General features: G+C 45.6%; 12 protein-coding genes across 12 annotated transcripts; 5 read left to right on the forward strand and 7 right to left on the reverse strand.

Annotated features, from left to right (window-relative positions):
* The first annotated feature begins 24,553 nt into the window (after nt 1-24,553).
* LOC131281303 (CD109 antigen) lies at nt 24,554-30,693 on the forward strand. The gene is made up of 8 exons (XM_058310581.1): nt 24,554-26,308; nt 26,437-28,881; nt 28,972-29,158; nt 29,320-29,711; nt 29,778-29,971; nt 30,039-30,213; nt 30,306-30,411; nt 30,479-30,693. Exons 1-8 carry the CDS (start codon nt 24,554-24,556, stop codon nt 30,691-30,693), a joined length of 5,469 nt encoding a protein of 1,822 aa, XP_058166564.1.
* Nucleotides 30,694-33,179: 2,486 nt separating this feature from the next.
* LOC131287988 (geranylgeranyl transferase type-1 subunit beta) lies at nt 33,180-34,752 on the reverse strand. Its single transcript, XM_058317087.1, has 3 exons — nt 34,549-34,752; nt 34,013-34,481; nt 33,180-33,942 (listed from the first exon to the last, which is right to left on the reverse strand). Exons 1-3 carry the CDS (start codon nt 34,656-34,658, stop codon nt 33,415-33,417), a joined length of 1,107 nt encoding a protein of 368 aa, XP_058173070.1. The 5' UTR covers nt 34,659-34,752; the 3' UTR covers nt 33,180-33,414.
* Nucleotides 34,753-35,417: 665 nt separating this feature from the next.
* LOC131281699 (large ribosomal subunit protein uL24m) lies at nt 35,418-36,319 on the forward strand. The gene is made up of 2 exons (XM_058311047.1): nt 35,418-35,567; nt 35,638-36,319. Exons 1-2 carry the CDS (start codon nt 35,475-35,477, stop codon nt 36,298-36,300), a joined length of 756 nt encoding a protein of 251 aa, XP_058167030.1. The 5' UTR covers nt 35,418-35,474; the 3' UTR covers nt 36,301-36,319.
* Nucleotides 36,320-36,377: 58 nt separating this feature from the next.
* Nucleotides 36,378-38,020, reverse strand: LOC131293079 (UDP-glycosyltransferase UGT5-like). The gene is made up of 2 exons (XM_058321159.1): nt 37,768-38,020; nt 36,378-37,675 (listed from the first exon to the last, which is right to left on the reverse strand). The coding sequence occupies exons 1-2, from the start codon at nt 38,018-38,020 to the stop codon at nt 36,378-36,380; spliced, it is 1,551 nt and encodes a 516-aa protein (XP_058177142.1).
* A 750-nt stretch (nt 38,021-38,770) lies between these two features.
* Nucleotides 38,771-42,386, reverse strand: LOC131293080 (uncharacterized). The gene is made up of 12 exons (XM_058321160.1): nt 42,308-42,386; nt 42,134-42,220; nt 41,868-42,069; nt 41,624-41,791; nt 41,383-41,477; nt 41,162-41,316; nt 40,902-41,085; nt 40,593-40,845; nt 40,265-40,527; nt 39,571-40,205; nt 39,132-39,477; nt 38,771-39,066 (listed from the first exon to the last, which is right to left on the reverse strand). The coding sequence occupies exons 1-12, from the start codon at nt 42,384-42,386 to the stop codon at nt 38,771-38,773; spliced, it is 2,763 nt and encodes a 920-aa protein (XP_058177143.1).
* A 622-nt stretch (nt 42,387-43,008) lies between these two features.
* LOC131293081 (serine protease 53-like) lies at nt 43,009-46,256 on the reverse strand. The gene is made up of 12 exons (XM_058321161.1): nt 46,229-46,256; nt 46,072-46,158; nt 45,807-46,008; nt 45,574-45,741; nt 45,425-45,519; nt 45,191-45,345; nt 44,951-45,134; nt 44,636-44,888; nt 44,312-44,574; nt 43,792-44,255; nt 43,381-43,729; nt 43,009-43,304 (listed from the first exon to the last, which is right to left on the reverse strand). The coding sequence occupies exons 1-12, from the start codon at nt 46,254-46,256 to the stop codon at nt 43,009-43,011; spliced, it is 2,544 nt and encodes an 847-aa protein (XP_058177144.1).
* Nucleotides 46,257-46,733: 477 nt separating this feature from the next.
* Nucleotides 46,734-47,273, forward strand: LOC131293082 (sperm flagellar protein 1-like). Its single transcript, XM_058321162.1, has 2 exons — nt 46,734-46,857; nt 46,930-47,273. The coding sequence occupies exons 1-2, from the start codon at nt 46,734-46,736 to the stop codon at nt 47,271-47,273; spliced, it is 468 nt and encodes a 155-aa protein (XP_058177145.1).
* Nucleotides 47,274-47,329: 56 nt separating this feature from the next.
* LOC131293084 (UDP-glycosyltransferase UGT4-like) lies at nt 47,330-50,455 on the reverse strand. Its single transcript, XM_058321163.1, has 5 exons — nt 50,421-50,455; nt 48,927-49,120; nt 48,620-48,847; nt 48,320-48,535; nt 47,330-48,243 (listed from the first exon to the last, which is right to left on the reverse strand). Exons 1-5 carry the CDS (start codon nt 50,453-50,455, stop codon nt 47,330-47,332), a joined length of 1,587 nt encoding a protein of 528 aa, XP_058177146.1.
* Nucleotides 50,456-53,486: 3,031 nt separating this feature from the next.
* LOC131293085 (UDP-glycosyltransferase UGT5-like) lies at nt 53,487-58,308 on the reverse strand. The gene is made up of 4 exons (XM_058321164.1): nt 58,264-58,308; nt 54,719-55,214; nt 54,279-54,664; nt 53,487-54,212 (listed from the first exon to the last, which is right to left on the reverse strand). Exons 1-4 carry the CDS (start codon nt 58,306-58,308, stop codon nt 53,487-53,489), a joined length of 1,653 nt encoding a protein of 550 aa, XP_058177147.1.
* A 5,725-nt stretch (nt 58,309-64,033) lies between these two features.
* Nucleotides 64,034-74,147, forward strand: LOC131293086 (chondroitin sulfate proteoglycan 4). Its single transcript, XM_058321165.1, has 10 exons — nt 64,034-64,103; nt 65,951-66,147; nt 66,222-66,452; nt 67,045-67,446; nt 67,517-68,775; nt 68,840-68,999; nt 69,065-70,615; nt 70,687-70,987; nt 71,058-71,423; nt 71,494-74,147. The coding sequence occupies exons 1-10, from the start codon at nt 64,034-64,036 to the stop codon at nt 74,145-74,147; spliced, it is 7,191 nt and encodes a 2,396-aa protein (XP_058177148.1).
* Nucleotides 74,148-75,281: 1,134 nt separating this feature from the next.
* On the reverse strand, nt 75,282-76,102 carry LOC131293087 (uncharacterized). The gene is made up of 3 exons (XM_058321167.1): nt 75,904-76,102; nt 75,818-75,832; nt 75,282-75,700 (listed from the first exon to the last, which is right to left on the reverse strand). The coding sequence occupies exons 1-3, from the start codon at nt 76,100-76,102 to the stop codon at nt 75,282-75,284; spliced, it is 633 nt and encodes a 210-aa protein (XP_058177150.1).
* Nucleotides 76,103-81,166: 5,064 nt separating this feature from the next.
* On the forward strand, nt 81,167-98,219 carry LOC131293793 (putative uncharacterized protein DDB_G0271606). The gene is made up of 7 exons (XM_058321854.1): nt 81,167-81,390; nt 94,704-94,766; nt 94,837-94,975; nt 95,050-96,493; nt 96,894-97,738; nt 97,818-97,954; nt 98,024-98,219. The coding sequence occupies exons 1-7, from the start codon at nt 81,312-81,314 to the stop codon at nt 98,152-98,154; spliced, it is 2,838 nt and encodes a 945-aa protein (XP_058177837.1). The 5' UTR covers nt 81,167-81,311; the 3' UTR covers nt 98,155-98,219.
* Nucleotides 98,220-131,899: the final 33,680 nt, after the last annotated feature.

Genomic DNA, 131,899 nt, shown 5'->3' on the forward strand with positions numbered 1-131,899 from the left:
TGAGGCGCTGTGCTAAGCCAGCAACACTCCAGCCACACACAACAGATTTGCAGCAGGTCTTCACATAAACAGTCCTAAACGGCGTATAAGATTTCAGAACGATAGATTTTGTCCTAAAGTCGACCCGTCGTAACCGGTGTACTAGCATGATTTAAACTCCGATAAACTCTCATCACGTAACATACACATCCAGCTGAGGATACTTTTTGAATAACATCTGCAATATGACAATGTTAAACTATTTCTAAGTAAAACAACACTAAAAATAATGAAAAATAATAAAACGACCTTTTTTCTCTAAAACTGTTGTTATTTACGCTGTTTTTAGAATGCATGCAGTGTAGTAAGTGTGAAACTTATGCTTTGTACTTCTGCAGGAACTAAGTTTTGAGTTTTTGTAACAATTGTAATTCAAATATTTTAAATTAACGGTACGGAAATATTTCTTCTCCGGTAGTGGCGCCATCTGACGGCAATTGGATGCAACCGAATTGTGACAGTGTCGGGCATTTTGGAATCTGTTTGACAATCACTGAGCGGTGTGGAATGATGTTTTCTCCACATTTTTTGCAAATTGTTTTAAAAAAAGAACAAATATTCCAATTTTGTGAAATTATAATTTTTTTACCTTGAAAAAGCATGTATTCCATGTGGAATTTTGGAATCAAAACGATCTTCTTAAACCTAGAACTCACCTTCTACTCTTGCTCTTTGGTTCGACTGATTTCGTACCGAACCAAGGTATCTGTACCTATGTCCCATTCAAATGTTTATTTCATAATCTAAAAATTGAGGTAAAATCTTTTTTGTATCAAGTTGTTTGCCTTCAAAACAACTTTGGTGCTAAAATTGGCCAAGGCACTAAAAAGTTATTAACAAATGAGCCATTGCAGTCATTATTTCAAGTTGTGACCACCTTGGTCACAGGTTTCAGGTTTCAAACTTTTGAAGTTTCTTCCTTCAAAGTTGTTCAGTTGACGTCAGATGCTCGAAGGAGGTGGTTGTCGATCGACTGTCCTTCGTAATTATTCGTTTTGTGATGAAATATCGGCAGTTTTAGAGAATTTGGTGATCGAAGGGCTTTTGTTTCCTCTTCCTCTTATATTTGTGCGTGCTGTGAATGTTCTTGAAAAAACGTCTGCCGAAGATTGCTAAGAAATAGTAGAGAATATTTTCACCTCGTTGAAAGAGGTGCGTGCTTGAGGCCTGTGTGTGTGTGCGCGGTTACCTGTAATCCTGCGAATCCTTGGATTTCCGACAAATTTGTGAAACAAAACCCGTGCTGGTTTCGAGCAGCATAATGGAGGAGCTGCTGAAGACTGGCTTGGGCGCATAATAGGTCAGCGCATAAGCGACCGACGCCCTGAAAAGAAAACAAGTGACCGTCGTGTGATCTCTTGACCGCTTGGATAATTCTATTAGGAACCACCCAACTGCCGCCTGCCCCGCGCCAACTCAATTGCCCTCCGTGGGTTGTACGATCGCGGTGTGGAAGAAATCATACGCCAATGTGTTATATTTGTGCCTAGAAGAAGTTCCAGTGCCAACACGGGGTGCATTGCGTACGGGCGTAAAGAGCCCAAAAGGTCCCGTTTTCCGGGGTGTTGAGGAGAAGATTTCCAAAATTGTTGGGTGTTGCCGCCGCCCGTCCGATCGCGTGTGTGTGGTGGAAGCGTGGATTCCGTCGTGGAACGGTGATCTTCGGAGGTGTGTGTTAGTGAAGTACTTCGCGGGTGTTACCCCTTGAAGCCGCGGATCGAGCCACGATCGCGACGACCTGTAGAACGTGTTCGAGGAAAAATCCAGGTAAATAGGGGTGGTGTGCGTAATGTGCACTTGTGGAAGGAAAAAACTGGAGGGAAAGCAATTAGCACTTTGCTACCTGCAATTGTTATTTTGAAAGCCAACGGTGATGGAAATGGGTTAAGGTAACTAAGAAATCGTTGCTGAACACCTCTTCAATAACATGTATTATTATTTGTTAAGAAAAATCCTTTATGTTCCCGTTGGAAGAAGAATTATCTAAATGCCCGAGAAGCTACGAACCCGTCCGTCCAAATTTTGAATCCATCTACCTGTCTAGCCGTCAAAAAGGATACACCAAAACGTGCACACACACCTGTTGATGCGCGAAGATTAAAAATACAAGCGATGCGGCATTCGATCGCGCGAGATCCCAAGAAAGGGCGTGGATCGGCCGTGTACCTTGTTGGTGTGCGTTCCACGAACAAAAACATTCGTCTTCTTCGCTCGATAACATTCTTATGTTGTTCAAGATGCCATGGCTTCGCCGATGTTTACATACTCTATAACAAAAGTTTACCAAAATTTGTAAAAACTGCAACGTTGTGCAACGGGGTTTGGGGCATATGTTTATACACGCCCCAAAACGTGATGCGTTATTCATTACTCATCGCGGTAACTCGCGGACGCACACTGACACAAAAGGTGATCGCGGACGCCGTCGGCGACGGATCGCGAGCCTCTGTGTTCGTCTACGCGAACCCACGGCGGTTACACCTCACAAAACGCACTAACACACCTTGCTACAAACGCGTGAGTAAAACAAAACCTTTTGACTGGAACACTGGAGTCAACTGACGTAGAGTGTGGTGTGTCATATCTACGTATCAGCATCCATCAACATCGCTGAAAAGCATAAGACGTGGTGACCCCATGACTAAGAAGACGATCGATCAAACAACAACCCATAGATTAAATACCTCCTGTGTTTTATGTTCACTAACTGGCGTATGGAAATAGAAAACAAATGTATAGAAGTAAAGTATGTTAATCCTTTTAAACAGCGTTAACATTGGAGGGAAAAAAACTGAATTTCATACACAAAACAAATACTATGTTATGCCTTTCCCCTCGATTAGAGTTTTAATTGTAGCGTGGCACAATTGTTTGCACAAACCAACCCCCATCTTCCGGCAGACGGAAAGAATCCGTTTCCGAAAGGCAAATATTTTTAAATTGAAAATACCAAAAATGTTTCACAAACCGGAACAGAAAGGCCACCCGAGGAGTGTGTCTATTTGTCTGGTTCTAATTTCTTCCGGCAATTTCATCCCTTAAAGATGTGTTTCTGTCGTCACCCACCGGGTTTTCCCCCTACCTGAAAAGATGTGCCCGATGTGATAAGAGAAACGTGCGGAAAAAAGAAAAGCGCGTGGCAGCTCACTGCGCCTGACACAAGCCCCAGCCGGTTCACCGGCAGTTTTGGAAATGGCAGGCATGTTTATCGTCGTCATGGTTACCGGTGTTTGGGTTTTTTCATGTGTTTTTCCCTTGGAGGTTTTTTTTATTCCTTCGTTGTCGAAGCCGGTCGAAGAAGTCCCGGCCCGGTTGTGGTGACGCCGTTGTTCAGATGTCGGTTTGACGAAATTTAATTTCAATTTAGTAAGTACAAGTAAAGGAATGGCAAGGAATGACAAGGAATTCGGGAATCGCATGCTGTCTCATGCGTAGAAATTGAAAACAAGGAATTGAAACGAGTCTGACTAAATGTTCTTATTGACACCACCAGCGTTTCCCTTTCAATCAAGGTAGGCAAGCAAAGGAATGAAAACTATTTCCCGGCCAGACAAAAAAAGGTCGATATCGTATGAAATGAAATGAAAAACGAAAATCAACTATAGGCATCCTACATTTTCGGGTCCTAATCGGGATCTGCCGTTAGCTTTGAGACCCTTCATCAATAATGCGATGCAAATTAGCACCTTGGCAGGGTGGAATTAAACCTTCACTCTTTTGCTTCTCGTATACAATTTTCGGAAAATATTCTAAATGGATCGATTTATGCGACTGACGGGGTTTTTGACCTGTGATTGATATGCCAGTTTTGCTTAGAACAATGGACGTAAAAAAACACTATCAGAACTGGTACAGAGAAAACTTTTTTGTTGAAGAAAATAAACAAACAGTACAATATGTTCTGCATATTTATTTAATCAATTTCGTTAAAACAAACTCATTTCCATATCATATTTTCTATTGTCGTTTCTCATTTGCTTGATCAAAACGGATTCAGTTGAGGCAACACTTTTTGGGTGATCCATCCTTCCTATGTCCTGCATATGTCCTCTTGTCGATGAATAATATTTTCCCCCCTCGACAAGCTCCTCGCAAATACTCCGACCAAACATTGGCACACGATACACTGTGCGGGGTGTCTGCATCTAACTGATTAGGTCCTTATGGTGGGTAAGGGGTCCGGTATTCTATTATGTTTCCTTCTTCCACTGGACGTTAGAACCAACTGTGGTACTGAGCGAGAACAGCAGCGAACATTTGATAAAATGCAAACGTAATCGTTTTTAATGAGCGGACGGGAAAAATGCAACGGTTCCGAGTCCCTGCGAACATCGCCACACGCAAGGGTAAGCTGGACCGAGAGATCGTCGGAGGCGAATAATGTTCTTCTTCTGCCCTCGAAGTGGTTTGGGTAAAGGAGGACATATGGAACCGGCTGTGCGTCCCTTTCTCGATGCAAAAATTGTCAGTAACGAGCTCGAATGTCCTTTTCAGTGGCGCTGCATTTACAAACCGTCCATTATTTATTATTTGACGATTAAGCAATTTACCATAGTACTTCGTCATTCACTTCCTTGTCCTTTTATCATTCAGAGTAAGGACAATAAAATGTCCTCAACATTGAAATTGATCTAGCTTGTTCAAAGTCCTTCAGCTCGTTCGAAACTTCCGCTAAAGGATTTGAAAACAGAGCGGTAATTTTTAGGAAATGAATGCAAAGTGTAAATCTAAACCGATCCTTGCTATTCAAGGATACTGATTCGTCAACTTTTATTTTGCCTCTTACGTCCAATTCTATTGAGTTTTTTTGTGTCGGCACCGGAAGCGAGCGACAACGAAATGCCGCAGAGGAAGTATTATGATTAAGGGCCATTATTTATCGTTGAACAGCAGAAAAAGTACTTCAGACGTTTTTTGGGTTCTTGTTCATATTTCCCCAGCTTTTTCTCGCGCCCGTTGCGGTCAAAAGTACGGGTTTTCCAATGGTTTTATCGCTCGATCTCTCCTTCTGGTCAAACTTTGTTTTAATCAAATAAGCTAAACGTCCGAAACCCACGTCGGCGGAGAGCGTACAAGAAAGGGAAGTAATAAAGCACGGATCAGGCTTTCGATAACGAACGGTTTTACGGCAACGTCCGGTGGTCTGGGGAGAGGGTCACTTTCAGTGCATTTTCACACGCGATATGCATTCGGAAAACTATGTTTTTTTTTATTCGGAAGCTCAATTTTGGCTAGACGATGTGTGGTAAATTGATTACGTTGGATATAAATGTAATTTTATTTAAATGATCCTTATTTTAACGTCTGATCCTTGCGGCTGCTCTGTTTTAATCGTCATGTGCACCCTGATAATATGTTAACGATCTGTTTATTGCAACACGAGACCTTTGGTTCACTTTACAAAGATTTCCTTGAATGATACCTTTCCTCCAACAGTTCCAAGGCATTTACTTCTGTGTTCAACGAACAATTTTTCACAGTTGATCGCCATTTGTTTTGGAACTTAAAACTCAAAGTTGCACTTCATGAGGTTTCGTCTGGCGGCTCATCCTTAAATCCTCCCAAACTCTAATACAAATTAATCCTCACCGTCGTCTCAACACACACTCATGCTCAATGAAGCAAAAAGCCCTCAATATAAGGTTCCAAGTGGCTTCTTCCTTGAGCTACCTTCACTGGGAGAAGCACCGTGGTCCCTTTTTTCTTAGCCAAAAAGTCTCTTTTTCTTAGCTCGCTTTCTTTTAGCGTATTCAATTACATCGTCTAATTACCATATCCATTAGGGACGCACGAGCCTCCGTTATCGTGGGATGCTCGTGTTTCATTCCAGGGAAAAATGCAATTTAAAAGTTTTCCCGAAGGAAGGGGGACAGGTGGTCAGTTGCATTAAAGTTCGATGGAAGTTAATTATTCAACACGAAAGTTCATCAATAACCTCAAAGTTTTGTTTTTCAACATTCAATTATTTAACTTTAAAAACAAATGTCAAACTTGAAAAAAAAAACTGTAATGTTTCCCAAATCTAAAAATTAATGGGTTGTGCTTCCCCCTTTGACTTAATTTAGTAAGTTTGTCACGGTAGAGAAATGGAGCGTATCGGATTAGATAAAATGCTCATTGTTCCGATGTTTATGACATCATTGATCTATCTTGATGAGAGGCAGAATAGCCACACGTGCTTCACATTCTCAATGGAAACCGACACCGCGTTCGAGCAGAATGTCGTTGTACTTCCAGGAGGGAATGAGTTACAGTTTTTCACTCGACTGTAAAACGAAGATGACGCTGATGATGGAACTCTATCCATGCGTGTTATGATCTAAATGTGTGGGCGGGGGCCGAGTCTATCCGTAATACCATCATTATGCAACCGCAATTATGATGATGGTGGAAGAAAGAAGTCGCCAATAAAAAGTGTAAGATCGATCAATCGATCAGAACGACAAACGTATCTCCTTTTGAAGAAGAGTGATTCAACGACTGTATAAATCATGCAAGACAACAGCAGGGAGGAGATGAAACGACATGCCGACGATGTCGTGGTGTGGTGACACCCGACCAACTCGGGGTTAATCCACTCAAGCACCCGGAAAATTCAAGCCCGATAGAGTCATTCGCTCGCGCACCAAATCGCACGTTGTTGATGGCGACTCTAGGCGGTGTGGTAATTGTTTGAAATAGTGTTTGCTCCACTTCCGGGGCAACACACCGCACACACCCTGTCGGGAAAATGGCCACCTTGACTCTGTCGCCCCTTCCCGGTGGTGGGATTGATGGTTGTCGGAAGCCAAAGAATTATAAGGAGATTAGCCACATGGGCGGGGGCGATAGTGGTTTTTCTTTTCGAGCCCGACCTTCTATTTCTGTACGGAATGGTATGAAATCGATTGGCAAACAGAAAAATGGTAGACGTAGACGGATTTCCTTGCTTACTTCTTGCTGGCTGGGTCTTTGTGTTTGTCGTCCTTATTCCTTCTGCAAAAAAAGAGTTTCCAAGTTCTAATCAACCAAACGAGAATGTCCGCAGAATGAATTTTCTCGGTTGGGCAGTGAGTGTGTGTTGCAATTGTCATATCCCACCAGGTGTGTGCTGGTAAGCTAATACTATTAAGTGGTTTCGGTGGAATGGAGACATTTTCTTTACTTTTTTCCCTCTCTCCACATTGACGCTCGGTAGTAGCCCTTTTTATTTTATATTTCCACCCTGCGACACGTCATGTCCCGGATAGGGGTAAAGGACCTGCAGTTGACGGTTATCTTTGCGCGCCCAGAGTAAACCTGTCGTTTGGGTCATGCGAATGGCCGCTTCGAGCCGTTAAAAGCAAAAGCAGAAAAACTAAAACCTCCACCCCCTTCTCGCATGGCGCTACATGCGGGAAAACTGGCTGTTCTTTTTTGCTACCCGCGTATACCGGTTACGAAAACTGACCACGAGGAAAACAGAAATGGAAAAAGGGGGTGGTTGGTACGAAATTAGTTAGATCTCGTTTTACCCTGCCCCGGTAGTAGCCGCACGATGGGTCATTCGCGTTTTACATTGAGGTACGTTTTATTTTAAGGTAAATGAATAGTTTTTATTATTTGTGTGTGTTAGCGGCGGCGGCAATGGTAATCGGGTCTGGACACACACCGTTTTTGCTAGTCATATACCACACCAGTTTGCTAACCCTTTGGAGCAACCGCTTCCCTTAGCGTTTCTGGCATTTGATATTTTAATGATTATTTATATTAGTCTACCCCTGCGAGAGAGGGTACCTTTTTCCCGTTCTTGGATACGGGGCGCACTCTATTGCGGCAATGAAAAATGGAAAGCAATTTTTATTGCACTGCGGGTGGCAGGTTTGGTTAGCTTGTAATTGAATCGCTCCCCAAAAATCGACAGATGAAAAAGGCACACCGAGGTGACGAACATTACTCATGAACAGTAGAATCTAATGGTGGAAAGGCGGTTGTTTATCCACCCCAAAAAAGAGGCTAATTTATTGTTGTTACGTAAATTAAATTTAATTGGTTTATAGGTGTTTGTTTTTATCTTTTTTTCCTATATTTTGAACTGAAGTAAGAATTACTTTTTTCTAATTTATTTCTTCATGTCCTAAAAATGGTTCACCAAATTCGATCTACAAGAATTTTTTTTAACTAATTTTGTCTTTGCTTGTGGGATTGGATTCCTCTCGTAAAATAAATTAAAATTTCTTTTTCGCCTGCATTTTTTGCCAATTGGCCATTATCTCATACTTCCCTCTGGAGGACCGTATGGAAACATTTGTTGCATCAATAATTTCTGGGATTTTGCGATTGCGTAAATTTACATCAAAGGAAGAGTCGTAGTGAAATGTTTTATTGTATTTATTTTCTTTTCCACTTCGCCTCCATAAAAAGGTGCTTACGTTTACGGGAAGTGCTCCTTGTTTTTCTTTGGTTTTCAGACCAGTCGTTTTTTTTCGCTTTGTAAGCTGCTTCCTAAAGTGTGCCTAGGGAGGAAGTAAACACTGGGTAATGCGTTCCCGGAATAGAAATAAATTGGTCGCTTGGAATGCGTTTCAAATCGTCTTTATTTTTTCTTCCTTTGAGGTAGCAGTGGTTGGATTTTCGTTAGGAATTGTCTTTATCGGGCTGGCATAAGTGGGCAATAAATCGTGATTGGCAATTGATTCACGGGATCAAGTGGCAAATAAATGTCGTAAATACCTTTCGAGATATTTGATTCAATTTTCTGGGATATGTTTTGCGTTTTTAAAGTACCTCAAAAAGGTTTTGTTTAATAAACTGATGACTTCTGATACTGTTTTTATTTTCTGTTCACTAATCACTTCCTGCCAAAGGTGGATATGATCTTTGAACGTTGTTATGTTATGCTTTCCCACCTTCGAAAATATCCACCACCTTTTTTATTAATTCATCTAAACTGGCTATAATTAACAATGCACCAAACGATCGCTGCTGGTACAATTTCGCTCGATGAAAAGGAAAACCTGCATTGGGAAATGCCGAAAAAATCCATGCCCCACTGCATCGGACGGAGATTACCAAAATCGCATTAGACGCTTTTAAAAATAAAACAAGGGTCAGAGGCCAAAAAAAACAGGAAGAACCTATAAAGAGAAAATAGGAAGTGTTCGGTTTTCGATGGTTGACTTTTTCAGTTCTCTTAATCTCCTCACACCCGCCCTCCTCGGAAAGTTTGAACACACACGTTTGAAGCGGCGAAAGAAAAGGCCCACGCTAGCGTGTTTGGTGGATTAGCTGATTTTCACGCCTCGCAAGGAAATCCTTCAATACCCGGCCACCAGCTTTTTCGGTGCACGTGTCAGCGCAAGGGATTTTCGGTGCAGCAATGCATTATGAGGAGGAGGAGGAGGAACCGCGAGCAGCTGATGATCATCATCCTCTTTCATCCGCCGGTAATCACCATCACCATCATCATCGTGTGTCCTCGTCATGAGCGGAATTGATGCGAAGGATTTGATTTCACACCAACCAAAACCGACACCACCACCACCACCGTCGTCGTACGTTTGGTGGACGAGAACAAGAAAATCGCACGTGCCAGACGGATGCTGCCAATTCAAGCGATTTATTCCCCCCGGGACGAGTCCGGGCAGGATGTTTTTGCTCTGGAAGAAATGGGAACTACTCGTTCCAGATGGATGGAGGGATTTTTTTTACATTCTCTAAACCTTTTCCCTTTTATTTTTCCTTAACGCCACATAACTACCATCAGTTCCACCCGCCGCTTCCTCCGCCATTCTTCGTGGGACGAGTTTGATTGATAACTGAATAGCCGAACCAACCCTATGTTGAATAACAGAAAATCTTTTTGAAAAAAAAAAACTCAGTTCGTTTGAAATTTGATATGTTGCACGCGAAACATGTGGTATGTCATCCGGACATATGTTCCCCAAGAACAATTCCGCTCACAAAGATCACTTGAAATAAACGAAAAAAAGATTTCGTCCTTAAAAATAACTTCTATAATTCTGTTGGTTATGAATTTGTCTACGAGTTTGATTCGTGTTCTTAAATTCAAATTAATTAATTTAGATTAAACAGTCAGTTGTCTAGATCTAAATAACCAAGCTCTTACAATTTAGTAATATAAAATGTTTATTTCCAAAACATTGAACAGATTTCCCTTGCAAAACAGTAGCTTGAGGAAATTAACTAATCAGCTTTTCGCTAATAGGAAATGTATACAAGAAAAAGGTGTCCCTTCAAAGGTCAAGTTGTGTCGCCGAGCTGCCTAGAAAAGGACGCTGGTGTGTGTTTTGTTTGTCCTTTTGCACCTAATTACTTCATCATGTACACACTTCTCTGCTTGTAATAGTACGTTGCAAAAATAACAAAACATTGCAGATGTAAAAGTGGAAAACAAAACGGAATCGAAAGAGAGAAGGTGGAAGATGGTTGGGAAAATTAAGAGAACGAAAACAAAGAATAGACGAACAAAACCAACAGCCGTATTACAACTGCGCTCTCCTCCTCCTCCGGTGCAGCTGCATTTATCCCCGGTGTGCATTCCGATCTTTATTTCCCTTCTTTGAAAAGCCTTCTCCCTCGAGCCCTTGGCCATCTGATCATTCGATGCATTTTTATTTCCCCTCCGATGCACATTTGCAATGCAAGGGTGAGGAGGGTTCGCTTTTACAAGCAGTTGCCGCCGTCCGAATGGATGTGTGTGCGTGTGTTTTACAGTTTGTGGCCCACTTTACCTCGCTTCTTTCCTCCCTTTCCCTTTGGTTTTCCCCCTTACGCACAATGTTTCGCGATAGTTTTCCCCCCCTCAATGGCTCCTGGCGGTAACGGTTTTCCCTTCACCCCTAAATGAAGGAATCATTTGCGGGAATCGGCCAAGAGTGACAGTGCGGAAGACATTGGCAACCACATGCACAGGGCAACCCATACCAAAGGGAGGAGGACCATGTGTGTCCGGAATATCCTTTTTTCGAGCATCATCTCGCTTCCAATGATCCGCGGAAACTCCCTGAAGGCAAGGTTTATTTCCGAGCGGAAAAAAAAATCTGTCCAAAAGAGGGTGTGAGCCACGTAGTTTCCCTTCCCAGCGTAGATTTAAATTTCCACACGTTCCCCTTTGTGTCCTTCGGTTGATTTGATGTGGTTCCTAATTTTTCCCCCTTCAGCAACGTCCTCGACTGTGTTTGGATAGGAGTTTGAAGTGAGGGAAAGAGAGAGCGTGCCATCGGTAAGGCGATTGAAACGATGTATGTTTTTATCCAATTGTTTTCAAGTGATTTATGGTAGCGTGGAAAAACGGGAATTTTCACCCTCGGCAAGATGAGTTCCATTCCCCGGTTCCCCTCATCTCTTTCGTCCTTTCGTTATCCTCGTTTTGAATCACATTTGTACCACTTTGAACATAGTTGTGGAATTTTCCTTTCAATTTTTCCATCACCCTCTGAAGTTTCCACGGGAGTAATTTGAATTCTCCAGCTGCTGTGTTGCTTCTATTCACGTGGCAAGTGGTTTTCTCGAGCATTTGATCTTATTTTCATCAATCTGAAAAACACACCGGCACCATCTTCGCTCTTTTAGAAGGCTTCCGGAGGACATTTTCACGGGTAAAGAGGAGATTGTGTGCTTGTGTGGGTACTTACTGTCAGTCATCAATCCATCGAGATTGCTATTCACTTTTCAATCCGTCCCTTTGTCCCGCAACAGGATTCGTTTTGAAACACGAGTGCACATCGGAAAATCCCTCAAGTGTGTCGTCCAACCGATGCGGGAAAAAGGACCCATAAAGGGGCCAATAAAACTGCACTTTATCCACCAACAACGTGTGTAACGGACAAGAATATTTTTCTTTTCCTCCTTTTTATTCCCGTCGAAAGAGTGATCCTTTTGAAAAACGAACCATCGCTTCCCAAACTTACCGAAAAACACGCTTTATCGGACAAACACACAACGGGTTGCTCTCATTTCGGCGTTTTCGCCGGTGTTTGCTTTTCGGATTGATCCTGCCGCCGCCGTTGCCAACGGGAGGGGACCGCGCGTGTCTGCTCCGCTACCGACAAACGGATATCCGGAAATCTAAAACATCGACAAGGTTGGAAATGGTGAAGGGGTTGTGAATGAAAAACCGGTTGCGTGTGTTGTTTACGCCGGGCAAATATTGCCTTGTCGCTGCTTGTGAAGCCGTGGCGAAAAGGAGATAAGGGACGAATTTTCTCGCATCAAGCCGAGGAGGAGTTGAGGTGGTGTGTAAGTTTGTGGAGAGTCCTGTTTGTCGAAGCAATAGAAGAGGACGACTCTTCCTTTGGGATGCTGTTTACTTGTCGGTCTGTTTACCGAAGAAAACCGATCGACAAGTGGCGTGTGGTGGTGTGCTGTATTGAGGTGTTTCCGTGGACTTCCTGCTTTGGGGAGAACAGGCAAATTAATCAGAAAGGGGATGCTTCACAGCGAGCGGTGGAAGTCAAGAAAAATACCAACGAGTTAGCGATGTTCGATCGAAAACACTTCCTTCCTCTCCCAAACGGAAGCAATCGGGACAGGTAATGAATAAAATTCGATAAACTGACGGGAAAATACATCGGAGGGAAGCGGAAATACAACACGAATCATCATTACAACTAGATACTTACCGGCACGTGACGGTTCAACCCTTTTGCTCGCTTGAACACGTGAGAAACGTTTGCCCGAATCGATGAAACCCTGGATGGAAAGGAGCGTAGGGTGATATAGAACTCAAGAGGATCGTGATTTATCTGCTTATGAATGTTTTATTGTTATCCTACACTCAGCAATTCTCAACGCATGCATCACACGGTTTAGGAAAATCTAAAATTAAAATATAACCAGGCTTTTGAAATTAGCATTCAGAGAAATCACTTCATTTGCTTGTTTTATAAACATAAATATTTTTCTATAACTAATTTGTTCGAATGAAATATTCGTATAGGATGTTTCAAAATAGATTGTGAATCTCTGACCTGGCTGAATAATGCATAATTTTATCCGAGCGGTGAAAGAAGATGGTCTGGATAAATTATGTAAATTAATCCAATCCAATTTTAATCAAACTCTGTCATGCTTCATAAAACATGCCGTACAAAACTTGAATTATATGTATTTTTAAATATTTTAAGTGATATTTCAGTGCCTCCAAACGCTTTAAAAATTGATCATATTGCTTAAAATATGTAAAAATTGTCACTGTCGCAGGGTTATGCTCATTGAAAGCGCCTGTCGTCTAGCTTGTGGCTCTCATTTTGACTAATTGCTTCACAAATTACAAACCCTAATGGTCCGGAGCGGCCAACAGGACTTCCTCTGTTTCCCGTTGTCCTTCGTCACCGCACCGAAGACATGTCTTTCAATTGTTTCGCGTGTCTACCTTTTTCGGGCGAAGTGAGTGTACCGAAAATTGTCACTTTTTCCTCAAATCTAACAGATCGTACATCTTTCCTCCAATACGCTCCCAACCCGCACCGTGGAGGGTAGTAACGGGTGACAGAACCCACAGAGGAAATGTGGTGGACGAAGGCTAAACTTTACCTACCTTTCATAGAACACACAAATTTTCCCTAATGGTAATTTAATATCTCCACGGTTTCTACTTCCTCGGCGGCCCTCGCAGAGTCGATCTTTTGCCCGTATCGACTTCTCCTGCGAGGTTTCGTGCTGTCAACGGATTTGTTCACGTGTGTCGACAGGGTAAAGGGTCTCTCTATGAGATCGGATACGGACGAGAGGGACCGCTTTGGAGAAAGAATTATTCGGTTTCGATACATTGCAATGGATGCATTTCTTCGCCGGTTTTTGTGGTTAGAAGAAAAAGGGAAGAAAGTGGGTACATGTGGGTAGCGGCAAGGGGGGGGTGGCCGATGGCGAGAGGGTCACATAATTACTCGAAACACAGAAAAACCGTCACAACAAACAACCGCCAGTTGTGTTGACGGTGGTTTGAGTGTTGTGGCGGGAGATGCTGCCTTCTGTCTCTCTATCTCTCGTTCGGATGTATATTTATCTCCACGAGGAAACACTAATGACGACGACGACAGACAGACCGACGGACGAATCGACAGACGGCGGGCGGGCTGTCGCGAGGAAGCAAGCGACGATCATCGAAAACGTGGTGTTTGCTGTACCCGAATTTATTTCTTCGTGTGTCCACAATTTCTCGACGTCCTTTCGGCGTGGAGGAATTTCCACTGTCTTGAAATATTCCAGTAATATCTTTTTACTTCTCTTAAGAGACAAATACTTCATTCCCAATCAAACGCTCATGCTGACAGAACCATCTTTTGGTAGCTAGAAATACGCAAACAGGGAGAACCAAAATGCATTCATTCGACACGAAATATATGGCACATGACACGGGTTTCGGGTTTCCTTTCGACACCCGGAAAATGTACTCCGAAGAAAAGGTAGGGATCAGAAACCGTTCGATCGCGCGTTCCGTTCAATGCGTTTCCTTATTTTTGTTTTTCTGTCCACAAGGCGCCGCCAGCTGCATGCGAGAGATGCATTTGTTTTCCTCTTGCCCTTGAAATACGGAGACTTTTCCCCGGATTAGCACCGGTGGAAAAAAAGTATCAAATGAAATCGATCTTCATTCTTTGACACCATTTAAAATTAGACAAGAAAAAGAAATCATGCGTTAAAAATTGCATTCACGGACTTAAGTTCTTTCAATACTGAAATACTAATGGAAAACGAAGCATAAACAAACTCACTCTCCGTTCGGGAACACTTACATCCAAAGTGCATCAAATGTGCATTCCCTTTTCACCACCAAAAAATTTGTCACTTCCGTTTTGGGTTAGGTGGGCATTGATGAACATACGCTTCCAAAAACATTGTAGGCTTCTCTTTGGTCCGATGATTTTCGCCCCTTTGCTGCACCGTGACACACCACTCTCCCCCTGCTCTCCCACACCGGTGGAAACAGGGAGGAGAAAGGGCTACGCTCTTAATTACCCTACGGTGTGGAAAAACACTGAACAGGTCACTTGCGCGAGTGTGCTTTTTCACAATGTCCGACCGGTGGTTTGGTGTCCGACTTTTCCGAAAAACCTTTGCCAGAAAAAAAGGGGGATGTGTGTGGATTGATTGCAATGAAAATAATTTCCAGTACCATATGGATCCGGTTCAGGCTTGTTTGGTCAGGGTGCCCTTTTCAACCGGTCATCTAATTTTATGTTCATTTTTTCTCGTTGCAGGTGCGTTTTTTTAGGACTGAACACACGGCGTTGTGCGTTTGTTTGACCCTGCACTCATCGTTGGTGCATCGTTGCACTTTGGGTGCGCCTGAGAGAAAAAAGAGTTAAAAGAGTTCAACGAACCTCCGATCGCCGATCGTCGATGGATTTTTCACCTCATCCAGTTTGAAACCGAATATCAAAGTAAAGCTGCTTTTCGGGGGTAATTAAACGTCGAAGCAACCATCGATCCCCCCCAAGGTTTCTGCCGAGAAGGGGTGCATTTGTGGCTGGGAAAAACCAACCATACTTTCAACCTGCCACATGGGTTTTCCCTTCCGATCTTCTTCTACTCGCGACAGTTGGTGTGAGGTATCGATGAGTCGATCGTAACTATTTTAATTCCATCCCATGCGCTTTTACGATATTTGGCTGCGCTGGGAGAAAATTACCGGATCCAAGGTTCCTTCCCTTCAAATGGGGGAACTCTACTGTCTATTCCTAACTCTACTGTCTATTTAACGAACGGCATTTAACACCAGTGCAAAGTGTTGTGGTTTGAGAATAAAACATCAAACGTTCCTCTTTTCTCACCGAATTAAGATCCACAAGCAAATGTGGAAGAAGCAGCAGGTTTTCGGGTAGTTGAAAATTTATGATCAGCGCAAGGATAATAAAATGTGGTTGGGAGGAAAACCCTAATAAACCACGGTCTCTGCCGCTTCCAATGGCAACGGAATCGAATTGAATATGAATTATGGTTGGAATATTGAAAATAATTTTGAAGAAGAAGTAACGCACACGGTTCATTTAGCAGCCATTATTTAAAATTTTCCATCACCGACGCGAGACGGTTCAATTTCGGTTCCTTCCTCGACCGGGGACCCCTTGTGTGTGGTCATATATTTTAGGGACGCACGATAAGGGTGTCCGATAATTAGCCTCTATTCTGTAGCCACCGGGAAGAGGAGAAGCCCTTTTTAATAAAAGGAACCTAAGACGACGACAGCAGAAGAAGGGAGCAGCTTATGCGATAAGTTGCGATGTTATCCCTCGAGCATACAGGACGATGGCATCCGTACATGCATATTTAACATTTTTCTTTCCCTGCTCATCAACAAACACTGCTCCTCCACATGTGGTTTGTTTGTCGGTCCCAACGAAGGAGGGTGTGTTAGGAGCTCATTTTTTAATGTATTTTTTATCCGTCGCACGCTGGTATAATTATGAAAATTATTACTGTCCCACTCGCCTTCGTCGCCGGCGTCGTCCGGATATGTCTGTGTCGCTAATAGATCTGTTAGTGTTTTATGTTCGTGCCTGGCTGAACATCGCGTTGGGAGTAAGTTTCAACCTCCCGCCACATGCAACAATACGTTGGAGTGGCCGCTTATTGTGTTCCATTCAGAATTTGTTTTTCATTTATGACGAAAACCTGCGAATTTCCGTCACGATTTCCATAGTTTAACCCTTGCTGTTGTGATGATCGGTCGTCGATCAAGTGTAAATATATAATGTTTAATTTCCGTGCATTAGAAATGTTGAATGAAACACTGCTTTTGGTTTTCGTTGTTGCATGGTAATTGAAAAAGAAAATCGCGTTACATGGAACTCAATTAAATAAATCATTCCAGCGAGTAATTGTTAGTAAGTTTGAATTCCTTTTATAGATTCGTGTATAAATGGGAGAGTCCGCAATCTATTAAGCAACGTAACCTAGTAATATTTCAGGAAAGTGCCAAAGGGTCTTCCATTGAAATACAGGTCAAATAATCCAGTTAGTCCTTTTGGAACGACGAAAAACTAAATACATCCCTCATCAGATGTTCCCAAGCGGCAGATGTTTTATGTCCTACATATTAAATAGATTGCAATATAAGCCAGCAAACTTTTTCCACCGCTACCGACGCCCTTTTTCTCTACAAACGACTCCGTTTTAAATATTCCGTTTAATACAGCCACACATTGCGGCGAATGCGTTTGTTTATTGTGCCTTCGGGGCATCCATTTTACATTTCCCTGCATCGACCAAAAAGTGTGTCAAAAACCACCAACTTCTGGCAGGCAGCAAAACGTGTAGAAGATGAACCACAATTTTCCTATGGCCCTCGGCGAGGACAATCTGCTCTCAACCCCAACACCAACACCACGTCCTTCCCCTATTCGGCAATCGCATTTCCTTGCAACCTCCTATAATCTAATTTCCGCGATTTGTGAGTGATGATTAGATTTGTACACACGGCAGCAGGCAGTAGTGTGGGTAGGGGGCGGAACATTTAAAAGGCCAGAGGGCGCAAAAAGGGCCCTGCTACTGGAAGCAAGATTGGGCAAGATTGTTGTGTAGGTGTCTGGCTGCTGATCGCATCCCCTTCCCCGGGAAAAGCCGGCATTTCGCTAAAAGTACGAAGGGACGCTGTTATTTAATCACCGTCAGTCGAACCGAATCAGCCGGCGGGACAATGTGGTGTTGGTGCCTTCCCTCCCTCCCTAATTTTGTCTCTTTTCTAGCAGGATAACACAATTCAAACCTATCGAAGGGTAATGTGGAGGTGGTTTGGATAGAAAGTTTGCTTCGGCTGTGCATATTAATGTCCCAGTGGTCCCGGGAAAATGCTTATCCCTCTTTCAAGCTCGTGCGGCATTTCAGCCTTCAAATCTTGCCGAAGGCTTAAGGGAATGAAAAAGCCATGGAAGTTTCCATCGATTATGGAAGTGAAAGAGGCAGCCTGCCAACAAAATTATACTGATGATCGAAGGTCCTGAAAATTTTCTTTCGTCTTTTCACCGCTTTAAGGGAAAGTGTCCGAAAATGTGCACCACCGGCGACTTAAAGGCCGGTTCAATATTCTTAACAATTTATGGTCGAGAGGATACTCCTGTGGCGGCGAACGTTGGAAACACATTTCTTCTAATTTAATATTAAACTGAGCAAAATTGAACCGCGGCGAAGCGTGAAAGTGGAACGAAACGTTACTTTCGAGCGTGGCACATTAATTCTGCTCATCATAAAATGGAATAAAGATTAAATTGAGTACGGCTTGCGTTAAAATGTCTTTTCATCGATAAGAACATGATTGATGCTAAGTGGAGGCAAGGAGCTGCTTCCCAAACTTGGATATTTGATGTAGCAGGTGGAAATGAAACGTATTATGGGATAGTAATATTTGGTTCAACATTTTCGCTTTATGGTGAACCTTACTTTTTATTTAATTTAATTTAGTTCTTTGAAATTTTTGGAAAACTTTCAATGACACTATTAAATGCAGGAAAGTTGTTGACCATAATGATGGAAAATTCGATTTGTTTCTCATCAAAAATGAATCAACCCATTATTAAAATCACGGGCCCCAAAACCAACAAAAGCGCCGGCGCTTGCTACCGGCATAGTGACATAATTTCCCGGTGATACTAACACAAACAGCAGATTGGCAAGCTTTTCCTCTCGATCGATTTTATAACGACGCCGGCCGGTTAGCAAAAGAAGCAGCGGATGGTGGAATAATTTCTGCTTCCATGAATGTAGATTTTAATTAAATTTGACTACGTGTGCGCGCGAGAACGAAAGGGAAAGGCTGGAAAAACAAACAACCACGACGACGCCGGTCGTCGTCGAGTGTTGGGAAAAGTGAAAGTCGGGAACAAATGGGCGGGAGGACGGATTATATGAATGAAGGCTCCTGTTCTTCGGGTGCTGCTGCCGATGTTGTGTTTTTCCATATTCCCAAACGAAGTCACGTTTCTCGAGTGATAAAGATAGCAGACAACATCAAACGGACTTCCAAACCACAGCATGAGCGCGGGTTGGAGTTATGTTTGTTGCGAAGGAAAGAAAGCATCGGAGACATTTCGGATGGTTATTGAAGGGAGCGAAGATCTGTAAGGAAAGGCATTTTCATTGCTGTTTTTTTTTGTGGTACGTTTATAAAATGCCACCAATGAAACACGAGAGGCCATTGAACCGCTTTGGGGTATCAGCCTCTTTAAATGCTCTTTTGAATAAAATCCGAAGTGAAGAAAGAGAGAGAGAGTGTGGTGGAAAGGTTGGAAAAACCGGGGAAAGATTTATAGTGCACAACAACGCAATTGAGAAAATCCCAAGGTGGCTTTTCACATTCAGACACCCCCGCCACCACCCACCCTATCTTACTCTCCGCTTTCCCTACGAACTGGTTAGTTTTTCTTCCATCAAACAAGAGGAGACTACTCTCCTCGACGGGAGAAGTGTGTTTTCGTATGCAGGTCAAGAAGGGGCCAAACTTTTGTGGTCTTCTCCATTTTTGTGGGTCATGAGCGAAGTTTCAAGAGGGTTCGAAATATGATTTATCCATCATTTATGATAAGAGTTGACTATGAAAGTGGAGCAGTCAGTGGAAATTTATTGGGACAAACAATCGTAGATAATGTTTAACACTAGAACTACCGCGGTTTTTACGCTCGAAACTTTAGCGCAAATTATTTTTAATATTAAAAAGAAAATTTTATTTTTGAATACATAAAAATCAATATTCCATTGGATGTGTGAAAGTTATGCATTAACATTTGGTAGAATTGTTCAGCCTTAAGAAATAAATGTGATTGAAAAAGTACCTGACCAGTCAAAATGACAGGTTCGGTAGTTCTAGTGTTAAGGTTTTTTTTTTATATTTCCAAGAAGTCAATTCTCCCCTTTCTTAAGTGGAAACACGCTTTTAATAAGATCAATAATAATCTTTTGTGTCAAAACAAACTTGGCCCATTATTGAGGAGGTTACAATAATTTCAAAGTTGATTTTCCCTTTCTTCCAAGTCCGCTTTTCTCAACGTTTACATAAGAATTAAGTAGAACTTCGATCGTATCGAATGGCGATCGTACAGTTCAAAAGCGGAACGGAAATATTTACATTCCCAACGCATGATGTTTCCTTGTTGAACAAAGTTCTTTGTCTATGTTTTCCCCCTCCATCCTTAAACTTGATAAATATCCATCCAAATCACGTCAAAAAGATGTAAGCAAGTCCGAGAGAGAGAGGAACACTGCCTTCAAGTCGGAAGCTGAAGAAAACCGGTCGCTGTTGATGGACGTGCGTGGCCAGCGACTTTTCCTGCCGGAGTTGGAGTGAAGAAAAACGGGTACAAGTCCAGCGAGAGATATGGGAAACCGTCGGGCAAAAAGGGTTCATCTCCGAGATCAATCTTCACTTTTTGCTGCCAGTCAGTCGCGCTCGCTCACAAAAACCCCGTCCGGTTGTGTTTATGTTATCGTAGTAAATTATTTTCCCCCAAAACCCCCCACGTGTCCTCCTCCGTTCTGCGGTCGCAGTTGGAGTTCCTCTTCCGCCGATGGAGTTGGGTGTATTTTTAGAAGTCTTTTACCGGGGAAGTCTACTCCTCCGCATCCCCGTCCGTGCATCCAAAGAGTTGACCGACTAAACGGCGAATTTCACATGTCCATTTCCCTGTCTGGAAAACAAGCAACAAGCCGAGAGGAGAGGTATCGATAAGCGGAAGCATGTTCCGCTTCTACACTTTCTGTTCGTGATCGTGTTTTGGAAAACTGAAGAATGCAGTATGTAATATCTTTTGCTTTAGCACGATCCTCGGGATATTGAACTGCTCCTGATGTGCGTGTCACAACAACATCCCGTCCATCAAGCGGGAAAGGCAAGTCCAAGATCCAAGAATAATCGCATGGAAAGCGTGTGGAAATATTTATTGCAACAATGTTGTTAGCAGCCTCCGGTTCTTCAAATCCATCCATCTGGCACGCGTTGTTGGGTTGGCGCGTGGTAGGTCCCTCTAGACTTCTTCTCTACAATCCCGTTTGTTGCCGCAAGTGGATTTCACAAAAACTCCCTCGAGATCCCTCACTCACTCCCTTCCCATTTCTGGTTCGTGTTTTGACTAATGTACGAGCGTCAGGACCGCAAACCCCGATATGGACCGGCGGGGGAAGGAAAGAGGGAAGATGCACATGGACATCTGTCCTAAAATTGGTAATAACCCAATCGCCTCTTAGGTTGCAGCTGCAGATTTTAAGCGGTTTCGCTCGGTGCAATATAACGAATGGGTATTTGGTGTAGATTATTTCGTTCTATTATTGGTGCAACTTAAATTGTTCGTAATCTTGAAAGAGAACTATTAGCTCAATTCTAATTTGCTAAATTTGAACCAATAAGTATGTTACTCTGTAAGATGTTTTAAACGCCCTAGAGAAACCGTCGTCTGGAAAATATCAGAAGAGCTCGTGTGGTTAGCGAAGTGGATTACCACTTTGACCAATTTTGAAAGAATCAATACCAGAAGAAAAAACAGTAAAAACCGACTCCCGAAGCGTGGCCTCCAGCTTCGGCGGAAGGTTTGGTGAAATGTTTTGTCTTCTCATTCTTAGGTCTTGTAAGAGTCTGAGAGCAGAGCTTCTATAAAAGACAGCTGTGGTCGGCTTCTCGGACGTTCCTGCTGCCGGCGATCGTCAAGTAGGGAAATGTTTTCCTACTTGATCTATCCGTTGTTTTGCATCCATACTTTTCTTTTCCCCCTGCCTGGTGCGCGGTGTCAGATGTCGGGAAAACAAGTTTTTTTTTTGTTGCTCCGACTTCTCAAGTAGCGGAGGAATCGAACGCAAGTGGCGGATAATGTTACTTCACAACCGCAAAGAGAAGGAGCCGTGGTCACTAAGGAAATTGTTTGGGCCCACGGGTTTGGCGTAACCGTTAGATTTTCCTTGGTTAGAGAACTAAGGACCACCCAAACAGTGATGAGTGGTGGTTGTGGTTTTGGTATTCGATTATAATTTTAAAATTATGGAACTAATTTGAATAAACATGCATTCCGTGTGTCGAAATGCCATTTCAATAATAGTTAAAATATATGATATTGTTTTTCATACAGCATAACTCCTTTCATTCCTCAACATGCATCAATCACAAAGGCAGTGTGTGCAACAAATTTTATTCGTCCAATGTCAAGACTTCTTTATTTTTTGTTAGAATTTCGTAACCAATTTCGCGGTCGTGTGCACACACATGTCTTTTTTTCAGTCCGCTTGACAATATGGTAGAGTGCTGCTGCTGCATGGTAATCAACATAAAATGAAGCGCCAGGGAGGGTTCGTTCACGCTATTGGGACAAACTAATTGTTTAGCGGCGGACAATACTGACATGGAAATGGACCAACGATGACATGTAAACTTGACTTGACGTTAGGGGGTCACCATTGTATCTCGAACACAAAGCAAGTTCACGGTCAGTGAATGAGAGTAGGAGAAGGCTTCAATTTCTGTTATGAGTTACACGATACGAATAGTAAATGTATAAATAAGTTATAAAGGGGATAAAATTGCAACAAAATTGCTATACAATTTAATGTGATCATCTATGTTTGGCTTTCAAGTGTTATTGCCTAGAATTGACATTGATTTTTCCATCCCAACGTTATCTTAATCTCTTTTCTTCTGGTTTGATCCTACATCCTTTCAATTTCAATATGGCTGACGTAGCGTGAAATATAGTGTCACATTCTGCTTTCCTTTTACGAACTCCTCTTATCTGAAATGAAGTTCCTGTGAACTCTCTTACCCAAGAACATTGCAGCTATGCTCTGAAACCCAGCCTTAACCTTTTATAATGCTCATTTTGCGGGAATTCGTAGTTGGTGACCTTCAACACCGAGAGAATATTGTATCGATTTTTCGATAGCCCTTTTTCTAGTGGGTGGTAAACACATTCAATCCCCGAGAGTATGCTGAATTCGGATGGCTAGAGGTATTGCATTAAATTATCAATTAGAAATGGTACGATTAATACGCACCGCTGAACATTTAGTTCGTTGGAAATGTAAGTGAACTTCGCTTTCGGCCTAAACTTAAATGAACCGAAAAGGGCTAATGGCTAAAGTTAATAAAAGGTTTAATTTTCTCCTTGGTGTCACTGGAGCATGATGGTGATTTACCAGAAAGGAACACTCAACCCCATTAGCATACATTCCACTGCAAACACTGTACCTTTCAGAGTATGAGTTGCGGTTTTTTGTCTTTGGGTAACTTTTTAAACCACTTTCATTGTGCCAATTTTAATTAGATCAGACACCAGCAGAGATGAGGCCGTTTTTTTAGGGCGTGAGATTACCATCCGCCATCTACGCGCGGCGCCAAGATAAACGATGATGGTTCAGCTCGTAATTTCACCCTCAACTCTGTTGTATCTCGCTCTTTCTTACCAAAACCCGAAGTCGATGGATAAACCCGGCCAATTTGCCTTCCGCAAAGAAGTGGCGTTCTCGTCTCCTCCGACACACACAACCGATGATAAATGATCCGCAGTAATACACTCTGGCACCACCAAAGTTTGATGGCCATGCGAAAGAAGAACCTCCCATACCGAAAGATCATAAATATTTGCATGTTTGACGCGAAAATAAAGAGTTTATTTCATAACGCATCCATCGACATACAGCTTCATCCGACAGGGGATGACTTTCTTTCAGTGGTTTTTACACGTAGGAATCTTCGACATCCTTTCCGGATGTATTTTTGATGCTAGGGCAAATTCATTCGGAATGTTCCGTCACGATGGGTTAATTAAAAATGATAAATGAATTTATTTTTAACTAGTCTTAAATTGAGTGACATTTTAGTAGTTGCATCTCCGTCCCACGAATAAATTCCCTTGCAACGGTGTGTTCTTAAAAAGAGACATATTCATATCAAGAAAGAATATTATCTTCAGAATAAAATCAACTAATAGTATTGGGCGAAACATTCTCTAAAGTGTGCTAACACTTACGGACCCGATTCTCTCGTTAACCCTCCGGTTGGCACCGTCATTAATCTCACAACCCCCCTCACAGATGTGTTGCAACTCCGCTTCATTTTCTGCACTCGCCGAAGTTGTTGCCCGACACATTGTAAGGTACAACATGTGTGGCTGTCATTATCGATCTTAAATGATATTAATTTTATGGCATAATCTAAGCCCCGAGTGTGTGTGTGAAGAGGATACCCTGTGAAGTAGCGTCAAAGAAATAAAACAAGGGCCATGGACATCGCATTTGGACTGCTCGTTTCGTTACTGAGGGATTGAGAAGGAGGAGGGTTCATATGGATCATCGAATGGTTAATGGTCAGCATTGTCACTTTAACGATTGAAATAATCAGAAAGAGGAGTGAAAAGAGGGATCATTACATGTAAGGTGCATCTGTAGCACTATTTCGTTTCATATGAAATGAAATTGCCTTGAACCTGCGGAACCAAAGCAGAATACGTTTAAGAATATTCTAACAATACACCTCACACTTTCGAAAGGCTATAGTACTAATGTAACTGTTACAATTTCTCTTTCCAGAAACCAATACATCACAGAGAGGGTCGGCTACACCATGAAAGGCACACGGCATCCGACCGCCCGGTCGGGTGCGAGGACACTCCTCTGCTGTCTAGTGCTTTCCCAAAGCCTTCTTCTAACCCTCGCCCAACAGTTACAACCACAGTCGAACGATGTCAACCGCTACAACCCTCAGGATCCGTTCGGCAGCAGCCGGCAACAGTACAACCCTCAGCAGTACGATCCGAACTCGCGAACCAACCAAGGCCTAGGATCGCCAACATCCGGCTCGAACAATCCACGCGATTACTACGGCAACAATCAGGACACGAACAGCATCGACGGGAACCGGGTGGGGTTGGATGGAAACCGTAACGTCGTGTTCCAGACGACCACTCCGCGGACGTACTTCAACCGCCAGACGTCACCCCGGTCGCGTGGCGGAAGTTCGTTCAACAACCCGTTCGTGAGCGACTTCGCCGCGGGGAATCAGTTCTCGCGAGGCATCACCTACTTCATCGTCGCCTCGAAGATGGTACGACCGGGACAGGTGTACAAGGTGTCGGTATCGGTGCTCGAGTCGCACCTGGCACTGAGCGTACGGGCCAGTATTTCCCGGGACGGGGTCGAGCTGAGCAGCGAAACGAAGCCGATCACGGTCGGTGTGCCGGAAACGCTGCTGATGCGCGTCCCACCGACGAGCGTCGTCGGCGAGTACAAGCTGCGCATCGAAGGATCGTACGATAAGAACTTTGGCGGGTACGTGTTCGCGAACGAGACGAAGCTCATCTTCTCCCAGCGCTCGATGACCATCTTCGTGCAGACGGACAAACCGGTGTACATGCAGGGTGAGCTGGTGCGCTTCCGGGCGATCCCGATCACGACCGAGCTGAAGGGTTTCGACCGCGAGATGGACGTGTACATGCTCGATCCGGCTGGCCACATCATGCGCCGGTGGTTGTCGCGCCAGTCGAACCAGGGCTCAGTTAGCTTGCAGTATCAGCTGGCCGATCAGCCCGTGTTCGGCGCGTGGAAGATTCGCATCGAGGCGCAGGGTCAGATCGAGGAGACGCAGTTCCAGGTGGAGGAGTACTATCAGACGCGCTTCGAGGTGAACGTCACCATGCCGGCGTTCTTCTTCACCACCGAGGAGTTCATCCACGGGCGCATTATGGCCAACTTTACCAACGGCACGCCGGTGAAGGGCAATCTTACGCTGAAGGCGACGATCCGCCCGGTCGGTTTCTTCAACCCGGAAGCGATCAACCAGATGAACCGCGTAGGAAATCTCGGTCGGCTGAACAATAACAACCAGGAGAACATACCATACTATCTGCTCAAGTCCAACCCGGAGCTGTACGGCAACAACAACCCGCAGAACAGTTTCACCAGTCAGATCGGTCGCGAACAGGCCGGCTACGATGGCACGCAGGACACCAGAGGCGGTAACTACGACGGACGGTTCACATCGAACAGCTACCAGGACTCGTACGTCGTCGAGCGGCACCTGGACTTTAACGAGGAGTGGCCCTTCTGGATCAAGAAACCGATCGACACGGCGGAACAGTGGGATTCGTGGACCAACACGTACCGGGAGGAACTACCATACCTGCGGTTCTTCAACGGCACGTATCACTTCCGCTTCCCGATGCGCGAGCTGGCCCGGCTGGTGCCAAATCTGTCCGGCATGGAGATCTTGTTTACGGCACGCGTTGGCGAGCGGTATTACAACGAAATCGTCGAGGGGTACGCCATGACGCGCGTCTACAATTCATCCATTCGAATCGCTTTCCTTGGAGATTCACCACAGGTATGTGTTTTGCCAGATGCCAAAAATGACATTCAAAAACGAACAACAGCGAGCTAAAGCGAATTTTATTTAATTCGGATCAATATTCCTACCACCGATACTAACCATTTTCCTTCCTCCCTTTGCAGGTCTTCAAACCATCGATGCCGTTCAGCGTGTTCTTGATCGCCGAATACCACGATGGATCACCAATCCCACTGGACGAGTTCAACGCTGGCCGGATGGAGGTGTCGGGCACCATCGAAAGCCGTGCGTCCGGTGGCCGCAGCACACTGGAACCGCGCATTCTCACGATGTCACAGAATCCGGGCGTGTGGGAAATGAAAATCGACATCCGCAACGATCTGCGGCTCGAGAACACGAAGCAAACGAACGAATTTCTCAACGAAATACAATCGATGCGGCTTACGGCCAACTTTATCGCCCCACTAGACGAGCGGTCCTCGTACGAGCGAGGGGCCACACCGGAGCGGGCTTCAACGGAGCTGCTCCTACTGTCGCACTTTAGCCCAAACAACCATAATATCAAGGTATACACGAGCACCACCGATGCGAAGGTCGGCGAATACATTACGCTGCACGTGCAGAGCAACTTCTACGTGAAGGACTTCCACTATCTCGTCATGTCGAAGGGCATAATTCTGATAACGGGCCACGAGAACGTGGAGGGTGGCGGTGTGAAGACGATGTCGATTACGCTGAGCGCCGAAATGGCACCGGCGGCCACGATCGTCGTGTGGCACATCGGGCGCTACGGGAAACTCCTGTCGGACAGTCTCACCTTCCCGGTGAACGGTATTTCGCGGAACAATTTCACCGTGTTCATCAACAACCGAAAGGCGCGCACCGGGGAGAAGGTGGAGGTGGCCATCTACGGTGAACCGGGCTCGTACGTGGGACTTTCCGCGATCGATAACGCGTTCTACACGATGCAGGCTGGCAACGAGCTGACGTACGCGAACGTCATCACGAAGATGCTTTCGTTCGACGAGCACACGAACGGGACGTTCAAGAAAACGTGGGTTTCACACAATGGCGATCCGGATGAGCTCGTGTACTATCCGGCCTCAACGTTCGGAATCGACGCGAACAGGACGTTTGAGTATGCTGGGTTGGTGGTGTTTACGGATGGCGTGGTTCCGATGCGTCCAACCCTGTGCGATCAGTCGTTAAACTACAGCGAGTGCTTGAACGGACGCTGCTACCGAATGGACAAACGGTGCGATGGGTATATGGATTGCGAGGACGGTACGGATGAGGCCGGCTGTGACGCGCGTAACGAAACGCTGCTGATCGAGTTCCGCAAGTATCGCTTCAACCGCATCCTGCGTCACTATCAGAACGTGTGGCTTTGGAAGGATGTCAACATTGGGCCACACGGTCGGTTCATCTTCAACCTGGAGGTACCTCAGGTGCCGGCACTCTGGTCGGTGTCCGCGTTCGGTATCAGTGGGACGCGCGGGTACGGGATGATCCGCCGCCCGCTCGAGTACGTCGGAGTGCAGCCGTTCTTCATCAACGTCGAAATGCCAACGGTGTGTCATCAGGGCGAGCAGGTCGGCATTCGTGTGGCCGTATTCAATTACCAGACGGTGGACATTGAAGCGACTGTGGTACTGCACAGCTCGCCGGACTATCAGTTCGTGCACGTCGAAGAGGATGGCATCGTGCGATCGTACAATCCGCGCACCTCCTACGGTGAGCATCAGTTCTACATCTACCTGAACGCACAAGACTCCACGAACGTGTACCTACCGATCGTACCGTCCCGGCTCGGCGAGATCGAGGTCACGATCCACGCCTCAACGTTGCTCGGTGCGCATCAGATCAGCCGTAAGATTCTGGTCGAAGCGGACGGGCTCGTGCAGCACCGGCATCACTCGATTCTGCTCGATCTGCGCACTCGGCCACTGCTGGTGCAGTACATGCACGTGAACGTCACCGAAACACCAATCATTCCGTACGAAATCGATCGCTACTACGTGTTCGGCTCGAATCGGGCCCGCATCTCCGTCGTCGGTGACTCGGTGGGAACCATCTTCCCGACGATGCCCGTCAACGCTAGCTCGCTGCTGACACTGCCGATGGATTCGGCCGAGCAGAACATGTTCAGCTTTGCGGCCAACTTCTACACCATCAAGTACATGCGTGCCAGTACGCTGCGGGACAAGCGGGTCGAGCGGCAGGCGTTCCACTTCATGAACATTCTCTACCAGCGCCAGCTGAGCTATCTCACCGAGAGCGGCGCGTTCTCGCTGTTCCGCTCGGACTGGAACCAGTCGGCACCGTCCGTCTGGCTGACGGCGTACTGTGCGCAGGTGTTCGGCGAGGTGGCCGGCCTGTACGAGTACGAAAACTTTATCTTCATCGATCCGTACATGATACAGAAGAACATGGCCTGGTTGCTGCGCCACCAGAAGGACGATGGTTCGTTCTGGGAAGTCACCTGGCTGCCCGATCGGAAGGCAAACAGTTCCGGGTTCTTCTCGCGTAACGAGGCGGTGCGGGAGAAAAATATCACACTGACTGCGCACGTCCTTCTAACGCTGACCACCGTTAATCTTCCGGCGGGGGTAAGTTTCGACTCTCCCGGTGTCTCACACCGCAAAAAGAAATCAAACAAAACTATATTGTCACTCTTTTCGTTTTTTTTTCTTGTGCAGAGATTGGCATCACGGGTTGCACTGGCGCAGCAAAGGGCATTACAGTACTTGCAGCGTAATCTAGCGACGATAAAGGAAGCGGGTTCACCATACGAGATTTCGATCGTCGCGTACGCCCTCATGATAGCGAAGGCTCCGAAAGCGGAGGCAGCTTTCACAATGCTGGCGGAAAAAATGCGGACAATCGGTAAGTCCCGGGGGATATGTAATTTTCAACGAGAAACACAGCAAAACAAACACTCAAAGTTGAATTTCAAAAATACATGCCTACTAATCTTAATGTCTCCACATGATTGTCTACTGCCTACTATGATATAAATTTTTTAATGGTGCCCTTCTTCTTTGTAGGTGAATTTAACTACTGGGGTAACGATGAGGTGCCATTGCCACCGACAAAGCTGGAAAATCAGCGTTACTTTTCACTGCCCCGGTTGCCTTACAAATATGACTCGCTGAACATACAGACCACGGCCTATGCGCTCCTTACGTACGTCTCTCGCCAGGAGATTCAAGTCGATCCGATCGTGGCGTGGTTGAACGCACAGCGTCTTACCGACGGCGGTTGGGCTTCCAGTCAGGACACGGGGCTAGCGATGAAGGCCCTTACCGAGTACAGTACGCGCAATCGTGTGGCAAACGTTACGGAGCTAGCGATCGAAGTGGAGGCCACCTCACTGCCCGGGGAAACTCGAAAACTTCACATCACACGCAAAACCATCGGCCAAGGACAGTACTTGGAGGTAGGTGGGAAATAGAAGGTGGATTCTATTGGTCTTTAAACGATCACTACTCTCTCTCCCTTTTAGGTGCCCAACGCTTGGGGTACAGTGCGAGTGCTCGCCACGGGAACGGGTTACGCCATCCTGCAGATGCACGTCGAGTACTCGGTGGACACGTACAAGTTCCAGACGGAACCGCCGGTTCCAGCGTTCGAGCTTACCACCAGCACTCTGTTCCACGGAAGGAATCAGTCTCACATTAGCTACGTCATTTGTCAGAGGTAATGTTTTGTGAACATATTAAACGTAAAAGGCATCTACTAAATTCGTTTTTGTTGTACCGTTCAGATGGATCTACACGGAAGAATCAATCCGTTCCGGCATGGCAGTGCTGGATGTGGCCGTACCGACTGGGTACATGATCCAGCAGCAGAAACTGGACTCGTACATTCTTAGTCAGCGTGTCCGTAATCTTCAGCGGGCTCGGTTCCAGGAGCGTAAAGTGCTCTTCTACTTTGACTATGTAAGTACATATACTGGGAAACCCATAGCAATTACATACAAAAAGGGTTCCATTCTTTAACCGGATCAATTTCATTTGTTTCTCCCCTTCAGTTGGACGACGAATTCGTGTGCGTAAACTTTACGCTCGAAAGGTGGATGCCGGTTGCCAATATGTCCCGCTACTTGCCAATACGGGTCTACGATTACTATGCACCAGGTAAGGCTAGAAGTAAACCAACCATAAAATTACAATTATCTTAAATTTATACATGTCTTATTTTCAGAACGATTCAATGAGACGATCTTCGATTCGCTCCAAACGTATCTGCTAAACATCTGTGAAGTGTGCGGCAGCTCCCAGTGTCCGTACTGTTCGATCTACAATCTGGCCGTGCGGGCACCGGTTTCGGCCGTGCTGATGCTGCTCGCAGGGCTCGCGGTCATCGCACGCCACTACCGAATAGTGAACCCGAACAGTTGGATCTTCTGGAACGACTAATAATGACACGGGGAATCACAAAAAAGAACGACAATCGTGAGCAAATTCAAGCGACGGACGGCGAGGAGAAGTGGTTAAAGATTACCGTTTAAACAGCTTACATCGTTAGTTTATTATTTTTTATTATTACTATTTACACACCGAATGGGGAAATAATGTGTAAAAGATTTGTGGCCGCATAAGCAATCATCACAGGGCATATAAAAAAACTACACGAAAAGGAAATGCCCATGTAAATATGACTTCTTCAGCGCAACAGTGGCGCTTTACGTGAAGAATCTCTGAGTTTCCACGAGCGAAAGGAATTCGAAAGGATTTTGATTGTGTCCATTTCATCCTTCATTTTTCGCGTTTAAGATACTGGAAACCCTAGCATTAATAAGCCATCCGTTTAGTGAAGAATTAGAAGAAGTTCAAGAAACGTAACGGAGATCGTTTTTTTTTTTTAATGAAAAAAGTGTAAAGAAGAAATCGTTTCTTTTTTTTTTGTCAATCACGAAAACATGTAGAACGCTTTTCCATCTGATGCAGAAGAAATAAGCAATTTACAAAGACTAGAACGTAAGCTAAAGCAGGCAAGATCGAAACACCCGAAAAAGGTGGTTCACAATGTTTGGCTTTCCGACGCCACGTGTTCAGTGTCGCTTTTGCGTTTAGATTTTACTTTCGTGCTATCGTTGACATATGAATTTTTTTTAAACTAAAATCAATCCGCCCATTTTTTTCATATCTTCAGCATCTCTCGTCCTTATTTTTACTATTAAAAGTTATCTTGTAAATGTCTAAGTTCGCAACTTAAGAGAGAAAATGAAAGAGTTTATATGTGCATCTCGAAGCAAAGCAAGGCCGTCCATTATGATTCTGGTCAAGTTAATCATTTCGCGCTCTTTAATTTACTTACGTTTTTATATCTTTTTTTTTAAAGAAATTTTACTTTTTATGCACGTAATAATATGTAGTGTTTTTTACAATCGGCAGCAGGAGGATAAAGTTGAGGTTAAGCCCAAAACAAGAAAAGCTCCTTTTTGATAGACTTTTGGTGGAGGGATAACCTCGAAATAAAAGCCGGGTGCCGAAGCATTCGAACGATTACTCGAACGGAACGACGAACGGTACAAATTTGTTAAGGTGCCTTAGCGTGTGTTTGTCGTATGGGAGAAAAAAAAAACAACATGACGAAACCTCAAACCTCCACAAAACTCGGGAAACACCAGATGATAGCACCAGAGAGCAGTAAAGAGCAAGCATTATTAATCCAATCCGTGACGAGGATTTTTCACGGAAGAGGTAGTTTTTCCTCTTGGTCACCTTTAGTAGAAACGATTACGATATACATATTTCCTTGCCACAATTTATTAACCGACGACCATGTGTTACGGAAGAAAAAGCGTGTATTATAAAGCCATATTTGGTTGGAATTCGTAGTTCTTTTCCTGTTTTGTTTCGTGCATATCAGCAATCAGCGTAAGAGTATTGAAACAGTCTGTAGTATTACGAACGAAACACGAGGCCCGTGGATTCGTTGAAAAGATTTAGAAGTACACGATGTGGATTGAGGAATGTATCTTTCCCTGATAACAAGTCTAATCGTGCAAACGTAGATGGAATGGTAAAGCAATGAAATATTCTTAGGTCCATCTTTCAATAAAGAAAATTTTCATCACAAAACCGAGTTCAAACGGGGTGTTTCTTTTGTTTCAAGACAAGCCTCATCATGTTTAGAACAAAAAATAAGTAGAATTAAAACCAGTTGGTACCATGAAAAAGAAAAATAAAAAACCAATCTTTCTTAGGTAAACCAAAGTTCTTCGTTATCATCATCCAATGACACAATCGCCAGCAGCACGTAGGCTATTGGTCTGCAGTATGTCGCATAAACAAACGTTTTTCCCCGAGTGGAAGGGAGGTAAAGATAATCGTTCATGCGACGAACTATTTTGATGCATGAAAACCTGCCTTTAATGGCCAATAGGATAAACATAAAAGTGCATCTCCGCTCTACGTGCGATAAAACACGCGACGAAACCTGTTTGCTCAGCGCAAACGGACGTGGATGATTACAGCACGGGTTGGACCGGCGGGACAGTTCAGCCATAAACGACGTCAAGTGGTGGGGTTACATTGTGTTTTTCCGGGCTAACGAGCGGATCTTTCATTAAAGAAAGTAGATAACAGTGCGCGTTTTTTTTTCGTAAAACTGACATTGTAGTAAAACGTTGTTTTTTTCTAAAATAAATTTATTTCTCATTTACGCTTAAGCACTACCACGTTTGTTTGATTACATCTACATCTTCGGGCTGGACCGGGTGTACCAGCCGGGTTTAATTTACAAATTTGCCACGCGACCGATAAGCGACACCACAGTAGGCTAAAATATCTACACGCGAGAAAGCAGCTTTTTGTGTTGTTGTACCGTGTTTCGCTTGCGTTTGTTCTTGGCACTAGGGAACCCCACGGCACCCTACGATTGGTAGTTCGAATTCGGCGAAGCTTTCAATACACTTACCCACCTAACTAAGTAGCTACGAAAAAACAGGAAAATAAACACCACTTTTCCTCCGGTGGTGTTGAAACCCACGGCGTAAAATAAATACATCTACATCTCTGCATGGGCCTTGGGGGTTGATATGCAGCATTTTGATTAGAGCGAAATGATTGGAACCGAAACAGGTGAAACTCTGTGCGCTAGCTGTTACTGTCGATTATGACCTTGGCGTCCTACTATTCGATGTGCACCGTCACCTCACCGTTGGCGGACGCCAAACCGTCCTCCAGGAGGCTCCAGTTGCGCTGTAGCTCTTGTAACCTTCGGTAGGCACGCATCGATATGTTCAGGCTCGGTACGACCTCCTGCAGGCCGGGTTCGCCCAGAAAGCTTAGCCCGCACAGTCCGAAGTACGTGTGGAATGGGTCGGTGTAGGCGTGCGGCCACTTGGAGAACCCGCCGATGGTGGCATCCTGCGTCGAGAGAACGTAGTCTCGGTTGTCGCGGTAGTTGGTCAATTCGAAAGCGTTTAGAATTTTGAGCGTTGCCGCAATCCAGAAGGAGTAGCACGTGTCGACCGGTTTGTTTGGACGGCCCTGGAAACCATCCTGCTGCCGGAACACGAGCCACCGGATGATCTTTTCCCGCGTCTCGGGCGTTAGTAGGTGCAGTTGGCCGCTCAACTGTAGTGCCGCGATGGCACAGAACGTTGTACCACCGTGCGATTCCATTTCGTAGTGCTGGCTGATGCCGTAGTCGTACCGCTGAAACAAGGAAACAAACCGACGCGTAACGTTATAACACAAACATTGCGTAAGGAGATCTCATTCTTACAATGCTCTTGAGGATATAGTCGGCCATCTTTTTCCGATCCACCCGGCCCCAATCGTTCATCATGGCGCATATGGCAGCCGCACAGTACACGAACCGCATATCGTGCTCGCTTCCTTCGATCGTCGCACTGAAGCTACCGTCGTCCCGTTGTACCGCCGCAACGCCTTCTACGATCGCTTTACGATTCAATCGCGAAAGATCGTCGCCCAGAGCAACGAGAATTGCGATGCCGGTATATGTGATCGCCAAGTGGCCCCATCGGAACAGCCTCAATCCGCAGGTCTCCGGTGTGCCAACCACGTCGAACGTACTCGAACCCTGAATTCCCCCATAGGCCCGCTCGCCCGGTTTCGGCACTACCTGCAGTTTGTAGATCCAATTGATAATGTCCTGCTGGAAGGTGTCCGGCAGCAAATCGAGCGAGTTCAACACATCCAGTCCGCTGACGGCGAAAAAGGCGATCGTTACTCTGGAAGTATAAGAAAACGGACAATTGTAAAACAGGTTTAGACGGTAAAACTTTGGTGCGACCTTACCTCGTCGAGTCGTGAGAAGCTAACCGCTCGGGAAGGATATTTAGGAACCGTTTGAAGTATTTGGCGTGCTTTTGAAACTCGACATCGTCCCCTTCCACGTTGCTATCCATTTCGAGGCTTAGCAGTCCACCCAGCTTCTAGCTGTGTAATACCGTAAGGTGAAGTTGTCTTTTTGCTCCCGGGCACGGATAGTTAACGAATGCACACGACGCAGGAAAAGCTCGACGATGCGATTGCGAAACACGCGTCACGAAGGGCAGTTAAATATCTTCACAGAGACAGGACACCACTTTGGTCCCGAGCTAGTTTCAAGGTTGGACACAATGTTGAGGGCAGTAGGCAAACGAGGAGTGAAAAGGGATCAGCACCGCTTCGAATGGTACATTGTGCGACGTGCCAATGCTCAACCTGCTCTCCCTGGTCAGACCGGAAAGTATAGTCCGAAGACGTAGACGGATCAAATTAAAATAACGATACTGTTCACAGCGTTCTGGTACTGAATCACTCCATTTCGCTTACTTTTGTTTTCAACGATTAGAGGAGTGGAGGTTTTGACAGTTCTGGTGGGGGATCGGAATTTGCGGAAAATGTAAACAAAAGTTTCCAAATTAATTTTACACGATTCACTCAATAAAAATCCCTTAAAATACGTTTACTGAAAAGTTGTATTTTTATAGAATTTCTAAAAATTGCTCCAACATAAATAGAAATGAGAAAATGTAGTATTTATTTGTCATTTTCAATGTTACTACTTCGTTCCAGCAACCTTGATTTCACTCTGTCTATGTGATGCAACCCTGCAATGTCCAATGTTTATCGAGAACTGTCACAACAATGTCACTTCACCGGGTTTCATAACATCATAAAAGTTGTAGAAAACAGAAATCCAAAATTTAGTGTAATCCAGTGCTCCTATTTAAATCAAAATGCGTTTAACCGCGCTGCTACAGAAGGTTGGGGATATGTCCAAAAAGTTCTCCAACTTTCCCGACTCCTACGTGAAACGATCAATGGAGCAGGTAAGGTGTGCTCATGGTTGTTGGCAAGCAACACCAATCTCTATCGCAATTCCCTCGTGTTGCGCTTCAGGTATATTGGAAAACACCACGCGGTAAGCCACAGTATTTGCCCCGGACGGTCGAGAGGAAAAAGTTTCGCTTCACCACCAACCGACCATGGACGGGCCAGTTCCGGCAGCAGAATATGCCCGGCACCATCCGGAAGAAAGTCTTCATCGAACCGATCGCCAACTGGAGCTTCTTCCGCGGTGACCGGGTCGAGGTGCTGGTTGGAAAGGACAAGGGCAAGCAGGGCATCGTAAGTCAGGTGATACAGGAGCGCAACTGGGTGATCGTGAGCGGTCTCAACTGTCATCTGCGCAAGGTGGCCGACGAGAAGGACTACCCGGGCATCATGATCAAATCGGAAAGCCCACTGCTAGTGACGAACCAGGTGCAGCTGGTCGATCCGTCCGATCTGCAGGGAACACCAATCGAGTGGCGGTACACGGAGGACGGCGAAAAGGTGAGGGTATCGACGCGCACCGGGCGTATTATTCCGATTCCGAAGTCGAACGAGGAAACGCACGACTACAAAACCAAGGGCACGTACATCGAGCGGGAAAAGGACACACCGGCCGATGTGGTGAAGGAAATCTCGTTTCAACCGGCACTGTGCACCTTCGAGATGGACATAATGAGAGAGCAGGGCATCGAGGAGGATCGGGTACCGCTCAAGACGTACTGGTACTAGAGGATGAAATATAGCGCTATTAGCATTAGAGGAAACCTGTAACATTTCACTTTATTTTTGTCCTAATCGAAAGCCGATTAACGACGCCTTCTGCCTCTGTAGCGCTTCTCTTTCGTCGTTCGAAACACCAGCCAAATCAGCAGCGGTGGCAGTAGAAACACGTCGAGCATATAGTACTGGAACCAGGACAGATTAACCGCTTTCGATTTCAGGTGGGCCGCACCGCCATGCCGGGCGACATACTCTATCCAGTAGATCGATTCGTTCATCGGTTCGACGATCCGGTCAGTAAACAGTCGAGAGATTTCCTTCGCCCTACTGTAATACCGCTTATCCGTCAGCATGGCCGCAATGTTCCCACCGAACGCTTCCACCGTAATGTCCACAAACAGCATCTTCCGAGCGAAACCCATTCGAATGGCACGGTCCGCGTTTCGGTTCTGATCGCCAAAGAAGGGCATAAACAGTGTCGGCACACCGTGATGCATCGCCTCGAACGTACCGAACTGGCCACCGTGGGAGATAAAGAGGATGGTGTTTTTGTGCGCCAGAATATCGTTCTGCGGGGCCCACTTGCGAATCATCACGTTCGGTGGGACGTTGCCGATTTTGGTATCGTCTTCAAACTTCCAAACCACCCGCTGCTGGAGCGTCCCGAACACCTCCAGTATCGCGTCCCGTTTCTCCACCGGCATGACCGAACTTTGCATGTACGCACCGAGCGAAAAGTAGATAACACCGTGCGGTGCCTCGTCCATAAATTTGCGCAAATCATCGGGCAGTGGTTTCGGTGCGCGAATGTGTGCCCCGGCGATGTTCACCAACCCTCGAATGGTCGGGCGGGCGGCGTTCAGGATCGGGTGACTATTGACGAGAATGACCGAGACCGATTTCTGCAGCTCCTCCACACTCGGCAGTGGGCCACGTTCTGCGGCCAGCTCGGCAAACGCTTCCTGCGCCACCTTATCCGTGTCCGGCAGGTAAACGAAGGTACGGTAGAAGTAGTCAAACAGTGAGAGTATCGCGTTGTACGATCGCTCCGCATAGCTCATGTCGTCCTCGTACGAAAGGACCATGTGCGGGACGAAGGACCACGGTGTCTGGAGGCCCATCATGCTATCGAAAAAGTCGGAATAACCGTACGTGCTGATCGTGACGATCGGTGCGTTGAACTTGTGCGCAAACATGAGCCAACTTTCTTGGAAGAACTGTTCCGCGATGATCAGGTCGAAGTGAAGGTCACGCCGGGCGATGAATTGACGCACGTTTTCCGTCTGCAAACCGTGCCGGCTCGTGTTCAAGCCCAACTCCCAGTACATGAAGAGCTTATCGAAGTCACTCGTTTGACTCGATGCGAACAGTCCCTCGACGGGAACTGGAAAAAGAGAAACAGAATGCAAACCGTTACCCACCACCAAGGGAACCAAATTTGGGACATTTAAATGTCCCCACCCAGCGTTCACTCACAAGTCTCCCGAATCGGATACGGTGGATCGATGTATATTTCCTCGTAGTTTGGCAGCGGTTCGCCAAACTTGAACGCGGTAATGCACGTCACCTCATGTTGCCGTTCCGTAAGCTCCCGGATGAAATGCTTCAGCATCAGCCAATGGCTTGGGCCGGGAAACGGTACCAGGAAAAGTATTTTGTACCCATCGGCGAGCACTAGCGAGCCACAGAGCAACAGAAGCGCAGCCTTGAGAATCACACCGGGCCCCATGTTGGACCGACGGTTGAATCTTCCGCACCTAAATGTAACGATCAACTGAACAACCAAACCAGGAACTAGGCTGTCTTTCCAAGCACGAGAGCGTACCTTATCGCCTGTCGTAGGAAATGTTAGATGATAACATTGAAGTGACTTTGGTGTTTTAACGGATCACCGCCAAACGTATCACACAAACACGTGTTCACTATCTGGACCAGCAGTTCTGCATAAAACTGATCCTCCTTAGCCGTGTTTTTGGGTGTCACTTAAATGAAATAGATTGGCTCGCTTGTTCGCGAGCAAAGGTTAAGTGGGAAGCTCCCAGCATCCCTTATCTCGCTCTTGCTTATCAGTTTTTTGTTGTGCATACCTAAACTGATCAGCGTGTTCCAGATGGTGCTCCTAAGTCAATGACCAACGAAGAATGATGTTCCAAAAATATGTTATGATGAATGTATTTTGATCTTCTTTTCACGTTGTTTTCATGTTTTTACTATTTGAAGAAACTTTACTCACATTCAAAAGCTTTTTGTTATTAGCGTAGGCTGAAATTTTGGTTCAGTTTTACTTAGCTTGCTGGTAACTGTTTTAAATTGTAGTTAATGTTTTCGCCGATTCTCAAAACAAAATAGTACTTAAAATATGAGATAAACTTTTTATTATTATTTTTTTAAATTTTTAAAATGTTCTCATACTTTTTTTTTCGAAGAGTATATTGGACAATGGGCAACAATGCCTAGTAAAGTAAATGTACTCGCGTACCTACATCAAACTCTTTATCCAACCAACGTACGAAGATATTCGCGTATTCACTCCCAACTGCTCTTTGGCATTTCCAAAACTTATGATGCCTACCAAATACTGTGTGGTGGTATTATCCGCCTTGTCCTTCCGGTACCATACGATCGGGTCCCCGGATATAGAGGCGACATCCTCTGAATCGATGTCGGAGCAAAACTCGGTTGCGCTAAGCTTTCTTCCGCCCCTCTCGTTTAGGTACCCCTGGCAATCGGTGTTGTACTTCGGATAGTTCTCTACAAAACGCACCTGTCCGTCCTCTGGAAAACAAGGGACACCATGAGAATATGGACAATTCTGGAATATTTACAAGTGGCTCACTTACCCCTGACCATTCGCTGCAGCAGAAACGGAGTGTGTGTATCGTTTTGCCACAGACAGATGGGATACTTTTCCGCCGTTGGAACAATGTTTTTCTCCAACCGGACAAGCGCAATGTCGTTCTGGTACGTTTTCGGGTTGTAGCCACGATTTATAGCAATAGCGTCAATTTTAACTACTTGCGGACGGCTTCTGGTCACGTTGGGAGAGCCGGTGGCGATGTTTACCACGTTCGGGGGTGCGCTTCCACGTGTCAGACAGTACGCGGATGATACGACGAGGTTTCGTGCAATCAGCGTTCCGGTGCAGGGCCAACTCGTTTTACCATCTGTTTGATATCCAATGTAAACCTGCATATAGATTGGGAGAGAAAACGATCACAATCCACAACGAAATATATATAGTACAACGAAATATAATAGTAAAATCATATAGTCCTTTACCGTATGGAAAAACTGATCGATCCTTCCGGTTTCGTAGGAAACTTCCCGGTGAAACGACCTGTAACGACTCTCGCAATCGTCCAGTTCCGCACTGGCTGCGGTGGTTTGATTTTTGATGTTATGATAAGGGCAGCAAACGACCGAATTGGTTCCACAAAAGCGCACATTACGATTCACCCCGATGTCGTACGCTACCTTGGGACATGTGGCCACCTTCACACACAGCCCAGCACTTCCGTCCACGGCCGAGCAGTGGTCCAACTCATCCAGATCCCGATTGAAGAAGTTCACCGCATCGCCGTTGTCTCGATAGTTGGGTAGCAGTACCGACTTCAACCACTCGTGGTGATACCCAAGCCGTGTCGCCACGGCCGACCTTCCGAAGCCACAATCCTTCCCGAGCAGGTTCAACCCGTAGATGTGCTCAAAGTGTCGATAGGTGCGCCATATGTTGCGCCTAAGCGGTGCCCCGAGCAGCATCTGGCACGCTTCCGGAACCAGAAAAGGCTTGTTACCGAAGCACAAATGCTCCTCCGTCAGGCCACGGCTTAAACCGGGTAGATAGTCCTCCGGGATGGAACAGTTCCCCTCACCCTGAATGTCCGCCCGGGGGGATAGTTGAACAATTTGGGGTTCTAAAAACAATTACAAATGAGTTTGCTTTTTAATTGACCGTTTGGTCAGACATGCTTACTGAACTCTGTAATGTTTTCGGAGTGGTAGTTAAACTGATTTATATCCAAACGACCCTGCCCGGTGACGTAGAATTTTGGATCGGGTAGATCGAAAGCACTCCAGATACACGCAGGTACGAACTTTCTCGATAGCTTGAACCTATTCTTCATCTTTAGCACGGCCAAGTCGTTGTAGTACGAACTGGGAGTGTACATCGGGTGTCGGTACACATAGACCACCTCGTTTCTGGTACCGTTGTGGACGATATACGATGCACGCGTCCTGCAAGGCAATGGAACGAAGTAATTCGTTTGTGCTTGCAAGGAAATAATTCATGCGTAACGAACCTTTCGAAAACGGCACAGCGGGCCAACGTTAGTACGGTGTCTTCGTCGATCACTACCCCGTAGCATTCCTCGGGTGCCTTTCGACCAACCGGCCAGTGTATCTTCACAGTTTGGGTGGACTCAATGATGTTCATATGTGCTTTGCTTGAATCAATAGTTTCAAAACTATCCGATTTACCGACCACCACATCATCCTCGTACTCTCGCAAGTGAACATATCGCAGCGCGCATGCGTAAGGTTTAAAACTCCACTCTAAAATAAACATCAATTATGTTAAAGAATGACCAACGTTGCATAGTGTTGCTTACCTTCAATCTTTTCGCCACGTTTCGCCAGCTCCGATCGTATCCAGGGGATGTAGGAGGATACCTTCATGTACACGCCGGGCACCGATTTCCCACAGACACTCCCGAACGAGGTAACGGCCACGACGAACGGAGTCATCTTTGCGTTGTGTAGCAGTTTTATCTGCAACGGACCGCCAGAGTCACCCTGAAAGAAGCCATGCGTCATTAGTGAAGCAAATGAGTAAGGTTAGTGGCTGTTCCAAAACCGGCTGCTCACTCACCGGACACGTGTCCATTTTAATGTCACCGGCGCATAGGTGATAATTTTGTAGGCCTTGCTTTAGCCCACGATCCCCGGCGCGGTACTGTCGATCACACTCTGCCTTTTTGACGACGCTTAGCGATACCTTCAGAAGGATGGGAGTACTCTTCTGACCTATGGCATGGAAGACGAAACTCATAATGATGCAGAGAGCTTTTTGATTAGTGCAAGGTTACAAACCGAAACCTGTTGCTCCCCAGCCGGTCGCGTCCATCGAAGGGAAAGGTATCTCCTCGTCGTTCCACAGACACCCGGGAGCCACAGTATCATGTAATCTGTGTGAGAAAAATACATTAACATGCAATCAACATCATCTTCTCTGATAAACTTGAAACTATCGCGATCGTGAATGACCTTCTGACGTTTGCACTAAATAATATGCATGCTTTGATTGTCGGTTGTTCGCCACCTCGCTACTTACACTACGTTCTTTTCCAATCGCAGCAGTGCCAGGTCGTGATACCGTGAGCTAAACCGATGCTCCGGATGGCGTATAATTTCGACTATCTTTAACTGCTGCGCATATTGGTCGTCCGTGTCGTTGTACAAATCGATATCTCCAAGGCGAACCACATCCGGTTGCATGTTCCTACGGACGTGAAGGCCGTCAGTAAAAAATCACTCCCTTTTTATAGACCACTCGGAGCCCCTGGGGGGTAACGTACTCATCATCGGCTGCACAATGGGCGGCAGTTAGGACATAGTTCTCCCATATCAGCGAACCTCCACAGTTCCATCCGATCGACCCATCGGGTTTCGTCCATCCGACGGCAGCCATGTGGGCAAACTCACGCAAATACGCCGGTATTCCGAAGGCAGGCAATGCTTGCGGTCCATCGCCATACTTGTAGTACCGCAGGTGGCAATCTACGACAAGGTTGCTTGATTGATTACGTAACATTTCCAAACACACCTGTTTCTGTTCACCTACCATCGATTGATTCTCTTTCGTTCGGGAAAAATGTAGTCTGGAGGTCCTCACCGAGTTTGGAGGGCGTTGCCAAGAGTGATCCACTGGCTGGCAAAGGGACGTGAAAACAGATTCAAGCAAAGGTTTTAAAGTCCTGTGAACACTCCGATGCCTGCCGCCCGCGGTCCTGCTTACCTGACCCGATGAACTGTGCGATAGTAATGAGCTGGCAGATTAGTACCGCCCGGAACAACTTAACGCGATTTGCGGCCATCCTCTGGCAGCGATAAACGAGAACTGAAGCGCGATGTTTTGCTACTTTGCGAATGAGCGGAACAATAAACTTTCGCAGCGATCAGACGGGAACCGGTTTGGGAGATTTTAGTCTTTAGCATCCAAGACAACCGTGGAGTCGGGAGGGGAAATCCCGATGGTAAACAACGGCATGACTCATGTCTCGAGCCGGCGTAAAGTGTTGTGCTTTTTTGATTGTCTGTTCACGTTCGTCATCAATCAGAAACGTTATGTCCAAAAAATGAGACGCAGTCAGGTGTTTAAAATCGTCTGGACCAGGGGTCGGCAATCTATTGCTAGGTTTACATGAAGCGCAAACCAATCTTTGCAGTGATACATGTGCGCAAATGTGTTTTTCGGTCAGATTTAGGAGCACTAGGAGTTATCTCACTCTATAAACCTTCAAACCCCCAGTAACTAATATCCCTTCTACCCTAACAGTTTGTTTAAAACACTCATTCGTTTTCAAAAAATCCAATCTCACACTCATAGTTCAAAGGATATTAGACATGTGAACATGTGTATTCTGCAGACTTGTAGTTTTTTAATGGAATTTATTTCCAACAAGAATATATGGATATCCCCGCCCAATACAGTTGCTCTCAAAGGAAGTTCTTTATCCAAGTTACATAAGATGAAATGCGAGTATCAACTCCAAGCTGCACTTCGGCGTTCCCAAAGCTTACAATGCCTACCAAATATTGTGTGGTGGTATTATCGGCCAGATCACGTCGGTACCATACGATCGGTTCGCCGGATAAAGGAGCCACATCGGCTTGGTCGATGTCCGTACAGAACTGGGTGGAGTTTAGCTGGTGGCCTCCCAGCTCTTTGAGGTATTCCTGACAATCGCTGTTGTATTTGGGATAGCTCTCCACAAAACTGGATTCTCCGTCCTCTGCAAAGATAGGAACGCGAATGGAGACAGAGAAGTCAATAACGGCAGCACTTTGATTTAAATTTCGCGCACGTACCCATGGTGACCATTCGATGCAGCAAGAATGGGGTATGTGTTTCGTTTTGCCACAAACAGATGGGATATTTCTGTGCCGTCGGAACAATGCTTTTCTCCAACCGAACAAGCGCTATGTCGTGCTCGTAGGTCTTTGGGTTGTAGCCCGGATGTACAGTGATCGCCCCGATTTTGACTGCCTTGGGCCGGCTCTTGGTCACGTTGGGAGCTCCCTCAGCGATGTTGACTACCGTTGGCAGGGCACCTTCACCTTTCAGACAGAAGGCGGATGTTATCACCAGGTTGCGTGCAATCAGCGTACCAGTGCACGTACCAATCATCTTCCCTCCCGTTTGTCGTCCAAGGTAAACCTGCTCGTAAACGAAATGATCACTTTCTGCCACATACAGTTGATGCGGCAAGTGTACTTTACCGTGTGGAAGAATTGGTTAATCCGTTCCGACCTATAATCCAAGGTTCTGTGAAACATTTTATAGCGACTTTCGCAATCATCCAGCTCCTTTGCAGTACTGTTGGGTATTTTAATTTTTTTGATGTTATGGTTTTTACGGCTCGGTTGGTTGTTGGGAAGCAACACAGAATTCAGCCACTCGAGATGAAACCCAAGGCGTGTCGCTAAAGCCGGTCTTCCAAAGCCACAGTCCTTACCGGCTAGGTTTAACCCGTAGATGTGCTCGAAGTATCTATCCATACGCCATACATTGCGCCTTATTGGGGCACCGTGCTGCATCTGGCATGATCCTGGTACAAGAAATACCTTGTTCCCGAAGCACAAATGCTCCTGCGTCAAGCCGCGACTTAAACCGGACCGATAGTCCTCCGGAACGGTGCAATTCCGGATGTCCGATCGAGGTGATAGTTGCACAATTTCGGGTTCTATAGAAATACATTTTAAATACCGGTACATTCATATAGTTCGTGTATCAACTTACTAAGTGTAGTAATTTTTTCCGAGAAATAGTTAAACTCATTCAAATCCAATCTGCCGTGTCCGGTGACATAGAACCTCGGATCGGGCAGCTTGAAAGCATTCCAGATACAGGCAGGAACGAAATCGGGAGAAAACTTAAACCTCTTCTTCATCTTCAGTACCGCTATGTCGTGGTAGTAGGATTTTGCCTTATACATTGGATGTTGTACCACCCGGATGATATCGTTCCTGATACCGTTGTGCACTGTATGGGAGGCAGATACACTATAAAACAGTTATTAGTAAATAGTAACATTTTCAAATACATGCAATTAGCTCAACCAACCTTTCGAAAACGGCACAACGAGCCAACGTTAGCACAGTGTCCTCGTCGATCACTACGCCATAGCAATCGTCGGGTGCCTTTCGACCAACCGGCCAGTGTATCTTTACAGTTTGAGTTGAATTAATAATTTCCATATGGGCCTTACTACAGTCGATCGCCTCTTCGCTTTCGGAACGATCTATTACAACATCGTCCTCGTACTCTCTCAGATGGGCATATCGGAGGGCGCAGGCGTATGGCTTGAAACTGGATTCTAAAAAGAAATAGACATTTCGTTTTGAATTCAGAAATGTACAAGTTATCATAATATCATACCATCAACTTTTTCCCGTCGTTTCGCCAATTCCGACCGTATCCAAGGAATGTACGGAGCAACCCTCATGTACACGCCAGGAATCGATTGACCGCAAATTGTACCGAAGGAGGTAACTGCTACGACAAATGGAGTCATCTTCCCATTCGAAAGTAATTTCGTCTGCAGTGGACCTCCAGAATCTCCCTGAAAACAAAGTTGTCAATGCCACTGGATATTTTTCTAGTCCACCTCACACTTACCGGACACGTATCCATTTTAATGTCTCCCGCACAAAGCTGATAGCTCTGAAGGCCTTGCTTCAATCCTCGCCGGTCTACGCGATAATATTGTTCACATTGTGCCTTTTGGACGACGCTGAGGGACACTTTCAGGAGAATCGGAGTGTGTTGTTGTGCTGGTTTTTTTTAATCAAAAACAGAAAACATTGATTAAGCTTTTGTAAGACGCATGGTTCAGGTGATAAAGTAACTAACCGAAACCGGTGGCACCCCATCCAGTTGCATCCATCGAAGGAAACGGTATTTCTTCGTCCTCCCATAGGCATCCGGGAGCGACAGTGTCGTGTAGCCTGTAAAACGAAATATATTAATTCAAAATCATCTTTATAGCGACTACAACTTACACGACGTTCTTCTCCAATCTCAGCAGAGCCAAGTCGTGATAGCGCGAGTTAAACCGGTGTTCCGGATAGCGTATAATTTCGGCAATCTTTAACTGCTGCGCATATTGGTCGTCCGTGTTATTGTACAGATTGATGTCCCCAAGCCGAACAACATCCGGTTGGACGTTACTAAAAAATTAATGTAAACATCGCCAATCAACCGATCACATAGAACCAATAAATTATCAACCTACTCGTTATCTACGGCACAATGAGCGGCCGTTAGAACATAGTTCTCCCATATCAGCGACCCGCCACAGTTCCATTCGATACTTTTATCCGGCTTCGTCCAGCCGACCGCGGCCATATGAGCAAACTCACGCAGGTATACCGGACTTCCGAAGGTCGGCATAGGCCCAAGCTGTTTGCCATACTTGTAGTACCGCAGGTGGCAATCTAACATAAAAAATACACTAGCTTTACCACACCAATCACGCAGAATACCATTTGTTTACTTACCATCGATCGTCTTTCTTTCGTTTGGTAGAAACGTAGCAGTAATCTCCTCGTGAAGGTTTGAATACACAGGTTGTAATTTTCCACCAACTGCAGAGGGAAAGGAAATCGGTACCGACATCAGCTCCGTATATGGCACTGTCCTGAATGCTTACGTTACCTGACCCGTACTGTTCGATTGCAACCATCGTAAAGAGGGTTGCCGCACACAAGAACTTCACACGGTTTGCGGCCATTCTGTGGCAGTTGCAAACACCGAATGAAACGGAGTTGACGATGACATGGTATACGAAGGTATTATCTATCCGTACAAGATGAAGAGTGAAGAGCAATCCACAAGCTCATACATCAGCGTGATGAACCATTGTAGATTATGCTTGGAAACGCTGGCTATACAGGCTCAACACTGATTGTGTTGCTCGCAAGAAGAACTGATAGGAAACATGAACGATCTGGAGTACCAGACTCTCCTAGATAAGAAAGCAAATAGTTTATGTGTTTTTGGCCTCCTTTGTCATCCAATCATAGCTCAACTTTCGGATGCATACTGTTTACAGGCGCGAAGTAACCCGCTGAATTCCTGGCATCGTAGTAACCATAACCATCAATTTGATTGAAACTGCCGTCAGGAAACAAATTGCATATAACAAAAAGGTTGCGCTACGATGGCAGGTAATAAAAGTTTGGTCACGCTATCTTCCGAGGAGCTCGTTCAAGTCTGCCGATGGGTGAAGTCATTTCATTTGTCAAGAAATATCAAAAATTTTCACCGCGACATGTCGGACGGAGGTAAGATGGCGGTTGTTTTGCTATTCTCTTCCTCGTGTTCCTTCTGTCTAATACCATATCGCTTCACCACAGTGCTTGTTGCAGAAATTCTTAAGCAACTTTACCCGAAGCACGTCGATTTGCATAACTATTTTAGGTGCAACTCCACGCGAAACAAACTGATCAACTGGCAGACACTGAACCAAAAGGTATTGCGCCGTTTGAACATATGCCTGGACGAGGGAATGCTGCTCGATTTAGCCACCGGAAGCAACGATATTCTGGAGGTACTTCTGTTCGAACTAATGTCCAAACAGCGCCTAGAATCCTATAAGTACTACCACCATCTCGAACCGGTTGCGGATGTTGTATTGGATGGAAACAATTCGGACACCACAGCAACCCATGACGAGGGTGAACATTTGGCAGAACAGTAGACATTTCTGGCGTTACTTTTCGACGTCATGGTTTTATTCAGTTGCTTGATCAGTGTTTAGTTTAATTTAAACTTTCGTCTCGGCGACCCGAGCCCCGTATCTCGCTTTGGTTTTGGTTTCTGCTTTGGACTGACGAGAAATGTGCCTAGTAGTTTGTAGAATGTGGTCGCCACCAGTAGGAAGATGAGCGCGAAAAATCCTACCACATCCAGCATGAGGTATTGCGCCCACGACAGCTCGATGGCTTTGGTTTTTAGATGTTTGGCGCCCTTGTGTCGGATGACGTACTCTATCCAGTGCATGGCTTCCTCCATCGGGGGTGCGATATTGTCCCGAAACAGTTCCGACGCTCGTTTGGCCTGCTTCATGAACGTCGGGTTGGTGAGGAGCTCGTTGAGCCGCGAACCGAGCGTTATCACGTTCAGCTCCGGAAAGTTAAGCGTCAGCGCATAGCCTGCCTGTTCCGCTTTGAGCGCATTTCGGTGTTGGTCGCCGTAGAACGGTATGTACAGCATCGGAACGCCTCGATAGAGACCCTCCTGGCTGCCGAACATTCCGCCGTGAGTTATGAACAGTACCACCTTCGGGTGGGCCAGTATGTCGCTCTGCGGCAGCCACTTGCGCACCATCACGTTCTTGGGCAGGTGTGCGACGTCCTCGTCCTCGTACTTCCACAGTACCCGCTGGCGCAGGTTGCGGAACACTTCCAGGAATGCTTTCATCTTGTCCTTCGGCATGTCGGCACTCTTCATGTACGAACCGAGGCTGAAGAAAATGACACCCTCTTTCGCTCCGTCCAGGAATTTTTTGATATCTTCCGGTAGCTCCTTTGCGGGTTTAATGTGCGCCCCGGCGACGTTAACCAGGCCCGGCACGGACGGTCGTGGTGGAGAGGTTGAAATGTGACTGTTGACCAGTATCAACGAGATGGACTTCTCTAGATCCCGAATCGATGGCATCAGCTCTGGACCTGAAGGTAAGTGAAGATGTAGAGCATAAGTTATAGCCGTTATGAGTACTTAGTATGTTTGTTTTATTCCTCTTGCCTTCGATACGAGCGAAATGCGTTTGTGCAAGCCGATTCTGTTGCGGGATGTAGTAGAGATTGCGCACCACCAGATCTGCCATGGAGATCAGGAAGTTGTAGCACCGCTCGGAGAAGGTCATGTCATCCGTTAGTAGAAGCACCGGATGTGGCACGAACGCCCAGGGTGTAATGAGACCCATTGCCTGATCCATATGATTGGCATGCCCAAGCGTACCTGCAGAACCATAGGCGGGGAATAGACAAGAACCCTGTTAGGAATCGCAATTCCGTACGTCTTCGTATGAACCATCAAACTTACAAAGCGTCACGATGGGAGCCCGGTACTTGTGGGCAAACATCAGGAATGCCTCCTGGTAGAACTGCTCCGAGATGATCACATCGAAGTCGGTGTCATCCTGCTCGATAAACTGCTGTACGTTCTCGTTCTCTAGCGCGTACTGCGTCGTCGATAGGCCTACCCTCCAGTAGAGGAACAGGTTGTTCAGGTCACTGTTGTACTTCGACTCGTATATGTCCGACACGGGAACTGCAATTCGGAAGGAAGCAAACGGGATTTTACTATGATATCGTTTCCAACGAATACGAATGATCGAATCCTCACTTACAGTAGTACGGTATGTCGTACGGTGGGTCGATCAGTATTTCGGTGTAGTTGGAGTGCGCTTCCTTTGCCGCGAAGTTTGTGATGGCGGTTACCTCGTGGCCGCGCGTGAGCAGCTCCTTGATGAAGTGGTCTATCCATAGCCAGTGGCTCGGTGCCGGGAAGGGCACCAGAAACAGTATCTTGGCGCACTCGGTACTGCGCGGGAGAAGGGCGGTAAATGCAAATGTGCACACGATGACATACGACAGCACGCGAAAATGCTGTGGAATAAGGCGGAAGGGGAAACATAAATCCTTTAGTTTTATAGGGTTTTATTCATCATTTGGTTCCTAAACGTTCAAGCAGGTCTAGGCAAAGTCCTTCCCGCCAGTTGATTTTTTACGAACCCGTAAGAAAATGTTATTGGGACTTAGAAAACAACAATTCAATTTTAGTCGGATTTGTTGATGATATCACTTTTTTTTTCTTTTAAATATACTTTAAGACTGTCGTAAGAGGTCTTCAATACTCGGTGACTCTCTCCAATACTTTTCTTGGACTTTTTCGATCTTATTTTTAACGTCAATCTACTCCGGAATCCAATGGCAAAATAATATGTTCACGCTGCAATGTATAGTGTCATTTCATGCAAGGAATACAACTTTGAACACCATTACGAAACAAAACATGTTTCATAACATTTAAAACTAAATGACTTTAATAAATTGGCGGCAGTTTCAATGTTAAGTAATTTTTTTTAAATTCAAAGAACACCCTTTTTCGTTGGCCATATGCTCAAAAAGTACAAATTAAGAATTTAAAATAATTCATCTCACTTAACTCTTTTATGTCACCGAAATTTATTACGATTCAGAAAATGGAAACTCCATTTTAAAATGGTTTATGGTTGCTTTTCATGTCCACTTTCAGGAATCGCGTGACGACAAAGTATTACACCGGAAAAAGGCACGATCGGAATGCTCGTCAGCTGGTTCAATCCCATATTTCTTGTTTTAAGAGGAATGTGTCGTAAATTTGTGGAACGTCATATTAATTCAAATGTTTTGAAAACGGTAGGAACCAGGGACATTCCAACTGACGAAAATTTATATAATTTTGTCAACCTTTTTTACCTCTAATATGATCTCAAAGCGCACTCTTCCGAGAAATTGAAAACGGCTCTGCTAAACCGAAGATGTCAATGAGTTTGCACTCCGTACGATTTGCTACTGCGCCAAACAATTTGAAACTCTTGGCAACGTTTTCATCGTAAAAATTTTACCCTCGGTTGTTCAACCAATAACAACGCAAAGACAACGCCGTGGCATCAATTTTTCCATTAGCAATTAGGATTCAGAACCAACCCTTTCTCAAATCATCTTGCTCGGTGCCTTTCGTTTACGACCGTTTCTTTTTGAGCGAACGGATTTTGATTTCGGTTGTTTACTACACTTTGGCGCAGGCAGGCGCTGAATGTGTGCCAACATATATTTCCTTCTGGCGCAAGTGCCCTCACCGGGTCGGTATATTCCGAGCAACCATGTGCCGCATCGTCGGCTCCCTGGAAATGGTTGGCCTAGTTTCCCGCACCAACACCACCCACCAGCAACCATCATCAAGTGAACTATTTTTAATTTCCCCAATTTTCTCAGATGTCGAGGGTTTTGTGGCAAGCGTGAACCACAGACGGGGTCCAACTGCGAGCAATCGATCCTCTGGATGAGCCACTTGGAGAAACAAATCGCGCGCGCGTGAAGAAAACACTCGAGAACAAGCGCGAGGCCGCCGGGGTATCGCGGTTGGGGTGGAAATTAAAATATACCGGCATCATAATCAAAACAAAACCTCCACCACCGTGTTTTACAAAGCGCGCCATCGTTGGCCGCTGGCGAAGGGACCTAAAAATATGCCTAATGTTTACACCGCCGCCAGCGGGACGGACGGACCCTGAAGCCTGAACTTGGCACCCTTGCTTGCGGTCTGGTGCGCGACGCGTCCTATTTATAGTGGGCAAATTCAAAATGCGCTCCCGATGGGTAACTCTTTCGCCGTTTCGGTCCGATATTTGGTTGGTCGACTGATTTGGTGACAAAAAGGGGGAGAGAGCCAGAGCTCGATATCGATAGCGTCCCTCATCTCTCCGCTATCTTATCGATCGGAAACGGGAAGCTGAAGCTATATTATCTTCCATATCACCATGTCCAAGATGGCACGGAGAGGGGTGGCACGGTTTTGGGGGAGGGTACGTGACACGGGTCGACCCACCCCGTATGTGTGTTCGTAGGTCACATTAAAGTCACCTTTCGTCAACGTGAATGAATATCGTGGCCGGTAGATCGCGTACGTCGCACAATCATGCACAAGATCGTTTTCATTTACGATGCTATCACGGCCGGGAAATTGCTTACCATTTTAACTACCTTATTTCAGCTTTTTCCTTTACTATCAGTAATCACAAACGCGCACACAAACACTTGCTTCACTGGTTCCGGCCCCTCGGTAGGGTTCGTCCACGTGCGAGCTACGTGCGATCTCCACACAATTTCGTACGGTTGCAAACGCTTTAATCTGCTGGCACACAAAATGTCATCCGTTATGCAATGCAACGTCCGAGTGCATCCGAACGGTGCAGCGCCAGGGAACAGAATGCTTCTTCACGGTCCGTTCGCGGTTACAATCGCGCAATGCTTATCATAATAACTTCTGGCACGTTCAGGTCCGCCGTTTCGATAAGAGCAAGCTGCACCAATCACGCCGGATGCCCGTACGAGCGCGGATCGACGGATCGAACTTCGACTTCGACCCGAGTGGCCGAAGCGATTCGAACGAACTAGCCGCCGATATGTATGCTGGCGTTTGGTGCTGCGTGCGCGGTCACACTTCTCACTAGGCTGCTCCCATTAAAATCCGATGGACCGTGCGCCAATGTGCAAACGTACCATTCAAAACCAACAAAAAGAGCACTTTTTAAATCCTTCTGGTTTATGTGTGTGTGTGTTTGTCGTGGTCGTATAAATATACACTTCCAAATCCGCTGGCGGGACGCTCGCACCACGTGGCACGCAGGCGGGACGGTTGCAGCGGTACGGGTCTGGTTGGCCCGATCTCGATCCTTCCCGGTTGGTGACCGCAACGATACTGAGAGCCGTTTCGTCGTCGGCAACAGTAGAGCTGCTGCTTCACAAAATCGACTACCTCGATGCTGTGCTATTTCACTATGAGCCAGCCATTCATACTAAAATGATCCTTTCTTGAAAAGTTAAAAATTTGATCAAGCACTTGATGAAATATATTAGTAAAAATTCTTGATAATAGGCTTAAAAATTATGTGCAAATTATTTTCTAAATTTGGGTTGAATTACAACTACTTTTTGTTTCTTATGAAAGACAACTATTGAAACAACGTCATGAAAACATATTATAAATACCTTTTTGGTTACTCTTACAGCCGAAATCCTTCAAAACAAACGATCTTCGTGAACGTTATAATTGTTCAGAAATTATATTCCAATATAGTGTTAACGAGCGCTCATGATCCTAATTTTATTAAATTTTTGTTTTTGAATTACTGAATGTCGTAACACATCTCGGAATCGTAACATAAACTTATATAAAATGATCATCGGTTCAAGTACGGACTTCGATCGTATTATTTCGATCGACGAAAATGCATACAGCATCGTTCAGGCTACTAATGCCAATATCACGTTGCGGGTTTCTTCGACGTGAAATGTATGAAAATTGAAAGCCTGAGTCGATCGGATTAATCCGTTCATCCGTAAAGTTCGTGCTGGTAGTGCACATCAATTCAGAATCATACAGTTTACATTCGTATTTGCTCTAAGGTTAATCTCTGTTGAGCTGATATTTATGTATTATTTCATTCCAAAAGATAACTTCGGACACAGGTTCGTGGATCATAAGGAACATCTACCGCCTATCTAATTTTAGTATAATCTAACAGTTGTTTCCATTATTTTTGGCCCCTCAAAGTTCACTACAGTTATTTATCTTACTTTTGGCCATCTTTTTCCCTATAGTTCTGCGTGGTACGGATAAGGGCCGCTGCGGGGAGGTAAACCGAAATTGAAACGTTTCGTTTCTCACTGATAAATCATTTACGAGAACAGTTGTGTTGCTTGAACGCCACTCGGGGGATGTTGTGAATCTCTCTTGCCTGCTCTCCTCTTCTCTCTTGCTGCTCTTGGCGTTAAAATATTACTGAACCTTTTTTTTCTGTTTTGCTATTTTAAATTCGAAAAATGGAATTTATTTTCAACCCGAAAAATGCTGTGTCGCTGTGGTTCTAAATTGGGATAAGAGAGTGCAAGATGCAGGATAAAACCGAACCGTTAGATCGGGCGGTGGTTTTTGTTCAATTTTCAATCACGCCAACGTTGAGCGAACCAACGGTTTTAACTTTCAAGTAAGGTAAAAGGAAAATCAAAAGGGAACAAGTACACTTCAAAAACACATTTTTATTTCAGTCAAAGCAACGTCTGTTGAATAGAAGATGAGATAAAATGATCGTAAACAAACGTTTATCCAAACCATGTGGCTGTGTTGCTTATCTCTCCGGAAACTACATGACTTTGACTTTGTTAACTTCACCGGGTGTCTCCGTTAGCCTCTTGAAAACCCAGCAGATGGTTCGCTGCAGAAGCCAAACGACCGTTGCCGCCAGAAGTAAGGTCAGTGCCAACATGTCGAGCAGAAGATACCGGTACCAGGGCAGATGCACGGCGGCCGACTTCAGATGAGCCGCACCATGGTACCGCAGGACGTACTCGATCCAAAATGTTGCCTCCTCGAGTGGATCCGTTGGGTTGTCGCGAAAGATACTCGAAAGCCGGTTGACGGCATTCTGGTACCGGGGATCCTGCACGATCTGCTCGATCTTCGAGCTGAAGTCTTCCACGGTGACGTTGAGAATCTGGAGCGTTAGTCCGATGCCTGCCTTCTGGAACTTGCGTGCGTTACTGTGCTGATCACCGTAGAACGGCACAAACAACATCGGTCGTGCCCAGTAGATGGACTCCTGCGTGCCGAAGATGCCACCGTGCGAGACGAACAGCCGAATGTTTGGATGTGCCAGCACGTCGTTCTGTGGAAGCCACTTTTGAAGCAGCACATTCGGTGGGAGATTTTCGATCGACTCAGCTTCCCATTTCCACAGGAACTTGTAGCGGGGAAGGTTACGGAATACCGACAGAAAAACGGCCAGCGTTTCCCGTGGCATACCGGAGCTGCGCATGAACGTACCGAAGTTGATGTAGATAACGCCCTCAGTGGCCGAGTCCAGAAAGTTCTGTGAGATATTCAGAAGAAGCGTATAGAATGGACACAGGAGTATGGTTTCAAGAATGTTCCCTACCTTTACTACCGGAGGAAGTTCCTTTGGTGGACGAATATGAATCCCCGCTATGTCTATCATACCGTTCGTTCGAGGTCTCGGGCGGGAGGAGATAATGTGATTGTTGACCAGCACGACACTCACATTCCTTTCCAGATCCTCGAGGGACGGAAGAGTATCACCACTACCAGAACGCAGCTGCCCAAAGTATTTCTGAGCTAGCCGGGTTTGAGCCGGGAGATAGTGGAACTTCCGGTTGAAAGCATCCCACACCGATAGGATGACGTTATAGCCACGCTCCGAAAGGGTCATGCTGTCGTCGTACTGCAGCATAAAGTGAGGCACGAAGCTCCAGGGCGTTATCAACCCGAACGCACGATCGATGTAGTCCGCATGGCCGAGGGTATCTGTAAAGATTATCAGCTATGATACAAGCATGGGTTCGATTTGTCCTTACTCACTTATAGTCACGATAGGTATCTGGTACTTATGTCCCAACATGAGAAAACTCTCCTGCACAAACTGCTCGGCGATGAGCAGATCGAACGTTAAGCCCTCGGTGCGCAGGAATCTCTGAACGTTCGCACTTTCGAACGCATGCTCCGCCGTTTCAAGACCCAGCTTCCAGAGAATGGACATCTTGAAGAATGGGTCGCTGAATGATTGTGACTTGTAGAACTCCTCCATCGGGAGGCCACCGGCTTCGAAGTCGTACGCCGGATCGATCAGTATCTCCCGATAGCGGACCGTATCGTTTGCATCCAGCGCCCGTAGTTTGAAGCTGGTGATGGCAGTCACTTCATGGCCCCGCTCCAACAGGGCTTGGATAATGTGCTCGAACATCAACCAGTGGCTCATGCCGGGAAAGGCAGACACAAGCAGAATGTTCGCCGATTCATGTTGCGGTAAAAAGAATAGCAACCCAGCGAGCGCAACAGTGAGGACGTTGACCCACTTCTAGAATGACAGAAATGGATGCTTAGACCCGTCTTTCAAGACACTCTCATAGGCACGCTGTGCCACGCTCACCATTCCCCAGTAGAATCTGGTTATTCTCTAGTGCTGTTATATCATACGGCCCTTACACCCAACACGGAAACACTTGAAACACACACCTGACCTACGCTACGTACCGATCTTGAACACGATCAACTTGTTACTAACCCCGCATGATCGATTGCCGCTTTTCTCAACTCACTGACCCACCGCTTTCTTATGCTCGCGCGATCAGCACCCGTTGTTGATGTATTGGTACAAGAAGTGATGAAAACAAGTGATGGAATCGGAAAAACCGAGAAACGAGAAAGACCCCAGAACACGACACGTGATGATCATCACGCCAGATCATATGCGCCAGTTGGCCAGAAGCCAAACTCAGCTCAGAGGCAGAAGCAGCTCAATGGAAAGGAGAAGAAAGATGCTAGTTCTACAAATACGTTCACCACTGTTGGGAGAAGCTTGCGAGGAACCTCAACATGAAATTAAACTCTGGCGTGTAGTAGTGACAAGATCATACTGGTCGACAGCTATCGGGGCAGCATAGGTTCGGCTTGTTCTTATCGTTTTCGCCAACAGCTGAGTCATGTCCCATGGCTCTGGCACGTCTGGCTGCTTGAAGTCTTTTCGGCGTCTTTACACAGTTGCGTAGCAGTTTATTAAACCAACCGGTATCACAAATGGTGCGTTTGTTACATGGATTTGTTTTTAGCACAAACCACTCGTTGTTTTTAACTATCTTGGTTGGTTGATAAAATGAAACGGGCACTGAAGAGTTTTAATTGCACTTCAAACTTATTCTTCAATTTAATAGCTAGTTTAATTGTTTGTCCCAAATAACTAAAGGGCAAATTTTAGTTGCATAAACTATAGTCTAAGAGTCGACAAACATTGAATCTGCTCATAAATTGGATTGAACAAACTATAGTTTCAAAAAACCTTATGTTTCACGTTTTGTGTTGATTTGGTTTTTTATGCTATAGAAAAAATGTTTAAGTTATCATAACAGCCAGAAAATAAAGTGTTGTATTTCTGTAGTAGAGAGGGGAAATTAAATAAATTAAATTTTAGTCTCGCCAGTTATCATTCTCCTCCTGTGTAATAGACAATATTATTATTATTAAATAAAAACAGTTCTGTAGTTACATCATTTCTCTTGCTTATGATTGGGTAGATTTTCTCATTAATCGTTCTAATGTCTTTGTTTGACACGGATACGCTTCTGAAACTAAAAAATTGTACATTAATAATTTATTAATCTATTTTAATAATTTATTAATAATTTATTAATCTAATTAAATATACATGCAATTTGATTATATTTGTCCTACGCACATATAAAAATAAAATACGGCTAGACATTTTACTTATTTTGATATAGTTTAGAAATAATTTTGATATGTACTTCCTTCGCATGATAATAAAAAATCCATGAAGTGTGAGTCTCCACCATAATCAAAAATATCGTTTGTTTGCTGAAAACGTCAAGTTACTTCTAGAAAGACAATCGTCTCATCAGAGGCATCCGTGGCTTTCTGCCCACGTTGAACGAATGTATCTTTGCTCCAATTAAACCTCCGATAAACCAATTGCGCGCCACTCGCCCCAGTCCCTGTCCGAGCCGTGATCGATTTCGGGAGGGAAAAACCCCTGCGCCACTCAACATCTCTAACACCCACGCGCCGGGTTGGTCGGCTTTTCCTTCTCAAACCGGTGCCAATTTTCCAACGGCTTCCCGAGAAGGCGCCCTTCGCCCAGTTCGGCTATTTCTCACCCGACCGGCCGACATGAGCGTACCAAATGTACCAGATGACTTGTGAGCAATGCGTCCAAACGTTCTCACATTGCGCGATCGGGAACCGCGACCCGCCGGCACATCGCGATCTCGGGAAACTGTTCAGTCGTGACGGATCTCTCGAACGGGTCGGAGGCCATCTGGCGTCGGTTGCGTTGTGTTCGTTTGCTAAACCAAACCACACGAAAAATTTAATTGTTGTGCGTGTTTAAAATACAAAACCCTTAAGGAAGAAATTTTCCCAGTTTCCAACTGAAGTGTGTGACGGAGTGTTTCACGCCGAAAGTATTTTTTCTATTTTATTTTCCTACTCAATTTTCCTTCTGGCAAACGCGTACCACGCGGTCGGCGTGTGTTTCCTGTTGCGAAGGAAAATTTTCGCGAAAACCGGTTGGCCTGCCGCCGTTCAAAACGCATAAATCCAGAAGGAAAGAGGGCGAGTCGCGGGCGAAAGGATCACCCGGTGGGTGTGTGTGTGTGTGTGTGTGTTACGACGAGTTTTATGAATTGGGCAAGAAATGTGCGGGAGCATAACCGAGAAGACCGAGATCGCAGGGAAGAAAGTGAAATAAAAAAAAAAAACACCCCCAAAAAAAAAAAACGACGACGACAGCGACGACGACGACCAGTTGCCAGCAAAGAAAATATAAACAGACGTTCGCGCATAACGGCATCATCCCCTCGCGAGATGGAATAAGGAAAGAAGCAACAAGAAAACACGATCGGTTAGGATTAACGCAAACGCCTTGCACTGCGTGCGTGAAGTGTGTAAATGTAAAGACGGCACACCGGGTTCGTGCGTGCGTGCGTGAGCCGGGTAGGGTCGGAAAGGGGAGAGGGAGAAAAAGGTGTAAAGCAGGGGCCGGAAAAGCAAGGAGCGGGTGCCGGTGCTTAAAAATTAAGTGGAAAACAGCGGCGAAGAAAATGCGGGTGCCTGTCGGAATTTATTTTTGTCACCGATTTGAGGCCCAAACGTCGTACGCTTCCCCAGGGTTCCTTCTTCCCGGTGAGATTTTCCCCGGTGTGTACGTGTGTGTGTGTGTGTGTGTTTTTTTTTTGCTGATGCATCCCCAGCTCCATTTTCCGTCGGTCGGCGCTTACGACACGGCGGGACGCACGTTCATTTGCGCTTCGGGTGTCTGGCCGTGCGGGCCGTCCGTGATTGAGCGGTTTCGTTTCAGTTTTTCCCGACACTTGGAAGGATTTTCCACTCACCAAACCAACGCGATCGGGCAGTGTGAACATGCTCAAAAAATCCATTACGATCATCAGTGTTTAAAGTGTTCATATAAAAATAAGTGTTTCCTTAAACGTGAACAGAAAACAGATCATTAATCAGAAGATTAAAAAGGTTGGTTTTCGAAGAAATGTATCATAGTGTGTGCGGTAAATTCGGTTTCAGCACGTGAGTGTGCAAAGAGGAAAGTACCATTTTCCTCGGTGTCGGACGGGGTTGGATCCTTCCCGGGCGAAGGGCAACCGACGACGTACGGAATCATCGGAGCGTGCCGTACCGTGAGTCATCCCGCGAGCGCGATGATTCACGGTGACAATCGTCACGATCAGGGGCGACAGAGAAGAGACCTGAACCCTGCCCGAACCGAGACGGACGTCACATTGCACGCCAGTGTTCAGTGAGGCGTTCAGTGTTGTTGGTGTCCTGTTGTCGTGCGCGACGGAAAGTGATTCCGAGAGTTTGTTGTGATGGTGTTTCTGCTTTTAGTCATTTGTCTACCCTTCTCAAGCTCCTTGGCCGCAGTTTTAGCTTCTGTGCGATCGTTACATTTTATGAACCACCAATTTGCAATAAGTCACCCTTTAATGGAGGGCCAGAGAGGCCGAATCTGGGTCTGCACACGCACACTTTACGGGTGGGAGTTTGGATAATTTTGCGAAAACACTGTACGCACATATGACGAGAAACAGTTTGCCTAAAGTACGTGAGCATCGATCCTCCGGTCGTCTTCAAGAAATACACGAAGTGTGCTGCTGTTTGCGCCCGTCGTAGCGTCTTCTTATTTATAGCTTACCCTGACGGGAAAAGGGCGGAATACGGAACAGGGGGGCCCTCAGCCGCCATCAGTCACGGACGTCTTCTTTTACTCGAAACCTTTTTCGAACCGACCCGAACCGACTCCTGGAAGCGGCAGATCATTATCTTTCCTTTTTTTTGCGCGCGAATGTGCCGCGTTGAAACTCGGCACTTCTTTTCCTTGCGTTGCTGTTATTTTCCTCGGGCTACGATAGGGTCGCCAAAAGGCCAACGAGGTTCCCCATCTCCGGACACCGGATGTGTGCCGCATGCCCGCAAATATGATCGCACACTTCTCCGGGGCCAAATGTTTGGAGGACATTAACCGGCGGATGAACATAACAAAACGAAGGGAAAGCGAAACGATCTCCTCGGCAGCGTTCGTTATGAAACTGCATCTTAAAATTGTGCGAGAAGACCAAGAACCCCAGAGAAGCCTTCTTCCTTTGCACAGGAAACCGTACGTCTCATCAATCGTCAACCGTAATGGGGTGATGGGCGATGTTTTCCCTTGCGGAAGACCGGCATAACATTTTGGGGAAATTTGAGTGACAAGCACGGAAATGCACGCCATTGCAAGGGCCTTCGTCGGGTTTGTGTGATGCAATTGATTGGAAAAGATTTCGTATTTAATTTTGATTGCAAGGCGCACGACGATGCCGGAAGCATCATACCGGGACCGGAAAAAAGGTCGATGGTCTACCGTACGCCGCATGGTACTCACATAAAACCCACTCCCTTGGAGGAAAATAATCTTGAGGAGCACCCGTCATCGGATCCAAAGAAGGGGCCCAGCTTGTCTAATGATGTTGGCTGGAAGATGTGAGGGTGGAGTGGGAAGCAGACCTTAACACGGTAGGAAGAAAAACACAAAGAACACACTCAGTTCCGCCGGTCAGGCGTAACGGGATCGCATTACGCTGCCCGTAACGAGACGAGGAGATGGATATCGTTTTTCAGCGTTTGATTCGATGAAATTTATGCGATCGACCTCCGGCGGCTGCGTACTTGGCTGCGTACACCATACGCACGCACGCACGCACGCACGTACGGGGGTTGGTTAAAAGTGGATTAATTACTTCCCCGCACCCGCACACACACACTGCCATCAAAACAGACCGGTCCTGCGTGTCCCACACCCACGCAAAACCACATCGGTCTTTGCGCCCCAACCCTGCGGCTTTAAGTTTAAGTGGCCAAGGCTGGGCAATGGGCGAGTGTTTAGTGTTTGCCTCGCGACCGTTTTGGTCGACTCGAAATTGATTGCAATTTCACAGGTCCGCCATCGGTTGCTCGTTGAGGAGCACTGCTCTCATTTAGTGCGCTATTGGATCCAAGTAGTCGATTGATGATTCCTTGAAGTGATCTTCCGACGATCGACATGGTCTTCTCAGTAAAGTCTAGCAAATATGGATGTAAACGGGATAAGGTATTTGCGAGCAAGAAGATTGGATTTGTAAGTTTCTTATTCAACTTATTAAAAACTCACTTTTGGTAATTATTTTTAGCATTATAATGAAGAGTTGCTGGTAGTTTTTTTAAACTCACTACGTCATTTTTTTGCAAATATAGCGAATTGATTTGTGTTAGTTCTTAGTAATTAGTTTCTCTACTTTATGTTTCATTTGTAGATAACACAATGGATGTGTTACAAGAGCATTAATGCGTATTTTCGATCAATTGTTTCACTATTTGTGCAAAGAATTAGCGATGTTGAACGTATTGTTTCATTCTGTCAAAATTGCATAGTTTTATTTGATTTTTTCAAAAACTCTTCACACTGTTTTCATTATAACATCATCTTTAATGGTTCAGGATATAAAAAAAACAAAATTAGACCTTATTCCCATTGAATTTACTTCTTTGTTACAAACTATTTGAATCCATTTGGTTTCACTCAATTAAAGACAAAAAAAGTGAACTATAACAGAAGCTTACTTGTGCATTTGTTCTTCCCTCTTGCTTGAATCATTCGACTTAAAACCTGCTGTTTAGCGGCGTAAACCTGCCTGCCGAAACCATAAGTCATTTTTTTACTGTCCTCTTCTAATCCCCAACGCATTTGAATCGTTTAATTTATAGTGCACCGAAAAGCTGGAAATTAATGATTCTTAGGAAAATGAAAAAATCTTCCACAATGGAATGAAACCACGCTTGCGTTGCACGGTAGCACCTCCGAAGCAAAACATCTTATCGCCATCATCACCCGAGTTGTACGAAGGGTGGAAAATTTATGGCCCCGGGAAAAGAATGGGAAATTGAAGAACAACACCGGAGAGCCCGGGGGTGGGGTGAATATTTATGGAAGTAGCTGCTTTTTTCTCCATCGCATTTCGGTTGCACTTTTGCGTGCGCCGTTCGGGAGCATCGGAAAATTGGCTGGATGGTGTGAGAGACGGGGCAGGGGGTGGCGACGAGCTGGAACAAAAACGACCCGAACACCCAAAGCAAACGACGCCATCCTAATGGGTGCGATTGACATTTTGTGATGAGTGTCGTCTTCATCGTCGTCCGACTCGTGGTAGTACATTGTTGGGCAATGTTGAACGATGTTTGCATTTTCCACCCTCTCCCTCGTTGCGTTCCTCCGCCAAGCGTGAGGACCACTCGAGACGCAAACGGTGGTCATTAATTTTTCCCTAACTCTTCCAATAAAACCGCGTGTCCCTGTGAGATGAAACGATCGGGAAATGTCAACCGAGCCGCGTTTTTCTTGATGTCTCAAGCCAGGGATGCACCGAAAAGCGCGCGCTCATAGACGAGCCCCATAAAGAAACTAATTAACGTGGGATAGTGCGTAAATATAGAACGGCCGTAGGGCGAGGGAAAGCGTTCGTTTCGATGCGTTTGGCCCGAGTAGAGTTCCAAATCGAAACGACGCTTTTTTCTTCCCTAGGACTTCAAAGAACTTTGGCGAGTTCGTAACGTTGCGAAAGGTCTTCAATGTTCTTCTAGTAGAAAAGCAGCTGCTTGACGAATCCGTCATGTGCGAAACATCTTTGACGAATTGCCCGATGGTCATAACACTTTTCCTCCTCAAGCAAAGACCAACATTGAGCCGGCAACCTCACGATCCTTATAATTAAGGATAATAATGGTAGCGTCTTGCGCTAGACTGTCAATTGTCTCGCGCTTCACCACGACAAGCCCTCCGTGGGGACGCGAGCTCTATGTTTACCTTTGTGTGCGCCGGAAAGTGCAACGTACGCCAAATGCACCGAAGTGGATGGAAAACCGATGTTTGTGCTCCCTACGGTCTGCTTTTCCGCCCTTTTGCGCCGCTTCTAAATTAAGCGCAGCGGGCCAGTTTGTTTTATAGCTTGCCCCGAGACTTGAGCCATGCGTTCGGGGCGATTTTTTTTTCCTCTTTCCCTTTGGGGACGCGCATTCGAATGTCGTAAGGTTGATGCGCGAATGTATCCCTCTCTGTGCTGGGCGACGGGGGCGACGAATTGGCGTCGGTAAAGTGCATCGTTTGGAAATGGATGGCTGAAAACGGTGCTAGACAACAAGTTGATCGTGGGTTGACAAGTTTATGGAACTACTTTCAAATGTTTACCAAATGAAGTTTGGGTAGCAAAGGGAAATATCAATTTTAATCACACTTAATGCTTATGAAAATAAAAATAAGATAAAATGCGTATATATAGATTTAACTAGACTTCATTATTTTGTGTAGGTAAAAGTACGACTATTATTCGGAGTTGATAGGAAGTAGCAATGACATTAGGGCAAATATTTTTTATAGGTAGTAAAGATCATCCAATCCGATCACAGGGTAATGGTCATATTCAGTTCTACTAAAGATGAAATTGAGAGAAATACATAAAATAAAATTTAATATTTAAAAACACAACAACAAATTAGGAATCGAACGATAAGAACGATTAGAATCATCTAATTTCAAATGGTTACTTCTTCGAGTTTGTTGGTATAAATCTTATCAACAAAACTAATTTATTAAAATTATAAAAAATATCTGTAATGTTCATCAGTTGCCCGAACTATTCTAAAGACTGATCAAACTTTGAGTCGTGAGTTTCCACCCCGGTTGTGTTTGTGTGTCTTTTCCCCGGTGAAGAAGAAGAAGCTGCAAAAGGAGCGCGGGTCGTCGAGTCATTTTTCACACGATGCGTTCCACAAATTTCCACCATTTTCCACCACCCCTGCTTGACGTCTGTGGATGTTGAAACATGTAGAAGATGCCGTGTGTGTGCGTGTGTGCACGAGAGGGATCGTGTTCTCCTCGAGGATTCCCGCATTGTTGCATTATTGTGCGGTGTTTGTTTGCGTTTCCGGCGCGGTGACGGGGGATTACGATTGATTGGGATTTTCTGCCGAATTTGTTTTGACCACGACGCGACACCGTGTGATTACTGGAATGAATTAGTGCAGCGTAGGTTGGATGGTTGGAGCATAGCAGTTCTGTCCGTTGCCCAGTGCCTTTCCCCGTTTTCAAATTATGCCGAGAATGCGTTCGCTGTGTGTTTGTTTTGATGTTGTTTTCTATAAATTGGGATAATGTTTAGAAGCAAAACGAGAATCTTTCCTCCCAAGTGCTCAACGATGGTATTAAATTGATGGTCCATTTCTGGCTCTAGGTTGATGCGATCGAGCAACAGATTGGGCAAGATAGATAACGGTGTGAAAAGTTGTGAAATATATCGCCCGAAAAGTGTGTGCCCCTGACAAATGGTGGTGAAGTGGCCATGATGAGAAAATGCAGTCGCAATGCAGTTCGGAATAGCAAACAATTTGGTGCAAAGTGAACGAGAGCGTGATCGACGGAAGGAAATGCACCTCAACAGCGGGCGAACGATCGTGATTTTCGTGCAAACGCCATCCCGACGAACCGTACTATACATTGCTTAGCGGCTCACCTTGTTTTGTTGGGGTTGACTCCCCTACAGAGATTACAACCCGTAGCGACCATCATCAACCGAAAGCCACACCATGGATCGACGGATACGAATGTGGATATTTATCCTAATTCTCTGCCTAACGCTCATCGACGCCGTCAAGGGTAAGTGACACGCAAGCCGCAGGACTTTTAAAATCTGGCAAATCACGCACAGCAAGTTCTTGGTGCACTGAGAAAAAGAGGAAACACCAAATTGAGACGGAGGCGGGTCGGTTTTAATTGTTGCATCGTTTTCGAACGAGTCCCCAACTCCAAAGGCTCTGACGAGGGAGAGAAAGTAAAATTTAACGATCATGAAGATTGATGAACAAAGATGTCATATGGCAGGAAGCGGGCCCAGTTGAAACCGGGAAATGCTCGGAAAGGCGACAGATGTTTCCCTGGAGCCACGCTTTCACGTTGAAACGCGTGCTGGAATTAATTTAATTTATTTTTCTTGTCACCGACCGAAACTGACACCGGTGTAGATTTGTTGAAAGGTTTCCGCGGTGTTACTTGAATTTTCATAGTTGTTGTTGTGGAAATAAATATTTCACCTTGGTTTCGTATGAGTTTTCTTTCTTTATTTATTAATTTTTTGTATAATTTTTGTTTTAACATAGCTCATCCAACAAACTCACATGTGCTACGAACTAAACACAATGGAATGTCTCCCGATAGTCGACGGTTTTCCATTCGCATCCGTCTTCACTTCCATTATGGAGTGTATCGTTCGGGAAATATTAAGTCCAGATTTCCCCGCTGAAAGCTTAAGCACTCTCATTTGGACCTAATGGCTTCGTAAACCATTTAATGTGCTTCGCCTCGGGCGGTACGGGGAAAAAGAAGAACCCAGAAGTTTGGACTGGGCGCGCTGGGTCGGCTCATCCGTCCGTCATCGGTCGCTGTCGATTGACGAATATTGACAATGGTGCGCACTGTTGTGTGGCGCGAACGGTTTTCCCTCCCCCCCACCCTCCCTAACAACAAAGCCAAACAAACAACGCGCGTGGACCGCATGGATGTATACATAAACATTCCTCTCGATGCACTCCATTTCCTTCCCGCACCCGGAAAAACACTTACCGTGGTGCCAAAACCGGCGAGGGGCGAGGGCCAACCAATTCAAGGTCGTTTACATTAACCGCGGTTTTGGATCGCCGGCTCAGACATGATGGTGTTCGAGTTGCGCATCGAACGTGCTCAATTGTTTTCTAAGGCCGAAAACATGGCGCTTGCCATTGGTGTGGCCCCTATTGTGTCGAAGATGGAACGCACATGGTGCGTGTCATGTCAGCGATCGGTTCCAATCGGACCCCTCTCGATCGTGACGTAACTCGGGGAAGATCGGTCAGGGCGGAAGACATCGGAAGACTAAATTTAAAACAGAACACTCCGGGAAACTTCGTCAGTGTATTGTTTTTATTTCCCCTTCAGTGAACTCTCGACGAGGTCTGTTGCCTCGGAGGGGGATCTGTCTTCCAAACGTTGATTTGTGATCGAAGTACAACTCGACTCAAATTTGTATTCTGATAAATCCCCGCTACGTGACTCTGGGAACACTTAGCACAAATCTTAGCCCTTCCTAGTCACGTATTGCGACATACCAAAGCACATGCCGTGCTATATTCATGTCCTGACCTAACTCACGCTCTCGTGTTTGGTATTCTTCCTTGCCACTTTAACAGCGTCGCTTTCAACATGATCTCAATTTTTCTTAAGAGGGCTCCCTTTATAACAAAATTCGGCGTCGAGGGTGGAAGGAAACTCCTGTTGAATGCCCTGCTATCGGCTTTTCACACCTTCCATTGACCTCGATCGAGCTGCACACTTTTTCCCTGCCCTTCTTGAGGGAGAATGCTTGGTTCCTGAAGGGCCCGAATTTTCACGCCACTCCTACAAACGAGTGTTGTTTATTTTTGCATCGCTGATTTATGGCAATTTTCATCACTCTTCCCTCACCCTTTCAGTGTCGTTCTACGGCGCGAGCCACGTCACGATGCCCCTGCAGGAGTCCAAGCTGTCCACCAACATCCGGCTGCGGTTTCGGACGCGCCAGGACAACGCGCTCCTTCTGGTGACCGCCGGCCGCACCGACTACGCCCTGCTCTGCATCGAGGGGGGCAAAATTAGGTTTAGCTTCAAGATAGACGACTATCAGACTGATGTAAGTGTTTATGCGATATTTCTCTTACTAAAACGAGATACTTACACACATGTTGTTATGCGGCTCTTCTACAGCTTTGGTCACCCGTGACCCTGAAAATCAATGATCTCCAATGGCATGACATTTCGATTTCGCGCTACACCGCCAACCTGACGCTGCAAATCGATGAGTACTTCGCGACGAAAACCCTACCACCGAAGGTGATGGAGCTGAATCTGCACATGGGGGTGCACCTTGGCGGCAGGGGACACTTCAACGAACCGTTCCTGAGCGCGCTACCGAGTTTCCGGGGGTGTTTTGCTGATGTAAGTCGGCTGAAGAAGCATTTGGAAGGATTTATATGCTTAACTTAATCTATTTGTAATTTAAATACCTTTTTTATGAGTATTTTCTGTACAAAACCACTTGATTTAGCTCTTTGTTTTATCAGTTTCATTTTCATTTGTTATTATTTTCGATCAGTTCAGTTCGTTTTCTCATTAGGTATCAAGTTGCTTGATTTAGAAGATACCATTTAAAATATTCCTATTATAAGGGCAAAAGGAGCATTTTTAATTTAAACTTGTTCTTAATTGGAGATATTTTAATAACAGCTTTACTAGGATTGTTTATAAGAAACTCTTTTATGTAGGCACTTTCTTTGAGTCTCCCATTCCAATGTTCATGTTTAATCATTTTTGTAAATTACAGTTCATGTTCTTGTCACGGATCCTCATTTCATTTATTTAGGTCATATTTGCATATCTTGTGTAAATATTTGTTTTTTTTTTAAAGTATTTTTAATCATCCCAAAACAATTGTTGAATACACAGACCAACCCTTACTTAGCAAGAAATATGATCGCTTTGCCCGATTTACATAGATTCTTTTATTATGAATGCTCCCTTCTTTCCAAAGGTGTTCTTCAACAACGTAAACGTGTTCAAGCGGGCACGGGAAGGGACGCACCACACCACGACGCAGGACGTGTCGTGGGTTTGCTCGCCGGAGTTCGACGCCGACCGGGACGTGCCGATCAGCTTCCTCGACGACGACAGCTACAGCGTGCTGCGGAAACCGGCCTCCCGGTCCGGCGACCGGTGGAGCTTCGAGTTTCGCACGATCGAACCGTTCGGCACGCTGATGAGCAACATTCCCCGCTCGGCCAAGCACGACTACGTCATGCTGGAGATCGTGCAGAGCAAGCTGCGCCTGCTGGTGGGCAAGGGCTCGAACGCGGTCGAGCTGATACCGGATCGGAACGTTTCCGACGGAAAATGGCACAACGTCTCGATTACCTACAGTCCGATGTTGGTCGATGTAAGTACGGGAGCGTGGGGTCTGCCGGGATGCCATTGACAAATCATTGATCCTCTGGTTGATCTTACAGATTGCGGTCGATGAGACGAGCAACAGTGCGACGTTCGCGAACGGGAGCAGTCAGGCGATCGAGCTGGAGGAAGACTTCTACATCGGTGGTCTGGATGCCGAGCGGCACCGGAAGGCATCGATGAAGCTGATCCGCGAAACCGAATCCAGCTTCAAGGGCTGCATGCGCAATGTCGTGCTGGACGACCAGGAGGTTGGCTTTCCGAACTTTTCCGTCACGCACCACGTCACGGTGGACTGCGTGTGGCAGTATCCGTGCATCGAGAAGCAACCGTGCATCATCAGCTCGCAGTGTCAGCATCAGGGCATCGAGGACTTCATCTGCTACTGCGACCAGGCGTACTGCATCAAGGCGGACTACGGCGAGCGGTACAAGATCTTCACGCGCTCGCAGTCCCGCGTCGAGCTCGAGCTGCTCGAAATCAACCCGATGGAGGTGATGGAGGGTGGCATCGCGTTTCTGTCGCGCGAGTTCATCGGCGTCCTGTTCGACTATCCCGAGATGGGCATCAAGGAGGCGTCGATCATCTTCCATATCGTACAACCGCCAAAGCACGGCCGTGTTACCATCTCCTCGTACGGTCCCGATAGCAACGGTACGGTAACGCAGACCAAGTTTTTCTCGCACATCGACCTCAGCACGGACAAGGTGAAGTACACGCACAATGGGGATGAACATTCGACCGATCAGATGACGATCGACATGCAGCTGATGTCGGTACCGCGCGATTCCAAGCTTCCCGACCTGTCCGGAAAGCATCGGTTTGTGCTGCACGTCAACGTGACGCCGGTGAACGATCCTCCCGTGCTACAACTCCCGCCCAATCGACATCTGCGGATCACTCAGGGCATCCCGAAGACGCTCGGAACGGACGTGCTCAATGCGGACGATCCGGACAGCCAACCGGAATCGCTGATCTACACCATCCTGATGAGTCCCAACTCGGAAGCCCAACAGGGCCGGATCGAGGTTAACGGGAAACCGGTGACAACGTTCGCGCAATCCGACATCAACGCCGGCAGTGTGACGTACGTCATCAACACGAAGGGTTCGGAAGACTCACACTTTGACCTCACGGTTCAGGTGTCGGACGGGATGGAGACAAGCCCGGCTAGTTCGATGCGTGTTTCCGTGCTGCCACTTCAGTTGCGAATGATCAACAACACGGGACTGGTGTTGATACACAAATCGGCCGCTGCCATCACGCCGTACAATCTGTCGTTTGTTCCGAACGCCGAGGAAGACAATGTCGATATGAAGTGAGTCTTTAAACGGACTATTCAAATGTTGTGAGGTCTAAGGTTACTTTGATTTCCATCTTAGGTTCGATGTAGTCCAATCTCCACTGTACGGAAATTTACAAAAGCTGCGAACCGTGGACTCTTCCTGGGTGAACGTTGATTCCTTCAGCAGCAGCCAGGTGATGCTCGGTCAAATACGCTACCTTCACGTTACGGATTTCCCCCAACATGACGAGTTTAAGGTAAGCTAGACGTAACGAAACCTTTGAATTTATTGATGTTAAAAGGGAGATCTTTCTTCTTCCAGTACACGGTATCGTTGGGTCCTGTAACCACACCGACGTATGACTTCCGGATATCCTTTACGAAGCTACGCATCGGCATTGTCCGGCAGAATAATATGCACATCAGCACCAAAGACAATACGATCCGGCCGGATTTTCTCTACCATCAGACAACGCCGATAGTGACGCTCGCCCGGAACGTGATCTACACCGTCGTGACGGCGCCAAAGTTCGGCGTAATCTACGTCGAGGGCCATCCGCAAACGGCCAAACCCGGGCACTCATTTACGCAGCACGAGCTGGACAAGAACCTGATAAAGTACCGCACGTACCACTCGTCGTACGGAAGCTTCGTCGATACGTTCGAGTTCGTCGTGGCGGTGCCGGAGTGTGAGGATGTGCAGGGGAAGATCGATTTCATCTACACCCCTCCCGACTACCTGGCCAAGCAAATCATCTACCAGAAGCGCGAGAAGCTGTACGTGCACGAAGGCAACCGGACGGCCTTATCGCGGACGAACTTTGAGGTATACTTCAACAAGTTTAACTTCCTTTCGTTCAATCTGACGCACCATCCGAAGCACGGTAAGATCTGTCTGCTTAATCCTCGGACGTTTGAGGCGAAGGATATCGCCACGTTCACACTGCAGGATCTGTTCCTCGGGGACATCCACTACTGTCACGACGATTCGGAGTCAACGCGTGACAGCTTCCGGCTGCTGATACTTTCCGACGACGAGACCGATTTTCAGTTTGTTTGCGAGATCCAGGTGGAGATCACGCTGCAAAACGACAACGGACCGTACCGCGTGTTCGATAAGGTGTTTCACATCGTACGCGACGAAACGAAACTGCTTACGGCGGGCGACCTCAAGTACTCCGATCCGGATATTGAAACCCGCCAGAACGACATTGAGTACCGTTCGGTGAGCTGCACGAACGGGGAGCTATACCGGAACTCTAATGGAGCTGGCAAACCGATCGAACAATTCACCCAGGAAGACTTGGACCACGGTCGGATGCTATTCCTGCATAATGGAACCGACAACGGGAAGATCTCGTTCATCGTCACCGACGGGTTGTACGAGGTTCCCGGTTCGCTCGAGATCGAAGCATCCGATCCGTTTCTGAGGGTGCGCGAAAGTAACGCCTCGATCGTGCAGGAAGGACGTGCCGTGCTGCTTACGAGCAGCGATCTAAACATTGATACGAATTTGAACGCAAAACCACACGAAATCGAGTACCGTGTTATGCACGGACCGAACAACGGGCTGTTGAAGATGTTCGTTCCGAAGTTTGACTCTGGGCAGCTGCATCGGCTCAACAATGCCACAACGGCGTCGAACTTCTCGCACGCCGATGTCCTCTCGGACCGGATCGTTTATTGGAACCGCGACGTGGCTTCCATGGACCGGATAAAGTATCGCGTCGGAACGAAGGGAGTATGGACGGAGGGTGAGGTGATGATACGGATTTACCCACCAGCATACTGGGAACAGCTTCGGATACGGCGCAATCAAACGTTATATGTCGAGGAGTCAACGAGTGTGATCATTTCGAGGGACGTACTTGAGGTAAGCTAATTATGAGCAACTAGTACAACGGGAGTATATTAAAATGATATCCTTTTTTCTTTCTATTTTAGATTGTCCACCCTAACATTTCACCGGGTGACATAACGTACCTCGTTACGACACAACCCCAGCACGGATACCTGGAGATCCAATCGATCACCTCCGACGACGAGTACAACTCGAAAGTATTCGACCAATCGACGATCAACGCGGAAAAGATGTTCTACATACAGGCGGGTGTAAATCAGTCGTCCGATTACTTCACGTTCGATGTCACCAACGGAATCACCTGGCTTCGGGATCTGATGGTGAAGATCGTGATCATCCCGGAGCATCTGTATGTGCAGACGAATGAAATCACTGTTGAAGAGGGTACGCACATTTCAGTTAATCTCAGGACTCTAAATTGAATGATCATGTTCTGAATCAATCTTTCTTGCAGGAAAAACGGTACAGCTGCAACCGGAAGACATGGTCTCATACTCGGAATACTATGTCGGGAAAATCCTTGAGTACAAAATCCTGGATCATCCACTGCACGGAAGCATACGGGCGGGCAAGTCCTCCAAAGTGAACCGGTTCACGCAGAAGCAGCTGGAAGCGGGTGTGATCACTTACGTACACAATGGAAGCGAGAATTCGTCCGACACGATACGACTGGTGGCGCTCAGTCGGAACAAGGAGAGTGTGCCGTTTCAGCTGGCGATCAAGATATTACCGATCAACGACGAAGTTCCACTATTGGTAACCAACACCGGGCTGCACATGTGGATAGGAGGGAAATCGATGATTGGAAGCAACGACCTAAGTAAGTCGCAAAAGGACTCTAATTGTTGGAGGGGGCATTACTATATTAAGGTCATTTTGTTTCATTCCAGTGGCTCAAGACTACGACACACCACCGGAAAACCTTACCTTTCACATCCAACAAATGTCCGGAGGGTACGTGGCGTTCAAGGATAGCTACAACAAGAAGACGCACTCTTTCACGCAGCAGGACATCAACGAGAACACGGTGTTCTTTATTCACGACAGTAGCAACCAGAACGGCAAGGTAGTGTTCTACGTCAGTGATGGCCTGCACAACACCTCCGAGGGCGTGCTGCATATCGTGACGAACCCCGTCGCCCTGGAGGCGATCCGGAACGAAGTGTTGCACGTGTTTCCCATGACTCGGAAGCAGATCCTCCCGGACCAACTGCACTACAAATGTTCGGATGACGACCGGGACGTGAAGTACGTCGTAACCGTTCCACCCCAGATGGGCCGGCTGTTGTACGAGCAGGTGGAGTTTGGCTACTCGAACGAAATCAGTGAGTTTACCCAGCACGACGTGGAGAATGGGCGTGTGTTTTACGAGCACACGCACGCGATGGTGGAGCTGAAGACTAACGATTCGTTCTATTTCGACGTGACGGCCCCACTGTCGAATAGTTTGGTGGATCAGATATTCAACATTGACGTGTCAGTTTCATCTGGCGGTCTGTTGCGATTCCTACCGGTCCCAAGGATTACCATCGAGGAGGGTGAATCTGCTCCGATCAAACTGGATCTCTCGAAGGTGCTGGAGTACTTGGAGACGCGTGCAGGAATCGCCGCACCGGAGTTGTACATCGAGGTGCATCCACCGGCGCACGGCCTGGTGGAGCTCGAGGACGAAAGCGCCGAAGTGAACCGGTTCTCGCTGAATGATTTCTACTCGAACAAGGTTATCTACAAGCACGACCACTCAGACACGGTCGAGGATAAAGTGTCGCTGGCGGTGTTTCTTGTACCGGGCCATCTGTTTCTGTGCAACATAACCATCCCGGTAACGATCAACCCAGTCAACGATCAACCGTTCCATCTGCTCACCCCGTCGCCGCACATTTCGGTGATCGAGGGTGAAAACGAAACCATCACCTCGACGCACCTACTTACCGAGGATGCCGACACTGACCCGCGTGAGATCGTGTACGATGTGATCAGCGGCCCGAACCTCGGTGTGTTGCTGAAGATTTCGGACGAAGGCTACCCGCAGGATATCATAACCTACGGTAACAAGTTCACACAAGCCGACATCAACGAGAATCGCATCATCTACACGCACTCCGGCACACCACAGTCGACCACGTTCTACTTCACCGTTTCGGACGGCAAGTACAATCCGGCGTACGAGATATTCAACATCAAAATCCTTCCCATAACGATACTGCCCGGGTACACCAGCCACCCGATCCTGGTGCAGCAGGGCTCCAACCTGGGCATTCTCGAAGCACAGCACGTGTCGGTGGAGACGAATGTGCAGAAAGGGCGCATCATGTACAACATCACGAAGAACCCGCTCGGTGGAATCATCATCTCGAACAACAAACCGATCTCGAAGTTTACCCAACGCCAGCTGGACGACGGAAAGATAGGATACATGCAGACCGACATGAGTCGCTCGAACGATACGTTCCAGCTGGACGCGTTCATCCCCGATACGACCTCGTCCTGCCTGATCGAGGTGGCGATGGTCGTGCAGCCGTTCATCATCATCAATCCGATCACGATCACTCCGGGCGATCGGGTTCGGCTCAGCTCGACCTTCATCTTCGACAATCCAGCGCAGCTGAAGTTGAACCGATACAATCCGAAGATCACGATCACTCGGCGGCCAAAGTATGGGCGGTTGAAGAAGATCGTCCGAAGCACTGGGTTGGATTACGCCGAGCAGCAAAGCGACAAGGAGATCAGCTCGTTCACCTACAAGGAGCTGAAGAGTGGCGTCATCTACTACGCAGCGCGCAAGTTCAACCAAGACTTCCAATCGATCAACGATAACTTCGAGTATGTGCTCTCGACGAAAACGGCCCAACCGGGTCAGGGGATGGTACCGGTCGAGATCTACTCTCCTTCGCGATCGCACGACACGAGTGACGTCAACATTGTCACTACGGAATCCGCAGCTATCCCGCTGGACTACCTGATCGCGGTATGCGTCGCCGTTGCGGCGCTAGTACTCATCCTCATCACGGTGCTGCTGCTCAAGTGCCGCTCGAAGGGATCACACAAAGCCGGCCTCGACAAGGATCAACCACCGTCGCTGCCGCGACCTCCCGACTTCATGACCCTCAACAACCGCATGTACACACCGTCCGAAAACGAGTCGCTCCCGGTGACGAACTCCTCCACACCGTTGCCCATCATCAGCAGTATCCCGCACTGCAAGGTCATCCCGATCGGGGGCCTCGACAACACGCTCCAGCTCGATTCAGAGCCGGACGATCTGCTGGACATGCACGGCGAGCTGCTGCCCAGCATGGGCCACGGCTACGGAAGGTACGGGTACGGTGCCGACGAGAACGACGAGTGGAGTTCCTCGTGCGACGTCGGTCCGGAGGTGAACTACTCGACGATATCGCAACCCCAGCAGCACCATCTGATGCAGCAACACCAGCAACTGCTTCCTCCACAGCATCAGCAGCAACAGCAGACACATCAACCACAGTCGACACCCCAGCTTGCGAAGGCGAATCCACTCCTTCGCCGAAACCAGTATTGGGTCTAACGTAGCGACCATGGGCTCTCGCGCCTGTGGAGTAGTACATTTCGTATACTGTAAATAAAACCAAAGAGTACTCGCCATCTGACCATGCCAAAGTCCAACCCTATGCTCATAATGGATGTGTTGTTGGTATATTTTAAAAATATCTTATATTCCCACTGTCTTAATGCTTACACTACCTACGGGACGGTATCGTAAAACTATCGGGATCAGATCGCTCTGCTAATCGTGCCATTTGGGCAAGGGGCATTTAGTGTTTCGTATCGATCTTTGCTATGCAATTCAACACTGGAAGCATTTCTACGATCTCCCCATTGCAGCATTCCTCTACGCTACACGAAGTTTATGGTTTCTTCCGAATCTCCATATTCAGATAGTGGTAGGGCTAACCTAATCTATAATATCTTGCACTTACATACACTTACTAATAATGGGGTATTGTTTCAATCATTTAAGTGATTTTCGTTTTGCTTAAGTGTCTAATACTGAAGGAAACATACAAACCTACGCTATTGCGGTACTCTTTCTATTTTTTTTAAACATCTTCCAACGTTTCGTTTTTAAGTATCCATTGCCACGTTTTCTTTTCCAGTTACTAATACTTTGTATTAATGTTTAACAACTTTACACGTCTACACACTTAAACCCTATCGCTATTTGCAAAACAGTGTCCTCTTCTTATTTCTTAATCCTATCGGCACATCGAGCACACAGTTTCAATCTCGTATCAAACAATAGAATGGTTTTCATTTCCTCGTCCTCGTTGTTGCTGATGCTAGAGTGGATGGCTTCCATCAAACGTTGACACGGATAGTATCCGTAAAGTGAAAGTAAATTATTCGTCTTCTGCTTTCCGGCTTCGTGACGCGATGTTTAAAGTACACAAACGTAAGGTTTAAAGAGATGAGAAAGTGCGCAAGTGTGTCTGCACATTATATAACACTGCTAAAAAGACTAGAATAGTAGTAGAAAGATCGATATATCGGTGATTTCAAAGAAGCTAACCACACTGTGAGTCACTCCACGCAAAAGCAACAGGTATTTTGCGTCCACCGGAAAAAAAACCAGTTTCCACGGTGAATGACGATCCTGTGACTTTGAATTTCGGGAGCTTTTGCGCATCAAAACAAATTCCTTCTAGTATCGAGGAGCGGAACCATTGCTGGTTGGCGTCACGTTGCACGCGTGGTTCACGTAGGCCAGCCCTTCGGTGGAATCTTCCGCCGGGTAGCGGTTGCTGGTGACCGTCGTGATGGTGGTTTGATTTTCCACATCCTGGTCCGGCGTGCCGGTGGTCGTCGTTTGCTGCGTGTTCTGCCTGGTCAGGTTGGCCGGATTCTTCGGCGTTCTCGTGGGGCTTTTCGTGTTCGGATTTTCGTGCGTCATCGCCACGGTGGGGGTCGCATCGTTCTTCGTTTGCCACGGCAGCCGGGGACATACGATCGTGACACGTTTGAGCTTCAAAAACAATAGAAACACTACGATGAGGAGGATCGCTACCACGCCGGACAGCACACCAATCGTTATCGTGTTGATTCGGGCGGATGTTTTGAGCGCTGCAAAAGAATGTCGAACGAAAAAAACGTAATTTTAAGCTCGTAAATATATCAACATACTAACGCTCACACGCAAACACAATGCATCACTACGACAATGGACGAAGTTATACTCACATGAAATGAGGTAATCTGCAAAAGAAAACGACAAACATTTACGATTAGAATGTTCCATCCAGTTCTAGTTCATTTAAATCCCATACCTTTGCACTTATCCCTGCAGTCCAGACTCTCATCGGCACAAATAACTTTACAGCTTTTGCAGGAGTAGCTGTGCTCGTCGCAGAACTGGTCCACGGAACAAACCGAAATTCCTTGGTCGCACCGTTCCGCCCGGACAGAACTCATCACAACCGCGGTGGTAATGCTGAAGACGACCAAGATCAGCCACGAAGGCACCATTCTGTCCGAGAGCATCGTTCTTCTCATTAGATTCTTGTCACCAGAGCTCGCGTCAACAATCACTTCCACCCAGTTCCACTAGCAGGGGTTTTAAAAAACCAGGAAAATTGTGTGTTTTGTTTCAAATCTCACACTCGGATTCACTCGCTTTTCACTTATGCTGTGTCTCTGTGATGCTTTCGATCACTTTTTCCACAAAAAAAAAACAAGATATACACCTAATCGAGCGATGACTCATGCTCACGTTGGCAAGCTGAGAAGCGCGACGAGATCGCACGTACGGAAAAATTGACCAGCCAGCTCGCGGGGACCGCTCAACACTTTCTATACAATTCCGTGGCTCGCGTAAACGGCCCGACCGTAAACCTGCCTATCCTATGTGCATGTTGGCAACATGTTTGTGCTCGACAAACTATCAAACCGCCTGTGTATGGGTGCTGGCGCACAGGTGCGGTAATTGAATGGACGTGCGTACAGGTATCTCGTCGCTTGAGCTTTTTTCTCGTACAGGTAGTTGTGGGGGATGCGATGATGCTGCGCCAACCCCTCGAGAAGCATTAATGTTTTTTTTATGGCGATCTCAAATCAAAGCGAACTGGTCTAGATCTTTATTATAATACTGTCGAGAGACTTTTTTTTAATTTTAAATAAATTTATTCATATTAGTTTTCCGCCTTCTGTGAAGCAATGCCATTTATCACTTCTAGCAAGAGGAAATAATCCATTTCCCCACAATGATGCTTTGATGAAATGCCCATGGAAAATTAAATCCAATTTTTATTTCATGTAGAGAAAGGCATTTGCAGCCACAAGCATGATCGTAAACATTATAGCACCAACCCATAAAAATACCCATACCAACGTAAGCACTGAAAGCTTCGCATCCATCAATGAACAGCAATGCTGGGGCAGAGAACGACACATCGCAATACAGCATTCCACGGTCAATGTGGCATTGGTGATGTTAGTTTGTTTTCGTACCTCGTCGGAGGTACAGTCGTGTCTCTTGAGGTCAACCCACCGGGGGTTGTCCAACTCAGTCCGAGGCACCCTTGGAAGGGAAAGGAACGCGCCCAACACCTTGTGATGTTTACCAGCGGTGTACCGTTTTGAGCAAACAAACTTCTCTGGCATTTCGGTGTGCCGTTTGCTTTTGGGCTACTTTGTAATTTGGCCGGGCCTTTGTTTGCGCGACTCGAGGGATGGTTTGAAAAAGTGCTGGAGTGTTTGCTACGGCTCAGTTGTGCTATAGATTAATTGCGGAGAGTGCCTACTACGCAGTTTGCTTCGTTAGATGAATGTTGTGATATGTGAACGATATGTGATCGAAGATACTTGATAGTTTGTGAAATGATACAATAAAGAGCTTTAGTTATTGTATCAAGCAGTGTAAAACTAAATAGAAAAAAAAACCTCAAGCAAAAAACACCCTCATCAAGCCACAAAAGCGCCCGATCAGCCTCCTAATGTGACATCCGATCGCGGTCGGTGCAAAAGTGATCGTATTTCTTGATCGAGCATAAAATCGAAGAAGAACAAAGCACCCACAAATCCGTTACGTTTGTAAGCCAGCCATCACAGCCTGCTTCGCTGACGGATTCACGGACAAAAAAGCTCAACGCGTCCGCAAGCGACGAACCCCGCACACAACATCGACACCCAGGTAAAACGGGAGACAGCGAATGGAAAGAAGTGAAGAAAGGTTGAAAAAAAAACAACAACATTCCGAAGCACCCCCGAGGCAGCATACTTCGCATGAGAGGATGGGAAAACTCAGTCATGTGTAGAATAGTGGAAGATAACTGGCCGGCACGGCGAGATTGCGCTATTTCGTCATGCGGGAAGCTCGAGAAAACGGTGTGAATACGTAACCGGATCCATCCCCGCGCGCATGGTAACCCAGGGTTCCACAATTTCCACCCTGCTCCCCCTGGCAAGAATGTGACCTTTCTCCGCCCGGTTAGGACGGGGTCGTCATAGACGTGCTTGACCCGCTGGCAAAGCTGCTGTTGCGGCGCGGTACATAACGTTAAATACAGGGTGGAACAGAAAACAAAAACATCTCACTCTTTTCTCGTCCGGACTCACCCAAGCATCTTTTGTGCAAAGGAAAGAGAATGTCTGGTCGCGGTTGGAGGCTAAGGAAAGGAAGCATGGATAACTAACCGCGTGCCCGGCTGATCATGATGGCGAGCGGATAATCTGTTCAGCTTCGTTGGGGGGGTGGGAGTATGGGGTATTTAAAATGGGAGTCCGGGGATCGTCGTTCGATCGGTTTAGTCAGAATACCGACGTGAGGAATGTGGCAGGTTTTTATTTATCTTTTTTCCCCCATCGCCTTATTTGTTTATTGAACTGGATTAGTCATGCAAAGCGCGAGCGACGGTTCTTAGTTCTAAGGCGCAACCCGTTTCCCGTCGAATGGGGCTAACTTCTTTACAGCACAACACGTACAGTCACGAAATGTTTACCAAACTTGCCGGTTTCGCAGAACCACCTGCCGCATATCACCATGCCACCCGGTTTCGGACGAAAAAGCTGTCGAAGAAACAAACTAACAAACTATTCTTCCCCGGGAAGATAATTGTCCGTGTTGTCCGAACGGAAGGAGATGAGCCCGGCAGCGTGGCGTTTTCTTCCAATCCAATCGCCCATCGGAAAGAATCGAGGTTATTTGCAGGAAGTGTGTAATTATTGGGCCTTTTTTTCTACATCTGCCGGCACGAATGTGGCTGGAGAACCGCAACAGAATGGATAGAGAACATTTAAACTTACGTTAAGCTGTACAGCAACGAACAGCGGTTTGCTACACATTGCTGCAGCGTAATGGCACGATAAGCGTACGTTCGAAATAATTGATACTTCTGACCTTCTACATAATGGATCTGGTAATGCTGTAAGAAACAATCTGCCTTAAATGCCAGGTAGCTTTCCCAAGTTAGATGTTTTTTGAGCTCTTTGCTAAACTATAGTACGATACGAAAGATTCTTTCAATGAGTTTCCTGGATCATGCAGTTATATTTTTTAACCACACTATTGATATGAAATTAAAAGTGTCTTTACAATGCTAATTGTTTGTGTTCATTATCAGAATATTCAACAATCGATTGGTTATCGGGGATAAAAAAATATACGTTGAATTTTGAAATTCGAAGAAAGTACAATAGAATATTAAAAATGGCCTTTTCCAGAATTCGCAGTGGTGTTAACAGCCCACGTGTTGATACCGTACTATGTTTTTATAAAAAAAGTTTAGTATTCAAATCTACGCCAGTTTATTGTATAATTGTTACGAAATATTTCGATTAAACAAACAAATTCGGGGGAGACATGGAGAAACTTTCACTTCAGACAAATTGAATGATTTGTTAAACAATTAGCGTTAATCAAAAGAAAGACGTATGGTAATTTTTGGCTGCTCCCGTTAGTATTTAACTCAATATTTGGATTTTTTCAATATTAATTCTGATAGTAGATTTTAAGTAAAAACTTATTTAAACAATCAAGCAACGAATAAACAAAATGTTGTTCCAGCGAAGGTCAATGAATCGGTATTTACCGGACAGCTGAAGTGGGAAGGAAAATTTGAGAACTCTAGCTGCCTCTTTCTCTCTTATATGGTAATTTTCTCAAAAACTAAAACAGTTAGAAACATGTTTTCTTTGACAAATATGTTTGACTTTAAAAGACCTTTCATTTAAGGGGTCTGTTGTAAAAATAGGTCCAAGGACTAAAAAGCTACAAACAAATCGGCAATTTTGGCATTCATACCAGATGCATTTTACCGATTCGCGTGTTTTATGCAGCAGAAGGTCATGAAACCGGTAAACAGAGGACAGCAACATGAAACAGCTGTCAATGCGGGACGCGGCGTTTTGTTGTGTTTCTGCTTTCGTCGCGTGCAGTTCGTTTACGGCAAGCTTCGCGCGGATTACGACGGCGGCGTCATTTGGCGTTGTTTGGAGGAAAAAGTAACGAGTGCACTATTCGATAGTTCCCTTTAATCGTCCAAATATGTGTCAGAGCAATCTTTTGCTTACCCTTCAGTAATCGGTGCATGTGCTTCGCTTTCGGTCCGTGCGGATCGTTCGGGCTAAACTGTGTGTGACGTTGACGGTGATGCTACTTTCTCTTCGGAAGTTTGGGTGATGAAATGCAGTGGAAAAAAGGCCAACAAGCATGCAAATAAAACCGTGCTTTTGTTTTGGAGTGCGACGCGATTCAGGTTATGCTAATTGCCGATTGCACGCGAGTTTCAGTGAAGTTTGCAACAAAATGTCGGTCTCGCACCAGACGACAATCGCGGGTGTTATTTTTCCTGGCCGGCATCGATTGTTGTGAAGCGAGCCGGAACGAGTTTCCTCGCGCTTTAATCGAAGTGAAATTTCACCCGGCCGCACCAGAACTGTCCAACGAATACGGTGTCTCCTCTCGCTGGGATTGGGCTTTTGTTTTCGGCGGAGAACGACACGGTGACGCCGGGATCGACGGTGTTCCGTAAACGTGCCGGAAACGGTTTCCTAACGAGGTCATCCGCAAGGGCAGCTCGGAAAAGGGTGTGTCGCCGTGCCGTGCCAGTGAATGTAAACATTCCGCTCGATCGTAACTGGCCTCTCGGAGGAGGGTGCAGAGTCGTCGATTCATTTAATGAATATTGTTTCCAGGCCTGCTTGGGTGCATGTGCTACCCTCTGCTGTTGGTTCTTTACAATTCCATCCTGCACCGAGTGTGTGTGTAATGTGATCTCGTTGATTGGCAGGTTGAAGTAAAATTTTGTCGACCAAAACCAACAGTCTTGCAAATGGGACAGAAGAAAACGTATTATAAAGTCCACATGCAATCCACGTAACGGTCCAATGAGCTGGTTAATTACGAACCACCGTCAGCTGCTCCCGAATCATTCGCGAAACTTATCAAAAAGCATAAAACGGCGGAAGTTAAACCATCTAGAAGGCCAGAGGAAAACAAAAAGAACGTTCGGCAGACTTTCTCTACATCTCTCTGTATCTTTGTATCTCTCTCACTCTTTATTTCTTTCTTTTCCGCGCAGTCTCCCACCCCCTTTTCTCTGTGTACTCTCCCCCGGTCCAGAGGGTGAGTGAAAGTTCCCAGAACGGCGCCAAACGCAACAGGTTCGAAAAACAGTGACTTTCCGAGGTGACCACCAAAACCAAAAAGCAAACAAAAACGAAACAAAAACAGCGAAACATGGCACATTTCTCGATCACCGAAATGCCGGACATGAAGGTGACGGACACGTTCCCGAAGAGTGGCCGTGTGACGGAAGGTAAGTTCGGTGTCCTGTTATGCTCCCCAACCCCCTTTTCAATCCACCCTCCCCTTGCTGCACACCCTCCGTCCGAGCGCACTTTCCTCGTCTAAAAACTTGTCTTCTTCTGTTCGGTTGTTTGTTTGTTTGCGTCACCCTAACATTCATCGGATGTTTTTTTTCTGTTAGGTCGGGGTTATCTAATCAATTTCGGCGATTACCATTAAACCCGATAACGGCCTATTAGAAGGTGTGCCATTCCGGGGTGGAGCTTATCAAACAGGGCTTGGGAAGCATAAGTCGTTATAAAAATTAAGTCAAAAACATAAGTCATCAAAATTGGTGATACCGAAGCAAAACAAACGGCCGGCAGGCGAAAGCGGTCTGTGTGCGAATAAACGCACTCCTTCTCGGTACTCAATATGGGATCAAATTAATTGCTGTCGCGTTTGCTTTGAACTACTGTTTCGAACTAACGAGAGAAACGTTCCGTCCCAGGCGGGCGTGAGGAGCGGGTGCGCTTTCACCACCCTGTCCCGCACGCAGGAGAGGTCACGTGGAATTGATTCGTCCCATAGGAACGAGGAAGGGTAGCGGGTTGTTTGGGGGCGCCATAAAGCGATCTGGATCTCAGTCAATCACCCACCCCGGTTCGCAGACTTGGTCCGTTGGCTGGTGATTTTTAATTTAATTCAGACTACGCGTGGACTTTTAATTGGAGACAATTTGTTATCCCGTTTTCGCAAACCCACCTCGGAGCGTACCCCATAAAGTTGGACTTTGTACACCGGTTGCCATCATGGGAGGGAATTTTTAGATTGTATCCACCTCGTAATGGCTTGTCTACAGGCCGGAAAATTATGGGCTCGAAGGAAATCATTCCCAGCCAAGTTGCAGGTCGGGATGGTGGGAAATCAAACGGTTCGTTAAATGTCGATGTCGACAGAAACAGCACTCCCCGTTTTCATCGTTTTCTTGTGTTTGCCCATCCGACATGTCACTTCGCGCCAGCTGAAGAAGTATTGATAAGAACCCCAAGAACATGGCAGATAGAATGAGCTTGACACGATTTATGCTGATACCAGGCGTTTGGCTCCGTCGTTTTCCTTCAGTTCCTGTTTAGTCAGCTGGTGTTTGAAATCAAAACTACTTCCCGCCCGGTCTGGCATGACACAGAGCCGAGGCAAACAGAACGATCGCGTTGTACGTGCATCGCTAAATCAAATACAGACGGTCGTCTTTGATTCCATCGATTCGGCCAGATGCGTAATAGATTTCTTACGTAGCGTTGCGGCCATGCCAATACCGATGAGACTTTTCTTTCACTAGTACATATCAAGCATTGGCGGATTTTGTCTTGTTTAATTTCAGCAACACAATATCTTCATGGGCTGAGAACACTACTACTTTCATTGACATGTTTCCATGTTCCTTAAAAAATTATTTAAAATTGCCTACCCTTTAGAAGATTAAAACTCTGTAAACCTCTTCAATTTACCATCTTCGGAGGTTTAGTAATTTATTAATTTTAATTTAAAAGCACGCCCTCTCCACTAAATTAAATTCTCAGTTCTTTTCTAAGTATTAATTATTAGGCTTAAAATTTCCATAAATCGTTGCGAACTAGACTTCGCGATACTCCAAACCATTTCCAAAATTGTATAGATGCCCCCTACTTTTATAATAAATACTGTCTAGTCTAAGGTGTGTTAAAGCATACCCGAGATCGCCAGCTATTTTCCCAAACGATATGTTTCAGTCCATCAACGCCACCAATAAGTGTCATTTGTAAATACAACGGCATTAATTATCGTGTCGTGCATTGATTTAATTTCAAACCAATGTGTTGACAAACTAAAATAACTCCATTTTCTTCTCGGGACCCTTTTGGGAAAGTCGGCGTGTCAAAGTGTAATGGAACATACTCTGGCCTATTTATGGAACTGTACTTTTTCCCCCTTTTACGGTATTTACTACAGTACTGTATACAAAAAAAAAGGTTTGAAAATTGAGCTCTCACATGTTTGCGGTATACTTATCAAATGAAACCTTTTGTTCTGATCCGACCCTTTAGTTCGATCACCCGATTATATCACATGGTTATAGCATTTGTAATCAAATTGATGTCTAAACCGGAGTACGTTCAAGTGCAACACCACCCAAGCACGATGGCAATGAACCTTTCTCCCATTTTCCCGGACTCGATCGCCCCCTCGGAAAACGTTGCGTCTGGAGTGGAGGCACTTCCTAACCAACCGAAAGGAAACCCTAAACCACATCTCAGCTCATCAAGCCGGCAGACGGCGTCAGTTAAGAGACTTTGCTCTTTGCCCTCCCCTGCTTTCTATGCTTTCCTTCGCTCCAGAGCAATATTTTTAGCTGCATTGCACTGCAAAGGCGCATACTGAATTCATCGTTTCGGTTGGTCGTTCATCATCGTCATCGTCGCAGTCAACGGGCTTGGCTCGGTGCTCGAAGGGCTTGTTATTTTTAGCTGATCGTTAGCCAGAGCCATGGCAATGGATTTTCATGTTTGTCCTCCTTCTCAGCGTTGCGGCTCGATTGGGAAGTCGGACGGGAGTTATGGATGTTACTCGGATCACTCGGCTTCCGGCATCAACACGATCTTCAAATTCCCGCAACCGTTACCTACGCCATGGTTCAATGGCCATGGGGTTTTCTTTGTTTGGCCGGAAAATCGTTTTTACACCTTTCCCAGCCCCACTTAGCGCAAAAAAGGGGACCATTGTCTTTCTTTCGGACAACTATTTTCGTTGTTGCTCATTCATTTCGGTTTGGTGAAGTTCAGTTTTTTTTTTCCAATATTTTCGGTTGGTAGTAATTATCGTGTGGAAAGCTTGAAGTGGTTGCATGCACGTGGTTGCTCCCGAAGGGGATTCACTTTCACCCGAAACACCCAATCATTTACTTTTACTCTCACTTGCATCTCACAAAAACAAAACTCACCCCTCGACTCGGTCATTCCACGGGGTTTGCGTTTCCAACCCGCGTGTTGAAGTGCATCTTTTCTTTCTTCCCGGAAAACAATCGAACCGACACGAACCGCTATCACTCTCGCAAAGGCAGATCGATCGAGAAAACAAAAAAATAAATAATCAGTCGGCTCTCGAAATTCAACCGATTCCCAACGTTGGGAAGGCCATTCTGCATATCTCCATTGGTGTAACATTTTACTGCCTCGCTGTTGCTCCAGATGTTTTATCTGCGCTCGTATTTAGTCTTTACTTTTGCTACTGGTTTCCTATTATTACTACTTCTATTTTTCCATCCAACATTGCCACCATCAAACCCGCACCGAGGGAACTCGCAATTCAATTCCGACCCGGCGCACAGCTCGCCCGTGGACGTGTGTTTCATTTTCCATTTTCATAATTTGAGAAAATTCCCGCACGGTGCATTGACCGACCGACCGAAGCGATCGGGGCGAACAACTACCGGTCGGTTGGCTTTGCTTCGGAACGGTGGAACCAGTTGGAACTGGAGGAATGCGCGTACGATCTGCGAGGGTTAGCTGAACAGTTTCTTTGGCAAACCAGATGGTTCGCTCGAAGATGTTTCCCTTTGTTTTCCTGATTTTAAATCATATCTTTATGCGGACATATTTTTAAACGGATTTCCAGATACTTGAAAAAAAACGTATCGCGAACCACCATTTGATCACAGATCGCAAACTTTACGATCAACCGGCGCCGATTCCATCATTCCCGTTATGTGTCTGCGGGTGGAAAAAAGACTTTCATTTCATTCAAAATTAAACCCGTTTCCCGCCGGACCCGGGTTGGCAGTTTTACTGTAAATGTACGACGCACACTGCACTTCACGGGCCGGAAAACCTGCAGTAAAGCTGGCCACGAAAGGGATTTCTCACCGGTAAGCGACCCCCAAGTTCCGTTCGGTGCCGTTGCGGAAAGGAATGTTTTCTTAGGGGGTTTTCTCGGCTTGCTCACCGCTTTTACCTGTCCCAGTGGATATAGAAGGGGTTGGACCGGTTGCATGAAGGCCGGGATCGTTGTAGAAGATTAGAGGATCCGTGTACCGAGTGCTATCGCTGCGATCAACCGTCAGGGGGTTGCGTTTGAAAGTAAAAGGTGCAAACTCCCACCGCGCAGCGTAATTTTTCATTTTCTTCGAAGCAATAAAGATCGATCTCTTTAGAGAAAACTGAAAATGTGTACGAAAAATTTATGAATAAATGTTTGAGTTGAGTTGAGAAGCGGCCGGGGCGACAAACCGCGTCAGCGTGGGAACAGAAACCTAACGAATCAAAAAACCAGTTCGTTCACTCGACCGGAAGAGAGTCTAGCTGATAAGACGTGGTGGCAAAACAAGTTAAGCCGTACCCGCACCGGCACTTAAGATGGAATAAAAGAAGGATTTCTTCGGAAACGTGCTTGTTGATAAATTGCCTTCAGCTAGCTTCTTCTCGTGGATACAAGTGGATATGAAAATATTTAAAAATCTTGTTCAATGTTGATGTATGTGGCATCCATTGCAGACAAACCATCGCACCATCTGTGCATCGTAAGGCGTTAATGCACTCCATAAATGGGTTACATGTACGTAGGATAGCGGTTTTCAATGTGTATCCTTTTTGAAGCCGGCCGCTAATTGACTTGTCAGATTATTTTCAACTTTCTTCCCAGTTCCTGTGACAGGAAGCCTTTGATAGAGATAAAAATCTATGTAAGAAGTAATGGAACGGGATTGGATAACTAAGGATTGTTAAGGAGGAAACAGTTGCTGAGATTGTGAATACAGCAGAGACATGTTTTTCCCACAATTGCAAGTCTTATTAATTCTCTTCTGTTGAATGACACGTAGGCAAATAAGTTTATTCATATTATAAAAATGAATAATGTTTGCACTTCATTTCTAATTATATTTGGACAACTCTCAGCTCAAACATTGATTCACTATCGATGATTTATGATTGAACCTAGGTTTTTCTTTATTCAACTGTTAGTTTAATAAAAATGTTGACAGTTCGATCTTTCTGAAGATTTGATTATCAGATTTGTTAACTCATTGTGCCGGTAATTTCAGCATTTCATATACACAAGTCTGTTTGACGATTTATCATTTCACCATCACTTTCTTCGACTCGCGAGCGATCGGTGAAGATGTTAAGCCTTCGGGGCCTGGCCAAGCATCGATTTATTCTTGTGGAAGCACTGATACAGACTGTACGCCCGTTGGCACTTCGTTTCGCCTTTGTTCTTCTTCACGCACAGATCAGCGAATTCTTCCGACTTCTCGATGCTATTGCCCACAGTCAGCTGTTTGAGAAGCCCGTCCCGGTTGACGGTTCCGTCCGCGTTTACGGTGCCCAGCTTGTGGAAAATGCAGTGAACGTTGCACTGTGCGGGTGAAAACGAAAACAAAATACAAACTAGTCCACTGACATGTTCATACCACTATGCGAACTTAAACAAGCAGGTCAATCATACCTTAGAATCTTCACCAGGCAGATCGAAAAATTCGTGTCCAATGCGGGTTCCGAAGTTCTCCGGCAGGTCGCCTCCCAGCTCCGCGTGGCACGAGTCGGCCAGATTTTTGGCGAGCTTGTACTGTTCGTCGGAGAATTTTTCCTGCATGTGATAGACACACAAACGTACAGACTGTTTGTTGGTGCTAGCTTATATTTTCTACTTACCGCAGCCAAAACTACACCCAGCAAGGCAACGAAAGCAATCTTTACAAACTGCATGGTGATCCTGGTGGTTGTTTCCTCGTACGAAAACCGTCTTCACTAAAGTTTGATTTGAAAATGAGGTGATCCTCTGACGGGTGTCTTTTATATCCCAGCACAGGCCACCGAAGTTGATTGATTTTGGCTAACAAAAACTATGTTCACTTCACATCGATACGGCTAATGTGCATAAGTGATTGAAAATGAAGGCTTGTCGATGACGAGGCTCGATGATACTTCACCGAAACTGGACAAGTACACCAGGTAAGGTGTGGTATTGTGCACGCTTTCCGCACGCAAAACACTTATTTCTCCCAGTTCTAGACAACATTAAGCCTCGCAAAATATTGTTGCTATGGGACAAATTGGACCAAGCTGGGGAACAAAAAGCAGCAGGTCGATAATTTTTAAATTAAAAATTTTCATCGTTTCATCTTGCCTCATTTTCCCCTAATTATTAAATTTGCACCAGCGATGCTCCATGGCGGTTTGCTAATGTTTCTCACTTATCTTGAACCAGGACCGTGGTCGAATCAGTCCGAAGATTGGGTTTTTATTGGTATATTTTGCAACCAGAGCCGACCATGAGTTGCAAAATTTAGCAATTGTTCGTGCAACCTTGAAGCTAGATCCTCTCAATAGTCCCTGTCTGAAGACGTATAGCTTTGCAAAAAATATTTAAACTTCATTGTTAATTGAAACCTTTTTTTATATTCAAAAACGTACATTAGGGGAAATAATCATTAGCAAAGCCATATTTTTATGCCACACTTTTTTGAACTCCCATAACTATTTTGCTTTTTGCAGCTTAGAATGTTAGAACAATCCGTTTCACACGTTTATAGTTTATTTAAAAAATGTATTTTGATAGTTCATATAAAAAAATAGTACCACTTTATCTATTAATCAAAGATTCAAAAAATGAAATTGCTAAGAAAATTTATGTTTCCTTATCATATGTAAGGACACATACATTTTTCATCAATTAATCTGAAACCATTTTGAAGCTGATAAAGTTTCAATATAGGCGTACATTGTAAGCCTTGTCGTACATTGTAAGTCCTTTATAACGTATGCGACCGATGCTATGTGATAATATTTCCAAAGCATCTTATTTATGTCTATTGCTTAGAAAGGTACTCCGCTACTATTGCGATTTATTCCTATTATTTTTGCATGATGTGCATAGTTACATTATTGAAGTGAAAAAAATTTAAATAATAAATCCATGTTCCTAAGGTTTTATTCCCATGCCATGGCATATTTAAAATCGAAAGCCTTTTTATTTGTCATTTTATCTTTTCCAAAACTGTGTTCCACTTTCCATTGACCGTGCGGGCAATCCAGACTTCATATAACTTCATTACAATCATTTAAAAAAAAACAGATCACTTTTAGAAGGTTCGAAGACTTCGCAACCTAGAGGAGCATGTGCTTGTTCTGGTGGTAGCACTCGTACAGACTGTACGCCTTTGAGCACTTCGATGTGCCTCCAACCTGCTTCAGGCACAGGTCCGTCACCAGTTGCGCCTTCTCGGCCGTGTTCGCCGCCGACAGCTCCCGGAACACCCCTTTCTCGTTGGCTTCACCGTCCGGGTGCACGACACCGATCTTGAGAAAAATGCACTGCACATGGCACTGTGCGTATAGGAATCGGAAATATTTAAAAATAAGAATTTTCACTAATAATAAGGCTTACGAAAGGTGAGTGTAGCATACCATATCGCCCTCGTCGTTCAGGACGATCATCTCGTGGCTCATCCGGGAAGCGAAGTCCGGCGACACAACGCTTCCGAGCTCATCCTGGCATTCCAAGGCAAACATTTTTGTGTGCCTGTGCTGCTCTTCGGTGAGACGGGACTATGAACCGAAACACAGTGTGTGATAGTATATCCATCATATGATCGTAGGCACCGTTTTGTACTCACCATGGTACCAACCACACCAAGTACAACGACAAACACAACCTTTAGAATCTGCATGATAACTGCTTATTCTGCTGACAATCGCTAAACAGGTAGCTTATACGTTTAGATCCAACTTTGATATAATGTGGTTCAGCCTAACGCCATCAGCTTTTATACTGCAGAAAGGACATTTTAAATGGCCTCATCTAGAGTGCTTATAATTGCAATGTGATAACATTAAGTGCATCTTTAACGACCCCTGCAGAAGGTTAATGGTCTGATGTGGTATTCAAAGACACAAAAACCGGGCGAACAGAAGTTACGCGGAAGTAGATGTGACTGTTTGTAATATCCGATGAAATGTTTGTTTTTATTGAACTCCAATTTGTTGTTTCCTCGTAGTAGCGTTTTATTCTCGTATTATATAACGATAAACTTGGTATGGTAATGTAGAGAAACTATTTAAGCATGTATTTCAATTCACATATTTTAAATTCCCCAACACATGTTTTGTCGCTATTTTGACCTACTCTATTTTTGCCTCTCATAAAAAAAATTCTTTTATGTTTTTGATAGTTAAAATATTCTTTAAAGCTTTTACTTTTAACTAAACGAGATTTAATGCTTAATTTGCTCTTTGTATATCCACCTTTTTTTGCACGAAGAATGCATTCTCTTCTAGCGGGTCTCGGACAACCAAGCTCCTACCAAGATTTTATTTGCATTTATTTTGGTCACTCTTTACGTCGTTGAAAAAACTCGAATACATCAATGTAAGTACATTAATTCGTCGTGTTGCTTCATGATGGATTATTAACAATCCTTCACGATTCAGTTGTAGAAGTACTGGTCGTAGACACATCGTTCGCCATATCTTCAGGCTTTGTCGCCCCATCCAAAATGTGCTTGTTTTTGTGGTAACACTCGTACGCACTGTACGCCCTTTGACACTTCGTTTCGCCCTTCGTCAGCTTAGCGCAGAGTTCTACGAGCTCTTCCACCCTCTCGATCGGATTGCTCGTCGCCAAAGTTTCAGTCAGCTTCGGCTTGTTGATTGTACCATCCTCGTGTAGTGTACCCAGCTTCATCGAAAGACAGTGAACGTGGCACTAAGGGAAGCAGAAACAAAGAGGGATTTGTTTAGATTAACAAAATGAATAAAGGATCTAAAACTGTAGACATCTAAAAGAAGGGGAGCTTACCTTCGCAGTCTCACTGTTCAGCTTGATGTACTCTCGGCTTATTCTTGCGCCGAAGTTTTCCGGCAGTTCACCTCCCAACTTCTCGTGGCATGATTCGGTCAGCGTTTTAGAGAGACTGTGCAGTTCCTTCGCGACGCGAGCCTGTTTTTCCACCATCATAGAATGTTACACTTGTACCGGGTATGTTAGAAAAGCGGTAAAAATATAATTTTCACTTACCATAGCACAGATGGCACCGAGCAGAACGATGAACGCGACTTTAAGACTCTGCATGGTGATGATTCGTCTCCTTGAATCCCTGGTATTGATAAAAGGAACGTTCCTTGCCGACGTTTGATTCTAAAATGAACTGCTTGAGCATGGTTCAGATTGTCTTTTATACCCTTGGAGAAAATATTTTCCCGCTGCCCAAAGCCCTGGCACAATATAAACCACGATAATGTATCCATTCTTGTAGTGCATAACCATCCTAAACCAGAGGTTGAACATAATATTCATACAGCTCGTTGGAAACAGCAAGGACATGCGGAGACATTAATGTGCAAAACATTATCTTCAGCCTCTTCTTTAAGTCAATTAGCGTCCCTGTTCGTGAGTTTGCCGATTTGTTGGCGAGCGCATCGTCTGCCCGAATTATTTATCTAACGATTTCTCGACATTGAACCCCATGATGTCGAAAAGTGGCGAAAAATATTCAAAGGCTGAATATATTTCGTTGTGCAATTATTTATTCATATGTTCCTTTTTTTGTAAGTACATTAATTCGTCGTGTTGCTTCATGATGGATTTATAACAATCCTTTACGGTTCAGTTGTAGAAGTACTGGTCGTAGACACCTCGTTCGCCATATCTTCAGGCTTTGCCGCCCCATCCAAAATGTGCTTGTTTTTGTGGTAACACTCGTACACACTGTACGCCCTTTGACACTTCGTTTCGCCCTCCGTCAGCTTAGCGCAGAGTTCTACGAGCTCTTCCACCCTCTCGATCGGATTGCTCGTCGCCAAAGTTTCAGTCAGCTTCGGCTTGTTGATTGTACCATCCTCGTGAAGTGTACCCAGCTTCATGGAAAGACAGTGAACGTGGCACTAGGGAAAACAGAAACAAAGAGGGATTTGATTAGATTAGCGAAATGAATAAAGGATCTAATACTGTAGGCATCTTACCTTCGCAGTCTCACTGTTCAGCTTGATGTACTCTAGACTCATCCTTGCGCCGAAGTTTTCCGGCAGTTCGCCTCCCAGCTCCTCGTGGCATGATTCGGTCAGCGTTTTAGAGAGACTTTGCAGTTCCTCCGTGATGCGAGCCTGTTTTTCCACAATCGTAGAATGTTACACTTGTACCAGGTATGTTAGAAAAGCGGTAAAAATTAAAATTTTCACTTACCATAGCACAGATGGCACCGAGCAGAACGATGAACGCGACTTTAAGACTCTGCATGGTGAATGATTCGTTTCCTTGAATCCCTGGTATTGATGAAAGGAACCCTTTCTTACCGACGTTTGATTCTAAAATGAACTGCTTGAGCATGGTTCAGATTGTCTTTTATACCCTTGGAGAAAATATTTTCCCGTTGGCACTACCCAAAACCCTGGCACAATATAATCCACGATAATGTATCCATTCTTATGTAGCATAACCAGAGGCTCAGAATAATATTCATACAGCTCGCTGGAAACAGCAGGAACATGCTGGGACATTAATGTGCAAAACATTACTTTCAGCCTCTTCTTTAAGTCAATTCGCATCCCTGGTCATGAGTTTGCCGATTTGTTGGCGAGCGCATCGTCTGCCCGAATTATTTATCTAACGTTTTCTCGACATTGAACCCCATGATGTCGAAAAATGCATCCCATGATTAATGTCCACGACAGCACATATACACTGGTCTTATAGGATTTGCTCCCTGTTTTCAGAAGTATTTACGGCTTAAGTTTACAACAAGAGGCAAGTTAGCAAATTTATCAAATAATATTGGTCAACAATTCAAAGTTTAACAAACTTGAAATTCACCAACTCATGAAAATTGGTTTGCATCGTTATATGAAATATTGGAGCTATTTTTTTTTATAATCAAATGTTTGCTGAAGGTGGTTTTGGTCAACATCTTCTTGTAGCCGAAGCTGTGGTTTGTTGCGTCGGTCGTTGGCTCACGCGCAATGCACATACCTAAGGTAACTAGCCTGATTGGGTCTCTCTTCTGGAGTGGTTCCTGCGGAATACGGATCCCACCCCGATAGCTCGCGTTGCCATCACAGCGATTCCAACGACGTATCCATGCCTTCGGAGCGTCGTTCAGCAACTCGCCTGCGTTCCCGACACAATCAAGAAACACTCGTTCACTAAGACGTTTCATAGGACGCTTGTTGCAAATGGCAAGCTTCCACATGGCGTGCTGCTAATGCAGATGGGACGTTCATCGTCCTGTATGTTTCGTGTTCAATGTGATACTCTGGACCACAAGATCACCTCTTGCACTCGTGTCATTACCTCCTGAGCCCTGCTGCTGCAGCAAGGCATCAGCAATGAAGTTCCAGGGTGTCAGTACTCGTTTCAGTGTCTTCGTTTTCCAGTACTCCGCGGGATGAGTAGTGCTTCGTTTATATGCGATCTACATCATCCATATCCTTGGAAACAACCATATAGTGATCGATCCAGCTGTCCTTAAATGCACTTTGTGCCTGTGATATTATCGTGTAAGACCCAATTTGTAATCTCGTTAACAATTTAAGAATATATAGTATGTTTTATTAAAAAAATGCTTCACAATTCATCTTTAGTTCATGGATGACTTATGACGAAAAGTTTATTAATACATAATTATGTCTGTTCGGTATTCTTTTATATACACAATTTTGCATTAACGTCACCTAAAATTTACCAAATTTTCCCTTTTTAAAATGGGTCATTATAAGTTTCCTTCTATTAATTCACTTGATTGCTCATAACTGTTCAGTTTGTTCTTATTATTTATTCAACAACGTGGTAATGGTGATGCTTTCTAAACAATCAAAATGGCACTAGGAAGCGCATGAACAAACGGATGATCCTTAGGGCTTCGGGGCCTCCTCGAAAATGGACTTATTCTTGTGGTAACACTGGTACAGACTGAAGGCTTTGTCGCACTTCGATTCGCCCTCGGTCTTCTCGCACTTGTCCGCGAACGCTGCTGCCTTCTCGGGCGGGTTGCCTCTCGACAACGCGACCACCATCTTCTCCCGGTTGGCGGCACCGTTCTCATCCGTGAAGCCCACCTTGGCGAAGATGCACTGGATGGTGCACTGTGGGGGAAAAGGGGAAGAAAACAGGCATAGGATTAACTCATCGAAGGGTCGCCTTTACCTTAGAGCTTACCTTCGAGGTCTCACTGTCCAAGGTAAGGTCGCCAAGGCGCATCTTGGTTGCAAAGTCCTCCGGCAGGTCGCCACCGAGTTCCTTGTGGCAGGAGTCTGCTAATATTTTGGCGAGATCGTGTTGCTGCTCGGTGAAGAACGCCTGCAAGCAGAAGCGAGTTAAAGAAAGTGAGAGTTAAACACATAATAGTCCCAGTTAAAGGCACTCTTCCTACTCACCATTGCACAAACTGCTCCAAGCAACACGACGAAGGCAACCTGTAGACTCTGCATTTTGGTTTTTGTCCTTCTGCTTACTTGCTTCCTGAGGCGATCGCGAATGGAACCTTCTACAACGGAATCCGATTTGAAAATGAACCGATTTCCTAAAGTCCCGATTGTCTTTTATACCACAACAGAAGAACAGCTCCGTCCGATCTTTAAAATCTGCCTAATTTGGAGTTCACGTCCAAGTCCGTGCCGGTGGAAAAGTTGTTGATTTATGTCGTCTGATTGCAAGGTCCACGGTCTCTCGATCCATTGACCTGATGTGCTTCTCAAGGACACATTTGCATGGTGGAGAAGAAGCTTGGAGTATAAGGTATCCAACTGTGTCAGGATCTTCGATCGCGGGTTGCTATGGGTTTTCACTCTCCCTCTCTCTCGCACAACGTCGCTGTTATCATCACGGTCAAGGCTATCGGCTTCTGGTGGAGAGGAGACCGAGCCCCCTCTATCGACAGCGGAACGAAGGTCAACGTTTGTCCGATGGCATAATTTAAATCTTTTCGCGACTCTACGTCATGGCAAGGCAGGAAAGAAGAACGAATGTCTCGTGTCTTCCGTTGGAGCAGGATGTGGTCTCTCCACACCACAACATGGACAAATGCATCTCGTGACTAATGGTGATAATAAAGGGAGCCGGCAAGCTGTCCGTCTATTATTAGTCTGGTACAGGTTTTCGTTACAACTGGTGTCATTGTGCCAAGGAAAACTTGTTAAGGATATTAATTATGGAAGAGTTTAAAAAATGCGACTAATTACTTCATTATTTTACAATTCAAAGAATGTTCTCCTCCAAAACTAGCTTGGAAATTGAAAGCTACACATACGCAAATTTTCATATTGCATTGAGACACATTGTTTCCTCAATTTTAACCTAGTTTATTTCTCTATTTTACAGTGTGCAAAGAATGGCTCGTGCGGGAAGACGGAGCACTCGCTCTTCAGCTACAAAACCAAGAAAGTAAGTGATAAACTGCCTTAATGATGCGATTTGTTTTGTTTTTCATTAATTTTGTTTTGCCCTTTTGTAGTCAGTGAGCATTACAGAGGCAATAAACAGCGCAACCAAATCGTCCGGCAGGACTTCCCGACCGCACTCTCGGAGCAGATACGCGAGAAGGAGGATGCCGAGCGGCAGGCGGCCCTTTACCATCAGATGATAAACGAACAGTAAGTGAAAATGAGAAGGTGCACATGGTGTAGAACGTTTAATGATGTTTGCTCTCCTTGTCTTGATTACGCAGGGAAGAGATGGATGCAAAGGTAGCACGCGAAGTCGCGGAACAACTGAACCGTGAGGCCAAACTAAAGCGACAGCTCGAGCAAGAGCGAAGCGAAATGTTGGTCCGCAAGCTCCAGGAGCAGGCTCTCCTGGGTGAAAGGAGGCATCCAGCTGGGGCTGCAAATGGCGCCGTTGCTGGACCGTCCGTGCGACAACATCCGGTACCGGAGCCACACAGTGCCAACCCGTTCCCGTTACCTCCCCGAACGCACCCCAAACCACCGTCGGCAGCGGCCGGAACAAGTTCCGGAGCTCGCCCCACAAACAGCTCGAATGGGTCCCACTTTATGGCCCATTCACCACCCCCACCAGCAGCTAGTACCGGTTCGGGTGCGGCATACAACGCCAGATCGAACGGTCAGCCGGATCTGCACTACGCGTCGTTGGATTTGAACTCCCCCAAGCGGCCACCACCGCAGCCAGTGTTTCAGAACGGCCGGGCGTACCAGGAGGTGGTGTTTACGACACCACCGGATCAACACACGAACCGCCCGCCGGCCAACTATCATCAGTATTCGGACGACGAAGAACCGCTGACACCGTCGTACGCCAACGTTAACCTGCAGTCCCACACGCCGGAGAAGAAGCAACCGCAACCACCGCCGCCCCAACCGTACCGGCATGGACCGCGCGCGTTGGTGGACGACACGGTGGACAGCATCCGGCCGTACGATATGCCACTCACGAACGATGACTTCCAGTACCAGTATCCACTGCCACCGACGCTGAACAATATCTCCGGCTCGGGACCGAGAGGTGGTGGACCGGTGTCTTCTCCCATGTCCTCCACGTCGTCCTCTTCCGCACGCTACACACACAACATTGTGGCCCCGCCCGAGGCGGACTATCAGAACAACACGAACTTTAATAAAATGTCTCCGGAGAAGTACGTTTCCCCGCCACCGGTATCCCACCGGCCACCCGGTGGTAACGATATTAACTCCTATCGAGCAACCGAACTCGGTGCGTCCAGTGGAGCTCATCGCCGGCAGGATATGGCAGTCCAAAGAAACGCGAATCCTATCAACTACAACCTGTACGATGATGACGACATCGAGGAGGCACTCGGGGCAACATCGGGCGCCGGTGCAAGGATGCAGTCCAGTGGGCTTCCTCCGGTGGCGGACCCACTGGGAGAAGCGGGTCCGAGCAGCAGCAGCAGCAGCAATCGGTATATGAACGGTGGAGCGACTCCGAAAAACATTTTCCAATCGCAACAACCGCACGGAGCGGGTGGTGGCGTGATCTACCAGAACCATCCGCATTCGTCCCATGCCTCACCGAGTCACTCGAAAAATAGCAGCTACGATAAGACGGATCGCATACGAACGCTGCAAGATTTGGGACTGGCGCCGGATGAAATACTTGAGATCGATATGCGGCTCGAACAGGAACTGCGTGATGCGGTAAGAAACGCATGGGAACTGGGTGAAAAGGGAGTGTATCACTGGCAAGCGGACTTCTCTTCGTTCGTCTCGAGCGAGTCCGTTCTCTGGGCTTCATGTGGATATTCTCATACCATGACTAGAGGCTGACTCGTTTGAGAACGAACGAACTTTCTACAGATAACATTTAATTTATCATTATGGGTATATATTCGCCAACTTTAGCGTTATAGTGTGTAAAAGTTTAGTCTGTTCAAACAATTCAAGTTAAATTCTATCTTCAATATGATTATGGTAGAAAGTTAAAGATATCAGAATCATAAAATTAGATACACCCTTTAATTAATAAAATTTGGATTTATAGTAGCGTTCACTTATTGGATGAAATAGATGATTAATAATTTGAATCTCTCTCCCTCAGGAGCTGGCCCGAAAACTGCAAGAAGAGGAAGGCGGTGAGCTTGACCAGGAGTTCATCGACCGCAAGGTGGCAATGGAGGCACAAGATAAGGAGCTCGCTAAAATGCTTCAGGAGCGTGAACGGGCCAAGGCAAAGCGTGCCCGCGAAAAGGCTCGCCTAAAGAAGGAGGCTCGAATGCAACAGCAGCAGCAACAGCAACCACCGGAGGAGGGCAGTGGGCCCGAAGCTGGTGGTGACGGACAGGAGCAAACCGCTTCCGTTGAGGACACCGCGGGAGATGCTTCGTACTCGAACCCGATCGATATGCTGCAAAATATGCAACAGCAGCAGCTTCTGCAGCAACGATCGATGGGAGGTGGTGTGCCCTCGAGCTCACGGGCATACTACGGTGCTCCGGTTCCCGCACCGACGGCGGCAGGGGATGCGGTGGCACTTCATAGCCATCATCGAACGCAGGGAAGCATTTCATCGCACGGATCTGGTGGAAGCTATAACCACCACCATCATCAGCAGCAGCTGCAACAATCCAGTCCTCCGGGGGCCGTACCGATCAGCGACGAAAACTACTCCAACCCCGTGGACATGATAAAGCAGCAGAAACAGCAACAGCAACAGTTGATGATGATGCAACAGGTGCAGAGTCAGCAGCAGCAGCAGCAGCAGCAGCGCGTCGGACCGAATCTCAAACTGTCCGCCAATGTCCAGCGACTGGTGGAAAATGGTCGAAAGGAGGACGAAATCTACGTCCTACCCGTGTCGGAAGATGATCTACAAGGAGACCAGCAACGAAGTCCGCAAAGGGCGGCCGCAGCAGGAAACCGTTTATTGGCATCACCTGGTTCGAGGTTTGTTTTTCATTTTCATTGCTAGAAAACATTGTTGATATTGATTTGGTTCCATCCCCTCGCCATCGTCGCCAAACAGGAATCCATATTTGGATGACAATATCGCGACGAAAATCGATCCGACTTTCCAAGGTTCCGGGTTGGGACCATCGCCAACATCAACTGCGACGAATTCACTCAACTCCTCCACTGCCACAAACCATCCATCTCAACCTGGTAAGAGAACACGTGCCGCATGGGACGTCGGAAAAACGGATATCGTACTCATTGTGTTTTTCCATTTAGACATCCTGGAATTCTCCGATCCCGGTTCGTCTAGTCCAGTCCCGCCGTACATGCCGATCCAGGGAACGCGCCGCAACAACTCCGCCGACGGGAAGAAGCGCAAGTCGAAGGAACGCTGTGCTCAGCAGTGATCATCAATGATCGCGGTGGAAGGATACGCATTTGTTTTGCTTTTAAATACTTTTGTGCTTCGGGAATCGCGTTTAAAGAAGCATCTTTTTCGAATCTAAGCTGTATTTATACAAAAAAAACAGTATCTGTATGAAGGAGCGTTTTTTGTCGTATTTTGTTTAAGTATACACATTGCTAAAGAGAAAGGGGAGAAAGTTTAAGGAGATTATAAATCTACAACAATATTGCTATTTATCGAAGATCGTTTAGCTTTGATCGCTCAGAAGTCGCTTGATCGAATGTGTTTTTTTCTCCAGTGACACCGATGCTTTATTGAATGAAAACGAATATATTTTATAACTGAAATGGTGTTAAATATTTTATCCGAAGTCTAAGAAGTATATATGGAATCGAACGATGGTGAAACATTCAAAAAGCAAACCGTTATACGGTAAACTGTTCTACGAGAAAGTTTATTATTGGTAGGCTCCGTAAATAAGACGGCTGATAAACCAGTATGATTTTATGTTTAACAAGCACTTGGGAAGGAGATTTGTGAAATAATTTTGTTTTTGTATTTCTTCGTTTATTCTTTTATTGGAGTTGTATAGAATGAAGAAAGAAAATAGTTGGTGTACTTGCCAAGCTAAGACACACTCAAGACAAGCAAGTGGTGACTGTTTTAGGGCTCCGCGCGAGAAAAGTTCTTAATGGAATCAGGTAAAGTAAGGTAATGTTGTCTAGTTTACAACATTAACATTTTATGTTGCTACATCATGTTTTAAAGATCATGGACTCAAGTGTCGAAATAAGCCCGACTCAAGTGTTGAAATGAGACTCCGGCCTAGATCCCCATCTTACTGCTGTTTGACATTTGCGCCTGAAACTATGCAAAGCGCGACGCATACATTGTTTTTAAATATTTGAACGTTAACGGCTCGCTTAAAAGAACATAACGATTCAAACTAATCATGCAGTTTAGGTTGAATGCAGGTTAATATACTATTACATGTTATGTTAATTTGTCATTTTTTGCAGCCTTGCTGTTTGCGTGCCAAACTCTCCTCCATCAACACTACTTTCAGCGCGCATGTGTTACATGCACCGGACAAAATGCATCCGTACACACCTACTACTTTGCGGTATCATTGAAGGTACAAAACGTCAGTCCCACTCGACTAATATATGTGTGTGTGTGTTAGTGTGTGTGTATGAGTCAATAATTGAAAGGGGAAAGCAAAGACCAGCGCAAATGCGACTGCACTTTGATCGAATGCACCCGATCGCATCCAGCAATTGGTGGCAACAGTCTGTGCATATTTCGTGGCAAACGGGGTGATTGCGGTGTGGGGCGTATGGATCGAGCGTGGGTTACGTTTCTTTGTGCATCAGAAGACCCGGGTCACCCGAATGCATTCGCTGGTGATGCACTGTATTGGAGACCTCGACTCGCACACCACCGAGTCGATATGCAGATCGGCTTCCAACGAGAGAGGCCCGACAACCATTCCGGTATTGGAGGCCAGAGCCAGATAACCCTTCATGTGCCAAACATGACAAGGAATGAATGAAAAAATATTACATGTATCTTTCTCAACAATTAAACATTTGAGTTTTAGTTAACGATCGAGATTTGTTGCAGCGAATCACACAAAAAGCCAAATATAGAAATGAACTTTTTAGTCATCTCCACCGTTTTTCACATCGAATTTATGATATTTGATGCAATTTCTTATGCACATGCAAGAGTGCAATTGTGCAAACGCGACAAATGTATTGGTTTGCAAACACAAAAAAAAACATTTGCGTTCAAAGTATTCGTAACATCATCCACACAATACACTCTAATCCAATTCGAGTGCACATACTTTGAAATTCTGGAAAGGAAGGCTAGCAGATAACAATAGGAGAAGGCGGGGGGGGGGGGGATCTATGCATTTTCGGTTCGTAACTAACACCAGTAAACGTTATGGTCGCTTTGGCGATATTTTTGGACTTCCGACCCGATGTGATAAGGCAAATGGCTTTATCGGGATGATACGAATTGCATTGGGGCGCACTACGTCACAGGATGATGCTGCTTATTTACAAATCAGCATACGCAGAAACACACACACACACACACACACACACACACACACACACATTGTGAAATGCACTTTTTGTACCCCTAGAAAGAGAACACCGTTCGGGGGGAAACAGGAGAGAAATTCTTATAGTGACCGAGGTATAGTGTGTCAGCTGGTGAAGGAGAGGTACGCTGTAGAAATGCAGTAAAAGTGCAACAAGAAACAAGAAAACATTTAAATACAGTCTCTCTCCCATTCTTACGCTTCTAAACGCGATAAAAGACAGAACGGGATATGAAAAGTGGGAGACAAAATGAGACAAGGACAGAAAAAGGAACAAAGCAGCTCCACCGGCAACTCTTGTACTACCGAACCCAAAATGCACTATAACGCACACCACTGCACTGGTGCATGCAGCGCATGTCATCGCGAAATCAGTTCCGCACACACAATTGCCATGCAATCGAACTGCACCTCAAGTGTATTTTTTTTTCTTCTCCGCTTTCGAACTCACACACCCATGTGGCGGTGCACTTTGGTGTGCTGCAGTTCCCGTGGGGTTTTTTTTGTGCAAATAAATTGCACAAATTGTGTGTTCCGCGTGTATTTGTGCAACCGGTCCCGCCGAATGCACACACGCTGGAGGGAAACAGACGAAAGGGTGGGAATCGAGACAGACAAAGACAGCACAAAGTGCATTCGTGTGTGATCGCAGAAATGCACAAACACGCACACTTAGTGCTGGCGGGGCACAAAAAGGGGCAAATGCGTTCGCGGGGCACCCGTGCGATCTTCCCGTGACCCCGCGAAAACCCGACGGAGCCGCTTGTACGTGTGTTTGCGAAACGTCGTCGTCGTCGTCGTCTGGGACGCTTTGGTGGAGGGGGAAAGGTCCCGGCTGGGAATGTGGAACCGGACGATGGTCAGACTGCACCCTGCGCGAGTGCAACCAACGGGTGGAAGCGAGCGAGCAGCCGAGCAAAGGCACAGCCAGAAAGAGAGCCAAAGGGAGCGAAGCAGCGCAGCGTCGGGTTTGAAGCTGGTTGCAAAAAGACTCCCCGGCCAGTGGCGGCCAACGGCGAATGACAGTCCGGGGTAAAAGTCGCAACGGAACGGGCTCGTCGTCGTCGTCATCGTCGCCGTCGTCGTCGTCGTCGTCGTCGTCGTCGTTGTGGTCTCGCGCTGGGCTTGGTTGACGTGCCTGTCACACCGTGCACGCGTGTTGTCGAAGTTCGAGTTCAGGTTCCTTTAGCCTGCCGTCATCCCGTTCGCGATTCTCGCGCCGCGCGTATCGCGTTCTATTTGTTCGTTTGCATTTTTGTCGCACACATTTTTCCTTTTGCTGCCCGTCTGCGTTATCTCCCTTGCCCTTACCGCCGCCGTGCATCCGCGAGGGCAATCTTCCTTCCCTGCACGTTTTTTGTTCTACACCTCTTCCGCCCTCAGTGGTTCTCCGAAAAGTGCGTATTCGAATCACTTGGGGGTTTTCTTCCCAACTTCCCCATGCGTCCACGTGTTTGGGACCTCAAACCATCCTCTCGCTTGCCTAAGTGCGTTCGGGATTCTTTTTGCATATTTCACGCGCCTTGCGCTCTCGTTCGCTAATTCGTCGCCTTCTTTGTTTTGTACGTTTCGGTGACGGTCTCCAAAGGGTATTTTTAACCTCACGCGTGCACCTTCCGCTCAAAACCTCGCTTCGTTTGTGTGCTGTGTGATCTGTGAAGTGACTTTTCCCTGACGGAGGCCCAGAAGTGTGTACAGACCCTGGACCTGCCGGAGAAAAACATTAGAACAGGATTGGAATTTGTCTTCGTGCCGCATGTCCCCATGATCTGCTATTCCCGATTTTCTCGCACGCACGTACCCCGTAACGGAGTGAAACAGTTCAGTACGTTGTTGTTAACACTTATTTTCATTACGCTTTGATCCCCTCTCGGTACGTGATCTGTTCCGAAGTGCATATTTTTAAACCCCTTTTCTTATTGCCCCTTTACTTACTGATCTCAAACCAAAATATTTCAATTTTGTTTGTTTTACTTGACTGTGGAAAACGTTTTTTTCGTTGCTGGTTTCTAGTCTCGTCTTGTTTGATTTTTTTTATGCAAATCCCAGAGCTAAGGTTCCTGTGGTTTACTAATTTAGCAACCTGCCCTAGAATGTGAGCCTCCTGCTCTGGGTTGTGTTTTGACCGATGAGTGACACGTGAAACCCGCCGCCGGCAGTCTGGAATTTTCTTTCAGTTTTTCTTTCTGCTTTGCTGCAAATTCACCTCCTCGCTCTTGATTTGTGGTTAAATTTAGTGGAATTTGAAACTGTTTCCCTTGCGACTGATCGGGGATTATATCCAATGCCCTGTTGCTTGCTTCCTTTTTGTGCTTTCGTAGCACGGACACTCTTGTTTCTTTTTTTGCTTTTCCTTTGGTTCGGTGTACGTCTCATTGGCTTGAAACTTAGGAAGATTCATAATTGGTCATTTTTTCAAATTAAATTCCTAGTATTACCATTTTACTACTAACCCACTTGGTACAAATAATTGAAGTGGTACAAATAATTTCCTGAACGTAGTGATATAGCGTGTGTGTGTGAATTTGATGGAGTGCTTCAGTGCAGTGAAGAATATAGGGTTACACAAGGTGTTTTGTGTGTTTCACGTCTGACCCCGCTTTGCAAAACCCATGTAAAACATGAAATCCAAGCGTTAATGGAAGTGTTGAAAACATAGTGAATGATGCATTTGGTGTAAAATTGTGAATACATAGAGTTGTAAGCGTTAAAAAAACACAAATGCAACAAAACTCATGCGGATGCACATCGCTTCCTTTATGGACAGTCATGCGAAAATAGCTGAAGAAAAGGTGATCGGAAAAAGGTAAATACCGACGGTAAAACGATATCTTCATGAATTGAAACTTTTTTTTTAATATTATCCAAATTAAAATGAGTATAGAATCGGGTTTGTAGTAAAAGAAACATAAATATGTAAAATAAATACTCATAATCGAAGCCTTCACCATTGTTCTCCACATAAAGGAATGGAAATCCTAAAACTAATATGATTATCATGATGTTATTTCTCAACGCTGCGCCAAACTTCCTGGATTGGTTCGTTTGCTTTTTTTTTGTCTTCGGTGGACCATTTTATAGATGGCCTTTCTCCTTTACCTTCAAGTTCCTTCATGCTGTTGTTCCGCTAGCGAATCCAGACTGGAACACCATCGGTCCAGCCCAGTCGCGGCCTCGCGGAGCCTTCCGGGTTTGTTCCCTGCTCGTAACGGGAATTTGTTGGCGTACAAATGGCGTTCAACAAACCAGCAAAAAAAGGCTTTCTTTTCCATTTCTTTTCCATCGCCTATTCGCATGTTGTCTGATGTTCTCCCATTTCTTTCCTCGCCGTTTCCAGCGTTTTCCTTTCACTCTTTCTTTGACTCTCGCTGGTCATTCTTCTCAGCTTCTTTTCTTATGTCGTTCTTTTGGGTTTTTGAGATCACCTTTTCGATCTCTTCCACGTTTTTCTTGGGCATCTTTCTTTTCATTTCTTTCTACCTTTCTCCCGCCCGGGGTTCGTTCGGGTTTTGGGTCCGCGGATTGATTTAGTTTCCGCCATTTCTTTTTTTCTTCCCTTTTCTTTCACATTTCTGCTTCGCTATTCACAGGGCTGAGATTAATCTCTGCTACGTTGAAGCTTTTCGCTTTTTTTGTTTTCCAAACTTAGATGGTTCTAGGTATAAAGTTTACAAAACCTTTAAGTTTTATGATAATTTATGCGAGGATCCCTTATGGTACCGATGGATTTTCGAAAGTTTTTAACTCCGTGGTTAAGTAAAAGTTTTTCTATCAGCTTTCATTCTGCTACGTCCTGAGTGTCAAAAGAATGGAATGGAAGAAAAAAAAACTTTTCTTATACTATACCCGGGTTGCCCGTATTTAACTAATTTGATAAGTAGCACTCGACCAGGTTTGATAAGTAGTTCTTTGATAAGAAAGGTAGTTCTTCCGTGGGTACGATCGACTGCAAACTAAACATAGCAGAGTATCGTCTATACTTGTTTGCTAAATAAAAGTGCATTTGCTTGTGTTTACCAAAGATGGAAACGCTTGTTGCATCCGTGGGCGAGACGTTTTGCAATTGCATTTTTGTTTATCACTTAACAAGAAGGATGTTATTTCTTCTACTAATCTATTCTGCAACTTCACTGGCGAGTGTTGGCAAACTTATTTGTAAATAAAAACTATTCGTATCAGCAAAACCCAACCGATTGGTAAATTAGGCCACCTAACGGGGAACCGAACCGGCCCCGGTAAAATTGTCGTCAAAGTTGTTGCCCTGTCTTCATTACATTTTTGCAACATTGGCAAACTGAAGAAAAATAACCATCACACTCGTTTTTCATCGAAAGAACGAAGTTGTTTTGCATTCGATATGGTGTCGCATATTGAGGCATTGGAAAGAGGTATTTTTCTTGTGCATTGTGATTGAGGTTTTAATTTTTTTATTTGTATATTGTGTCTACTGTCGCACTTACGCGAACCAAACGCGTTAATTGCGGGTAGAAAAACCGGTCTCGAAATGCATGGTTTCAGCATAAATCTAACACGAACACAGTTATTTGATATTTAAGCCATCGCCGTCGTTACAGTAATTGGTAAACAATGCTCAATACGGGGGGAGGGGGTACGATCAAAGTGGGCCTGGTTGTTAGTTGCTAGTGCACAACAGTTGCTTTGACCACCATCATCATCCCACCGCCGTCGCCAGTGGTATGTTTATTTATGCTGGCTTGCGCAACGAAAGGCAGTAATTGAACGTACTACGTATGAACGCGAAACGACCCCCGTGGACGGTTTTGAGCCAATGAACTCCCGTTATCAACCGGAATATATGGAGGGTAAATGGGTTTAATTATTGTTTGTGTGATCCCGTTTCGATATTGCGTTTATTTGGAAGCGTCGTCGTCTGACGCGCACCGTTCAGTGAATTATTATGGTGCACAAAACTAGTCGGCCATTTTGTCCCCCAAAGCCGTATGTCTTCTAGGCCAGCCTTCTGCTACCCTACCCACACATTACATCGACCGCCCTTTTGATTAGCCCGCCATTAGTCTAACGACGAGAGTGGGGTACGGAGGCTGGAGATCGAGTCGAGATCTTTCTCGAGAGGGCCGATGGTGAACGTAAAACAACACGCCGGGGTCAGATTCAAATTACATCCTTTGCACCACAAACACCCCCGTTTGCCACGTGGCTTGCGGGTCCTCAACACGGGGGAGGAATGGTCGGATGAGAGCCTATGCTCGCGGCATGAAACGGTACATCACGCCTTGCGGCATAGAAAAGTGGCTGGCCTCGTTGGCGCCAGGGATTGTGTCCTATTGGTGGATGGTTAACCGCGAACCGTGTTGCATCGCCATCCGGGGGTGGGCCAAGCGGGGGAGAATGTATCGAACCGACATCCGGCCCGGGAGATAGTCTGACACTTCATTAACCTGTCAAGGAAGTCGAGAGCCCGACCCGTGTCCTCGGGGCCGCGAAAGGCCTTTGATAACTGTTTAGAGAGGCGAGCACAACCCACCTTCGCAAGATCGCAATGAGGCCAGGGTGACTTGAAGACACACCGTCTCGACTAGTGTTGCATCTGCTCCACTTTCTCAACACCTCGCTCACTGCTGTTTGCCACATATCGGAGTGGCCTCTAAATGCACAAGTATTAACCAGAGCTCTGCTTACACGTCTCAACTTAGTCAACCTTAGTCGGGGATCATTAGTGTCGTTTTTTTTAAATCTTGAAACTGCTGACCTTTTCTAGTGCTGTTCGGACTAGTTTCCTGAGAGTGCATGTACCGTCTAGCCAATCTGGACCTGGGGCGTGTTTGTCGCTTCCTTCAAGAACGGTAAATGGAAATGGCCCCGAGGCACAATTATTTTTCCATGGTTGCCTTGCCCTCTAATGATTCCCGGTGAGCGAGAAGATGCTGAATTGCCGGCCAGTAATCGGTAGTTGTTTCATTGATCGATGTACAAAGGTCCATGGCACACAAGGCACAACATGTTGACTTGCAGAAATTCCTCATGCAAACTACAGTGAACATTTACAGGCTCTTTGTGCAATAAAAAAGAGATTAAATACAATTGAAAATTAATCTTCTGAAAAAAGAATGCATAAGATATATTGTCTCTTCTAAGAAAGATTATTTTTATTTCTTGTAAGGGAGATTATTTGATAAAAATATTGAAATTTAATTCATGATCATGAAACAATTAACAAATAAATAAATAGTTCTTCGCTGGTAGAATTTACATTTTAATACAATTTTGATCAAATTTGATAATAAACATTGTGTTCTTTGACACGTCTGGAGTGTCTGTAATGATGTTTGCTATGTTTCGTTGTGAAATCATTTCTAAGAAACTGTCCTGTGTTTCTAAATTATTGGAAGGATAATTAAAAATCTAGCTTCTACTGAGAAATTCATCAATCCATGTCCCTATTCTGCATTATCAAATCTACACAAGACAATAGATGGTTAACAATGATGAAATAGTTTGGAATATGGTAAATTTGTTGAATATCAACTCCTTCTGTTCAAAAATGGTGGAATTGGCAAACAAACTCTACCTCTAACCGACTAATGGATTGATCGGTCCAACCATGAATCCACAAAAAAATCACTTCCATCCACCCTTCAGGTACAAGAAAAGAGATATCTCGCTTCGAAGCATCCTTTCCTCCTGCAACTGCACACCCTGCCTGATCCTTCTCACTGCACCTTTTCCGTTCCTTTTCAACCGCTCGCTTCAACGCAAAAGACCCCTCGAGGGGTCGCTGAAATATTTCGGTCCAAGCGGAGAGGAAAGCGCTGAAAAAAAAGGTGGCTAACAACAGCGTCGCGAAGACGTTTTCGGTGGACCCGACCTTCTTGGCGGCTGTGTGTTTGTGTGTGCACGTTTTCTTCTTCGTTGGTCCGCATGCCGAGAGACGCGAAAAGGGGCCGAATAGAAAAAGGGCCTTGAACGGGGCGCGCGTTTTGGACCGTAGGCGTGGTTTATCACGAACCTTGTGGTGTGGCGCAAGACGACGCTGGCGACGACGGCGACGTGAACGGTGTGCTGCGGCACATCATGCACCGTGAGCACGACTGCGAGGGGAACATAAAAGGGGTGGCGGCAAGGGGAGGGAAGTCACCAGGTCGGGTGTGTTGTTGCTGGGTGGTGTTCCACAACAACAATCAGAATGGGGAGAAATTTTTGTGAACTATCCGCCACTAGATCCAATATGGCCGCCGATGAGTGTTGTGACTCAACCACGTGGAGACGCGTGAGGTCGCGTGGGAAGTGGACTGTAACACAATCGATCACCAGGGTGGAGGTGGAGACATTGGGTTGATTGATTGATGTGGCCGGTGTCTTGGGATCAATCATTGTCGTTGACTATCGGCAGTAGACAAAATGGCGTCTTTAATGGAACGGATTAGGTGGAGGTCATTGAATACTTGTGGGTTCCTTAAACCGTTAGAAATAAATATGAATATATTTGTCACCATTCGGGTAATTGCTCGTTATTTAATGGCCCTTAGTCATTCCACGTGGCTCCAATTTGCGCACAAAATTCAAATGCCTTGGACTGGTTATGATGCAAACACCGAAGGCGGAAGTAAAAACCGTTTTCGCGCTAACGCCGAGACACTGTGCGGTGAAAAATGATGCAATAGTTTACTAATAGACCGTAATGCATATACCGCATGAGGTGTTCTAGTCGCATTTCTAATGTGTGCGTGTTTCGTATGGAAGACTTTACTACTACCAGAAGAAACATTCCACTAGAGAACCTTTTCTTGCACTTTGAGTAATTTGCGCTTCAGAAATTGATGTCATCCTTCAGTTGCGTCCATGGAATTTCCATGCTGCATTGCCGGGGCGTTGGGTGGTGGGAGGCTGCTGGGGTAGGCGCGATAGTTCGTGAAGACGATCTTGCGGGTTTGAGGTGGCCCAAATATGTCGAGATGGTCTCGAGTGAACATCATCACGCCATCGCCATGTGAAAGCGGGGCGAACGCACGAATATTATTTAACGAGTTTCTGTCTCGCGATGGATGAATCAGTACTATTGGAAGATACTAATTTTAGAACTTGACGAAAGTGTTAGCACGCGGGGATGGATGGTCGATCTTTTGTTCGTTCTCTGTTTAAGCAATGTGAAGGAAATGGTGCATGACTCACGGAGCTAGAAGATAAAGGGATCGATATTTTGGTGAGCGTTTGCTGGGACTGAGATTCCTTTGTCTATATTGACGTTTTAATCGTTTAGTAGAACGATAACTTGACTCATACCCAAGTAATATAGCTAGTCTCTAACATTAAAAAGAACAGTAACATTGCCGTCTGTGACAACTGGAAAGTAATTGAATATGTCATAAACCGGTCTCCGTTCGGTAATACCAATCCAACGTCATATTTCTCTGGATAGTGCACAATTTAATACTATTCCCTGGCACACGAGTCATCTAATGGGATCGCTGTCGTCTGCCCGGTTGGCGCCAATCCATGAGCGCCTGATTAGCTATCCACAACCCTCTGTCTCCCGCGCTTCTATCCTCCGTTCACCGTTCGATGCAAACGTTGGCAAACTTCCATAGTTTCCACTCTTTGTGGCCTTGTGGAAGCTAGCGCTTTGTCTCACTGTGCGCTATGCTGATGTTCTGAAAAGTTCAAGTTGTCCCCGAACCCGAACACACAAAGGAGCAGAGCATGTTCTCGAACAAGGCCTCGCCAGCTTTTTGAGGTTCTCCGAGCTGTGCACGGTGGGTAACTTTGATCGATATGTGCGCTTCCCGAATGAATGGTAGGCAGATCCAGTGTTGCCAGTAAGAGAAATTATCTGTTCTGAGGAGGCTTTGAGAAATGTCATGTGAGTGTGTAGAATACGTCAGGCTCGGCACCGTACACCAAATACTTCACAGAACTCCCCTCTGGAACAAGGCAATCCGGTGAGTTCACGGGCGGGTCCTTGGGAAGAGGGCAGATCAGGAACACACGAGTTGAGATTTATTGCGCAAGCGCAACACTTTCCTACAGGAGCCATTGTTATTCTGGGTTGCACACGAAGGACAGTGTTGCCAAATGAAGTTCGTTTCGACTCCTTTCTGCTTCAAAACCGAAGCAGCACCATCACCCTTTGTGAAGTAGAATATGCGGTCATTAGTGGACCCAAGCAAGGTAGAAGGATTTCTTTCCAGAAGGCGGAAACCTACCTAGTAACTTAGATGAAGTGCGACTGTTAAGGTTTATTTATGAGCTAATCGATAAACATATACACACTGCGTTAGCTTTGTTTTTTTTTTATCATCCAACACGCCAACTTGCTGTTGGATCCGCGTTTGCTCGTTCTGCTGCGCGCGAGTGGTGGAGAAGTATAATTTTTCGAAACTAGGTCATCGAGAGGCGGAGAACTTGGTGTCGAGTCGTATGCAGCCCTTGCTGAACGCTTCACCAGCAACTTCTCCCTGGCAATGAGAGAAAAAAAAATCGAGTCGAAGTCATTTGTTCAGGGTGTTTTCAAAATGGGTTTTGTTACGACCAGAAAGATATTCCTTGCTTCTCTGGTAGAATAAACGGTATAGCAGCGATGGTGTATGGCCCATATTGCACGTCAATCGATAGCATTTGTATGCTTTTACTGCCAGGAAAAAGAGCCAGGCGTCTCCATCGTGGTGTTACGTCATTCTGACATGTGGCACAAATGTAACACTAAAATGCTTGGAATGCAACATCGAATCGAACTAGGGCTAAGTAATAAAAGCTATCTTCTGATAAAAATAACTTGCACGGAGGAGTTTCGTACAAGCAAATTACAGGTAGAGCGTGGCAGATATAGACCTCAAGGTACTTAAGGAGCAAATTGACGCAAAACGATGTTACTTCGAGTTCGAACCGACACTGACGATCAATCAATCCACCGGCAAAACAGTGACAGCAAGAACGAAGGAGTAATTTTAGTTCCCCGGGCGGTGTTCGGTCCTTCGAGAGTGGTTTAAGTGGTTTCTCTAGAGTCTAGACACACGCTGTATTGTCGTACCTTGCCTTGAGCCGTCTAACAGCGACGTCTAATTTGTGCCTTGAGGTTATCAAATGTTTGTTGAAATCTGATATGGAATTGATATCGACATAATGACGTAGTTAGTCACAGAAACGAGAACGGATATTTCCCTGTTTTATTAATTGTAGTTTAAGGAAACATCTCCATGAAAGATTCACTTAATTAATGTTAAGGACGTCGAGCGGATTTTAAGAAAAAGCTATTACGATTGCTTACTCACCTTCTGAAGCAAACTTTACTAACTGTGACGCTATCTCAGGTCAGGTATCGTCATTGAGATTATGATAAGGTTTACCTTGTTCGTATAAGGTTATAGTGTCGGAGCCGGATATTCGGTGATTTCTCACCATCGCCAACCCGAGGTCTTGTATATCGTAGAGGCATCTACTATATCTGATTTTCTCTCGGCGTAACATTGGTAAAACATTACGAAACAGTTGCAACGGATGACAGACGTACAATGGTGCATGCAATAAAAAACAAACAACTTCAAACATCATATATCTCAGCTGCAAAACTAGCCAGACGCGCAGCAGCGTACCGCCGTAGATTATCTCTGGCGATGGCCTTCAGCTGTCTCCCGGCGTTGGTCTACTACGATGCAGGAGAGATCGACTGTGATTCAACCGCTTGCAGCATTTGTAAGTGAGGTTAGGTCGACTGTTTTCGTCTTGCTCTGTCTAAAAGAAAAAGAAATCAAACAAAGGAAACATTTTCATGCACATGTTGTCTACTCGGGGGTAGTTTCTGCCCGAAAGGTGCACGTCACAACATGCTAGAAGAGTCAAAAATGGATAGAAAATGCGATCATAAATCTAGTTCATCTGCACGACTGTGTGTGGTACGTAGCAGTTTATTAAATTATACAACGTGTTACATCCGGCTTTTGGAATATGTGCCGCATCCTATGTGCTCGTCTTCTCCAAGAAAACGTACTAGCGTGTGGCTCCGGTACCAGACAACTCTGCACAGAGTCGGGTTTAATAATAGTTCCAGCACGGTTTTCTCGTTCGTGTGTGGTAGAAGCAAACCGGGGAGGTGGTAATTATAATTTCAGCTGTGTAATGTATGGTGTAGATGTACTACGAATGGTCTTGAGTTTCCTGAGCGTATGTGTGTGTGTCGTCTATGTGGTTGTAGATGGCGCCCTGCTCGCGCCACCCCTTCCCGGACTAGTTCAATTACTGTATTTTATAACACAACATCACAGAAACTAAGTCACACAATGACGTAGCGAAGCGAGGCAGGGAAGCTCTACAACTGCGCCCAAGGCATGGGTTGACCAACGGCGGGGGAGAGATGTCGGTTGCGGAGGAACGACCATCGTCAAATGGGAGACACTTTAGGTCAGTCCTGTTTCACTTGCTTAAAAAGGGTTTGTTGCGTCTAGCAGAGGTTGTTTTTAGTTTTTTTTTTCCTTTATGTGTTCCCACTTGATGGTCATTATGGGGCCATTGTGCATGAAGGGGGAGATGTCAGGAAGAGCGGCGATGCATGTTTAGCATTGCAATGGTGCACGTGGAAGCGCATGGACGAGTGGCGCTGGTGCAAAACACACATCACCTCTTCCTACAGACACGATTCTCACGCTTGGTTCGATTTTCGTAGGTGAAAATGTCAACTAACCCTTGAGTGACCAAATAGTTATTTGCATTTTTCATAAAAATATTAATTTAAAAAAAATTATTACCATCAGAAGCATATTGAAGCAATGTTTAGCCATCGATTCACAATGTTTGTATGAAATGGGAGGACATAATCCCTTCGATTGGCTTGTGGAATTTTTCGTACTATTGTTCCACCATTTTTTTCAAGCCAAAGTGGTAAAGTGGGGACGAAGGCCGAATATCATAATTTACGACTTATAAGCAAGTATTTTATGTAAATCTTTAATTATGTTAATTATGTAAATCTTGCGTGAAGAAAATAATAAACTTACACGGAGAAAATAGCGAACAGTAACGTTAAACGCCATAGGATCGAAGACAATTGTAAAGACTAAAATAGTAGGAGTTGAGTTACGATCCTTTCTTTTTTATTGTTTCAAATCAGACTAGTTAAAATAATGTATAATACGAGAAATTGAAAATAAGCAAGTAAAATACTCCTGAACTTTGGTTCACGGATCAAATTTAATCAGCAAGTTTGAAAAACGGATAACGAAATTTAAAGTCATGCACTTATAGGGATAGATCAAAGGTAAGTGAAGCATTAGTTAGCTGTGTTTCGCCGCTTTGGTGAACTGGAGAAACCAACCACCCTTTCCGTTGGCGTTGAATGCGACACATGCGTAGGCAAAATTGTACGGCGTGATTAGAAACTGGCTGATTTCGTTCTCAGCGGGAATCGAAAGGAAAGCAGCACTCCGTGCACCGTGTGTGCACTATTGCACTGCAGTTAGTTTTCGGTTTTTGATGCCCACTTCTGGCCCCCCTTTTCCCCTGGTAGGATCACCCGAGCATTTCGAACATCAAAGAGAACCAACCCGTTCCCGTTTGAAACCGTGCATGCGATATGTGCAATGTGTGCTGATGCACTGTGGGGTTGTTTTTGTTTAGACTCCGGACAACTGGCAATCGCTGGAAGTGGTGCATTTAATCCCGATCCTCTGGTCGGAAGATGGCCGAGCCCCAGATCCCCCGGTTGCGTTTGTGGTGAGTGTTATTTTGCATTTTGCGAAGGTGAGCCAGTCTCTCGATGATCACTTGCTGTCGATTCCTGATCGGTATTTCCAAATGTTTACCAGAGACTGAAGCATACCGATGGAGTTGGTATTTGAACACCGACAACCCTTCCTATCCATCCAGCAGTAACCACCAGCGAACCTTGCCTATAAACTTCGAGCTCGTTTTTGGGCATCCAGCAAAGAAACAACCCATGCCCGTATTCCAATCTTGGCATGGAGTTAATTGCAATTCTGGTAATTGGATTTTCGAACTGATGCGTTCAGCACAATCCTCCGCTCGCCAGCGTTAGAATATTTAGATTACAAACTTTCCAAATTCGCCAGCTCTCTCGTGGAGCGGAGAATCGGGAATAAATTCTGCAAAACCTGCGGGAAAACACACTGGGTCGTTGCCAAATGGAGAATTGATTAAAATGTGTAAGTGAGTGCATGTTTGTATGTTTTCCGCAAAATGACATCTTCTTCATCAACTATCATCTAGTCGGTTCGGTGTGTTTTAGTTTGGAAACAACAAGCGAGGAAGAGACACAGTTGTTGTCGATTGGCTCATTTTGTCCACGACATGTCCGAAAACACTGCGCTCTAACCGACTCCCGAACTCCAAACCGATTTCGATGCAATTCCAGTATTGGTCTAGCAGCGCAAAACATCCCGGACACCTCACCATACCCGGGTCGTACAACGACGAGGGTCATGTTCCAGTCGCCAGTACCCTCTGTCTGCTGTGGCCGGATGGTAGACAGTGTTGGAAAGGGGAAAGAGAAAATGAAATTTTATCTCATCACTATGCAAATTTAATATATTGACCTGAATGCACAGCTGCATCTTCTCTTCGTCGTCTGCGTCGAGTCTGTGGGGACCGATTATCTCCCTTGGTTGGGCACAAGGTGTGCGGGTAGTACGGGTGTGGAGTCGGCGGAGGAGAATGGCGAATGGCGTGGTGATGATGCTGGTCGCCAGCATGAGAGTACGTGTGTGGGTGAAAGTACCCTACGTTCTTGAAGATGCTGCCTCTGGAAGTCGATGCTGATTATCGTACGACAATCTTCGCAGCGGACGACACACCGTTTGACGATTATTCTATAGATAGACGAGCTGGCGAAAGATTCCCGAGCATTAGATTTGGAGCGATTAGAGGTGAAGTACATCGTTCCGGATTCCACAGAAGTGGTGATGTTTTGATTATAAACCCTTCTTGGTATTTATAGTACAAAGTTTAGTTAGTTAATTCATGTTACAGGTCCTTGTTCTCGAAACATCATTTTGCAGTAAGGGATATTTATCCAAACTCTAGTCTGTCCATGCCTCTAAAATCTCTATCCGAGCAAGCTTAGTGTGGTGAAATTATGGAACCGACTGGAGGTGAAAATTCAATTAGAAACAACGTGCCAAGGTGCCATAGCCACAGCCACCCGCACTCTCCAACGTTCGCCGAGTAAGGATAGTGTCGTGTCGGCTTATGGATGCCTTCGGGCGTTGATTGAAATCTAGGCCTGGTGTGCACCCTTGTACCAGCAACATCCCCTGTTCGCATAAGGGAGAAGACGGGTCTGTTAGGTTCCATATCCTTCCACTGGCGCACGCAAGGAAGTGCTGAATCTGGCATCGTCTTATGAAATATTGCACTTTAGCTTTTTGATCCACTTTGGTGTTGTGGGTGTGGGGGTCGTACTCTGTTGCCGGTTCTTCGGCCATCGGACTCGTATCCGTACGAGTACGTGTTCTCCTTTCAGGGTTGGGTTGGTGGGGGATGTATGTTAAATGACTTAAGAATTTATCTGCGGGCTGGCAACTTTGGACCGTGATTTACACCTTGTGAACTCTGGACGTTTGTACGTGCTACATACCGAATGGGCTGTTAGACAATCTACCTGGAAAGAATCCTAGAGTTTACTGCATTAGGGATAAATGAAAGAGTTGAATCCAATTTTAATTTAACCTATTCCGACTTTTTTAATTGGACGCAATAAATCAAAACAAATTTTACTACAAAAATGTCATTTATAAATGGCCTGAAAGCGCAAGATAGACCTTTGTTTTTCATAAAATAATTTATTCTGTACCATCCGGATGTAGAGATTAGCAGGAATTGCTCGTTTTTCCACTCGCTGGTGCAAGTTTTTCCTAGTCTATGGTTTATTTTCTCGAATGTGTTGCCTGGTGCGGTTTTATATTATTGCTTTATTCGGCGTCCAAACTTCTACGAAACAAATAAGCTGATTAATAGCGTTTTCACATCGGTCAATTATGTCGATGAATGTTTTTGACTGCAGGATGTTCTCTTCAATCCGCAAAGCAAAAACATTCCCATCTCCTATCGACCCATTTGTCGATCTATTTATTTCATATTTTGATGTTTTATAGGATTTGTTGGATAGCGTGCCATCACTCGGAGTTTAGAATAGGAAGTGAAATAAATAGTGACACCCGGACGCCATTGTTTTGCATATTTTTCTTAAAAATAAATATTGAGTAAGGGCAACCGAACATCGATTGTGTTGCTTTGTATAGGATGACAGCTCGCAATCTGATGTTAATAATAAATTATTTAGATCGGATGGGTATGATGGTTTGATCGATACTCTCCGTTCCAGTAATTAGCGCTCTGATTGACAGAACCGGTACAGCAAAGACAACCTTTGCATGGCGCCATCCCTCCATCCAAGGCAGGGGATCGTTCTAATTACGACGCAAGCTGCGTCGCCGATCGCTGATTAGAACCCAAACAACGGGGGTAGAACAATTAAATGAAGTATTTAGGGCACGTTTCAGTGGCAAAGGAAAAAAGCCTTTCCTTTGCGATTATGTTGTGCGATAAAATGAATCGTTCTATTGCAAAATCCTTGGGAAAATAAAATACTCCTTTCATTAACAGTTTGTTTTTTGTGGTCTTTCTTTTTTGCAGGTAGGCAGACAACGGGCGATGGTGAAGCTCTCGTCGAAAACGTTGAAAGGTACAATGGTTACTTATGGTAAGAGCCTCTTCTTGCCTTGAGTAGAAATAAATGAAATTATCCAACAAAATTATTTGAGAGGGTTGTACAATATTTTTGATTCGTTTGAAATAACAAAAACATGAATTATACCGCTTGTGTTCTTGGATGGATTGGTTTCCATTTTATTTATTTATGAACTTTTGTAGTTGTTCGAATAACTTTAAATGTAAATTATACAATTTTAAAGAGAATAACAGAATTTATTAAGAGTAATTCTTACCAATTTGTAAATGTAAGCACAAGACTTTTAGCTACAAAAAATATTTAACAATTGGAACATGCCACGATGAAAATCTTTCCGCTCCATTGTTGGTCCTGTTGTAAAACGCCCGAATGCATCGAAACAATGGAAGCCGAGGTAAAGTCGTCCGGAAAACAATCACCGTGCACCGCTTTTCCTGCGATGTCCCGCTGCATTTCTTCTTCCGCCGTGGTGGCGTGTGGGAAAACTCGCCACGTTGCGGCTTTCCCCGGGCGGGAGTAAGGGGTAACGAAAACCACACCAATATATAAGAGGAGCACGCACACGACGACGATCCTTTCGGCGGTCGTGCGCAATAACAATATAACGTCCCTGTTTGGTTTCTGGCGATGGAGCAAAAGTTGCATCCACTGCCGGATCTTGTTCTCCTTTTTTAGTGCACGCTGTCTCCTTCTCTCTTGCCTTTATGTACCTTTTTCTCGCCTTCTTACCAACACATGCACACTCCTTTTGATCCCCTTTGAATGCACCCTGCAGTCGCAGAAGGCAGCGCGAATCGTTAAACTCAACCCACTCCCGCCAGGAAACACACTTGGGTGGTTTGTGTTTCGTATGTGTGTATAGAGATTTTTTCCTTCTTCCCGTCAGGGTTCGGGTCGGAAAACCAACACCCGCCCGACTGGCCGGGGCGCAAAATCCTGACCTATGGTAATTTTTCCCAGTCATTGAGTTGGAAATCGGTTTTCCCTCCCCCATCTTTGGCCACCCAACCACCATCGCGTCCTTCGGTGTTCTTTATGAATGTTGTTGGGCGGTTTGTAGCAGCGCGTGGGCATTATGGAATGCAGATAAGTTTATATACCCGTCAGCGAAAAGGTGGAAGGTTTTCCTCCCTCTCTCTCCCCTTTTTTCGGGATGGATTATCGTTATTTTCCCTACTTGGTTCACCTCCTCAATCGATTACGGAGGGAAGCATGACCCGTGACACGCATTGCGTGATGTCATCTAGCAAGCGTTGGATTGTTTGCGTGCCATCAAGGAATCAAGGAGTACTCGATGGTTTTTTTTTAAGTTAAAAGACAAGTTTTACGTTGGGAAAATCGGTAGCTATCAATCTTGGACCATGATTGGCCTTTTCACTTAACATTGCTTCCGCAAGGAGTTGAAAATCTATTTGCCCAGAACCAAACGACCATGCACAAATCATTTCCGTTCGACATTCGGTCGGCATCGATTGAAACGAACCCACACACACACACAATCTTCTCCGGAAAGGAAGGATGCCTGCATTTTCGATTCCCGGCGAGGAGTCCGGGCATGTCCCTGGAAGCAAACTGCATTCTGCACACACACCCGAATGGGAACGAGGTCTCTCTCCGGTCTGCTAAATGTCGGCGACTCGCCAGTATCGTATTCCTCCTCCCCGGGGCGGCTTTCGATGATGATAATAATAATGCCAAAACCAGTTCCGACATACTGCTGTTGCTTCATGTTGTTCTTCATCCGTCGTCCCGCCAGCGGAAACCGTCCCGTGCTGGTGCGTGCCAGACATTGCTTCGTCGTCCCACAGACCACACAGACGTGGACACACACACATCCGTATTCACACGCATAGTTGAACCAAATGTGCATTGTCGACGCATACACTGCAATCCTTTTTGCTGCTGGCCCTTGCTCTGTCGTTTTGTTTTTTCTTCCATGTTCTTGGCTTCTCTCCCGGGGCTTTTCTTCTCGCTTTCCGAAGCCCCGAACGACGACACAGCATTCCAACGTGGGCCCTTTTTCGTTCGTTTCCGGCGCGAAGGTAGGTTTGCGCTGCTGTTTTTGTTTTCTTGTCGTCGTTGTTGTTGTTGTTGCTCGACTTCCAATTTCAGATGCATCTCGGCCCGGTGCATAGGTGTGTGTGTGTGTGTGTGTGGGTACGTGTGAACTGCAACTGCCGGCAGCAGCAGCAGCAGCGAACAGGCCAGACAGATTTATGCAAAACCGGATCATACGCATGGGAAACATGGGTGAGAAATAACGCAAAACGAAAACGCTTTGAATAAATCGAATCACTTTGGAGTGGTAGGAGAAACCCGGCCCGGAAACGGCAGAAACGCACGGATAGAAATCTCTCTTTACTGTTAGGATGCACCGGCAAGTCTATAAATATCGAATTTGTCAGCCATGTGGTTGGAAAATGGTGCAATAAAGGATGCACAACTCGCACCGTCTAACTGCAATCGTGTTGGTCTTAGTTTTTCTTTTTTCACTTCCCATGGAAGATCAATAAAACAGAGAGCAGCAGAGTATATTGAATGTATTTTTGTTTTTTTTTTCATGTTTTTTTTAATGGGGTGTTTTTAAAGAAATCACAAAAAAAAGATCGATCAATGTATTAAATGTTTGAGCAGTGCCACTTCAAACTAAATGCATTGTGGGTCCATCTACCGATTGTTGTTTTCAAATTCTATAAATAACATACTATTGCTCTTGCACTGTCTGTGACTCTGTGACTAAATACACATCATTTATCGGTGATTTTTGTACTTTTATATTTAATGAAACAGTCAATTTTCCTCCCACTCCAAACAAAAACATTATTTACCACCCAATTATTGATGAGCTCTCCTCTTCTTCGACGGAGTTTTGGGCTTTGAAGTCGCGTGGTGACCGAACATAAAATCAGCGTCCGCATAAAACACGCGATCTTGGCGAAGGGGTGGACATAAAAGCTGGAAAAAGGGAAATGAAGGCCGAGGGAAAAAGGGGGGATTTTTTGACAAAATATTTATGCAGATAATAAAACGTGAATTATGGACACGTTCATTGTGTTGGATTTTCGCATTAAATCAAATATGTGAGCATACTTTAAAGGAAAAAAAAAGAATTGGTAGAACATAAACCTCGGGAGGGGATGATATATTAATGTGGATATTTATTTAGCTTTCTCTCGTTGTATGTTTTGCAGCATCGCTTAATTATTTAATTAGAGTGATTTTTTAGGCGTTTTCATTCAGGGCCGCAAATCATACCCACCGCGCGCTCGGTTTGTGTGATTTTTTTTCGACCGAAAGCTTTGTTTCTGTTACGTCCCCGCCATGTTTTCCCACGCGGAAAACGCGACGAGTCATCACACTGGCGAGAACTATTGTGTGTGCCGTTTGATGTGCCAGAGGGGCCCTACGCTTTGGAAAGGTACACGGTCTGGTGGGAATTTTCAATCAACCCTGCAATGTTTGTGTTGTGTTGTGGTTGTGTTTGTGTTCGAGATGTGAGTACCGTAAAATAACGCGCTGTGGCGGTGTGCAGCATATTGAACGTTGAGACGAAAAGTGCATTCCTTGCAAAGTGCAGTCAAAATAAACAATCGTCCCGTCGGATGATCCTTTCCTCCCCCCCCCCCCCCCCCGCCCCCTCCCCCTACCATTGGGGAAACGGCGGAAAATGTGTGGATGCTTCCGAGTCAACAGTTCGCGCATTCATGCATCCAACCACGAAACGGATGCATCACTGAATGACCGCAGCACACAGACACACACACCAACACCTCCTCGCACGGGTCGGTTGCGTTTTGATGCACATTTCGTTGGTGTGATCGGTGTGTCTCCCCATATTCAGGGGGTGGTTTGAGTGTTTGGGGAGACGAAAAGCTGGAGTAACGGTGAATATGGTTCGATTATTTTCCCATCCATCATGGCATCGAGCGAGATGCGAAAAGGGAGCCGGGTAAGTCTTCTCTCCTTGGACATTTCAGCGGGGGAGACTGACTTGTTCCTGTTGCATGTGCAACTTCTAACATCATCACATACAGTTGGAAGTAAGTACAACTGCGGTCAAGGAAATTTCCATTTGTTTCCTTCCTGCAACAATGGCGACCTTCCGATTTTTTAGCTGCTACTAATTGGACTGACAATGCAATGAAAAGACTCGGTTTTCCTACCCCCTGCCCGCAAGGACCAAACTTTTTCCATCGACAAAATCCGTTAACGTGCCTTCAATTTTTCAAACCGTCATACCAAACGTCCATACCCCCCCTCCTGATGGGAGTTTCAAATGGATCCCGCAGACGGCGACAAGTCGAGAAAGAAGTGTGTTGTTTCGATATCGATCCATCATTCTCCACCCACAACCCCCACCCGATGGGTTGGCAGTCAATAAAATGTCATACGTCGCAAATATGATGTCCTCACGACGAAAGGACTGACGGTGGTCCCTGGCTGGCCGACGGAGGATAGATGTATCTGTGCGCCAGCAGACACACCGAGACCAGAGTGAGTGCAGTTGATTAATTTTTCATTCCGTCCAGGAGACATTTTTCAGTGCAGCTTTGAAGTTGCTTTTTCCTGCATGAACGATGGATTGTGCATTGGTGATGGATGCATATTAAATTCCGTTACCAGGAAAATGAAGTATTTTAAAAGTTAATGCATTTTGTTAATCAGATATAGATGTTAGGGAGGTAAATTTGTATGCCATGTACAGTATGATTCGTTGTGGTTGTTTTATATTGGATCCAATAGGTCTTATTAGAAAACATAGTTAAGCTTATGAAAAATAATATCTTAAATAATTCTTGTAATAACATAAAACATGAAGGATGCCAGAAGTATTTTGTGTTTTTTTAAATTGTAAACTTAAAGTAAGAAATTTTATTTATGAACAGCGTGCACTTGTGTTCTAGCAAAAAATGAAAAAAAGGTTTGATGGAGTTATATTTGACATAAATTAAATAAAAAATCCCGCAGATCAGCACTGTCAAACTTCAAAAAGACAAAAAAACTATCGTTAAACGGATGGATGACGAACATGCCAAAAATCAAGTTCTATGTCCTGCTGGCGTTAGATTTTCCCATACACCCACAATCGGCTTCCCTGGACATGTTCGCCGCCTTCAGAGGTGTTGGCAAAGCTCACACGAAAAGAAGTGGTGCGCTTCGCCATCGTCATGATAACGTGGCCAAACGATTTAACCCCTTTCCCGGGAGGAAGTGGGTGGGGTGGAAGAAAGGACAGACCCCCCCCAGGAATCATGTTGCAACGGCGACCGTGGTTGAGTAGTGGTGCAGCGATTGCAATTGTGGTGGGTATAGTCAATGGAGAAGACGGTCGTGGTGGTGATGGTGTGGTGACCTGCGAAGTCGAGCAAAGGTCGATGACTTGACGAATCCATTCAACCATTGCCCAGGGGGGATGGTGATGGGGACAAGGATAGGCGAGCACCGCGACGACGACGACGACGACACAGGAGAAGAACACGCGGGCCAGACTCGTGTGATCCAGTGGAAAAAGAGGCTTGAAAGGGGGTGGTAGGAAGGGGAGACAATGCGGAACAAACGACGCGTTCGCGAACGAATCCGCGTACGAATGGTGTGGAAGAAGGAGGACGAGGAGGAAGAAAGGCGAAAATCGCGCAAACGGAAACTATAAAGTGAGCGAAAGGGAAGCGAACACGCGACCGTCTGGGGGATGAAGTGAATAGAAGACACGAGAGAAAGAAAGAACAAAAAAGATGGGGAATTATTTTAAACGATATTTTGAAAAAATAAACTTCCATAAAAGACAACAACAGGCGTTTGCCGAATGTGGAAGGAAACAAAACATGCAAACGCTTGAACCAAAGGGCTAGGAAACGATTCTTCCCTCTTTTTTTTCGCGGAAGGCGATGATCTGCGCACATACAAACAGACACACACACCCATACATAGATGCTTGGACAAAATCAACGACCTCAAAGTTTTTCCCCCACGCGGAACTAAACCGAACGGCGAAACCCAAACTCTCCGTCTGTCGAACCACAACAACATATCGATGGGAATGCCTTTCCTTTTGCTCCCGTTTCCTGCTTTTCGGGAAAGGATAGGATATTCCGGGCCATTTTTTTCCATTGCAGTGTGCCTTGTGAAGGTTGGGAGGAAGGCACGAGGTGCCAGGAAGGATTCACCAACCGTACGTTCACCCGCGGGAACCCAGGAAACCATTCGCCGTTGTGGGGCTTCCGTTCCCGGGGTCCAGGACATGGGAAAGAATGTAGTTTCGTAAAAAGTGTAAAGAAATAGCTCAGCAAAAACCAACTTTGAACCAGCACGGAACAGGTTACAAGTCAGACAGTGGGTCTGTATAAAGAAGTAACGAAATATGCAGAAAATAAAAGTAAAAAATAACAGCTAAAGGATAACGGCGCACGGAAGTATTCGGTCTTCTGGATGCTTAAGGAAATTAAATATCAGAACTCGATGGGAGAGGGAGTAGAAAACAGTGGAGGGGAAGACATGATCACTTGTCAGGCACCAGTCATCGCACATAAACACTCTTTATATGCGCTCCAGAAGCCAAAAGGACGATATACGCAACCGACAGCGGCCATGTCGTTACGATGAATCTGTGTTTCCATTTGGTCCATTTGTGACATCTGGTCGGTTTGGGTTTTCGATCGTTCCGTTTTTTTTCTTTCCCTTTTAGGTTGAACAGTTGAATCCTGTTTCCATCTGGAAGTGGAACAGTTCTTGGAATTTTTTTTTCCACTTATCAAGCTTTTTTTGTTTGTTGATCTTTAAGTGCAAATGGAAACCAATTTGTTGATTCTGCAAGTGTTGATTTCGTCACTTAACGTTCTAATTTCAACTGAAACACCGGTAGACTTTAAAAATCCAGGAAAGAGAAGCGAATAACATTTTCACAGTGACAACAAAATAACAAACAGCAAGAATAAATTAAATTGCTCGCTCAAATAGTGCAATAGACGGTGAGAAAAATAAATAAAAAAAAAAAGGTGTCCAGCAAAGCAAACACACTTTTCGCCCATCTCTTGCCACCGAGCGGCGTTTTTCATCACAATCATCATCTTCATCCACTCGACAATTTCCGGGTAGGTCGCGGAAAAGCGTGCCTCCGTTCTCGCTTTTTGTGCCGGTGTTTTTCCGCGCGACGGCGCCTCCGGCAGCAATTAGCGAACGCGCTGCTGTCGGTAGTTCGGGGGAAAAATTATTAAATCCTCGCTTAAAAATGGCTTTATTTACTAAATTCCGCCTACCGGATATTCCGGCAAAGGGATAGACAAAGTGGAAAAGCTGGATATGAGGTCGTCCTGTGATGCAAACTGCCAAAGGACAACAATCGACACAAAGTAAAAAAAAAAAAAACAAAAGGGAAAACAAAAAACTAACAAACTCGATCAACAACATGGTAGAAGTTGTCCGTAAAGTTTGACGTTAGTTGGGGAAAAGCTGTGACTCTCCGCTCGACCGGCGCACCGTTTGCCAGACAAATTGCAGCCAACGTGAAACGGTTTATGTGGACATGGAGAAAAAAAGGAACAGATTGGACTGGCGAGGGTTTATACTATGCCCTCCGTTCCTGCTAAGCCCAGTTCGTCGGGATGGTGTTGATGGAAAAAATGATCATTTATGTATTTCCCAATTTTGGCTACCGGTGAGGTTTCCACGTTGTGTTCTGTTCCTGGCCGCTGAACTGGAAGGCAACCCTGCTGTGCAAGATAGTTAAAAGATCGCTGCCCAGCAGTAGACGGGCCTTGACAAGAAAAGTCGGCACATGAGCATGACTGGAAATAGATAAATCTTCTGTTTCAAATATTGTTTACAGTTTTGTTTGGACATGTCCAGCATGTATTATTTCATTTTTCTAGTACACCTCCTTCATGTTTTTTACTATTCGAAAAGTATAACTTTTTCACCCAAAAAATCTCACATTACATCTTGTGTTGACAGTTGACAAGGAGGTTACGCAAATTGTGTTTAAAAATTGCGTTAGTTTTATGCTTACAATTGTTTCTTCCGTTATGAATGTTTTACTTAGTCACAAATATCTAACATTATTGATTTTTATATTTAGAATATGATCAGGTTGACTTTTAAATGAATAACATTATGAATATTTCTAAAAGAGTTGCATTTCCCATGGTTATCCAAGGACGTTTTGATTAACAGAAATTCTGTCAAACTATAGAGAAAAAACCTCGTCATAACATAAGACAAATCATTTCTTTAAAGCATTGAAGCACTTAAATTCTTCTGGGTACTTCATTTAAAGACAAAATTTGTACAAAAAAACTCATTTCTCACAATTAATGGGGATGTAAAATGTTTAAACTGTTTGAGGTAAAGTTATGCACATTAATTTATTATGTACCTTAATACTGTAATAATTTAATGCCCCCCGGAATCATTTGTGCTCAGGTGAATGTTTTTCTCGTCAACTACTGTACACAATATTCTGGCTGGGAAAGCTCATCCCTTATGTGCACCAACTTCTCGTTCTACGTCTCTAAAGTGGAAGAGATTAGAACCGGCAAATGTGGATTGCACATGCGGACGGTCGTTTCGGTCAATGTGTGTGTGTGTTGATTTGTGCGTATGGCACGATGTTCCCGTAAATTATCGGCACTATCGGTCGAGCGAACCGGCAGCAGCAGCTCCAAGAGCGCAATGCACGTGGTCGACATTGGGGCGACAAAAAGTGCACTCGGTGGAAGGAAAAACGCCCAACAAAAAACGATTCCAACCAGGCCACGGAGCAGCAGCATCATCATCGCAGAATCAATGCAGTCGAGCACCGCACCGAGGGGGATTGTGCGAAGAGGAAAGGGGAAGGAGAAAAAAAAGATGATTTAGTGCCTTTATGTGAGATGCACTTTTTGTGGCGAGAATGGAGAACGCGCGCGCCAAGCGATCCTCGTCGTCGATCGTCAATCGTCAGTGTGCGTGCGTGTTTGTGTGGGTTATGGTAGGCCGGGGGGATGCATTTGATTGCACATTATCAAGCTGGCGAGCAAGCGATGAGGCCGGTGAGAGAATGTGCAGCATTTGTTGCGTGAGTGTGAGAGTCGGTTCTTCGAACGGTTCTGCATTCGGAGTTGCAGCAAAACGGTTCCTGACGCTGAAGTTGTCGCGAGCGCGGATGGTGTTGGTGGGGGATCGTTGAGGCCGTTTCTCGTTCGTGTTGAGGTGCGCATAAGGTGCAAAAACTCCGGTCCACAAGGTGTGGTGTCGTAGTGTGCGTACGGTGCACTGTGAAAATGCATCTCTTGGAGCGGCGTTCGTTGCAGCTAAAGGGTGTTGGAAAGGAAGGTGGTAGCAGGGTAGGTGGTTTGGCCAAACGAACGCGGGATCGGCGGGTGCTGCACACTCCACACGGTGCAGCGCACACAATCAAATGCCACCCGATGACATCCGTTTGTTTTTGTTGTTCCGCGAACCGCGTCCGCGCATTGCTCTCGCTCTGTCGCGCTCTTGCTCTCAATTTTCCACGCAAACCCACCCTCCTTACTATCATCCCCCTCGTCTAACTATCCTATCCAGACCACCACCAACACACACACACACACGCGAGCGTTGTGTGTGGGGGAGGGGAAGCGCACGCTCTCCTGTCTTCGGCCGTGTCCTGATCACGGAACCATAAACCCAGCCACATAGCCCAGGCCCCCGGACCGAGCCAGACCGAACCAGACCGGGCCACGAGCCAGACCGAGCCAGACCAGCGAGTCAGCCAGCCGAGGGGTCAACAAACTTTGCGAAATATAAATACATAATAAAAACGGCAATAGAAGCGACTTTCTGGGTTGTTGGCGGGGTTGGGAAGGGTTTTTGGTACGGGGTGGGATGGCAGTGAGCAATGGCGTCGTGAAATCAACGCGCCGTCCCCTCCCCCCCCACCTCCCCATCCATCCCGTCCAGCCGTCTGCCGTGCAACCCCCCTCCCAAACCACATCCCCCTCACGCTTGCTCCGTTCGAAGCCTTTCGTCGCATCGTCATCGTGTCGTTCCCTGGCCGTGGCTGTGTGTGTGTGTATGTGTTTGGGGGTTTTGTTTTCCATTTTTCGGGGCAGTTGAGTTGTGGTGGGTCTAGTCTAGTCTAGTCGGGGGATATCCTCCTCCAGGACTCACGTCCGTCCAACGCGAGCCATCTCACGTCTGTTTCCTCCCTGGAACCCCTTCTCCTCCCCCCCCCCCCCCCCCCCCGGCGTTGGCCATTTCCATCCCCCTAACGTGTGGACATTTGCGAAATTAGCATCTGTAGCGCACTAACTTAACCTTTCGAATTTCCGCTTTCGGGTTTTCTGGTCTGTATTTTCCCGAGCTTTTCCCCCCGCCATTCCGGATGCCGTATAATTTCTCTTTTGAGAGGTGAAAACTTTTTCACCAGCTAGTAACATTCGAAGAAGTTCCAGCGCAAACATCAGCTAGCTTTTCACATCGGTCGATAGTGTGTGGTGTATGTGGGCAAGCAAGCATTACTTCCGGTGTTTGGGATTTTCCATTTTCTTCATCGAGTGCACCGAGGGCGCACCACAGGATTCGACTTTGGGCGAGGATGAAGTTTTCTTTGATTGCTTAAAAAAGTTCTTTTCCGAGTGTAGATTTTATAATTTGATGTGTGTTGATGCAAAAACATTAAACTAGTTAATAATTGAAATTAAAATTGATACTGCATAACAAGTAGAAGAACTTCCCCAATCAGATTGCAGCCATATCCATTATTTGTTATTAGTTTAAGATGATTGCCATCACTTATTCTCTTCAATTTTCTAAAAACTCTATTTTTATTGACTATACTTTCTAGTCTAAAAACAACTTTGAAGTTGCTCCTAAGGTAGGTTCAATAACTTAATCACTCTAGGTTATATTTAGCTATTTCAAACAAATGGAATGGAATAACATCACTAAATAACTTAAGTAGTAGGAACATTTTACAATCTCACAACACAAACTACATGCTAATAATGCAAGAAAATGATTCCATTAGTTAGAACTCAGGTTGGAAGTTGTGCCCCTTCGATCTATTCCTCGGCCTACTTCCAATGCACTCCAGCTCACTCGAGCGAGAATAGTACAGCGTCGTCGAACAGGCAGCCAAACCGCATGGTTTAATCAGTTTCAGCTAATAAATGTTTCATCAGAGTATGCGCCTGCATCGTATGCCGGGTTCGCCAGCGTTGCAATTTAATTTCAGTCTGTATACAAGCCGAGACATCTTGTTTTTAGAGGCTGAGTAGTTCCACCCGAATGGTTGATGCAGCGGTTGACAAACTTTTCCCAGAACGTGGTAGGTTGTGGGAAGCATGTTTGCTAGAGTATTTGCGAATTTTAATTTTCCCATTTCACGAAATCCAGGTCGAACAGTTTTTATGTTTTTACAATTTTATTAAGCGTGGAAAGAATTTTGTCACTACCATTCAATTTCGAGGTAAAAATTGATTTTTGATTTTTAGACTGTTTATGTAAAATGCCTTCACGCCCCAACTATTCTCGGGTTGCCAACCTCTGATTGTATTGTTTTGAGTGATTGGCGCTGACATTTCGTTGATGAGGTGTTTCTCCCATATTGATGGTTCTCCACACACCGACGCGAACGGTTATTTCTAGCATGAAAGTGATTGCATTTTCTCTGGTTTTAAACCACTCGATAACTACCGTCAGCATGTGTTGATTATGTGGACTTTTCGATGGGGTAAGAGGGTTCCCTTTCTTTGTCGCTGTCGATACGACGACGTCAACCTCTGTGGTGTGGAATGTTGGTAACGAAAACATCGCTTATAAGTCAGCATAATCTCGTGCTGTGGTCAACAAGCGATGCACGCTGACGTCGGCGTTTCGGCCCACGAACGACGATTTATTGGATGAATTATTCAGCAGGAAGGTAGCTCCAAGAGAAGGCTTGAATATAGCAAGATGTGGACGAGGTATTTCTGTGGCTTCTTGGCTCCTGAGAGACCGTAGGAGCTTTGGAGCCGATATCCTGTCGTGCACCGTTAATCCATGTGTCGTGCTGTCGTGTCTGCGGTTGAACATCTCCGCGGCCAGAATGCAATCGGAATCTCGAAGACACGGACACAACACGACACGGTGTAGGCGCAGAAGGCTTCCGTTATTTCGCCGGAAAGATCCGATGCATCTTCCATCCTTCGTCAACGTGAAACGAAATATATTTTGCTGACTAGAGAAACTCAACTATTCGCGAGGTACATGCATCTTATTAGCCTGCTCTATTCCACCTCGTACTTTGTACCAACGATCCGTTGAAATTTGTGCTGCAATTTCGCTGAACATATTCGCACGGTTTGTTTCGTTATCCTATTCTGTTAATGAGAGGCAAAACATGGAAATGCTTTCAGGAAACACCCTAGACAAAGCATCATTTCCGCAATGCAACCCTCCAATCCGCTGTTGACGTTCGACCTGAGAAGTCCATTTGTTTTAGCGAAGTCTTCGGTTGTTTTGTGTATGGAGGAAGGATCAATGCGATCGACGCAACACGATTAATGAGTCGGATTGGAGGAAAAAAATTTATAAACAAAGAAAACCTAACCACAATCGATCGAGGGAGAAAAGGTTTTCATTTGTAAGAAATGCACGATTGGAGAAACGTCTTCTGCTGGCTAGCCCTTTTTCTTTCGACGCAGGGAAGAAAATAAAATAGAAAAATGCGATAAGAAAAATGGCAGATGCTAGCGAAATGTCATCCGAACGATCCTTCACGTTGTGCATGCGAGAAGCCGATGGGAGGAAGGCTGGGAGGGGACCTTGCGGAAAGCGGAGGAGCGCGACACATCGAGTCACGACTTTCATTTCGCTGCGATCGTGACAATCATTTATAGTCCGCTGGTCAATGCTCGCGCCTGGCTGGGGGTTGGGATGCATTTCGAGCGACGTTTTCCTCTAGAAAAAGATGAAGTTAAGCGGGGATAAACTTTGCAACGGGTGTAACGTGTTATCCATGTCTTCCTTGTTTGGTAATCAACTAAGACGATTTATGTGAACTTTCAAAGAGAAAATGTTTCATGTTTAACACTAGCAACATTTAGTTTAAGGTCGTCAACAAACCGAGTGGCTTAGGATGTAGACATTGATGACTGCATTATCATTTAATATATTCTGAAAAAGACAATTCTTAATGGGAAATCATCTCCATCATCATCATCGTGGTTCTGTCACTCGTTCTGGGTAGGTTTCAATCTCACGTCCTATTAATTAGCGGCGGAACGTGTTTGGCACAATGAAAAACATATAATAAATTAGCTTTATGACGTATATCTTTTCCTGCTCCTCATCTCCTTCTTGAACACTCTTTTCCTCAATCTCAATGCACGAAACGGGTAAAAACCAACATCACGTACGCACACGAACTCAGAGGGCTGCTTTCTGTTGGTGCAACTAAACATTGCAGCGTCCATATCAGCCGCTCTGTGTACTTAGTGAGATACATAAACAACACCACAAAAGGGCAAAAAACGAGCTCTAAATTCAAAATAATTGTCGTTTAATTTGGGTTTGTAACCGAGGCGACACCCGAAGCCCGCCCGGCATGTGGATGGCGAATGGTCAGTGCAATACGATTGCTTCTACTTTCTCCTTTTTCTCTCTCCCGGGATCGTTTCTGGCAATGGAACAACATAAGCAGGTTCTTTCTGAGGCTGCGTACGTTACAACGTGTGAGCGTGCGATGTATGTAAGGTGTACAAAAGACTTGTCTGGTTTTCTTAGTACGTGCAGTAACGTAAAACTATAAACGATCGCAAGTTCTACGTGTTACTGATATTTTGCAAAACCGTAAAGTAAAAAACATTGATAGCAAATCTTCTTCGCATTCAACTGAATTCATTACATAGTATAGTTTACTTTTGTTTTACAGAGTTGACCAAATTTCTCTGTGATTCTGATGATTTCATTTACTGTTAATCAATTTCTTATTGTTGGTTTTCTTACGCTTTTGCTGATATTGATTGGTTCCAAGGAAAACTTTTTAAAATCCTCGGGCTTAAACTTATTTACATAGTTATTGTGTATCGTACTGACATTTTTGCTAATCTCATCAACCGAACTAAACGGATTCGTGTATATACATTACACTAGTATTATCATTTTTGAATTACCCTTTTAAACGGTAGCTTACGAAATGGTGGTTTATGAATTTTTTTATTTTATAATTGCCGTAATCTTAATAATTAATAATTCTTAAGCTTATTCATTTTTACAACAACCTGGTATGCAATTTTGATTGCTCCGTATGACGATACAAAACCACCTACTTAGGAAATTTTTAAATTTCTTAAAATACATGATTTTTTCAAAAGTTCTATTTTAATTCCTTGTGGGTAGTCTCATTTTCATAAATTTCAACAAAACACTAACGTCAATCTAAATTTAAAAAATCAAAATATAGTGTTTATATTATAAAAAAAATATCTAATGCTTGATTCGCCCGTAACAAACTGCTAACTTGAATGTATTAATGGATTTTGCCCAACACTGAATAAGCGTTTCCCATTGTTTCTACGTGCAGCGACTTCCTCTTACTATCTACCCGGAATTGCATTACGTTTACGTGCATGATTCTCTCTTCGATCCTGCTCTCATTTCTCGACTCGTGTATCTCGAGACCTCCCTTGCAGTACTACATATAGTATTTGTGATGTTCCCATGGCCAATGCCAAACCGTGTCCGCGCGTTCGGAACGCGAAGCGACGAGCAAATGCGCCCTCGGGCCCATGAAATGCACTCGCGAGCGGACACTTCCGGTTCCAACCAATACACACTCTCTCTCGCGGAGGCCAGACCATCATCATCGTATCCCGGTCGGCGCCAGGACATCGAGGAAGCAGCGATGCAAGTAAACTCCTTGCTGCTCATGCGCAGCGCATCGCCTAATGTAGGGCAGTAGTCTTTTTTTCTAGTAGCACCTCGTCGTCCCACCGGTGGATAAAGAGGGGGAGTCAGGGGTGGGAGAGCTTTTTCTCATCCTTCCCGGAATAAAGGATCGAGTTCAAAAGTAACGAGATTGCTGCCGCCGATAGAGGGAACGACATCCCGCTGCAACTTAGTTGCATATGCTGCAATCCGTTCCGGATTTTCACAAGAGCTTTCCACACAAGACAAACGCGATAAGCGAACGGTGGGAAGTTTTCAATTGCCAGACCCCCGGTTCTGCTCTCCATTTCGTTTTTCCCCTCGGGTGGTGAAGGATTTTCCCGTGCTTGCCTTTCCTTCGCGAGGATTAAGCTGGGGGATGAACGTTGTTTCACAACATTATAGCAACTTCACTGCTTTGTTGATGGGCAGAAATTGCATAACAAGCTGCTGGTTGGTGGAAGCTCCATCAACAAACCCGAGTTCCATCCTTTCTTTCGTCGAAGATAAATCCCCCTGATCCCCTCCTCTTTCCACATGGATAAACCTCACCAAAAGAAGGATGCGTTGAGCTGACAAAGTGAACCTTCAATCCTGGTTGAAAAAGCGGTCGGTCGGACGCGGTGGTTGCGCTCAGGTGCAATCCACATCCCCTCATCCTCCTCTCGGGCGGTTTCTCACTTATCATTTGTAAAACGTCATTCCCATAGCGCGCGGGCGGGGTGGAAAATCAAGCGACGTTCGAAACGGGGACTCACGTGATCCCCTTGCTCACGGCGAAGAAACAACGAAGAGTCGTCGTCGTGTTGTGGCAAAACAAACGGACGACGCCGTTCGCGTTTCCTGCTGCAGGAAGCTGAGCGAATATAAATGTACTCGTTTTGTGGGGAAATTAATGGCGCTCCATTTAGTTACGTCCTCCGCTCGCCGCGCCGGCGAAGATGTGGTGTTTTCCACGGAGAGAAATAAATACGAAACGTGAACTGTGCGGAAGTGGTTCTTGCTCGCTGGTTTTGAACCGTGAACGTTTGCCCCACCGGACGGGAAATGGAGTAGCGATGCATTTTGGAGAACGTACACCATTAAAATTTAGGACTT

This window comes from Anopheles ziemanni, chromosome 2, assembly GCF_943734765.1.
Source record: "Anopheles ziemanni chromosome 2, idAnoZiCoDA_A2_x.2, whole genome shotgun sequence".
Lineage (NCBI taxonomy): Eukaryota > Metazoa > Arthropoda > Insecta > Diptera > Culicidae > Anopheles > Anopheles ziemanni.

Excerpts from the sequence above, each read along its gene's own strand:
- LOC131281303 (XM_058310581.1), top strand. The coding sequence starts at position 24,554 with ATGAAAGGCACACGGCATCCGACCGCCCGGTCGGGTGCGAGGACACTC. Across the intron at positions 29,712-29,777 it reads GCCAAGGACAGTACTTGGAG|GTGCCCAACGCTTGGGGTAC; the intron begins GTAGGTGGGAAA and ends TCTCCCTTTTAG. Across the intron at positions 30,412-30,478 it reads CTACGATTACTATGCACCAG|AACGATTCAATGAGACGATC; the intron begins GTAAGGCTAGAA and ends TCTTATTTTCAG.
- LOC131287988 (XM_058317087.1), bottom strand. The coding sequence starts at position 34,658 with ATGGATAGCAACGTGGAAGGGGACGATGTCGAGTTTCAAAAGCACGCC. Across the intron at positions 34,482-34,548 it reads GCTTCTCACGACTCGACGAG|AGTAACGATCGCCTTTTTCG; the intron begins GTAAGGTCGCAC and ends TTATACTTCCAG. Across the intron at positions 33,943-34,012 it reads ACTATATCCTCAAGAGCATT|CGGTACGACTACGGCATCAG; the intron begins GTAAGAATGAGA and ends TCCTTGTTTCAG.
- LOC131281699 (XM_058311047.1), top strand. The coding sequence starts at position 35,475 with ATGCGTTTAACCGCGCTGCTACAGAAGGTTGGGGATATGTCCAAAAAG. Across the intron at positions 35,568-35,637 it reads TGAAACGATCAATGGAGCAG|GTATATTGGAAAACACCACG; the intron begins GTAAGGTGTGCT and ends GTTGCGCTTCAG.
- LOC131293079 (XM_058321159.1), bottom strand. The coding sequence starts at position 38,020 with ATGGGGCCCGGTGTGATTCTCAAGGCTGCGCTTCTGTTGCTCTGTGGC. Across the intron at positions 37,676-37,767 it reads GTATCCGATTCGGGAGACTT|TTCCCGTCGAGGGACTGTTC; the intron begins GTGAGTGAACGC and ends CTCTTTTTCCAG.
- LOC131293080 (XM_058321160.1), bottom strand. The coding sequence starts at position 42,386 with ATGGCCGCAAATCGCGTTAAGTTGTTCCGGGCGGTACTAATCTGCCAG. Across the intron at positions 41,086-41,161 it reads TTAAAATGGACACGTGTCCG|GGTGACTCTGGCGGTCCGTT; the intron begins GTGAGTGAGCAG and ends GGCTTCTTTCAG. Across the intron at positions 40,206-40,264 it reads CGAAAACATTACAGAGTTCA|AACCCCAAATTGTTCAACTA; the intron begins GTAAGCATGTCT and ends AATTGTTTTTAG.
- LOC131293081 (XM_058321161.1), bottom strand. The coding sequence starts at position 46,256 with ATGGTTGCAATCGAACAGTACGGGTCAG. Across the intron at positions 44,575-44,635 it reads CGTTGTGCCGTTTTCGAAAG|TGTATCTGCCTCCCATACAG; the intron begins GTTGGTTGAGCT and ends ACTGTTTTATAG. Across the intron at positions 43,305-43,380 it reads GCATCGAATGGTCACCATGG|AGGACGGAGAATCCAGTTTT; the intron begins GTACGTGCGCGA and ends CTATCTTTGCAG.
- LOC131293082 (XM_058321162.1), top strand. The coding sequence starts at position 46,734 with ATGGCAGGTAATAAAAGTTTGGTCACGCTATCTTCCGAGGAGCTCGTT. Across the intron at positions 46,858-46,929 it reads CCGCGACATGTCGGACGGAG|TGCTTGTTGCAGAAATTCTT; the intron begins GTAAGATGGCGG and ends GCTTCACCACAG.
- LOC131293084 (XM_058321163.1), bottom strand. The coding sequence starts at position 50,455 with ATGCGGCACATGGTTGCTCGGAATATACCGACCCG. Across the intron at positions 49,121-50,420 it reads GCTCGGAATATACCGACCCG|TACCGAGTGCGCCAAGATAC; the intron begins GTGAGGGCACTT and ends TCTCCCGCGCAG. Across the intron at positions 48,848-48,926 it reads GTACGACATACCGTACTACT|TTCCCGTGTCGGACATATAC; the intron begins GTAAGTGAGGAT and ends TCCGAATTGCAG.
- LOC131293085 (XM_058321164.1), bottom strand. The coding sequence starts at position 58,308 with ATGGATTTTTTGAGCATGTTCACACTGCCCGATCGCGTTGGTTTG. Across the intron at positions 55,215-58,263 it reads TGCCCGATCGCGTTGGTTTG|AAGTGGGTCAACGTCCTCAC; the intron begins GTGAGTGGAAAA and ends CTGTCATTCTAG. Across the intron at positions 54,665-54,718 it reads GATACCTATCGTGACTATAA|ATACCCTCGGCCATGCGGAC; the intron begins GTGAGTAAGGAC and ends TAATCTTTACAG.
- LOC131293086 (XM_058321165.1), top strand. The coding sequence starts at position 64,034 with ATGGATCGACGGATACGAATGTGGATATTTATCCTAATTCTCTGCCTA. Across the intron at positions 64,104-65,950 it reads GCTCATCGACGCCGTCAAGG|TGTCGTTCTACGGCGCGAGC; the intron begins GTAAGTGACACG and ends TCACCCTTTCAG. Across the intron at positions 70,988-71,057 it reads TGAAATCACTGTTGAAGAGG|GAAAAACGGTACAGCTGCAA; the intron begins GTACGCACATTT and ends TCTTTCTTGCAG.
- LOC131293087 (XM_058321167.1), bottom strand. The coding sequence starts at position 76,102 with ATGGTGCCTTCGTGGCTGATCTTGGTCGTCTTCAGCATTACCACCGCG.
- LOC131293793 (XM_058321854.1), top strand. The coding sequence starts at position 81,312 with ATGGCACATTTCTCGATCACCGAAATGCCGGACATGAAGGTGACGGAC. Across the intron at positions 94,767-94,836 it reads TCAGCTACAAAACCAAGAAA|TCAGTGAGCATTACAGAGGC; the intron begins GTAAGTGATAAA and ends GCCCTTTTGTAG. Across the intron at positions 97,955-98,023 it reads AAACCATCCATCTCAACCTG|ACATCCTGGAATTCTCCGAT; the intron begins GTAAGAGAACAC and ends TTTTCCATTTAG.